Source organism: Lagopus muta, chromosome 4, assembly GCF_023343835.1.
Source record: "Lagopus muta isolate bLagMut1 chromosome 4, bLagMut1 primary, whole genome shotgun sequence".
Lineage (NCBI taxonomy): Eukaryota > Metazoa > Chordata > Aves > Galliformes > Phasianidae > Lagopus > Lagopus muta.
The window spans coordinates 7133076-7277254 of record NC_064436.1 but is presented as its reverse complement, the minus strand read 5'-3'; the positions used below and the strand labels follow the sequence as shown (position 1 = coordinate 7277254).

General features: G+C 35.3%; 1 long non-coding RNA gene across 1 annotated transcript; it reads right to left on the bottom strand.

Annotated features, from left to right (window-relative positions):
• Positions 1-48578: 48578 nt before the first annotated feature.
• LOC125692250 (uncharacterized) lies at positions 48579-94167 on the bottom strand. Its single transcript, XR_007376542.1, has 5 exons — positions 94133-94167; positions 74016-74149; positions 62824-62893; positions 58524-58590; positions 48579-48759 (listed from the first exon to the last, which is right to left on the bottom strand). It is a non-coding gene; the product is annotated as an uncharacterized LOC125692250 (long non-coding RNA).
• Positions 94168-144179: the final 50012 nt, after the last annotated feature.

Sequence of the window (144179 nt, the reverse complement as noted above, 5' to 3'; positions counted from 1 at the left end):
AGCATTCCAAACTGGATTCCAGCAATCAAGTTTTCCAGGATGGATTGGTTCACTCTGAACCTGTGTTAGGTCAGACAGGAGATGAGCCAAACAGTGCTCTGCTTTTCAGTACCAGTGTTGTCATTAGTATTTCCATAAGAAGCTGTGGTGACTTCAAACTCGTTCCTATGCTGATGACAACCCCATGACATATTCTGTATAGCAGCTTGCAGAGTTTATATCCTAGCCATGAAAAATAAATAAATAAATTCAATTAAAAATAAATAAAATTACTCTTGGTCTTTTTCCATCCTAGTGCAGATGCATAACACCTAGAACTGAGAATGTGAATATTGTTATATTATATTGTAAAACAGAAGACGTGGATGCAGTACCCTGGCACATTCTATGCTCAAGTCAGTTTCATTATGATTGCAAAAGGCAAACAGAGATACATCAGTGCACTCTATTATAATGTCATATTTCTGACACTATAGTAGAAGTTGATTTGGTGTTTCCATTAGAAATCTCGTTTTCAGAAGCTTATGGCTCATCCATCTCAGTATTTTCAGGATAAGATTTACCATACAGACCTCAGCATACTTATCATTCCTCCCCTAAAAGAGTGGCTAGTAATGGTTATCTGCACATTTTTAACTCCAAGAGCTCAAATGAAATATTTTGTCCATGCTATTTCATATTTTAACATTAACGACTATTTGTGTACTTTATAAATATAGAAGTAATTATTAGGAAATTTAACTTGAAATGACCTTGCTTCCATATATATCACATTTTTGCTGTAATTGTTTTAACCAGTGTTTTAACCAGAAAGTTGAGAGCCTCCTGGAGAAAAACTGTAAAAAAATTCTTTAAGATGAAACAGACAGTCACTGCAATTTCATCCATGATTTCAAAGCACTACGTCTAAGATACAAATATATTTTTCATCCTTCTATTTCATGCATGGCACACACACACACACAAACATGCAACTGATATTCCATCATTCTCTTCTGTAGCAATGAGAGGTTCAGATCTTTTATATGTAGGTTGCTCTGAAAGTAATATATCATATTTTTTTTCCATGGAAACTACAACTGATACTAAGGTCATGATAACACTATTTTAGAGTGCAGCTTCTCCGCTACAAGACACTATTTTTCGAGATAATCACCACCATTAGCTATGCATTTTCACCAGTGATGCTGCAGTCATAATAATCTGCACCAGTGGAGGCAACCTACCCTCTCTGTCTCTGCTGAAACACACAGTGTCCACTGTCTCACTGTGCTCACATCCAGTATTTGGTCACCATAAACATTCAGATGATTTTGATGAATGTCAGTGGAAGAATTCCGCATGGAGAAATTCAGTGGCAGACCTTTGCCTCATACACGCTTCTGTGTCAGGCATCATTTTGTCAGGCTGCCCCTCTGCTGCCATCTGTCTCACAGCAGCAAAATGTAATGGAATATCTAAAGGAAGATTTGGTCTCTACTATCATACCACAAACATCTGCCTCTGATGTTGTGGGAAAGCGTAACAAAACAGGAAGTATTATTTCTGGAACAGCCCTCATACAAGCTTCACAGACATGGAGATCTGACTGAGTACATCAGTAATTTTTAAGGCTATACAAGGAAATTCACTGTAAAGCATCATTTGTCTGACTGTAGTCTTGTGCTGGATTGCATTTACCTGGAAATGTATGGATTTAAGCACAAAAATTAATAGATCTTGGCACTAATAGTTTCACAGGATTGTCATGAAGACTTAGAACTCGTTCTTTTTTTTAAATGCCTTCAGTTTTTTATTTAAGCTATATAGAAAGCCTATATAATGAATATTAAAAAAAAATTATTTCAAGTATTTATTGGGAATGTAGGCCTATTTCCAAAGGTACGACTTAGATATAAAACACTGCCTATTGCAACAGGCATATTTCAAGCATCTAGAACTCAGAGTGGAATCCCAGCCACAGGTCACACTGGGAGAGCAAGCTGCCAAGTGCACAGATATGCACCAGCATAAAGTACTTTGCAAGGAAACACAGAAGAGCAATTAGCAGGGAAAATTAAAACTTGAATTCCAACTATTTCTAGATTTCAAAATCTACTGGGAATATCCGGTTTTGCAGATATAATCTATCTGAGGCCACATGCTTTAGGGAGGGAGGACCCCAAATATTACAGTTCATACAACACTCAGAATAAAGATGACAATGCTTCATTTTTTTCAAAGTAGCCTTTTCTTCTTTCATGGAAATGTCCTAATAACAATCTGTACTACCTAGAGTCGGGAAAGAGTTGAAGCTCTTCCTATTTTGTAGAGATCAAATAATAATTCATCATTTTGTTTGGCTGGGAAATTTTAACACTGAGGAATGAAGTGCTTCATCACAGTTTTGCTTCTGAACTTCAGTACTGCCATTGCAGCTTTGGAGAAATCAGTCATTCTTGAGCAGCCTGTCTTCAGTAATAAAGTGACTAGACTGGTTGAAGAGAAGAGAGCAGTAGAATTAACCTACTTTCATTTTAGCAAAGTTTTCAAGATAATAACACAAAACTTCTTTGTTGGAATAATACGTAAATGAGTGGGTTACGAGATAGGTCAAAAACATTTTCTTGTTTTATAATTGGATTAGAAGAATGCTTTTTGCCTTGACCAAAGGCTCAGCTGAGACAGGCTGAGACAACCAGTAAAACTTGTCCACCTCAACATACCAGAGAGCATAAATGCATAAGCTATTCTTACTTATTTGATATGCAATGCATTTTAACTAGAAAGAAAGTTAAGTGGTGTGGGGGTAAGAAAGAATGTCAAAAAAGATTATCCTTCCAACATTTTGTTAATTTGCAGTAGAACAAGCTGCTCTCCACAAAATAACACACACCTCTTCAGAAAACGTGTTTAAGAATGCTAGCCATGCCTTCTTATCACAAGGACATTACCAGTTTCACTTAAACTTGATTTAACATCAGACACAAGGTAAATGAGCTAAGATAAAAATAGAAATGGCTCTTCAATTCTAATACAGCCACTCTGTCACAGATTGCCCTATAATCCAATAGTGAAGGTTATAACATCTTTAACTAATTAACACAACATATAAACAGCACAATGCAGAGCCATTTACTCTCTTGATAAGATGTAGAGGTAGGAATCTACCTACTAATTAATGAGCAAATTGCTGCAGGTACAAAGAGAGAAACAAAAAAGAAACCGGAACTTCAAGAGGACTGTCTGATGCCAGTTAGCAGTACCTACATCAACATGCCTTAATGAACAGGTGGCAAGCTGAGGTTTGTAACCTTCTGTTTGTTTTGCAATTATGGTCTGTCTGTGCCAGTAGAAGTGTATAACAACATAGTGAAGCGGAACGATTGTTTCCGCCGCCGTAGTACTCCAGTTAACATGCTGTGCGTGACCTTCTATATGTAGAACATTAAAACTTACCTGAGTCAGGAGGAGATATCAGGACAAAGTTATCTGTCCATAGTTGTTCAGCACTGTGCTGTACAGTCAAGTTATCACAAAACATTTTTCTGTTTCTAAAAGGAAAGGGAAGATCCATGGCTGCACCATGTTCTTGAAAGATAAGTAAATGTACTAGCTTAGTTATTTAAAGAAAAACAACAACACAATTTTTCTTCTGCAATCATCCAGCTAGATCCAACATTCATGATGTTTATGAAAGAGACAAATGAAGCAAATGAAAAGGAAATTTTGAAACTATTCTCCAAAGTAATTTTTATTAATTCATTCCTTTTAACTCACTGACCAGACTAAAAAAAATCATATATCCAAATAATAAATTGATATATTGGTATATTGATCAATATATTGATTTTTATTGAATATCCATTGTCAGATTTGTAAGTAAAATTGTGACACTATAGTGCATGTTTAGCAGTAATAGCATGCTTTAAAACATTCGTAAAATGCAGAAGGCTAGCGTCAGAAAGTGCAATGAAACATTTTATATTCTTTCTTCCACTTATTAATCTTGGGGATTTATCGAGAGCTTAAACATCTTAACCTAAAAAAATAATAGGGAAGACGTGTCTGGTGTTTTTCCTACTCACAGATTAAAACAAAATGAAAGTCTGCTCTTTATTGAGAAATTGAGAAAAGGTTAGCCTCAGTGGTTAGCCATACACCAAACACAAACCAGAAATTAATTGTGATCCTACCCATCTACAACCTTAGAAAATAAAAATATGGAAATGGCTCAACACAACAAGGCTGTGATAAAACTAATCCTGAGAACTTGGATATAGAGTTTGAAACAAAACTTACTGTTTTTTATGGGACTGACCACGGATCAGGTTGTAATAATTTAGATATGCTTTAAGGTTATTTGGATTTTATTTAGTTTTCAAGAGAGAAACCAGGCTGCAGTTGATTTTTCTTATAAAGATTCACTTATGACATGTTTTTTCTTCTTTTATATTTGAAGGGAAATTGGCATAGTTACAGAGCATCTTTTAACTGAGAGACATTTTATCCATTTATGTATTTGTCTGCAAGAGAATTCAGATTTACTGCTTTGCTCCTTCTCTATTTTCATGTTAAAGAACAAAACAAAGTAAAGCTAAACAGAAGATTTCTATATTCTTCAGAATGTAAAAGGAAATGTACTTCAGTGAGCTTGTTGTCCTTGTAAAAAAATTACTGCTTTGTCTCTGTGTTATGTATTTTGTGAAACAAAAAGAGGTTGGTATTTTTTAAGGAATACTTACTTTCCTACAACACTTAACATGTTAGCAGTTGAAAGTGAAATGTAAGCTACTGAAACAGGAATGGGAAAATTCGTACCTGATAAAAATTGCTATCTTAGACTTAAATCCTTAAGCAAAGGTACACTGAAAGCACGTGAAGTTTACAAACATTGCTTGCTTCAGCTGTAGAGGACAACCTATTCTTTCTCCTAAATCCTACGGATGAACTACAATGGTATCAAACATAGTGAAAAATTCTAATCAACACCTTTTCATTTACTTTTTCTTTCCAGTGGCTGCATCAACAGATGCAGAGTAATTTGGGATGTTTTCATTCTCTCTCATTGCAAAGTAATTCTTCTTTAACTTGAATCGCTGTTCTACCATTTAGTTAAAATGAAATTTCAGAAAAATCAAACAGCAAAGCACGTAACAAAGTCCATAGCAAAAATGAAAGCTTTTGACTACATTCCTGTTTGTAGTGTATGCTTAAAAATCAATATGCTACTAACAGAGAAGTCTGAAGAAAGAAAATTGAGATGGAAAAATCTTTCCATAGATTTCTGGACTGTAATTTTTAAGTTTCTCAACAGCATTCTACCAAAAAGCTATGCAGCTCACAAGGATGGGGATAAAAATTCACTGCTTGTCTTTCAGTAATTATACAAGACCACTTACTGAGGACAGAAATAACAAGCAACTAGTTATAAAAAATAATACGTTTCTAGGTCCATCTCCATGATATTCCAGCACAAATACTCTCACTTTAAATAGCCAAAAATGTTCTTACAACTGCTTCAAAAATGAAAGGCACAAATCCAACACAGAGAAATGATCTTCTCATTTTAAATTCCTATTCAAATAGTAAAAACGAACTAATGGATCTAAAAAGTAACTAATGGATCACACAAAAATAAATCACAAAACACAAAATATGTCAAATTGCCATTTTTTTAGAAATCTATAAAACTAAACAGCACTGATAGCAAATGGCGATCAACACTTTTAAATGCACCTTTGAAATCACAATTCTGAAACCACACTGTTTATCTGACCTAACAAGCCAAAATAATTTGAGTGATATGTCAGTGTGCCAAAATGAGACTGTGAGATGCAATTAATACAATTTTTCTTTTCAATAATGAATTAATCTCATCTAAAGAACTAAAACTGAACACGGTCTTCCCTGTGGACAAAAGCTATAATGCATCTCAATTGGATTTTCTTGGAATACATTGAACTGTAAAGCTACTCCCAACAGGAAAAAATAAAAAATGGTTACAAGCAAGGGTCCCTCTTTCAAAATTCATTCTGCGGTAGCACAATTCAGAAATATAAGGGATTCAAAATTGCCTTTTCCCTTCTCATATCTTCTCATTAAGACTGCTGTTATTGCATTCAGGCTCTGTGCAAAGATATCACATTGCTATTACATATTAGCTCACTTCAACTGTCACAGACAGTAGGGTGGGCTTTTCTTTTTGAGTTCAGCACAAAAAAAGTAATTGTTTTCCAGGTTACTTCCAAATTTGTTCTCATTCACCTCTGAATGTCTCATGTCAAGTCATGTCATGTCCTCATGGATTCCAAATTATCTTAAGCCGATTAAAAGACTCCTGCGCAGACTTTTCAGGTCCTTGCTTGAGATCAAACTAAATTTCACCTTGTCTGAGCCCTAGACAAATTGTATTGCCCTTAATGCTAGAGATTTTCATATTAAAATAAAATGTCTTACAGAAATCCATCACTGTGGGGTACAAATTATTACACTCAACCTCAATTTTTTTTCCCTGGCCTGAGAATTTCTTTTTGATTCTGTTTGATGTTGTACAAATGACACTCATTTCAGGTTTCGTTCAGATAATAAACGATAAGGAGTTGTTCTAAATATGGGTTACTTCATTTTCCCACCACATGGAAGGAAAGGACACAGACTCAGTTTTCCTTTCACCAAGGTACTGAAAGCATGCATTATCTACTAGTAATCTCTGAGAACTAGCATTTACATTTATGCTGTGAGCCAATTAATTTCAGCATTGATTTTCACTGGTTATCACCTGTGAGTTAACAACACTATTGCAGATCCTGCTTGTTAAGTTAAAAACTTTTAAGGTTACCTCATTTCGCTTTTCTTCATTGTATATTCCATCTCTCAGATGCCAAAAAGCAGTCTCTGATAAATTTGCTAGAAGAGAAAATTTTCTGTTTTCCGAAGGAGGTGATAGATTCAGACTGATGGACTTCAAACATTCTCTGAACCGCCCTGCAGAAAAGAGGGTGAAGATGTATTAAGTGAGGGCTTTTCTGAATTAATAAACAAGGAAAAGTGGAAAAATCTGTCTGCCTTTCTTAATCAGCTGCTTTTACATTTTGCATTCCGGTCCTACTTTATCTAGGCGTGAGCTAACCCTCTCCTCTAAACCTAATGAAACAGTGCATTTTCTGAGAGGGAAAACTGCGCTACAGAATTGAACAAAGTTATTCCATTAATGAACACCAACATACATATGAATTAATATTAACCGTTACTTTTATTGTTGTTAAGAAGGCTGCATCAAAAGTGCACAATCCAATTAATGCTGAGTTTTCCAAATGAGATACCTTCTAAACTTATTCTGGTTTAGAAGGTCTAGCAAGACTGTAGCCTATGGTTTCAGATTTGTGCTCTCCCTGGAGCTACATAAAGAAAACAATGTTAGAGGAAATCCAATTTCCATCTAAAAGGGCCAAGAACATCTTTTGCTTAATAGTTACACTTTTGATCATTTACACAGAGACTAAATTAAAGCGATAATGTCACTACTTCGACAATGAAAATGTATGGTTTGTAAACATAGTTTTGCTCTTGTTGTGCTTCTATAATAATTCTGAAACTACATTCATGTTTCAATCATTTCATTAAGGATCAGTGGTATAAATTAATTCATTTTAGCTCTTTTATTATGCAAAATTACATCCTTAGTAATTGAAGATTATAAAGAAACATAAATAATCAGTCATTCATCCTGGAATGAATCTTGTTTCCTAGTTACAACTAGGCTTAGTAGCTGTTTTGCTACTGACTAAAAAGATAACTTCTTTGCAGTAATTGATAGTCTGCGAAATGTAAGTACAGCTAAAGGAAAGACTTATTTTTTTTCTACTTACTTTTTGCTCTTTCACAAGCCATATGCATCCCCTTTGCTTAAAGGTTGAAAATAATTAATTTCAGATCTTCAATAATGATTAATATATTAATGCAAGTGAAAACATGAGGTGAATCCCATTATTCTATAGTATAGACACTGAGCATCTCCACCTTAGCCAGCTTTCAAAAAATTTCATCTCATCTCCCCAAATCATCTGCCAGCATTAATAGTTTATCTACACTAAGTATCTTTCATTTAAAGACTCTAATTAAGAGAACCTTTCCATTCATTAGCTGCCTTTACCTTATTATTTCTCCTTACTAAGTAACAAAGAATTTTCTAGTTTTCCCAGTTTTTCATAAAAAATCAGATAATGAATTGAATGAGAGACTTAGAATCTACTCATCCTTCTCTTATACTTTGGAAAGATTGTTAGCAATTTAATTTCTAGCCAAAGGTGACTAGAAAGGGATCATAACGAGGTCATGTTAGTTGTCAGTGAAGCCTTTTCGTGAGAGATCTATATTTTCACTTTTTCAACATATAAAAATTATTACCTGCCTCCAATATCTTTAACTGCCTGGAAAACTCAGAAAAATAGATAATTTAAGCAAACTGAACACTGAAACTGAGTCCTCGACATACAGAAGCATTTGATGATATAGACAAGAAGAATACAGAAATTAAATGAAGCAGTGATGCTGAAACAAGGATTATTTGATGACAGAATGGTACATAATTTTATGTTCCTAGTTTCAAAATCAGTGATTTTTAGGATTGCTCCTTGCTAAGAGGCAGAGACTAAACACTTTATTTTGCCTAAAACCTTAATGTTCTCAATTGAGAGAATAGTACAAACATCTTTTATTTTCTAAAGCTCTCTATTCTTTCAAAATAAAATCCACTGCTTTCATGCTTCAGACCTCTTTTGGATATCAGCAAAAGCTTCCCAGCAATTCCCCCAGACAGTAGAAACTTTTCACCTTTCCACCACTTGAAAAAATTAAAGAGGAGTGCGTGTGCAGCAGCATGTTTTATTTTTACCTCAAGTGCTCTGTAACTGACATTTAGTAAGATAATGTCAATAATTCCATCCAAAAATACTTTAAATTTTGGGAAGTGGATTGATGCAACTACCCAACAGGAGCGTCCTCCTGATATCTCAGCAGAGAAATTTCCAGGACAAACTAAAGACCACCCCTCCAGTAAGAAAACCTGTTTACCGCCTTGTTTCATTCCTTGGCACAATTCTTTATTCTCCTGCTGTGCTCTTCTACAGTATTCAGCTTCTAACCTGAAGAGCTGATATATGTGGAAGAATCAAGAGGCTAGAAAATCGTTCTGCAGTCTGAATTCCAGGAAAGCTTTATAAGTGACTGTCACCCATCATAATCTTGATATGCATTAGCTTATCTCTACTTTGTCTTCTCCCCTCCTTTTTTCTTTTGGGACTTGACTAATGACAGTAATAGACCTCTATCAACAGGAGTGAAAGTTTCTTGAAGAATAACTTACCACAGCTTGTATCAAAACTTCTAAGAGTTTCAAAATTTAAAATTTAAATTTAAAAAATGCAAACACAAAACAATCAAATGAACAACAACAACAACGAAAACAGCAAAACAGCAATCAGCTGTAGAGGTTTGCAAGAATCTAACTGTGCTGATTTACAATAAAATTATCTTATGTATGCTCTGATTCAGCTAGGAAAAAATAGTTTAAACTTGATTGCATTTAACTCCACTTGCATTAAATGAAGTCTAATAATCCTTGAGATGACAAAGTACCCATTATTGGTTTTATATTTTGTTAGCTTGAAGAAATAGCATTTGTCTATTCCTTTGTACCTGTTAAGCTTATCTACAGATAAGTGGGTTTTATATAGATAGATAGATAGGTATATACTACACATAGTGTGGTGCTTTTTTTTTTTTTTTTTTTTTTTTTTTTTTTTTTTTTTACAGAACATCAACAACATCTGCCTGTTTTTTCACACCTTAATCTTTCTAGAGCTAAATAAAAAGCCCACAATTCAAATAGAATTGGTGATAAAGACTACTTCCAGGAAAACATCTAGGACTACAGTTAGATTAACATGGATCCCTTGAGACTTAGCTTCTAAGCATGTCCTTAGGCATTCTGACCACCAGTCACACTTCGCAATCAAGTTCAAGATTGTTTGTTTTTTGATTGCTCAGTGTTACACTGCTGTCACTGCTGAGTTACTTTCTGTGTAATGTGCCAGAAACTGCACTGTTTTGTGCTTTTTTGATTTGGTTGACTTGATACCCAGCACCAGTTTTTGAATCTGTGTTTCCTACTGGTTCTTACCAGAGCTTCTCCTGGACTACCTGAGTGAGTGAGACCCATGCAAAGCTATGGAAAGCAGATTTTCTTCTATCTTTTCTGGCAGTCTCAGCTTTCAGTCATCTGTCTGCTGGGCTCTTGCTCATGCTCACCCTCAGGGCAGTTCTGTCTTGTCATCCGCATTTCTTCTGCTGTGAGTAAAAACTCGTATCATTAATGGTGAATCAATAGGCTGCTGCTGAGAGCTGGTTCTTTGGTTCCTCACTTGCTGTTATGGATTGAAGCAAATTTCACAAAGCACAGAACTGGTTGAAATAAACTCTATTATAAGCATAAAAACATGTAATTCCCCACAAAATATCTGTTGTCCTAGCTAAAATGTGATATATTGTTATATTTCTTCATGCAAGTAGTACATTTCTAGTATTAGTTCTCATTGTACTTGAATGATAAAACAATCCTCAGGTATTTTCCAACTGGATCAACTGATTGTTAATAAATGATCAAATACTGTAGTATTTTTCTCTGATGTTTCAGCTCCTAGGTGTATTAGATTATTATTTAAATTTGAAGGACTAAGCCATGTTTCTCCTTTTCATTTTCTTAGCGAAAATCAAGTGCTTATCATTTGCAGTCTCATCAGTTTTTTTATTTTTTTTCTTCTTCCACCAATCTGTACTTATGTGATTATTTATTAAACGCTTTCTTGCAGACAAAAATAGTTGGAAAAGGACTGATGCCTCAGTTGGGCACAATAAGCTTCCATTTTAAAAAGCTTACTTTTGTGAATTCTTAAGCTAGAAATGTATTCATTTGATGCCATTTCTACATTTGCATTCAATGTGAATATCAAAAGCATTAAGATAGAGAGAAATAAAAATGCTTTTATTTTTCCAGAAAGTAATGTGGGAGCATGTTTTCCTACACAACATACTTCAGACTTCAATTTCTTTTTGCTGTTCACAACTTCATTATGGGAAAGGTGTCATGCTTTAAAGGCTACAAAAGGATGGAACTGAGGAATTGTTTGCATTTTCTTATGCAGAAAACAAAATGATATCATGAAGCCAATTTAGCATTAGGATCTCAAACTTTAAGAGAATACTAGACTAGCAGCCATGGAATTCAATAAATAAGCACTTTAATAAATAAATACCCAAAATGAAGAAAACCTGGGAACTTAAGCAATCTTCGAAATCTCATTAACAATTTTCAATTACTTTTTTTTGTAATAAATAATCCCCTACAACTCAGAAGCAATCTTGTTGAGGAGGACTGAAAAGTTCAAGCAGCCTAAATACCTTTAACATAGATATTATTAAGCTTAATTTTGCCTCTGAAAATAAGCTTCCCAAATTCTCTAACAACAGAAACATATCTGGTATTAATTTTTCTGAAAAAAAAAAATAAAAATAAAAATCTGACACAAATAAGATGACATTTTCTAATAGTCTCTTAATATTACCCTACCTTCACTTCTTATAACTTGGATGTCAAAAGATTCCACACGCATACAAGTATAGTGGAAGAAATTTAATCCAATAAAGCAAAAAATTGTCTGAGTTGTTTCATATAGTTCATGGCACACTTTAGTTTTCATGCTTACTAACAGTGATTGAAACCCTGACTGTTATTGCCTTCAGAGAGACAGAGAGATCCTAACTCATTCTGTGCAGGAAATCAAATGTTGGCTTTTTTGTTGCCTTGTTTTCTTTATTCTAATAAGGAAAGTTTTCATATTAGCAGTGAATTCCTAATCAACGCAATATGATATAATCTCATTTCTTTCTCTGAAGCAGAAAAAAATATGCAATCATTAGCAACTTTTTCTCAGGGCGAGTATAATTCAAAATGAAAATTAATTTCATATTTCCATTTCCTATCCCCTACAAATAATAAGTAGTTGTAAAACAAGGACAGATATGCTTAATATACTCTGTTATCAGATAAGAAAAACAAACAAAATGGAAGGAATAAAATCCACTAGGATAAAGGACAAAATACACAATCAAACACCCCTTTTAAAATAATAAAAATGTGCAAATGGTGAACTGAGAAAGCTGGGAATGCACCCTCAACAGAAGATAGAAAATATTTGAGAATATTTTGAAACATAGTCTCTACATTTCAGTAGTAAAGCAAGAAATTACTTCATAATAAACAATTGTTCCAAATCAAAAGTGATTGGATAATTTTAGAAGAAGAAAATTTAGAATATAGAAATTATCTATATATAAAACTCTTTTTATATCTTAGTTCTATATTCTAAGTATGAAATGAAAGAAATGAGATTTCCTCAGTAGTAATATTTTTCATAAGAAACAAGCAAATGAAAAAGATCAACATGTTTTTATACAACCTGATGAACAGGTTGGAAAAAAATATATATACTTGTATGCAAATATTGTTGGACCTATAATTAATGAAAAAATAAAAAATTTGGGAATTTTCTGGAAGGCAGATATGGCAAACCTTGATAACACAGCCATGCAGTTATCACATCTCAGACTGCAACTTTTACTCTATATTATGATCCTATTTCCTAAGTATTGCCTTGGTATTGCTAATTGCTGGGATTTATCTTTTAAATTCCATTAGTATATGGAAAACATGCATACTTTGAAAGCACAACTGAAGTTAATCCAGATAAAAGTGGAGATAAATCAACGTAAATTAATGCATGGTAAAACTGAAATTAATACAGAATTTAATTCCAACTCTGGTCTTGAAAAACATGTGTGAATTTTCAAATTCAAGGGGAATTTGAATCAGCTCATCTAATTTTTGCTATCTAAAAAATCAAGCAACTTCTTTTCATTATTAGAATTCCTTCTTAATCAAAGGAGAGAGACGGAAGCACCTCAAAGCAACAGTTTATCTCAAACTAAAATGTCTGATAAGTTAGATCACTGTCTAGGGACAAATCCATTTTGAGTTATTATCTAGACACAGTACATAATCTTAGTAAATTCATTCTTATTCATGACATAACCATACTTAGACTAGGTTCATAACCTCAAAGGCAGTTACAATTAGGTAAGACTAAATGCACACTACTAATGAGTACCTTATCTACTCAATAAGTTTAAGTTAAAAAAGACTCATCTTTTAGTTATCTTACTCTTTATGTTATGAGTAGGGAGCATTCATAATGAGAGCAAGGACATTTATTTATGTCTTTAGGCTGCATTAATGAAAGAAATGCATCTTCTACCAGCCTTTGTTTTGACAAATACTACCATCTTTTTTTAACTCTCCCATTTCATGCTTTTGGCCTGAATTAAATACAGATAATAAGAAATATTAGGTTTTTGTTTTGTTTCGTTTTGTTTCCCTAGGACTTTAATGTGACTATTTCACTGTACTTACTGGAAAAACTTTTCCTAAGCAAGGAAGGACAATATTTGTGTTTTGGTTTGATTTAACACCTTGACATTAGACTCTTTTACTTGTTTTGTGAATTTCTAGATTTTTCTTCTCATTTATAAGCAACCACAAGTCAGCAAAACCTATATGGAACACTGGTGCAAAGAGTAGACCTTTCCACAAGTAACACTTCCTATCTTATTATGTTGGCCCATGGTGCCAGAAATGGATGATGAGGATATGACAGCATAGGTTAAGCCTTACTGCTGATATCCCACTATACGCTGCTGCTGTGTGACAGATGGCAGCAGAGGGGCTGTTTGACAAAATGGGGCCTGAGAAGGAAGTGTGAATGAAGCATAAGTGTGTCACTGAATTCTTCCATGCAGGAAAAAAGGCACCCACTGACATTCATCGATGCTTGCTCAACACTGATGGAGACCAGCAATGGATGTGAGCACAGCACAGTGTGTTTCAGCAATCAAAGATAGACTGTGCTGGCAATATTTTCCTAGCAGTGATGCCATCATAGTAGCTGTGAAACATTGGGTCACCTCAGCAGATTTTTACAAGCGTGGCTTGCTCTTGCTCATTACTCATGAAAATCCATAGCTAACAGCAGTGACTATGTTAAAAAATAATGTTTTGTGGCTGAGAATTTGCTTTATTATATAGTTTTATTGTGGTCTTGTATCTGTTGCCATTTTCCATGGAAGAAAAATAGGAGCTATTCATTTTGGAGAAACATACATAGATTTTTAAGATTTGTTTCCTGAGTAAATGAGAAGTATATATTTTCATATTCTCTCTCTTTGTATTTTTTTTGTTTGTTTGTTTTTCTGTGTGTGTGTGTATGTATGTATGCATTTGTCTTAACTAGCTTCCATTTTTCAATTCTCTGAATTAAAAGAGGTTTTGAAAGTAGAGTCTAATTTAAATCAAACAAAAGCATCAGGGGAACATAAAAGGTTTTGTTCTAAAAATTTTGTGAAGACAAGTGGACAAATAGAGTTTCTGTACGAATTTCTTCTAAAGAAGGTTCTAGCATCAATTCAACTTTGTATATAAAAAATAACTGAGTTAATCTTACTTCACATTCTTTAGAGATCATAGAATAATTTAATCTTTCATCAAAAAAGTACATCTCTCTTGTCTCAGCTGTCTCATCCTATCTCCAATTAGAAGGGATGGGCTCTTCAAAAAGGCTGAGAATTATTTACTTGTTAGCAATGGTGACTTTGAATGTCTCAACAGAAATATTGAGGTCAAATATTTATTCTTCCATTTTTCTTTCATTTCATATTCAAAGCTAAGTAACTTGCTTTAGTTTCCAGTTTACATTTGTTCTCAATGTTGAGGTTGACAAAGTTTAAAGTAACCTTGAAGCTTTAAAAAGTGCTCCAAACTACTAATTGCCATAAGAAATGCAGTATTCTAACTGTCCACCATTCACGTTAAAAACCTATTTCCAGATATACACAGACAATTCAATACTTTCATCATGCTTACACAAAAAAAAAATAAAAAATTAAAAAAAATTAAAAGGTATGAATTTTTTAACATGTTATTATACTGTGCTATTTTGGCAAAATTAGATTCAGAGAACAAAAGGAACCAGGAGAAGACAAGCTGACTGAGAGCTTGAGATCTGTTACTTTTTTTTTTTCCTCCAAAGAAAGTTTTATAAGAAACAAAATAAACTGTACGGAAAATGTTTTTTCACCCCTAAGAAATGTCATTTCATTCATATCTGAATTATAATTGCGTAGAATTGAAGACTCAAGCAAACGGTTAATGATTTAATTAAAAACTCTTCACTATGAAATTAACAAATATAATTTAATTGCAATTTCTTGCATGATTAATAGGCTAGATTTTCATTCTTAATTCCATCATGCAGTCTGTTAAATATGGCCTTTCTGTTAAATTATTTTAATTTCCTGAGAGATCAAGCTGCGATTGCATGCAGATTGTGTTATCTAACACCTCGTATTATTATTTCTAATTTTCATATCTATTTGATTAATGGCTTACTTTGATCAATCTTATGCATGAGGAAGACTTAAGCTGATAGTCTTTATGGTCTCAAGTAGAACTACTTGGACTGAGGGAGCATGATGATATGATTCAGAATACTGAAGTGCACTGATGTAAAGTGTATTATAAAATCACAACTACTAAAAAAAGTGGAACAGATACATACCGAGACACTGACACATGCATTTTCTAGATATGTTTCAAAGGAATAAAGTATTTGGGTGATTTAACAGTTAAAACTGTTTCTCATGAACATTTATATGTAAAGGCGTTATGGCTATGGAGTCCCACAATAAGCACTGAACCACAGCCTTTTTTCAAGATTAATTCTTTTTTACACATGCAAAAACTACCAGCTGATGAAGCCATCACTCTACGTAAGTCTTACTCCAGAACAAGGAATTTTTTTGAAGCCCATCAAAAATGTGAAAATCAGCCTTGAAAATAAGCAAATCCATATGGTCTCAAAGGCTTCTCAGAAGCTGCTAAGAGTCTGCTGCAATTTGTGCCATGCATGAACTCAAGTCAAGACAGCGAATGTATCAGGCTGAACATTCAAGTTCTGAAATCAGGAAATACTCATAGCTCCTGTTTGCAACCACTTCTAATAATAATAATTTAAAAAAATAATAATTAAAAAAAAAAAAAAAAGGTACAGAACAAGCTTGTTCAAACCTTTCTTTAGAATTCCCTAGCAAGAGAAAGAACTTCCCAAATGTGTTCAAAATAAGTTACAGCATCAAGTCACTTACCTGCATACCTTGGATGCTTCAGATAGTTCAGACAGTTTTATTTACAGCACAGCATCAACCACAGCCATACCCAACAATTTGCTTTAGCAGAGTATATACAGCATTTTCCCTGAATGCTCTCCTCTTTCTCAAAGAACTTTATACATTTGGGATTGGGAGATGCATTATGACAACTGATCTTGAATTTTAATTTGAGTTTCTCAGATTTATCTTTTTTACTCCATGGGCACCTTCTAGAAAAGTTGAAATTGATACAGAGGAACAAAGTGCATGTACCTAGAAAAGAGAAAGTAATATTGTCAGTGGAGCAGCACTGCTCAATTTTTCAATCTATTTTTACTCATCTGCTAATGTCCAAAAAATGTTCATGAAGGGAAGAGGACTTCATATATGCATATTTTAAATAATCTTACTATATTTTATATGAGTAATATTTGTCATTTCTAGATTAAAGCATACAAATTTTATTCTTATTTGAAACGCAATCGTATGTGTCTGATCTTTCCCAACTTACCGCAACATATTTTTATTTTGAATTACTTATTATTTAACAGAAAGTGTCTCATTTCTATGAAAAATTTGGAAATAAATTACTTACTAAATATGTTTTAAATAATCATGTTTTTCTACAATATCCTTATATATCTCATCAAGAAGTGATTTTTTTGAGTGATGTAAAACTCTGAAAAATCATTTACCAACAAAATGTCAAGTAATACGAACAGAGACTGGTAACAAATAGAGCTAATCCAGGATTATACACTTCAATATAGAGGATACAGTCTAAGCAGTTCTCTTCTAATTTCCCTTTTAATTTACTTAAGTCTTTTTCCTGTAATCTTATATAATATCATACATTTATTATTGTGAGATACATACAAGCAGCTGCTCTGGATCATCTAGGTTTAGATCATTTCAAAACTTCTCATAAATGCTGAAGAAATAAGCTCAGTGTCAAACTTTAAGAGCTTGAACCTCATCCATTAGCAATTTTCTAAATTCATGCTGTGTTCATAATGCTAAGAAGTAGCTGCAAATTGCTGTTTGTAGGCAGAAGGGCAAATGGTAGGTATGCTGAACCACAAACTTTTACAGTGGTTAACGTGTGGCTAGTAACTGAATTTCTACTCCCTGCAAAATCTGATTTCAAATTATGTTTGTTACTGTGTACTTATATAGTGCATTTACTGAATTATTCATGTCTCACTAAACACAATGCCCTGAAGACAGAAAGTGGTAGTGTGGCATCTTGACACTCCCTCAATATTACTTCAGCATTCGATGGCAATAAGCTCAAGATATGCAAGCAGTATGGAATCAATATACATTTAGTGAACTAAACAAGGTCTCTATTTTTTACACCACTAAGTAAAATGAAGGTAAATAAAGTCAGTATTCTGCTAAATATTTGACAACTTTACTTTGTGTTGTGGGCTGTAAACATAGATAAATATAAATGTGCCAGGCAGGCGCAGAACTGATCTCTGACATTTGTGATCCCTTCAGCTAGGCTGAAAGTAAACAGACAAGTTTCCTTAAGTATCCACAGAAAATAAGTCGTTCCAATAACCCCATGGAACCAACTGAAGGAATTAACAGTTCTGCAATTGCTGTAATCAAGCTGAATATATTTTCAAGATTTGAACAAAATGACAGTCAAATCAGTTCATTCTAAATTTCTTTGCACAATAGCTGTCCTTAACAACAGGTTAGTAAAACAAAGTTTACATCCAAAGTAACCTACAGATATAACCACATTCCATTTCTTTCTGGTCACCATTTTCAGAGAACCCACTCCAGGACTGCCTTGTGTCAACATAGCTCATGATGGTGAAATGAAGACACAGAAAAAAATGGTTTCATTGAACACTAGTGATGTATGCTTCACTGTACAAATGACATATATATGTATATAGACTCATTTACTTTTATGTGTTGTTCCATGCAGTTGTGATTTATGGTCTTATTTTGCAAAGAGAATTAGAAGGTTATAAACGCTTAGAACGAAACGTCCTTTAACATAAGATTTGTAAAACCACTGTTCACAATAGGCAATATGAACTCCTTTGTGTGTGTGTTTGTGTGAGTGTGCTGAAACACAGAAAAAAAAAGTTAAATAGAGCTATCCAGGGGTTTAAAAACATTTACTGTGTCAGACTATTCAGTAGAAAAGGACTCTACATTTTCCTCCATTCGGGAGACCACATTTGCATCAGATTTTTTCTTGTTAGTATTCTTCATACAAAAGGCAGTAATGTAGCTTTTCAAATTTGGTAGGTATTAAGGCAAGGAATCTAATTCTATAAGTAACTCCGAGATGTCTTGAAGTTCAAATATGCACTGCATTAGAGGAGTTACATATTTATTAGTTTCAGTTCAATATTTTTCTACACTGAAATTTTCTGCTTCTTTCTTTAGGGTGACTTGATCAAGTAGGATTCTTTTTTATTTTTTATTTTTAATATTAATAATGGAGTTATTTTGGATTGCAACTCTTCATCCCAATTAACAGACTAGAGCAAATACCAGGAAAAGCTTAAAATGGCTGCTAATAAATTCTTGACTTTGTAAAACCCTGTGTGATTTTGACATTGGATATGTGTGCTGGGTATAAAAAAAGTAATAAAACTAGATAGCAATCAGTAGTCTTGTACATGAAGCTCTATAAAATGCCTAAATTCTTATGTCTGATTACTGGCTCCAGTATGCAATTTTACATTGGAAACTCAGAACATTAAGACATTGTCTTAACATGTACTAAAATGGTTTGAGTCATACCAAAGCTAGATAAAAGTACAACAGGCAAGATAGCGGTAGAAAGGACAGTAGCGTATCTTCTGCACAACACTTTTACACATGCCCTTGCCTGAAATAAAACCTTGGGCATACCAGCAGCTGCATGAAGTGGTAACATTTCTACAAAATACTAGTGTGACAGAATAGGATATATCTATATCATATATATCTAAGCATAGCATAACTTTACCCTTTACCGTGGGTGCTCTTGGGAATTCCCAAGCAGATGTCAGAGATTTCTGTGATTTCCAGGACTGGCAATGGCTAAATCTGGGGAATGTACAAGTCATATCACTGCAACTGAAAAGCTATTGAGACCAGTTAAAACACTGATGCACCTGAAGTAACGACTAATGGAAAATGAATATTTTACAGAGGACACTATTGAAACAACAAAACCAACAGAGAAAAACTGAAATACCAAACAAGAGCATATCTTCAATCATCACTCATAAAATCACACAAAAATACTCCTTGTAGACACAGGAGAGAATCACTCTGAAAACAGCAGAGCCTGGATTAGTAAGAGAAATGAAACTGTTCCTTCAAAGATCTCATGCGTGCTTGTGAAGTAATATATCTGTGCTCAAGATGTAATTTCTACTTCTCTCTAACTTTCTTTCTTTCTTTCTTTTTTAATTTCTTTAGAAATAAATGAACTGAAGATATAAAGCTCCCAGTTAGTGACCTAAAATAGCGCATATGTGGAAAAACAAGCATTCAGAAGATCTTAGATCCCAAAATCTTTCAAGAACCGGCTCGAGCAGTGACAGTTGGAGTTACCTGTGGAGCTTTGTAAGTCTAAACTTAGACATCCAGGGGCATACAGATTGGGTCCATGTTAAGTGAATTGAACACTCACAGTGCTGAATGGGAAGGGACTAACACAGGAGCAGATCACACTGAGAAACAGCTCTGTTAGACCACTGAAGTGACCTTCTCGCCACTATTCACCTTTACTCAGTGCTTTCCTTTCCTGAGATCATTGGAAACTTGCAGCATCTGATTTACTCTGTTACTTAACAGATGGTCTCTACTGGCAATGATTACAATTGGAGTACCATTCTTGGCTGTTGTGCCAAAAGAAGGGCAATTCTTTTCTCACCTTCTACAGGGCTTTTAATTTTTTTTTTTTTTTTTTTTTTTTTTTCCAGAAACCTCCATTACTGCTATTACATAAATAAATTTTACCCAGAGAATTGTATAAAAAATATTTTGAGAATTCAAAATAGTCTGCCATTTTAGTCCTTTGTATTTGCAAGATGGAAGAAAACAAAACAATTTGGTCTTTATCTCCTGTAGAGAGAAATAAAGTCAGATATCCTTTGTCTTGAGCCTGTGATCAAAATATTTTCCAATAATACTTATAATGAACTTTTTCCTTCCTGTGGTGCTGTTTTAGGTAGGATGAGGCCAGTTTAGTCATTCAGTCTCATAGAATGTGCAGTATGTACACAGCCCGTCTGTTCTGCTCTCACATGGGTGGAATTAGTTGCTGACTGGCCATAGGGTTGCACTTCTCAGGTTTACAGAGTGCCCAGTGGTCGGGCATATGCCTGCATCTATCTTTCCTAGCTAATTTCCTCAACATCTTATTTGGTATTTTTGGATTATTATTCTGAGGTAGTTAACTATCTTGCCATATGTACTGACACAGTAGACAGTGTAATTTTAAGGGACTGCAATAATTGAGTTGGGGGAATTAATTAAGGTACTTCAGATTTTGCCCTGGGCTGGCCAACCAACTGCCAGGTTCAACTGACTTTTAATAAAATTGTTCTTTGTTAAAGCAATAATGTACACTTTGCAATCAAACAACGTATCCAGTACACTACAACACAAAAGAAACAGCTTTCTGTTCTTTGCTCATACTCATCAAAGATTAGACGATTAGACTCTAGTCTTACATTTGTAAACAAATGAAATAAATCTCATCCATCATTAGAAGTATTAATCTCTATTGATAGTTATCTCATCCATGTAGAAAAGCTGTTTATTACTACATCTACATTTTCATAGAATTGATAGAGTAGATTGGTAGAAAATATAACTAGTCTCAGATTTACATACTACAATATGCTCCAGCATTTTTCTTTTGCTTATCTAGTCCCTTCATTTTACTAATTTCCTGCTAAGCTTCTTCCATCTATTCGGTTCAGATTGCAAGGACACCAACAGAGAATCAAATCCATTCACTTTACATGTCTCGAGGCCAAACATCTGCCTGAATGGGATGCAAAATATGTTGAAAGATTGTGGTTTGTTGCTCATGACTTGTTTTTCCCCTCTTCAGATGCATGCAATGCGTTTCATTAAAACTCACTAAAACAAATTTTAAAGGATACATCTTAAAGGCGTTAAGCATGCTGCTTCATTTAAATTCTCTTTGGAATCAGGAAATACATAAAGCCAGCAAAAGGGTTAGACTGTTTCTCTAAACGAAAGATCACATAAATGTATAGAGCCTCTTATCTTAAAAAATCAAAGATAAACTGAATCCATGGAAGGTGATCATAAGAAATAAATTATTTCTTTGACTCAGCCTTCAGTTACAAATAACCTGTTATGGCACATACAAGAAGATTAACAGATGCATGGGTTACAGCTAGATCTTAATAATAACAGACATATTCTGTGTCACAGCCTTCAGGAAAAGACTGCCTGTTGACATTGTATTTGGATCTTCTGTTACAATTAAATCTATCTTGAGAGTATGTGAAAAAAAACTAAAACAACAACAACAAAGTGAGTATAGTAACTGTTACGGAAGTTTTGCTTGTTTATTTTTCTCCTGAATCTAAAACAGTAGACCATCCTATTCCTTTAAGTTAACCTTAATGTATGCTTTGTAAGCAGTGATGAGCAGCTCAGCTCTGAGTTCCCTTTCTTGACTATTCTGCCTGGTTGTGCCTGGAGAATCGTACAGTCAGGTGGAGTGAAAAAATTCTCCAACTTTTCTTCAATCCAAATCAAATTAATTTCACTAGGAAGACAAGAATTATTTCAAAAGCTATGCACTTGCCCTTTGTTTTACAAGGCAAGATATTATCAGCTGGACTGTACACAAAAATCAACAAGATCAGACTTCAAAGAGGAATTATTACGAAGACTTCTGTTCATTACCACTCTCCTTAAAGATGTGTATTTTACAAAGACATCAGGCTTTTTGAAGGACTATGAACAGGTTTACTGACTAGAGTATAGCAAACACAATAAGAACTATTATTTTTAGTTAATTAGTTCATCTTCAGTAGTAATTATCCTCTGCATTCAAATATACTAAATCTAAAAGAGAGTGAAATGCAGAAGTTGATCAGATGTGGTAAGCTTTAAATAGAAATTTTGCAGAACATATGAACAATTGAAGCAATAAAAATTTAGAAAACGTACTCACCGTAATATTGAAAGCGTGAAGACACTCTTGAATCCTCTTCTAGAAAAAAAAGTAATATTAAAAACCATATCTAAGCAAAGAAATACAATTTAGGATATTATGCAACGATGAGTTCAAAGCCAATGTGTTTTTAAACCTATTCCTTTTTGACAACAGTGTTCAAGGCTGTTTTTCTGTTGCCTGATGAATTAGCTAAGAAAAATACTGCAATGGTATGTACACATTTCACAGCCTACATTACCTCTTTCATTCTGGAATGGCTTTTTCACACAGTGTGCTTGTAAATAACAGAATAGGATGAAATGACAAAACAGTTTGCGAGATTATTTCAGGCAAGGGGAGGAGAAAGAATGGCTATCTCACATATATCCTATGGTTCATGTTGCTGCCAATCACTCCAACATCTCAGCATGATTCCTGATTTCTTTTAACACAAATTCTCTATTTTGAAAGTATATATAAATTTCAATTAAGGTGGATTTTCTTAGTAGTAACATACATTTAAATAGTACCAATGCACATCTGCAAAAATAAGTAGATGAAACACAATGAAGCCTTATTTTGGTTGGCTTTTTTTTTTTTTTTTTTTTTTTTTTTTTTTTTTGAGACACAGAACAAAGCCTAGAAAAGCCATATTTTTAAATGCCATTTGATTTCATAACCAAGCTTCTCAGTTTTCTTCTGTGCCTGTCAAAATAGACTTGTTATTGATTCAATTGATTGCATTGCTTATTTCAAGTCCAGCTGTATTTGAACGTATCAGACTTGGTAACATTTTCACCACTCCTACTTGCTACACTGTAGTAAGAACAGCAAGCATGCTGAAGACTACAAGGTATTTTTAAAATCATTCTGCATGGAGAACACAGTAAAAATAATACACTCTAAAGTGTCACATCTAAGCTGTGTCTGTTAGTTTCTGGTGAAAATGTTGGCATTTGCAATATATTTCATGTTCAGCTTATTTTAATGTATTTGGTAAGCATATAACATTCATTTCAAGTAATTATATGTAATAAAATCACTAGGATTTGCTTTAAACTTTTGTTTATGAGTAAAGGTGAGCTTATAATATATATTGAAATATTTTGGAAACAAAACAATCTGGTATGGAAGATAACATCTAGAAAAAGAACTGTCTTCCATTAAAGATATATATATATAATATAATATAAATCCATGATTTGTGCAGTAAAGTTTCTATTAGCATAAACTTTAAAATAACAAATAAACAAATAGGAGCCAAGGTACTTCACTCAATTCTGACAGCGTTTTAACAGTAATTTCTCTTGATAATTTCAATCTGAACAATATAATTATGTTTCGACGTATATAATAGTGTATGTCCAAACAGTGAGGTAATACAGCAGAACTCAGACATAAGACACACTCCCAAACCTGAAGTACTTCATAGTGGTCTGTACTGTTACGAACAGTTAGGAACATTTTCAAATCCAGGTTAAGAACCGGTGTGTAAGATGTACTCTACAATCTCAAGTAAAAAAAAAAAAACAACAAACCAAACCAAACAAACAAAAACCCACCTTATTCCTATTACAGAAAGGAAACTGAGCACATAATATGAGTTGTTGACCTGGATATGGGGAACTTGTAAGGTGCAATCAAGAAGGTAATTACAGACATAGTCTGTATGAGATGAATGATCTGCAATATATTGGGGACTATGAAAAGAAAGCAGGGTCCTATGGGATATTATTCTTCCTTATAAAAAATTATTAGAGAAAGAGTGAAATGTAATCAGACCCGGGTTTCTCAGATGGTTGCACTGGGAAGTGAAAATAGCCATACCTTTCTCCAAGGGCAAAACACAGACTAAAAAAGAGTGAACTGTGTACAAGGGGAGCATGTTGGATGGGGTGCTGGCCCTGGCTGTGTAATTTGTTGATAACCACGAACGTTGTAAGAATCTTGATGCAGTTAGATGATGTCATGTACTTCTAGCTACTAAAACAAACAAACAATCAAACAAGAAACAAACAACAAAATAACCCTAGGCCCTTCAAATTTCAAATGCTAGAAAGCTTTCTAAGGAAATAAAGGCTATAAGTAGTTTAAAATACCATTTTCAAAAGGTTGGGGTTTTTTTTGATTCATATGTATACATAAGATTACAAGGCAAAATGATAACAAAGGTTATAGAGAATGAAAAAAACATCACTTTCTATTTGCTCTGAGTGTCTTCACCTTGTAATAAAGAATATTGGACACAATTGCAATGTAACTTCATTTGAAAATAACCGCAGGCGCTTTTTATCTATCTTGTTTGTGACTTCAGTCTGGTTATGGGAAATTCATCCACATTTTACCTCAAAGAACCTGCTAATTTGGATCCAGAAGGAATATAAATTGTATCATTATTCCCTTTATAACATTTACGCAGTGGATAGCATCCGGAGTGCAGTGAAGAACACTGACAAGTGTTCCCATTCTTTAAAAGTGATTTTTTTTTTCCACTTCAAAATAGCATTTTAAGTGGAAACAATAGAAAGGTGAATAAGGCCAATGATCAGTATAGAAATAGATATATTTTTGTTAGGAAGCTTCAAAAATCAAACAAGACAATACCTAACCATCTGCTACTGATGATGCAGCAGTGATAATTGTATAACTCACGTTTATTCCTTTTCAAATCTCTGTTGCAGGGTCTCAGAGCACTGGAGGGCATTTTTGTTTTCTAGATTTAAATTTAATTGAATGAACACATAAAAGACAGCAAGCTGTCCTTTAGGAAACTCATAGTTACTTCAAGTTGTCATGAATTTTCTTTTGGATACACAAATACAGAACACGCTTACAGGTCCTCACCTTAATCTAGGGTGGTGTGACTAATTTAAATCCCTTACTGTTCATTTTAAGGTGCAAAACTCTACATTAGCTAACACTTAACATATTGTACTACCCGTTATTTCAAGCGCTTGATGCAAACCAGGACACTGCTTAAAAAGAAGAAATGAGATTACATCCTATTCCTTGTAGTTCGTACACCTATGTAGCAAATTCTGATAATTTCACAATTGTCAAGAATCTAGCTTTTATCAATTTGGCCAGCCAAATAATATATAGTCATCTAGCTCAATAAATGAATATAGCAAACTTATAGAAAGTAAACTTAATGACTAAATTGTGTTAGCACTTCCTTGTATTAACACACACAAAGATTCAGAAATACATATCAATTTATAACAATATTTGTACTTTTGCATAACTCCTAATCACTCTTCTCTGAAACATTTATAAAGCAGAGGTGATGCATAAGTGGGGAGGCAGTGGAAAACCTTCAGCTAGCATTAATTTTACAGCTCTATGAAATGTGTAAATGTACGGGGGACACCAGAATAAGAGCAGAAATTCTGAATATTCTGAATCCTTATAAAACTGTTTGGAAATTCTGGAGTAGGTTTCAGACCACTGTATAAAATAACAGACTAAGGACTAGGTAAGCTGTCATAGCTCCACTGAAGTCAAATCTGAGTTTTACCTTAGCGTTGTATAGCCCGGCATGTTGTAGTCGCATGCAAAATTTTATTTATAATTTATCTTTTTATATTTCTCATATTTTTCCCTTTGTTTTAGCGCTAACAAACAGCTCTTTACTTTCTGCACATTCTGGTATGTGCTGGAATTTTTGGCCATTCTACTTTGTGGATGAATGCATGCTTGCTTGTTTACACTACATACACTTCACTGTTACCTCCATTATCTTTATGAAACACGTTCTTTTCTTTTTTCCCCCCACTGTGAGCAAACATGACCACTCGCTTAGCAGCTCCCTGGATCAGTGTTTGTTTGCTAATGAACTGAATGTGTTGAGCTAGATGAATAGCTTCCTCTGCTATCAGATCTTACTCTGGACCTTAATGACAGTTCCTTATCAGCAGTACCAATTACCAATGAATCCCCAATTCTATCTCCTTTGTCTGCTTACAGTTCACAACACTCTGCCAGTTGTAACAGCATCATAACAAAAGCCATTATTGACTTTTCACTTTTCTGGTACATAATCTTCTCATGTCTCCTTTCATAAAAACTTATTTCCACATTTGTTTCATCTTTGTGCATCATAATATGATAAATACGGTCACCACTGCCTTCTACCACAGCCTGTCCATTAGTGTTCTTGCTGCATTCAGAGGCTAGAACAGTGCACCTCATGCGAGCAACAGCAAACAATAAACTGAAGTTAAAAACATTCTGGAAACTTTGATTATACATAAGACACAATTGTGATTTTGCTGTTAGTGAAATATTTAATGCTATAAACATATTATTGTGTGTACATATGTGTATATTAATATATAATGACATTGGAATTGGGAACTTAACTACTTCTAGTAAAAATATAACAATGCTACACATACTCTCTCTGATTTCTTATCCTGGTACATGTATTCCTAGAACTTCCTCACTTGGGCTTGTTTTTTTTTTTCCTGAAAGTTTTTTCTAAGTTCAGCAACTCAAAGCTTACAGGTAAAAGACTTGGGAGGAACCAGATTAGCAAGTAAAAATAAGGCTATTTTGTTTACTTTTATTTCAAGGAACCATGGAAGATCTACCTAAGATTATTTTTTCCAGAGTAAATTTATCTAGCAGTAAAACAAACAAACAAAAAAACCCCTTCCATATCCTGTGGTATAGGCATAAGAGAAGAAAAAGGGTTGAACATAAGGAGTCCCATATGCTGTTCCATATATTCCAGTAATTTCTTGGTGATTTGCACCAAGTTCAATAGTTTCTACATTTTTTGAAATAATAATTGTCTAAGGTGCTTCATTCTGCATATTTCCTCAAATGGCTATGCCAATATAAAACATGTTTTGTTAGGAGTAAGTGTACTGCTTTGGGGTAAGAAGGCCCTGCATAGGGTTCTGAACCGATTGAATCAATGGGCTGAAGCCAATGGAATGAAGTTCAACAAGACCAAGTGCCAGGTCCTGCACTTTGGCCACAATACTAGGTAATATTACAGGCTTGAGGCAGAGAGGCTGGAACACTGTGTAGAGGAAATGAACCTGAGGGTGTTGGTCGATGCTTGGCTGAACATGAGCCAGCAGTGTGTCCAGGTGGCCAAGATGGCCAATGGCATCCTGGAGCATATTAGAAATAGCACTGTCAGCAGGAACAGGAAAGTGATCTTCCCTCTGTCTCAACCCTGGTGAGGCTGCATCTTGAGTACTGCATTATTTTGGGCCCCCCACTGCAAGAAAGACATCGAATCCCTGGAGCACATCCAGAGAACGACAATGAATCTGGTGAGGGGCCTGATGAGGAGTGGCTGAGAGAACGGAGATTATTTAGTCTGGAGAACAGGAGGCTCAGGTTGACCTTATCGCTCTCTACAACTACCTGAAAGGAGGCTGCGACAAAGCACTGGTTGGCCTCTTTTCCCATTTAACTAGTGATAGAACAACAGGGAAAGTCTTCATGTTGTACCAGGGAAGATTTAGGTTGGACGTTGGGAAACATTTCTACTCCGAAAGTGTGGTCAGGTGCTGGAATGAGTTGCCCAGGGAGCTGACTGAGTCACTGTCCCCAGATGTGCTCAAGCAAAATTAGATGTTGCACTGAGTTGGCATGGTTTATTGGGAAATACTGGTGGTAGGTGGATGGTTGGACTGGATGATCATGGAGGTCTTTTCCAGCCTTGGTGATTCTATGATTGTTTAAAAAGATGATTGCTACCTGGATCGCATTTCTCCACAAGAAGCAGACTTTTGTTTAATACATAAAACATACAGAACTGTCTCAGATTGTACTCTCGGGTTATGCTCAGTTTGCAGGCTCTTTAAATTAAAATGTTATTATAAAAGCCTTTAGATCTTTCTCTTCTTATCTTTTTTGCATCAACAGCAGGTACTTGTTAGTGAAAAAGAAAACAGAAATTTGAAGTCTATGCTGTCTGGCATCTCATTTTGTTTTTAGCAGCATCACCCAGATCCAGGTGATAAAAATCTAGATCAAATCATTAGAAGTCGTTGCTGTGTTTTGTTTGTTTGTTTCAAATTAAATGTAAAGCAAAGATTTAGAACAACAACAAAAGAAGTATTAAAACAAGGATAGCAAAGAGAGATCACTCAGAGTTCTTCCCATTGAAAAAATATCACATAAATCAGCTATTCATCCTAAATTAAATCTACATTTTGTAGTATATATATATATATAACCCATTGCTTTGCAAGCATCTCTCTAGATAGAACTGGTACTTGCAAAATGCTTGATCTATATAAAGCAGTGCTTAAGGCAGTGACAGTAGTGCAAGCACACACAACGTATGTACTAGATGGAGCACAAAGGTATCAGCACAGCTCAGACGGCTCAAACTACAGTGGACTGGGCTTTAGTGAACCAAGTCTCAGGTCAACGTTACAGCACCTTAAGAGAACGTGGGAACATTGAGGAGGACACGTGGTAGATATTGCTCTGCATGTCTGATACACATTGTCTCATCAGGAAAGGCAGGAAAGACCCTATTTAGACAACTGGAAGGAGCTTTGTGTGCAGCTCTGCAGCTTTGTGACAGACAGGGACTCATGCTGGAAATAAATGAAAAGATTATTTGACTCAAGGTCACAGGCAAACTGAGGGTACAAGAAAAGTAAGGACTGAAAATGCTCTCGTCAAAAATGTGCTTGTAAGCTACTTTCTTGTGAAGAAGTACTCTGTTTTCCCTTAGGAGTAAGGGGATTAACCAATCACGGACTTCATTCTTCACTAGCATACATAACTAGGATAGAAAGAATAGGGAGCACTGAATGTATGCTGTGAGCGAGGAACAGGGAAAAAAAATAAGGACTGATAGGTGAGGTGACTATGCAAGCAGCTGACAAATCAATAACACACCCTTCATTAACGTATGCACCCAGAATGAAGAGAGTAATGGTTTGATTCAAGATTGTGTGTAATTCACATAATTCATGGATACAGACATGGAGTGGTTTTTTTTGTGTTTTGTTTTCTTTTTTTTGTGGTATTTCTTGTTTTGTTTGTTTGTTTGAGGGAACAAGGGGATACAGAAAGAGGACTTTTAGGGGCTCAGGCAGTCATTGTTGCAAATATGTAGTAGCTTTCAGATAAGTTTTTACCACACTCTTCATTGTCACACCTCATCACTCAAATCTGACCTTTAAGTTGAGCCTACAAACCCACTCAAGCCACAGTTCCAAATGGATATGTTATCCTCAGGGGCTGAGTCAATACAAAAACAAAAAACAAAAGTATTCTTTAGGGGACACAGATTTTCTACCAAGAAATTTTTATATATGAAATTTTCTTTCTAGGAGAAGCTAAAATAATTCTTATTAGAAGAAAAAAAAATCTTACAAGTCTGCAGTTATCAGAAAAAATTCCTATCAAGTTATACAATTGTGCAACAAACGAAAAATAAAAAAAAGAAAAAGAAAAAGAAAAAATCCTAACCATCAGACCTGTGATGTCAGACCACCAGAATGACAAATATTAATGCCACAGATTAGATGCCTCTTAGCTGAAATCTGACTGCTTGAAAAAAGTTATTCAGAATGTTTTACCAGTAGAAGTGTAGTAGAATGGCAACATCATCTACCAATGCCAATAGCTGCCTAACTTTCTGTCATTTACCCAGATAAAAAAAAAAACAACCATGTGTTTAAGTCAATGCATGTAAACACGATCCGGGGGGTGACGAATTCTATTTCTCCTAATATAGTATATTTCCGTAGTTGCTACAAAAGAAGCACCTCTATGTATGTTTGAAATTACGTGGGTTTTTCTTGCATATCACTCAGTGTAAAAAATTATCAGTCTATCAGCTGATGTTTCTTGTTCTCTGTTCCAATAACTGCAGTGTAAATTTCAGCGCTCAAGAAAACATTGGCCTGCTCTGTCTCTGGTCGCAGTGATTCCAGGTCCATTAGTAATAACAAATATATCCTGCAGCAGATAAATTACTCAGCAACATCAGACAACATGGGAGATACCACAGGAATTTGACTGCTGGAGTATGGGAAAACTTTCCTTCTCTATTTTCTTCCACTGTCTGGAATAGTCCATTCGATTGTTACTGAGACTATCAGTGCTGACAATCTACCAAACAATTTAGGCATTTAAGTTGCAAATAGCATTTCTGATGCATGTCTGTTTGCGATGCATTATCGTAAGTGCCTTGGGTTTTCATGCAGAAATTACTCTGGTATCTCTGATTGTGTTTCTACCCAGTTGTTCTTGAATTACCTGAGCAATAGCCAGCTAATAATAAAAGCCACTTCTGAAGCTCCTCTTCTGCCTGTATAATCCTGGGTTAGCATGCAGAGTCCAAAGATAGCACTGTTTTGAGAGACAGAGAAAATGCTATGAGTTTCCGAAGATGCGAGCACACACCTCCCATGTCATGTTTCACCCAGGAAGATAAAGACTTTCTCATCCATTTTGGACAAGATACCTGTATGAAAAGGAAGTCACTGCATACAGATCAAGTATGCATGACTGCAAGACTTCTGCTTCTCAGTACTGGTTTTCCTCCTCTATTTTCAGTTTTTGATTATTGGTTTTGATTATTAGGATCAATTGGACCCAGTAAAAAAAATATTAAAGAATATACAGCAATGAGCCATTTTAACAGAAACTTGGTTTTTTTCTTATTCTGTTGAAGCCCATGTTCCAACTGTATTAATACAGAATAATTCTACAGTTAATAGCTAATAAGAAGAGGAGCATAATTTTAACAAGATTTGCCTATTTGAAGAAATACTTCAATGCTGAGTTCATACTTACTGAACTGGAAGCTGTTTTTTTCTTTTTTTTTCCCCTTTATGTTTTATTCATGAGATCTCCTTTTGCTTTTTCAGTTTAAATAAAGAACTGTGATTATCTGTAAAACTGATTGCTTAAAGTAATTAATCATTTTCCTTATGAAATTTCCTGGGTAAATTAAGGATCTTATAATTGAAGGGTTTTCTCTTGTGTAAATGGAGCATGCTGAGAGCCCAGATTGAAAAATAAATGCACTGCCCAGACCCATAAAGCTGTTTCTTTTCTTTCAGTCTTTTGCTTGAACTAATAGCTGTATGATGATAGCACAATATTGTTACTAATTCACAGAAATATTTATATTTTTTAATAGTAATGATTTTCCAAAAGTAAAATGCTCAGCTATTTTTTCAAATTACTCCAACAATTTTACCTTTGCACTGAGAGTTCATTTTCAGCCTTCAGGCTGACCTTAAACATGGAATATAAACTGTTGGTTATTGGTAGGTGTTTTAGAAAACCTAATCTGCAATTACAGTAGCTTGCTCAGGATGGTACCGATCTGCATAAAACAAGCTGGTACCACAACAAAAACGTCAGATTAGAGGCAGCCATTTTAACCAAAAACTCTCAGTTTTCTCCAAGATCAAAGCCAGTACTGTGTAACATCAGATAATCATGTGCAAGGAAAAAGGTAGACCATTAAAAAGCCCTAAAACATTAAAGAGACAGGATGCATATATGTATGTATATGTGCACTCTAGCTTGATAAAAAAAATATATAAATATTGACACAATTGAAATGAGAAGAGGACCAAAACTTTCCTGCTGCTTAAGCTCATTAAGGAAACAGAGTTCTCAATAAGAACATTATTGATCTTGATGAGGAGAAGTAGTGAGGAACATTCGACAATAAAATTATGAAAATGGATAGGGTTTTGAAAACTGTGTGAAGAAGTCAGAAGAAGGTAAGTAAACAAGAAGAAAGGGTAGTCAGTTTATTCACTCCCAATTGCAGCAATGCTTGTAATAATGAGGGAATGCTTGGATTCAACCCTTATGGGAAAAGAAAAATATTATAAATTTAATAAGAGACTTACTATTGTAATAGAAGATTCTTAATACTAAATAATTTCTAATACTAATTAATACTAGTAAGAGTGAAAAAAAATCTGTAGATATCTCAAAAAAACTTAAACACCTAGTAAAAATTATAAAATTGCTAAAGGGTTTTATTACTAATACATGCAGTTCTTATTTACGTTGTTTGTCCTTGCTGCCAAAAACCATCAGCAGCTTCATTTCATTCAATAAAATATTGAAAGGCATATTAGAGATCCAATTCCTATTAATTTCAATGAGAATTGCACCCCTTTTGGTATTCTAAGTTTGGGTACATTCGTCTCTGTTCTCACAGAGAAAATGAAAATAGAATACCTTGGTTTCATAGGACGTGTGAGAGTTTTAAATATTTTTAAGTTGCTCAGCAAAAGGCATCTAAGTATATGAATATTATAGATAACTTGAAAAATCATCACTGTAAAATTAAGAAATGGAAAAATCTGTTGCTGAGAAAGCAATAGAAAGAACGTGTATTACTGTAAGGTTTGGGTTTTTTTTCTTGATAAATATAATGATAAAAGATTGAAAAAGTTTTACTATTAAGGCAAAATCTTCACGAGAGAAAAGGCCAGTCAAAATATGTTAGCATGGACTCAGTATTCTAAGGTACTTTCTTCTGTTTACAAAATAAAGACAGATTTCCATAATTTAAATGGAGAAGTTAGTATAAGAAGTTGCTATTTACATTATGCTGAAATATTTTTGATTATTAGAGAGCTGCGACTGTATTCCTATTATAAGCATTAAAAAATCCCTTTATTAGTGTTCAACGTTATACAAGGTTGCATCCCCATACTTGCAAAATGTCAATGTATTGTTTTTCCTGGAATCTTATAATTAATTCATCATCAGAATAGCTTTGGGTCTTTATTCCGATCCATTTTCTAAACAGTGTTACCAGGAAATTATGTTCTGTGCCTGTTTGTTTAAAGAACATCACTGCTGAATTTACAACAAGCAAACTAGTTAAAGGAAAGCCTCTGGGGGATTGTAGTAAATTAAAAATGAAAACACAATTAGAGGAATATGGAATTTACAACCAGAAAAATCTCATAAAGGAGTGTATGTTTCAAGATGTATATAAATCAAATACAGCTTTTGCAAAAACTTACCGAATAATGTATAAATGATTGCTGCATTCACAGACTACTAAGTTATATTACTACATCCTGCACACTCTTCCATCCTGTAAAAATGGGAGGCCTGTGTGCAGTGTGAGGATTTTGTTTGTTACTGCAATTAAATAACACGAGAAGTCAGAAACGGGCTTATCTCTATTATCAACAAAAGGCCTTATCCAAACTCACTGAAGGCAATAGTAACCTTTACAAATACATCAGTGGCTTTGATTGAAAAGCATATTATATTTTAGGGCAAATTACTGATAACTCCTTGATGTTTAATTGCAGTGAAGCTGTGTACATTCGCAGTGGTGAAAAATGATTTTTCAAAATGAATGAGGAAAGTGTATATAAATAAAAAGAAGCCAATAGGATTTCAGCAGATGTAAAATAAGTCCCTATCCTTAAACTACATCAGAAATGTTACTGTACATAAAAATTTTGCACTGTGGACTTCCAGTAGTAAATTTCATATCAGAAAAGAGGCAAAATAGTGAGGAAAAAGACAAATAAAACGAGTCTATTCCTGTAGTGTACTGCACCACATTTGATTCTACTCACCAGTTGATTGATTGCCTCAGTGTAATAAAGACTAGGTTCCTGGTTCCGTGAAACTTGAGCTGTAGTTGCAGTCAGCAGAGTTAGTGTAGTAGACTGGTCAGCTGGATGACAGTCAGTGCTTCAAAGCATTATGAGTAAAAGAACATAACTGCTACAAGAGAAAGACACAACAGGGCAGGAGTAGTTCACCGGTTACATTCGACTTTATATTTCAATCTTGTGCTGTACCAATGTCTCTGAAGTGTGCTTCCTTCAACGTTCCTCTCCTCCCTTCCACATCTTCTGATTTCAACTGCACAGTATGCTTCCCATTCTTTCCTTACTCTGTTCAACTTAAGAAGCTAGAGTAGAAAACCCTGTTGAGACTGGAGAAAATTGAAAGGATGTCAGTAGTCCCTTGAATCTTCTCTCAGATCTTCAGTTGCATGATCTGTGAAGCTTGCTCAGGTGACAATCAGGAAACTGCAGCCTCTGGCCCCGCACCCTCATAAATGCTTTAAGAACTCTGAAGGAAAAGATTAACAGAAAAATAGAACCAGAAGCAGCATGTCATAGAAGCAGTAACGTGCAGCGTATTGCAGGAGAGCTACTAACACACACACACCAATGATTCTAGAGATGGCAATGTAACGCCTCCAAGTTTTTCACAGCAGATCTGCTGCTCCCATAAGCTATTTTGCAATTCTCAGTTGATCAAAAACAAACAAACAAACAAACAAAACACTGTAAATTTTCTGCATTGCTTGTAGTGCATTTCAGGTCAGTTCGGTCTTCTCAATGGCATTTTTTTTCTGCTAATTATTAAGCTATAAGCAAAGTAAAGGTTCATTCCCACACAGGAACGACAAATTAAAGATAGTTGCTTCCAACCATCTCTCTAGACCTCAACAGGAACCTGAAGAATCTCAGAGGTTGTTTTATCACAGCAGGAGAAATGTTCATTTGAATTTGTTAATATTTCCTAGAAAAAAAAACACAAATGATATATCCCAACTAATTCTCTTTTTCTTGCCTTTTATTAGTGACAGCAACAGCAAATTTTTGACTGTGCTCACCTGCTTTTTAAGTCACAGAAAATTTCCATTCAGTCAGATGATTCAGGAAAACCTTAACAAATCAGTCTACCAAACTATTATATAAAAACAGAAAACAATTTACGTTAGGAAAATTGTAACCAGTCCTAAATGGATGGCCTTAAGATACTGTTCTTGTTAAGTTCCACAGGCAAATTTGTGCCTTGTTTCTCACAGTTTCTGCTTGGAGCCTCTCAGGCTTCTGGTTGCTCCTTTCCCTGAGATCTACTTGGCCTGTGCATGCAGGGCACTGACAAATGCAGAGAATGTTTCTGGCAAAGAAAAATTGATTTGACAGCTGATGACTTAGGGGCAACCATGATGTCTGATTTATGACCTTTATCATCCTTTTTTATTTGGACACATCTTCTGTCAGTATTCAAAGCATTTTTTCTTTTTCTTTTACCCTTCTCTTTACAGATTGCTCTGTACCTCCATATTTGACCTTACAGTCACTTTGTGCAATCTTGGATGGCATTCTGTCAGACCATCAAAAATTAGCCATTTCTTACCAAACTGACAAAAAACCCTAACAAAGCTTCAACTGCATCTTTTGGACCTTTTTATTTTTAGGATACAAACTAATGGAAACAGAAATTACTTACATCAACCACTCTTTTGGGGGCAAGTCCTGTGATGTTAAGATACATTCATGCCGTTGCTACATGTGGACACGGCACTGTAAGTATTCCTGTAAAAGACAGGATTTACTAGTGAGTATTTCAGTTAATTGAAAAAAAAAAATCCAACAGATTCTTTCACTTTTTTTCTCTCAAATGTTAAGTAAGTGCTTGGAATAATGTCATAGCTCAGTCACTTGTTACTGATGTGATGAAAGAATTGTTGGCCTACAGTAAGGAGTCACATTAGATAATCAAAATGGCCCTCTGAGAACTGTGAATACATAGGCTTCTTCAACCTGAACTAATTCCTGCATGTGAGAAAATGCTAGTGTAGATAATCCTTTTCCAGTTACCTTACTGTTAAAGACGATAGATGATTCAGAAACTGGTGTCAGAGGAATTCTGTCAATTTTTTTTCTGAATTCCATGGCAACAGAGCACAATCTGTAAGAAAACTAGCGCAAACAAATAGCACCCTTGATGAAAACACAATCAAATAGAACCCTTGATGGATATTTCATACTTAGGTGTAAAATGTAAGTCAGATTTTTACCAAGTCAGTAGAGCATCTTAAATTGTATTTGCTTTTTCTATTGTTGTATTCTTTATGATGGAGATTGTGTGACATTGTAATTCCAATAAGCAGAAGAACTAGAGAACAGTAGCCATATTGATCAGATACTTAATTTCTTTAAACAATAAAGAAATACAATTTGACTGCATAAATACTCCTAAACTACAATTTATACACATTAAAAATAGTGTACTTTGGGTTGCTGAGCTACAGATTTCAAGAAGAATTAATTAATAGAAAGGAAAGAAAGGAAAACCAAGAGAAAGTTTTCTGCAAAACATGACTTTTGGAATAATATTGTAATTATTCTCTGTTTGTTACTAAGTCAGTTATTCTCTGAATTTGTCAGATTCTGCTTACCTGAAAAGTGTCAAAAATATACTGTTTATGAAGGTATTTGTATATTTGTGCTATTTGGTAGAATATGAAATTTCTAGTAATGTAAACTATGGTCAGTTTACTAAAATTCTCCCCCCCCCCCCCAAAAAAAAAAATTATTCTTTTAAATTTGGTATGATGCATATTTTACTTCTACTTTGTACATTTCATTGTTGCTTGTTTTTTTAATTAAAAAAAAAAAAGCTCCTACATCAAGTTGTAAACACACTTTTTAATATTGAAATTACTTATCCTAACATAATATAATCTATTAAATACTAGAAGACAGCACATTTGCACTAATAACTTATTGTACAGTTATGGAAAATGACTGGAAAAATGCAATTTCACAAATGTCAAGAAATTAAAACAAGCAAAACAGAACACACTCTTCCTTTGTTCTGAATATAACAGGCTGATCAACTTTTCTCCTATCAGGAGCTTCATGTAATCAGGAGCCACAAACCACAAAGAGCAGATCTCAGGGTGTGAAAAGGAAACTGAAAGAAGTTTATGGCCAAGCTCCAACACAGCTTCCAGGCTAGTCTGCACCTGCATACGTAATGAGACTGATAACTTTGGTCACAACACTGGTAACAGCAGTGTGTATTCCCTAGCCCTTTAACAGTCTGACTATGGATCAGTGCCTTCCAGGCAGTACAGCTCCACTTCTGATCACATAACAAAATACTAACTAAACAATTGCATTCAACTGCAAAATGTGTGTAGCTCAGTCTTCATCAAGGAGTTTTGGGTTTTCTGCTTCCATAGAAGCAAGTTTAAATGTGGATGTCATCTCAACGCTATTACTCTAATGTCAGCAGTCTGTGCTATAGACCACAAGATATAAATTTATTTCTATGACTCCTATACCTCCCACAGCCACTTCTGGTTCCACCCGATAGCTGACTCAGGAATACACATTATTTTCCAGTGTCAAACTGTGCTTTCACATATTACAATCTGTTTAATTTTTTTTTTTTCTGTAAATTGAGTAATCGTTACTGTAACGGCAAGTGGATTGTGCCTGAAAAATCATTGGGCTCCTACAGCAATAAGCTGAACTTCATGCATTTTGTGATCTAAATGAAAAACTAACACAACTTTCTCCTGCCTTAGAAAGGTCTTTCTTGATCCATTTCATTTCTGTAGAAATGCCGAGGAAATAACGTCACTATATCCATCATCAGCTATTAGATCTAATTGGATCTAGGCAAAATGAGCATAGATAGAAAAAGAAAAAAAAAAAAAAAAAAAAAAAAAAGGAGGTAAACACATATTTGAGGTACAAACTTGAATTTTCTTCATTTCCATGATCCCTTACTAATCTATTTCTATTTGATGGCCCTGAAAGCACAATTCTCTCATTTGCTGTATAAGGCTCAGCCTTAGTTTGTACAGAAGGATAATGGAGAATTTTACATTGTGCTTCTAAATCTATTCCACACTTTAGGGAAAAGTATGAGCATTCATTTAATTTCAATCAAGCCAGGATATTCGTGTAAGTCTTGACACATTAAAGCAGGTATTCTGGAATAAAGCAATTCTTTATAAAGAGCTGCTGTGAATTTCCAGTATGACCTTGTGACCCTAACATTTTTCAGTATACAAGCAAAAAATTGTTCTGTAAGAAGACACTGCTACATCTCTGTAAAGCACAGATGAGAAAATTGTTGTGTAAATTTCTGTTCTCTGATCTTCAAGAAGAGCAAAAAATAAGAAATATTTTAAAAAAGAGCAGGTTGAAGAGGTTCCAGAAACCTTTGAGAATTATCTGAGATCTGGAAATTGTGTTAGCCCTTAAGTTAGAAAGATACCCATTCTGTAAATTCATCAGATTTCAATTTGATCTAAATTGTATGACTAGATTTAGATAATTCTAATTTAAATCAGATAAATTCTAAAGTAAGGACTTCCAAATAGAAGTAAAATATCTACTAAAAACAAACAAACAAAAAAAAAAAAAAAAACCAGATCACCATAATGAATAATTTATCTGAAAATTCGAAGTTGACAGCATGTATACGAGGACTGCTCCAAAAGTGATGCCTCCTATTTTATTATGTTCCTGAAAAATAGCTGTAGCTGAGAACTTGAACTGAAAATTTGCTCTATCAAATAGTGTTATTGTGCTGTTTGTATCTGTTGTAACTTCCATGGAAATAAATAGGAAGCAGTACTTTCAGAGTGACCTACACATTTATAAACACTGAATTGGGATTTGCAACTTAGAAAACTGAGCCAGGAAAAACTGAGCCAGCTAATAAAGCAAAGCAGAATGATCTACATTGAAAACTTTTTCTTTTCTGACCTGAAATCATTAACAGTTATCAAATGTTAAATTCTAAATAGTACGGCATTTCTGAGACTTCATTTCACCAGCTAAAATTTTGTTTCTGCGGAGGAATTGTTTAAAATTGAGACATGTAAGAAGTGGGAATATAGAAGATCAATACATTTAAATTGTGCTTGAAACTTGAATATCTCTTACATACCCTTTTCATTTTTTCTAGGAGATCTAAATTTATATTATTTTTTTAGAATCTACCCAACAGAATTTCCAGGCTTATTTGGATAAATGCTACTACATTGCACGTTAGGATTTTCACCAACAGGATATTATTTCCATGATTAAAAACCAACCAACCAACCAACAACACTAAAAATCCCTCACCTCACACATTAAGGCTGACTTCAGCCCACAGTGACCTAGTTGCAGCTGCATGGTGAATTGCTCCACCATGCATTCCAGCACTAAAACAAGCGCCAAACAAGTTCTCCAGTACTTTCTTGGTTAGGGTAGTGCTGTCAGTGAAGCACAGACACTCACTGCATCCATCACAGGTATAACAGGCTTCTAAGTACACAAAAATGTTATGTGAACTATTAATAAACAGACTTCTAAAAACTGTCTTAATTCCAGCAAAATACCTGAGCCAAGTAAGAGCTATTTTTGCAGTCTTTAAAATTCACATTTAAGTTTAATAGTTAGGTAACATTTCCCAATGTAGTCAATTGTCTATTTGAAAACAAAAACAAAAACAAACAAAAACCTTAAAATCCACTGTAAAATGTTTGTTTGACTAAGTAAATATAATACGTAATTATGAAGGACTTCTAGTTTCCCTGAGATATGAAGCACTATAGGAAACTACGTGAATGCTATAACATCCATAAATGTAATAAAGTAAAAACAACAGATATTTTTCTATAAATAGTGCAGAGAATGAAAAGAACAAAAACATATGTTGTCATTATTAACTCATTCTTTGTCTTAGCAGGATACCACATTTTTAATTGATAACAGATAAAAATCAATGGCATTTTAACAAATAATTTCTTTACTTCTTGTAAGTAGGTGCATTTTCTTCTTATATGGCACTTTCCATCTAAGCATACCACTATTTGGTGGCAAATCACTAGTCAGAAGCTTGATACATCTTACATAATGCAAACTGAGCTGCAGTTTCAGAATACATCACCACAAAATTTCTTAACTTTTAGTCTACATAAAAACTACTTATCCAAAATGCTGCGCATTGCAAACAAAATTTTATAGATTTACATTACATGTCTATTGCAGTGAAAAAGGATAAACAATTTAATGAATATATCATAGAAAAACAAAGTATCAATTGCTTAAACAGGACTATCAGGAGAGCTGTTCAAAATTTCATGCACTGGGATGAGCCCATTTGATTTATTAGAAACCTTCATGAACAAATCGCCTCTTTTAATTTTAACCTCTAACTGTAATTACAGGCACTTGGCTAGTGTCAACACTAATAAGATCTACAACATTTTTTTTTCTTGGGCACTGTTCATAATTCAGAAAAGTATGCCAAAAGATAAATTGTTAAAACTGGAAAGGAAAAGCAAACACTTATCAGCGAATACTGAAATATTTTGATTCTTCCCATTAACCATACATTGTGGAACATCTGGGAACTGTTGTTGATAACCACATATCATTTTAACCAAGGTACACACAGTTACATTAATTCCAAGATTTTGGTGACGTATATAATCATTTTTTACTATAATATGCATACATTTATAACCAACAGTCTAAGGGCTTCGCACTCAAGAGAAGATGTAACATATGGAACTAAACATCATCGCTGCCTAAATGCATGTGCTATAACCACAGGTGGATGTCACCTTTCAAATAAATTTGCATTGAGGACTGGATTGTACCTTGTTAATTCTTTGTTTCACAGTACTCAAGAACATAAAGTGCTTCTTAATTTAACTCCATATACTCAGGATATTAAGACCTTCAGGTTTGTAACCTTAATTCCCTAAAGACCTGCACTGTAATTGCCAGTGATATAAGACATATGGCATCCCTTACTAGCCTGCTTATATTAGTCTTACTCAAACTAATGCAGTGTCCCTGGAGTTCACCCAATCTGTATACATATCTGGGATTACTCTTGTCCAAATGCAAAACCTCGCATTTCATTTTGGTTAATCTCATTACACTCCCAAAGGTCCACCTTTTGAGTTTATCGAAATTCCTCTGGATGGCATCCCTTCTTTCTGCCACATCAACTGTCAAACCACTTAATTTGGTATCATCGTCAAATGTGCTAAGAACATATTTGATCTCATAATCTATGCCACTGATAGAGGAGTCAAAGAGTATTGATTCCAAGCAGGACCCCTGGTAGACACCGCTCATCACCATCCTCCACTCGGACGTACAGTCATTGACAACAACCCTCTGGCTGCAACCTTCCAACCAATTTCTTATCCACCAAATAGCCCACTGTTCAAATCTATATCTCTCCAATTTAGAGATAAGGACGTGGTGGGGATCATGTCAAAGACCTTGCAGAACTCCAGGTGGGTGACATGAGTTTCCCTCCCTTTGTCCACCAATGGTGTCATTTTGTCATAGCAGACCACTAGATTGGTCAGACATGAACTTCCCTTTGTGAAGTCATGCTGACTGTCTTGGATCACCTGCTCATCCTTCATGTACCCTAACACGTCTTCCAAGAGGATCTCTTCTACGATCATCCCAGGCACAGAGGAGAGGACCACTGGTCTGTAGTGCCCTGCATCCTCCTTCCTCCCTTTAAAATAAATGGGAACGATGTTTCTCTTTTTCCAGTCACCAGAAACTTTTCCTGACTGCCACGACTTACCAGATATGACAAAGAGCTGTTCAGCAACCACATCAGTGCAAGTCCAATGTGTCTCCAAAATGAGTATCCAACAGAAGAAGCACGGATTTACAAAGACGGCATTAAGAAACCAAAACTGCTGCAGAGAGGACATGGGGTGAGATTGCTGTAGGAAATCCAATTAAAGAACAGAATGAGCAAAATTTCTGGCAGGTCAGTCATATTTCACATATCTTGAAAATAAATGCCTAGGTGGTATGAATTTATACTCTACCAGTCTTTGCATCTTGAGGTTGTATAATTTGTTATATTTAAATTAGCACCCTTAAAACTAAATTGTCTCAGGGAACCACTCAAGCTACTGTTGAAACAATAGCTGAGTTCTGTTCTACTAAAGATCAAGTTTGCATATTAATATTTTTTTCTATGTCTGACATTATATCAGTTTTGTATACATATATATTTTTTCTTTTTGTAAGACAGCATAACAAATAATCTTATTTTACCTTATCAAATAAGATACATTTTTGCATTAAATCTGTCCTCCAAATATCCGAGCTTAGAGCACAACATGAAGAATCAACATTCTGTGTTTACACGATGATTCAATTGCTACATAATGTCACTGAAGTTGTTGTATTATTTTTTTATTAAGAAAGTGCCCCAAGGCCAAGAATACCTATCAGCTCTTTGGAGGTTTTGGTAGCAGCATCCATGATACAAGCATAGTTTAATAAAGTTCATTTTAATTGATATATTTTCTCTCTAATTATTCCCTCCAGTCATAGGACAGGCAGTTTCATCTTAGATAGTGTCAGACACTGGTATTAAAAAAGGTATTTTGCTAACTGCATAAATCAATTAGTAGCAACACAGGCTACGGGCTAGCTGAAATAAATGCTATTAAGTGTAATTAAGAGTAAACAAAGCTCGTCCCTAAATTCTAAGAGGCTATGTACAGTTGGATTTCACCAACTCTATTTGGCAGTAACATATTTACTTAGTAATTGCAACTCACGCAAACAATATACCTGCTCTGATTAATTTGTTACAAACCCTGTGGTAGGTTAATTAAATGATCCGTTCTAAATAATGACAGCCTTCCAAAAGTAGCCCTGTAGGAGCTGAACCACTGCCTTGAAAGGCATGAACCAAGCAGGATTTAACTAAGACACAAGGTAGAAATTCTTTTTGACGATGTATTTACACAGAGAATACAAAGAAACTCTTTTTACTTTCTGAAATGTCATGCTATTATGTTTTTGACTACATTGTTGGCATTCTATACTTTGTAGCCAAATATGAACACACACACACAAAAAAAGAACTGAAATGAAACGTGCTTGAGATTCGACAGTAAAACATCAAAAAACATGGGACTGTAGCATATAACTAAATGACTCTGTTTATAATTGGTGAATTCATAAATGAGCCAGCTTTAAAAAAAAAAAATAAATAAAAAAATCTCCAGTCTCATTTCTCCAACAGTTTGTGCGCAGCCTTCGCAAGGTCACTGCAAGTTATTCATTCCTACCAGACTGTGAACAATGTGAATAGTCATAGCTATGAACTACAGCTTATTTCTCTGATTTTTGGCCCCCTGTTACTCTAGGACACTTATTTTGTAAGATGTGAGAACTCTTTTAATTCCATACAAGCATACACAAATGCCCTGTTAACTGCTAAAAATGAATTCTAATGCTACACAACAGATGAATCAATTATGCCAAACGCTTCATTGCTAGAGACAAAGAATCTTCTAGCAGGGTGTTCAGATAATAGGAAATAAGAATAAAGCCAAAAATTCCAATCCCTAATCCAAGACAATAATTACAAAAATAATCCCCACAAGTTTTTAAATTCATCTTTGGGGTCAAATAAAAGTAACTTAAATATGCAGGTGTATATATGGAGAAAGATGAAGATTTTTATAAAAAGATGAATTAAAATGAATTAATTATAGGTTAATAATAGAAGTATGCTGTCTACAGAACATATATGAGAGACAACAGTTGGGTTTCTTTTTGTTATGTAGTCCACGAGGGTGGTAACAAGGATAACATCAAGTCCAAAGGAAACCTTCACACTACATAAAATACTTACATAAGTTGCTGGGAATTAGGTTCTGTCACTGTCAGGTCCCTTGAGCATTATGAAGCGTATTTTCCAGATGAATTCTCTACTATGAGAAGTGATGATGAGACCAGATCTGCTGAGGGTTATTCATGTCTCATACAGTTCCCACCTGAAAATTAAAGTAATGGCAAAAATTTGGGCTTTTTTCTCTAGAAGCGTGGAGTGACTGTGGCATAATATGCAGCAGACCAAATGCAGAGGCAAGACCATCTACTTCATGCCAAATGTACTTCATCCATGTTTAGTTTGATTCCAATGAGTTACGTGGGTGAAGTAGATTTCACCTTTATTTCTTAAAATTCACATTCAATTTGAAAATATCATCTCTTTCAGTTTCTCAGTGACAGCTGTCAGAGTCTATCAACATTCAGTACAAGAATAGAACGCTAATAGGCTTGTAATATCAAAACTAAACAGACTGGTGAAACTCAAAATGAAATACTATTACTGAAAATATTCTTTTATCTGATGTTGCGTGCAGTGGGTGAGAATAATTTTAATCTTGTCTTCTTTAAATGTTGGAATGTAAATGAATGCTGACAAGATTAAATAAATGTACTTTTGATCTGAGCCTTTGCCAGTACTCTATTTTTTAATTGCCTAAATGTACACTATTTGATATTCTGCAAGGGTGGCTTTGTAACTTGTCTTTGGTATGACATAGGAGAGGGATAAGAAGTTGGTTGTTTTTTTTTTTTTTTCTGGTTTTTTTTTTTTTTTCTCTCTATTTATTTGTTTCTAAGTACCTCCAAATACATGATTTTGAATTTAATCTCTAGAATTAATTTCACCTTGTGTCTTGCACCAGGTCAATTCGTACAGAGTACACTCCCTAAAGTTAAAAAAAAAAAAAAAAGTATGATGTCCAGTGATTTGGATGATGTGAGAAGTGATGTGACTACCATATTAAGTTAAACTCAATACACCAAAAATCATTCTTAGTTTGCAAATGACACCGAGTTGGGAGGACACGTTGATCTGCCTGAACTGAGCTCAGTGGGATGAAGTTCAACGAGACCAAGTGCCCAGACAAGCACTTTGGTCTCAACAACCCCAGGTAACACTAGAGGCTTGGGGCAGAGTGAATCGTAGAATGGCCTGGGTTGAAAAGGACCATAATGATCAATCCCCTGCCATGAGCAGGGTGTCATCAACCACCAGACCAGGCCTCCCAGAGCCACATCCAGCTTGATACTGGAGAGTCTGATACATTGGATCCAGATCAGCTGGAAAGCTGGAAAGAAGGTGGGAGTGGGCCTCTGAAGTCAACTTGAAAACCTGCTATGGGTGTCCCAAGTAGCTTTTGATCATCAAGGAGATACCACAACCTTTGGACAACCTTTGTGCCAGTGCTCCCAGCAAAGCACGGAAGTGCTTCCAGATGACTAGGGAGGACCTTGTACGTTCCAGTTTGTGTCCATTGCCTCTTCCTCTGTCACTGGGCATCTGACTGAAAAAAGCCTAGATCCATCATTTTTGCTCTTGCCCATCAAGTATTTTTAGACACTGATAAGAATCCTAAAATTCTGCTTCTAAACATCGAACAGTTTCTGGTCTGACTGAGAGATCTAGACAGCAAATTATCAATTTCTCATAATCCTCAAGGAGTCCTAGTCATCAAAACTCAGTTTCACACATATGATCCATGACAACAAGGTTGATGGAACAGGCTTCCTTGTTCAGAGGCAGCATAAGATATTTGTTGTTTCTCACCTTATAAAAAAGGGAAGCAAGAGTGACCAGTAAACTGGCAAGAATTGCAATTACTGGAAGCAGTATGGAGGTGAAAAATGAACACAGAAAAATGTAGTATTGTCTTGTTGCATAGAGATTGTTGACACAGATTAGTAAAATGATCTTTGCTGCTCAATGCTTGCAACCTCAGCAATGTTTTAACTAAAAGAAAAGGAAAAAGGAAAAAAAATTAAGCTAAGCATATAGGAAAAAAAATCACAAAATTTATGCAAATTTTCAACCTGTTGCTTGTCATAATAAGTCAGAGTACTCTCTTGCTAATCTAACCTTAAGTATGAGATATACTATGAAAGAAATGCTTCCTATTTTACTATGTTGGACCATGACATCCAAGGCAGATGTTGGTATGGCAGTAGAGGCTGAATGGCATCTGCCATGGAACCGTGTATGAAGCAAAGGTGCGTCATTGAATTCCTCCATTTGGAAAAATTTTCACCACTTGACATTAATAGCTTGCTGAATGTTTCTAGACACCAAACAGTGGGGGTGAGCATGGTGAGGATGCGTTTCATCAGTGGCAACAGAGACAGTGGTTCAACTTCACTGGTCCAGATTTTTAAGAGCGTGGTGTGCAGGCACTTTGTTCACTGCTGCTGAAAATGCACTGCAAATAGTAGTGACTACGCAGGGAAAAAAAAGTGTTTTGCAGCTGAGAATTTGCTTTATCAAACAGTGTTATTGTGCTCTTCGTATTTCATGTAATTTCTATGGACATAAATAGGAGGCATTACTTTCAGAGCAATGTACACATAAGCATATAAAATGAATAATTACTGTCAAGCAGAGCTTTACCTTTGCATTCCCTGCTTTAATTTTGAGTGCTTTCCTCAAAACAAAACAGCTTTCTTTTTCATTTTATTTGCTTCATTGCTATTGGAAATATTTACATTTACCTTTCCCATGGTGAAGGTCACAAAATGATGGATTAAGCATTAAAAATAACCAGTAAGCACATCTGGAAGACAGCAAACATACTGAAAATAATAGATTTTTTCTTTATGATGATGTTTGAAGATGAGCATTTTTGTATTCGTGTTGAGTATTTCTTAAAAAGTGAATTCAAAGCCGTATCATTATATACAAAAGATAACAGTTTGAAAGAAAGTTATGGTACTTGGGTAAATGCAGTAGATTTTAGTAATTCCCAGAAAACAAAACAAAACGAAAAACAAAAACAACAATATTTAAACATAAGTTTAAGCGTGCTCACTTGTCTAGTACTTCATGAACATAGAGTGGAGAGTATCACACAACAGACTGACAGATCATTATAAAAGGAGCAGAAAATGGATAAAAAAAATAACCAAATAACTTTTCACAGTCCAAACGTACCTCAGACGGAGATGTGGAGGCATGAGGAACAACACGAGACAGAAGATAGTTTGCCGTTTAGGTAGCCAGTGGTTCTGATAAGGTGTAGCCAACCATGTAGCTCTGTTAAAACAAAAGCAAATAAGCAGCAGCAGAGCCAGGTATGTGAGGGAAATTGCACGTGGCTCCATGCATAGGGGCTGAACAACTTTCTGTTTGGAGCCAATTTGTGAATGCAAGTTTGCCAATGCTAAGGAAAACATGATTCTGAATTCCCTTTAAGACAAATGGTCTGAAAGGATATTCAACAGTAACAGCCACTCCACTGTAGATACTCTTTTGTATCACTTCATAGTTGCAGTTTAACAATATACTGCATGCACATGTAATTATGTATGTTTTTAGTGCTTCTTAAAAACAACAACATAAAGCCACATATCTATCACTTCAGTGAAACATCCTCCCAATAAACAAATGACCCATAAAAATTATCCTGTTTCCCTGTTTATTTTTTATGAGTTTGTTCTTTTTTCTTGTCAACACCCCTGCGCAGCTGGAGCCCATTAAATTTAACAGCAGCACAGACACTTGCAAAGGCCTTAGAACTGCTCCTGCAATAAAATATCTTAAAAAAAGAAAAAATTAAAAAGACATAAAAGCAATTGCTTCCACATAATGAGATTATAATGTGAAATTATGAAAAATGAATAAAACCACTTATTTTTACTCCTTTGAAATTAACCAAACATAGCTCAGTCATGAATATTCGACAGTGATGTGATCCATCCATCTTCTTGAACATAAAGATCTTTTTCTTATAGCATCATTTCAAATCTCCAAGGAAGTCAATGAATGCTTGTGTCCCATTAATTTGAAATAAAATGGGGTGGGCAGCTTGCTAGCTCCTAACAAGATATATGTTAAATATACTTGGCTATCAAAGACCTAAACTCAGCATTCACAATTTAAGGATGAATAAGGAGTCCCACGAGAAGAGAGGCATTGCTTTTCCTGATGTTCAATTCATTTCTTGGTTACTTTGCTTAATTATCTGTTTGAACTGTTTTCAATAATCTATCAACAGTAGGATTACAGCACTTCACAGCTCACATTCACATGATTATGAGAACCTTTTATTCTTATAAAGAAGATAATATTTGATAATCAACGTCTCTTTTTCAGAGCTATCACTGACCTGTTGATTCTCAAATTTACTCTGTTGGATTTGAGTTGCCAGAAGTTTTGAAGTAGAACATCTTTTGGAAAAAGTTGTGCCAAAAGGCTTCGAAACTCTTAAATGAGATTCTTGTCATTTTCAAATTAGACAAAGATGTGAGAAACCAGATCAACGTGGGTTTTTAAACACAAAAACTCAGACTGTGATAGACGGGATTTCCTTGTAAGATAATATTTCTATCCCACTTTACTAATGTTCAAAAGCATTTTGAACCGTACACAAACTTCTTCACATCTCTAGATGTCTCCTCTTCTCCACCCACTTCCCATCAGTGTTATATATCAGTTCTATATACTCAACCACAGAAATACACAACTTACTGCAACAGCTGTGAACCACCAATTCAATTCTGCTGTTCGTCCACACGGACAATTTCTTTACTTTTTCTTTTCGTGCTGACCATAGGTATCCAATAAATGACCCTTGAAACCTGGAAAGGTTTGAAACAGCTAGTCCAGCTCTTTGAAAATCATTTCTTGTGATCAGTGTTCATTGGGGGACGGTTGTAACTCTGAAAGTAAGAAAATGTAGCCAAATCAAAACATACAGTCATTGTGCAAAATATATTTTACTTTACTAACATAGATCTGAATCAACTAAATTTATAACCAAGCATGCAGAGACTGTTAGTTCACAGGTCATTTAGTTTTTGACTTCTTACTTCCTGCTGCAGTCAACAAGTGTATAGAATTTCACGTTATTTACAAAAGCCACACATGATAGGTCAGAATGCCTGGCTCACAGAAGTTCCCGAACCATCCCATTTTTCAGGGGTGAAATGTATAAAGAGGAGAAGAGGCTAGTATACACAAGTAGACAGCTACTGAGCTGAAAAAGGAACTCTGCTATAATAGCAACAGAGGTTAAATACATCTGGTTGCAACACTACAATTCTACTAAATATACAGTATTCTCACCTAGAGTATTCAAAATATTTAAAATATAGAGTACTTAAAAAAAAAAAAAAAAAAAAAAAAGTCAAAAGACTTCATAAGACTTCATTTAGTGGTCTGATGTTATTAGCTACAGAAACCAGCAAATGAAAGAGGAAAATCAGTTAGAGCCTTTTGTTCATTAATCATACCAAATTTACATCTATTTTTTTCCTGCTTGCATTTGATTTAGACCTGGAATCTCAACTGGGATTTTCAGTTTACGTTTTCATTAAAATATAAATAACAATTCTGCAAAAGCAATCTCAATGAAGAGAGAGACAAAAAAAAAAAAAAAAAACACAACATTTTATGACTTTCAAATGTAGTTACACTACACATTACAGATTTTTTAGGCCATTGAAAAAACTTTGGCAAAATTATAATGTACATTTCCCAATTTTCAAAAGACACTATGGTTTTCCAGTTTCTGGCAGTTAGGTTACTAAATATGTCATTATTGGAATATTTTCACACCATTGCTGTTTTATGGCCACCAATTTTGATTTCATGTTTCTTTTTTTTTTTTTTTTTTTTCCCCCAGTTTTTTCAATCTTGCTCATCCTCACTGGCTTCCTGCCCCCTTTTCCTGATTTCTTACTATTAGGGATGCAACATTCTTGATCTAAGAAGAAGTGGTGTTTAAGTATCAACCAGCTCTCATACGTTGCCTTATCTTCTAGTGCTCTAGCTCATGAGATACCTCCAAGTAGGTCTTCGAAGAAGTCCAAACTGGTTCTCCTGAAGACCAGGGTAACAGTCCTACTTAATGCCTTCCTTCTTCCACTCAAGATCTTGAACTCCACCATCTCATGAACACTGTATCCTCCAACCTTCACATCCCTGGCCTGTCCATCCTTGTTAGCAAAAACTAGGTCAAGCCACACATCCCTCCTCATGGGCTCTTCCACCACCTGTGTGTTCCTGGCCAACAAATATCAGGATGATTCAAGTCCCCCATAAGAACCAGCGGCCAGGATCCTGAGGCTACTTCCAGCTGCTTGTAGAAGGCCTCATCAAATTAATTCTTCTAATCAGGTGGCCTGTAGTACACATCCACAACAGCATCTTAATTCTTACTCACAAGCTTTCCACTTGCTTATTGTTCACCTCCAGGTAGAGCTTGATGCATTCTAGTTGCTCTGTCACATAAAAATCAGCTTCAACACCTCATCTCATCAGCCTATCTTTCCTAAAAAGTATGTAGCCATCCATGACAGCGTTCCAGTCGTATGACCTGTCCCACCATGTCCCCACAGTCACAGTGAGATCATGATCCTGTAATTGCACACAGATCTCTAGTTCTTTCTGCTTATTTCCCGTGCTGTTTGCATTGGTATACAGACACCCAGATAATCTCTGCATGTTTCAAGGTTTCAGCTGGGCTATTGGCAACGTTATCTTCTCTGAAGAATCCTCACAAGGTTCTGCTGGACGACTGAGAGTTTTCCCCCACATTTTCCTAAAATAACAGTATTCCCTGGCTGTTCCCTGAATCATCACTGTTTTTCCAGATTAAACAATTAATTGATTGGGCCTTTCTGCTGTGTTACTTCATCTAAAATCCTGAAAGCTAACCCATTATTGTTCCTACTTCAAAGCTGGAATCCCTTATCCCTCTAGTTGCTGTGCAAGTTCAACTTTGGATATTTTAAGGCCCTCCTGGATAATTTTTGAGTTGTCAGCTATATATAAAATTTTGTGGGAAATCATACTGTATTTAAAGTGCTAAAATTGGTGAAGTTTCCTACATCTACAAAACAATCTCTAAAAGACTAATTCACAATATAAAACTTACACTGTGAATTTATAGTCAGAACTATGACATTCAAGGATCAGCTGAAAAGAAATAGCTATTTGTTCTAAATTTCTGATATTACAATTATAACAATTAAAAATTATTTTCTAAAACCGTGACTAATTTATAAAGATATACTAGCATGTCCTCTTATTTGGAAAGGAAAACTGTATAACAGCTTCAAAAAAGAAAAAAATACATGACACTGAACGTCTGACAACCACATGAAGTAAAGTACGTGGCTTATCTGAAGAATGAGAGAATAGATGTTTGCTTTATCTAACTAAGCAACCAAGCTCATCTGCAAGACTAAGGACCAAGCCACAGCCTCTTGACAGGAAGTTTAGCCAAAAAGCAAAAGACAGAATGTCTCTTAATTACCAGTGTTTGCTATATGAAGAACCAGACTAAGTAGCAGATTTAATTTAATTGACATAAACCTAGTGATCATTACCTATATTTCTTTTATGTGCATTGATATGGTATTTTTATAAAAAAAAAAAAATAAAAATAGATGCTTATTAACTACATGTAGAGGAATTCAAATGGATATCCTTTTTTGGTGAGTGCCAAACGATAAGGGCTGAGTAGCCTGAATGCTTCAATAGGTGGAGGTAGGAGGGTTGCTGGCATCGCTATCGGTGCCCTAGCACTCAGCTGAACTCCCAGCCTTACCACAGAAAGAAGCAGAAATGCTTCTCTGAACAGACATATTTCCTGACTAAAATCAGGAAGCTAACCTTGGTCAACTGTCCATTGAGATGTATACAGAATCTTCAGATTTCATGGAGATTCTTATATGTGTCTCTGATTACTGGACATTCTGATTTTTAAAACTGTAGTAATTAAAAGTGAAGTGCTTCAGAATTAAGGCAAATTGCTATGAAAAGAACCATTTCAGTCACTCAAAAATACCAAAACTTATGCTCCAGGATAGTAAATCGTCAGTTGGTTTAAAGCCAAATTTAGGTGGACAAATCTTTCACAGTTTAAGACTCATCTCACATATTTTTAGCATATTTAAGAAAAGGAAAATTCAAGCAATGACAAGAGCTTTAAATGCATTAGTAGTGAATATGCTCATGGGTCTTGTGAATGAGATAAGTGAATTTTGGTCAGTGAAACTGCATTTCATTTTGCATATAGTAATAAAAATTACAGGCAAGAAATATAGCCGGCATTCTCATTCTTTCTCATTGTAAGAGTACTTTAGATACAATAAGTTTTGCAAACCGTCTTCTTCTGTTCTTAACTCTCTTTTTAATAGTTTACTGATGCATATTAGAATTTAATTATACCAATTAGTAGTGCTACATCACACATATGATGTAGCTTCAGTTAGGAGTAACCTAATATATATTAGTATAGTTTAGGTTTGTAATTAAAGTTCTTAGAGAAGTGCAAAAATGAACATTATGATTATAAAACATTAAGACAACCTTGACGGCACTGAAATTGAGTATTTTAAAATGACCCTATAAATCAGTCTTAAAATAACTTTCTATATCTGGAATGACTATTGCACTCTCTGCTTCTCAGAGTTGCATAAGTTGTTGCTATCTCCGTTGACATAGCCTTTTTTTTTTTTTTTTTTTTTTACATTTATTATATTCTTCTCTAATTCATGTTTCTTGATTGAATTGAGCCCCTTTAAAGATATCTGTCAAGTTTCAATTTTATTGAGAGTCTTTTTAGAGGCTTTTTGCAATTCCTTTCATCTCCTTCTTAGACATTAAGTGTAGTGAATCTACTAAATCAAGACAATCTTATCTTGATAAAGCTCTGTTTTGGGATTAAAAGCAGAAGTCTAATTCTTCTATGTCTACAGCTTCTTCACAGCAACATTTCATAGAATCCGCTTCTACAATGCTCTGTGGTGGAGTGGTTTTGTAATTTTTTTCTCTTGGCCCAGGCAAGAGGAGTGACAGCAAAAGACAATTCTTAAGATTGCTAATAGTGCTTCTCTTGAGATAGCAAGTGAAATTATTTTATATAAAGTCACTGTCCGTTCCAAAATAACATTTGTTAAGTGATGATTGATCAAGATTTTTGCTCACTTGATTTGACAACAGCATTTAGAGAAACTATTCTTGTTGTAGTAGTAATTAAAAATAAATTTTAAAAAGTAAAAAGATAAATTGTTTACTTTATTGCTGTGCCTCCGGCATGGGTTTAAAAATCAAAATCAAGTGATAAACTAAAAGAGCACTGCTAAACATTCTACTTCCTGAGTAGCTGTAAGTGATACTGGACTGGGACTGATGGCACAGTGTTCTCAGCCTCCGCTGTCACCAAGTACATGACAAAAAACATTAGCATGCATGAAGGCATCACTGTAGTAAGAAACTAAGCTCGAAAACAATGTTTCATACAGAATGTGACATCCAAAACGGCCAACTTGGACTTCTTCATGAGTGATGCTAGATATCTGGATACTAGGGAGTTTACCAATGCACTGTATATATCTGTGGCTAAACAGTACTCTCATAAAAACGTACCTCACAATGTAGAGGTTACATGAGGAACCTTAAATTTCTTCCTCCTACCTTACAGGCTCTTCTGTCTCCTCTGTTTCACAAGTTCTCCTTATCTCCATCAATCATAAATTAGGTTTGGGAGAGAACTGCAATCAAAGTATCAGAAGTGCAAAAAGGCATTCCTGCAGTACGAGGCACAATATGGAAAAGATCATGATCTATATTTCCACAACAACAACAAAAATATCCAGGATGATGCACTGTAATCCTTTTAGCCAATGTAGGAGCTGCAAGCTTTTTAATTGCAAACTGTTTTTGTGCTTCACAGTTAAGATGTGCTTCTTAATTATGATACAATTTAAGTTTTGTAACTTAGATCTTGCATTATAAGCATATTAAATTGCCATGATGGGCTACAGTTTATCATGATCATTAAAAATGAGATGTTCACACTGTGGCCATTCATTAATCATAGTCAGAAGTATAAGAAATAAATGGGGTGTAGTGCATCTTGGGAATCTATGAAAGATAATTAAATTGAATTGCCAGAAAAATAAGACAGAATAATACGTACAAAAGAAAACCAAAAACTGATAAATGCTATAAACCCTATCAAATACTATGTTGAAGTATTTTATCTGTCATCATTGTCCCTTTCCTTCCCCCCATACCCATAACTAGATATGTTGCTCCAAAATTAATGCCTCGTATTTATTTCCTTGGAAATTACAACCGGTGCAAAGACACAGTAACGCTATTCGAAAGAGCAAGTTCTCAGCTGCAAACCACTATTTCTAAACTAAGTTACCACCAGTAGCTTTGAGTTCTCACCAGAAATAAATAAAAGCCTGTGTGGCACACTTGTAAAAATCTGCACATGTAGAGGTGATTCACTGTTGCTGTTGCCACTGCTGAAATACACCCCCCACTGCCTCGCTGTGCTCACATCCACTGTTTGGTCTCTAGAAATGTTTAGTAAGAATCATTGAATGCCAGTAAGTGTAATTTTTCCCACATGAAAGAATCTAAGGACACCCCCCCCTTTGCTTCCTACGCACTACCATGTCAGACACTATTTTTTAAGACTACCCCTCTGCTGCCATCTGTCACACAACAACAAAATGTAACAGTATCAGTGGGAAGGTTCAACCTCTGCTGCCATTCCATCAATGTCTGCCTCTGATGTCATAGGCCAACATAATAAAATAGGAGGCATTACTTCCAGAGCAGAACTTGTGCCTCATTAAAAACTTTCCCAGTAGAAGAATACCAACTAAGGTAACTAGCATTTTGCATGTAAACATTTTTATTTCTTTTTATGTGAAAGTTTTAACAATAGCTAGTTTTCTATAATAATTATAAATATAAATATTTGTGGCAAGTTCTGCAGTTTAATCAGTCTTCTGCTGAAAAATGAAGTAGGTTGGACATGAATACACTGAGATTGTAAGCTGGCAGAACACAACTAAATTTGCATGTCAGAACTTGATTAACTTTTAACTATACTATAAAAAGAGAGGGAAAAAATCCTATATAATACTGCGTAAGCCCATTGGAATGAAAGTACTGGAAAGGTTTCTTCTAAAGGTCCCAACCTCCTTCCCCTCTATTAATGGGACATGAAGAGAATTTAGATACCTAAAGACAGGTCTGTGGAAAGTCATACTGAAGACAGGATTTAGTCTGTTTTGGCTAAAAGACTACATCTTAAAAGTAAGACAAAAAAGCCAATTGTCTTAACAGTTTCAGATTGTGTCTGAAATAAAAAGAGATCCTGCCCAGAGATTATTGCTAAGACAGTCATTCCGATGTCTGAAGCAAAAATGTCAAGGACTTTAATATTTCTGTGCCCATTAAATAGACATTATTTTACAGAGGCATCTAAGGTCTGGTCAACAACCTGTTGATTACTTCTGTGATCTGACTGTCAGAAGAGAAAGCTATCAAAATGCAGCATTTGGTTTAAATATCTTCCTTGATTGTTTGTTCATTTATTTGCTTGTTATATTCTTGTTGGTTTGGAAAGTAAAGGCTGATACAAAAGGCTCCTTATTTCTCACAGAAAATGAGGAAAATAATAGATACTCAAACATTTTCTCATATTAAATAAATATGTTCCCATTTACAGAGAAGTATGATAATCCAATTTAAAACTTAAAAAGATATTACTTACTGTTGCTATGTACCTCTGTTTTCAAATACAGAACATGTTCTTAGATGATCTTTACTACTAAAATAAAGCATTTATAAAATAAAATCTTCCAATAACTTGAAAAAAGCAGGGCAGAAATGACCACTGGTTAAAAGGGACCCTCTTACAAATATTCCTTCCCTACGCGTATAAGTTTAGTCCATTTTGAATAAGTTTCTATGTTTTCCTCAAAGGCTGCCTGTGGAAAACAGGAAGAAGTAAAAGGACACGTAAACATATTGCTCTACGCTGAAAAGAAAATGGTATAATAAAACTTGCCACCTACATTGCAATTTTCTGTATGTGAGAAAAATGAATCAGCCTGTGCATACTTACTCACGCAATGCAAATTCACGGTATTGTTTAAGTATTGCTGAGTTTGCATGAAGCCAAATTGGAAGTACAAAAACATACCTCTTATTTATCTATCCTTAGAAACTCTATGTGCCAAGGCTCAACTTGCCACAGATGATCGTTTGAAATTATGAGAAAGCTAACAGATGTGCAGGATCCAAAAGTATGCATTCTATAAAGCATCCTCCAATGTACCAGTTTAAAAATGTTACTTTCACAAACAAAAAAAGGCATTCACCCTTCTAAAGATGTAATTATCTATTAAAGAGTTACTGAAACCTTGTTCTAGGGTCAGTGTTAAGTGGTGACAGGTATTGACAGCCAGTGTATGGGAAAAACATGTTTTTTGGATCAAGATTTTGTAGAATATATTTGATAGACAAAGAATCTCATTGCTAGCAGAAAGTAAAGCAGAGCTCATTCTGTAAAAGTACAAGGCATTTGGGGTATTTTTTTAAAAACGGTTTTTAAAAATTGTTAGAGGTCATGCTTTTGACCAATATAATTGAATGCAGTTACCTCTACTAGCAGAAGGCTTGCTTTAAAAGGCAATACAATACTGACAACGGGTGTGCACTATATTGTCGTTCCCTTTGAAAAAAGAAATTGCTCCACATTTATGTTAAAGAGGCATAGCACTGAAGTATATTTTTGTAGGTATTACTTAAGTATGGAAACAGGCTGTCTCCCACATGATGATGAAATACTTCTTTGAAAATACAGGGAAGACATTTGTCTTTTTGAATTGCACCCAATGCAAAGTGATGTCATGTAGAAATAAACAGAAGTGAGCATCAGCTACATTTCAGACATGAATACATGCTGTTCTGCAGCAACAGCTGTGCCTGAATGAAAAAGCTGATGAAAAAACATCCAGCGTTTGCAAAGAAAAAAAGTTATCACTCTTACAAAAATTGTTGGGGACCAGATGTTAAAAACCAGTGCAGTCTGTTCATTTCAGAAGAGAGTGCTGTAAAAAATGTTAATCAGGTGTTTTTATGTGGTTTAGGTTGCTCTACCTGACTGTTTTACGGACTCATGTTCTTCGTATTAAATTGTTGTACTGTAACCAAAATCAATGTGTTGCACATCCACACAGAAGTAATAGCTGTCAATATGGGACAAAATTAATAAATAAAGAAAGAAGGTGCTATGACATATATGTATTATGTCAGATATACAGACAACATACAAGGAAATATAAAATAAAGAGAAAAATTACAATCAGGAATCAATGTGATTTTTTCTTCCCACAGATTGGCAGCCAAGATTCCTTGAAAAGCATAGCAGAAGCTAACAGACCTGCTGGAAGAAGCTGCACACTTAACATTCTGATTAAGTGAAAATATGAGAAGTTCAATTTCACACCGTACAACTGTGTACCAACATGTGCACCAACATAACTCTTAGTTACATTAGTGACTTATACTTCGTAACTGCAAATACAACTCAGGGCAATCTCCTAAATTGCTAGATTGGAGAGCAAAGCAAACTGCTTGGCACACAAGGAACTCTCTTCTGTAATCGTTTCTCTTAAGAAGAAAAACACTTTGGGAAACTAACTTCTGGACCAGTGGCTTGTAATGAGATTCTTTTGGAAAAGAAGAAAGTGCCAGTTCACAATTTGGACAATAGCCTAAGAGTACAAAATTCATATTCACAAAACAAGGTGCTTCAGATGTTCACAGGACAGACAGCCCGAGCTGGCAGGCTGGTCTTCTGGGCCACTAAACTTCAGGAGTCAAATTTCCCTCCTGTGAGACAGAGATGTGGTTTCTATGATTAACAGCAGAATATCAGCTCTTCAACACTTTAATACCATTTTAGTTCTACTCTGTCCTTACTCAATATACAAAAAGTACCAATAATGTAGTAGCAGGAGTACCTGCATCTGAAATGCCTTTGGTTGTTAGCAGTAAAAAGAAATCTGAGCTAACACGGTGCAAAAACAGAAAGCAAAACACAACAAGCCTGACAGCATGGAATAACAGAATATCTTGGGTTGGAAGGGACGTGCAAAAATCACCAAGTCTAAGTCACTTCCTCAATGCAGAACCACTCAAAATTCAAACTTAACATCAGAGAGAATTATTCAAGCATTTCTTGAACTCCAGCATCGTGGTGCTGTAACCATGGCTGCAGAAAGCCTGTTCCAGTGCCTGACCACCATCTGGTGAGGAACCTTTTCCTAACACCTAATCTGACTCTCCCCTGACACAGCTCCATGCCATTCCTTCAGTTTCTGTCACTGTCCCCAGAAAGCATAGACCAGCGCTGCTCCTCTGCTCCAGCATGAGGCCTCCCTTCAGACTGTTCTTCCCTGAGCTGAACAACTTAATAATTTTATGTTCTTATACTGTGGCATTCCAGCCTGCACTTGGTGCTCAAGGTGAGGCCACAGTACAGAGCAGGACAGGACAGCCCCTTCTCTTGTTGGGCTGTTAGTGCCGGGCTTGGTGCACCTCAGGGTATGGTGGATCCTTCTGGCTACCAGGGCACACTGCTGCCTCAGATTCAACTTACAAACAGACTGGGGTTCTCGTTGAGAGTATATCCAGGATTGCCTCATCCCGTATGAAGACTGCACCATCTAGTCAAATAAACAGAAAGCAGAGAATTAATGGATAGAGAGTGAACGAGTTCAGGAGTTTTTCACTCAATAAGATCAAATAACTGCACACATAAAGGGGTCTTAAGCCTTTTTTTGTTTTGTTTTGTTTGCTTTTGTTTTTTTTTTTGTTTGTTTGTTTTGTTTTTTTGCTTTAGAATTGATGACAGAATTTCACAAGTTGAAGCATGTGGAGAGATTGGGTCAAAAGCTGTTTTCTTTTACAGCAGGTTAGACCCTGGAATTGCTCTGTATATATGAAGAGCGTTACAAATGAGCATACAGAGCTATGTCCACCTCTGAGTGACTTACCATCTGTCACAAAGCAAACAGGGGTTGCACAGACTAACAGCAGTTCCCAGAAAGTTGATGTAAGCTCTGGATTGAACTGTATGCAAGCAGACAGCAGAGTGCTAAAGGCACAGCCATGTCTTAACAGAAACCCCTCGGAAGAAAGGTAAGAAAGCATACAACACTATCTTGTGCTAGGACTCAGGGAAAAAAAAAAAAAAAAGGAATTTGTGACTACCAAACCAATATTTTACATCTTTTTTTCCCTAGGTGTTTGCTTTTAACCTTGTGCTGTTGCTTTCAAAGGATATTCAAAGCAGCTGATTTTACAGATGCTTCTGTCTGCATGTAGGCTGACTTAGCATAGTAAAATATAACACAGTTTACTGAAATCACAAGCAGATACTGACATCGGCCTTACAAAGAACACTTTTCCTGTAAAATTTTGCTAATTCTAGGTGTAAAATATTAGTTTTCAGTAATACTCAGATAATACTTTTAAAAGTGTGAAGAAACTTCAGCTGTTAAATATTATTTTAAATGATTTTTCATTAGCTTTTCAGCAGTGTTCATACCAAGGACAAAAATAGATTATAATAAATAATGAAGAGGTGTTATATATTCAGAGGATCATAGAATGGCTTGGGTTGGAAGGGAATTCCGACTGCACTGCTATAGGCAGAGACACCTCCCATTAGACCAGGTTGCTCAAAGCCCCATCCAGCCTGGCCTTGAATGCTTTCATGGAGGGAGCCTTCACAACCTCGCTTGCCAATTTATGTTTAATTTTAATTACACGTTCAGCAAATAACATTAACATACACATGTATTATGTATTCTAAGAGCTTCTGGGAAAGCTCTCCTGTGTGTGGCTCCTGTGTGAGAATTGTTAGTACACTACAGATTTGATAGTCATGCAACTGACAACCAATTCAAGTGATAAGAAGTTGGGTGACATTTTCAATGACTCATCAAACACCACGTTACAACTCAAGGCTGTTCAAGCCGACGTGTTAGGAAGATGCTGTGTGGTAATAACAGCAGAACACTATTAGCTTTGCCCTTGAACTCACAGATTCATTTGGTAAGAGACCTTTCTTTTTACAAGCAGATTTTAGCTATTAACACCGCAAGAATAAAAAGTTGGTGAATGAAGTGCAACAACGAAAAAGAAACCCCAGCTGAATTGAATTATTATTTGTAAGACATTCTGAGATATTGATCTGCCAGACTTATAAGTAATTCATGCAGTTTAGTGATGAACAAAAGGTACAATTTTTAGAAAATGTGCTGTAGGGCATAACTTGTAGAATAATTAAAAACTTAAAATTACTTCTTTTGACTTAACACCTTCACTTTGACTTAAACAGAACAACTTTACATGACTCAATAGTATAATGACAAGAAGTTTATGGAGAAAATTAGGAACAAGTTTTTTGCATTAGGCCTGTGAGAATTTCTCTTTTATAATCTGATCGATAGTTTGCTTCTGCCTTTGACTTTTATATACTGCAGAACATTTAAAATAATTAAGTAGACATGAATGGAATAAAGAAATAATGGGTCTATAAAATATTCAAATGTAAATGTGCTTAGAAAACATCAAGTCAGTTATCACTCTAATAAAAAATGAGCTTTTTCTTCAAAAATGTGAGCAAGACATAGCTTGATGAAGGTCTTACTTTTTATTCTATCAACCATTCAAGTTCTTGCATTGGATTTAAAAGTATTTGTAATGCCATAAATATGGGAAGTAGGAGAGGAATGGTAAGAGAAGATTGATAGGAAATGACCTTAATAGGCTTTACAGATTGTTTAAGCTGGGGAAAAAAAAAAAGTTAGTAGCTAAAGACCTATTAGAAATATGCCTAATTTGTGGTTTAACCCCACGTTTGACATTTAACTTGGTTTTACCGATTCCTTAATCCTCCTGGTCTTCAAGCCAAAATATCTTTTAATTAAAAAGCTATAAACGCGCCCCTTTGGCCATCTCTTAAATCTGCAATCCTCTTAAATTTCCCCTTAAAAGTGTAATCTCCTTAGTTCCTCAGAGAAAAGCCCTGGCTCAATGATGCTGTGGCACAGCGCCCAGCAGAGCTGAGCAGCCTGGCCAGACTCTGCACGCAGACTTTGCACTGGGTAGGCTGGAGCATTCTGCTTCTCACCTAACCACAACTGGGTCCCCAAATGGGGCAGTAAAACAGAAAGAGAATAAAGTCATGTATAGAGAATCTTTTTTGATCGACTAGTTATCGAACACAATGCCCCTGCTTCCTGTTTAGCACACAGAGGGTTGATGAAATTGATGGCAGGTAACGACTGGATCCAGAATCTCACCTGAGCTGTTTCAGAAGCCTGAACATAGCTAGAGACTACTGCTTTCTCTCCAGCTCAGAAAGTGTCCTACCTCTCTACAAACTAGCCTGTGGGTTAGTATGATTTTAACAAGCAGTGTGAAACTCAGGCAGGGAAACAGGATGCATAGCTAAATTACTAATAGGGCAAACAATGAATCCTTTCTCTCTAGCATTGTCTTTTTTACTGGTAATAATGCAGGCTGTTTGTACAAACTAGCTGATGAATCTTCAGTATGTGAATCTTTGGGTTTTTAATTTCCACCGCACCTTTTAATGCCATTAGGAAACAAAAGCAACCATTTTAACTTCAAACTGTAGTTCAAAACAACTGAGAAAAAAGTGATATCTATGAGACGTATAAAGAAGGACTGGATTTTCCTATGAAGATTTTTCTAAGAAGAAAACACATTTGTACTTAACAGGAGAAAAAAAATGCTGTGCCAACTTATTGTTCTGTTGCAAAATTAAAAATCAAGATTAGAAGCCAACCATATTTCTCAAACATGGCATGTTCTCTGCACCATATGCTCTGAGGAGAGACTCATTTAATTGTTTGGAACAAATCCATATAGTTGTCAAATTCCAAAACTCCACCTAAAGTCATGTAATAGGTTTCTTCAAGGTGCTTTATATCACATTCTGCTGTTTTCCAGATTTGAATTATATTGCTCAACATAAAAGACATTGACAGCGTCTCAGTCTGATAATAAATAGCTAAACTCAAAAGGCAATGAGAGCCAGATCAGGGCTTCAATGCTAAAAATGATAGTGCAGATAAAGCTTCTTAAAGTCATTCACACTAAACGTAGAGAATTAGAAATTAGAGGGATGTTTTCAGTAGACAGCCTGCTGGGACACCAAACTCTAGACAAACTAGGAGAAATTGTCATTTAAAAGGCAATAACTGAACTTCCTATTGCAAAACTCAGATCAACTCTTTGAGGTATTTATCCAAACAGGTTGCCCGATATCCAAAACTGGTCACCCAAAGGCTGATTGAATCACCAGTGACATACAGCAAAGATACCTTTGCCTTCTCAGGAGGATCTTAGCCTTGCTCCCGAAACCATTTATGTAACAAGCGTGCCTCAAAAGTCTGTCATGGGTCTCAAGCTTTTAAATATACCAAGCCTTACTCGTTAATGGGACAAATGATAAGGCAGTGGAATCTGTGGAAATTCCATTCACATTTCCCATTGTAATCTATAGCTTACTATTATGTTCACAGGTGGCTCTTAATGACAACTTTTGAGCTGAATGTAATGCAAGAACATTGTCAATATCAGAGAAGAATCAAAATGCCCTTGTTCAACCTTCTTAGAGGGAAAAGGAGCCACAAGACAAGGAAAGAACTTGCAGAGATAAAATAATCCCAAACATAGTCTGGTTCTAGTACTGAAGTGCAAAAATTATTTATAATAATAAAGTTCACTGCTCTGTCTACAATATGCTGTATAACTGTTTCAAGAACCACCTATGAAGAATGAGAACTTCAAAAGCCATTTTATGAAAGAAAAGTTAAACAGTACATATGAAAGAGCTGGAACCACTTCAACAAATTACTTACCTAGAGATTCCAGCAGACTGAGGAACAGAATGGCTGGTTGTATAGGCAGAACAGAAGGAGTAAAGGTAACCTGTGACACAAAATCAAGCACCTTAAATTGGAGTTTGGTACTCAGCATGATAGGTTGCAAAAAACTCATGTTTTGCTATGATTGAACCTTACTATATAAGAAGAGAAAGACCAGCTGTTCCACTATTTGCCTCAAAAAACAGAAATCCTGTTTATTAGCTTTATTTCAGGAATTAAGCATTTATGTCTTTTACATATTGTTTTCTGTGGTTTTTCCTTCAATTATAACAAAATGTTTTAGCCAAATTCATGCTTGTGGAACTGCATTTTCTTAAATAAATACTGTGGCAGAATTGGAGAGTGAATTAGTTTTGCTTATATGATACTCTTATGCTTCAGGGATTTTACTGTGGACAAGCTGAACTTTAGTTCCGTGGGCTTGTCATTCATAAAATTTTCAGAAAGGCACGTGCATGCTGTGAGCGCAGATTTGAGATCGCTTTCATTCAGAAAGAAAATGAAGCAAGTACTCCAAGCTCATTCTTCAAAGCAAACCACAACGCGGTAAGCAGAAGAGAAACTTGTTTCGAAACTTTATGTCTGTTTTGAGGTAAAATGCTAATGCAGATTCATCCTGAGCACTACAAAGTTTAATGTTATTCTTTTCAGTGTTTCTAGGTGAGGAGATCCCACCAGAATTTTACTACCATTCCTTTTAAATTTGAAAACATTATTCTTGCCACCCATCAGACCTAGCAGAAGAGTAACACTTATCAAAATAAAGTCTTTCATATAATGTTAGCAGAAAATATTTGTGAGGGATGGAAAAGGACCTTTGTGTATTGCAGCCAGACTGCTCACTGAATAACAAACAGCATCTGGCTGAAACAAGAACTTTCACATTCTCTGTAAAAGGCTTACTATCACTTTTTTTTCTTCTTTCCAAAATGGAAAAGAAATAATAAAATACAAAACTAATAAAAATCGTTCTTTTTCAGTAGCGAGTGTTCTTAAAGTGCAAAGAAAAGGGTTCAAAGTCTCTTCTCTCTGAGTGGATTTGAAACCCTCTCCTACTGTGCTTTTCCCTTACAGTGAGGAGGAAGTTTGAGTGCTCCAGCTCCCAAGCTATTCACCCTGACCCGTCCTCAATATTTCATACTGTATTACCCGGCCACCCTATGAGCCCACTGCAGTAGCCTGTACAATGCTGAGTCATTCCTGGCTGTAGCTGAGTCCTTAGGAAGCACCCCATGGTGCCAGGTGTAAATCACAGCCTTCATCAATGGTTGACCTGAGTGTGGTCACATGATGGCTCCCACTTCACCTTGAAAATTACCAGACTTGGAAAGACTATGAAAAAAAACTATGAAAAAAAGTTGAAAAGCTTTAGGAATCCACATATTCTCTGTGAATGTTTTGTTTGCTTTATTCCTTTGTACTGCTCTACAGAAAATTAATGTCTATATTCTACATGATTAATGTTGTAGGAGACTGCCCTTTCAGACTTGGCTGAAAAATCACTGCCTGGGAGAAGTACCTACATTTGAGAGGCACCAATCAACCTGAGTGCAGACAGGAATGAAGAGTCACTACAGCAGTGCTGACTGTAATACTGACCTTGCTTTCCAGGCCCTGGTCCACAGACATTCATTTCACTCAGAAGTTTGGATCTCTCTGTCTCTGCTGAGCATCTATCATCCTACAAATTTCATGATGAAGATACCCCCGTCTTCCTCCTTTATACAATAAAAATGCTATACTTTCCAGTCCTCCCTGGTCCATGATGGAAAAAGTGATCACCTCAAAGAACTTTCAAGGTGGTTTTGTCATGGACAAAAGCGAAATTTCCCATAGAAAAGGAGCTAAGATCATTTTTTCTATAACAACATTTAAGCAGCCTAATAGTCCAACTAGAAGAAAAAAAAAGCATGAACAATACAGTTGTATTTCCTAAAAACAAACAAACAAACAAAAAACCCCTTCTTTTTATGTCTTCCTTGCAACTGGAGGCATGGTCAGCCTTCCTCTTTGTGATCTGCTAATAACAAAAATCATGTTTACTTGGCACTAGCAAACAGACATTTACAAACCCGTGAGAAGTTTCGCTTTTATAAAGTTGCTTTTTTAAGTACTGTATTGATTTATGCTAGCATTTGGTGAATTGCCTTTTTTAATTATATGAAGGATTAACAACATGCCACATTTTTGTTCCAGGTTAGTCTATTACAAATAAGTTTTACTAGACAAAATTAATGCTATAGTTTATTTATCTGGACATTAATTGAGGAAAAAGAAAAAAGAGAATTCAATAGACTTTATATCAGAATGCAACTTCTTTTTCCAGCCACATGAGCTGCAAATTCTAGCAATTATTTAGAATTTCTACGAGGGATAGAGCTCCTGCTGGTGCAGGAATCATGGTAGAAAGAGGCAGGATTTCCCAAACGGCTATAGCTATGCTCAGTCAGTAACAGACATGGGCAAAAGCCTGACGACCACTTCTGCAGATAATTCTAGCTTTCTTTTTAAAAACAAACGAGACAACCTCACCAGAGTTGGCCACGTTTCTGTAATTCTTTAGGAGTTTGTCTGGAGAGTACAGATGCACAAACAATACAAGTGCACCAAATATCCTTTTATCTCATTATCTCAGATAATAACATTATTTAGGTGTAAGGATAGTGTTTAATTACAATAAAAATCTTCAAAAAAGTCTAATACCAATCCCTAATGTTTATATTCCCTTTATCAAATAATATTACTTGTTAAGTTTTGCTCTGTTAGATTGATTTGATATATATTGATTTCAGTTTTAGAATTCTCTTTATATATTCACGCACACTGTTGTTTTGTTCACATTTAACAGTGTATATATACTGTGCTAATTCATTTTACATTGAGTTTAATTTGACAGCAGTAGGTGCTAATGAAAAATTATAAAAAGAAACCTGTAAGCCTTTCTAAATATGTTTCAGCATACTGGTATTTTTTTCTAAGAAGAAAATCACAGAATTTAACTGCGTACCTTCCATATCTCCTGTAGGATTCTAGCTCTTTGGTTAAATCTCTATTTGTTTTGTAAATAGTTTGCAGATAAACACCCCAGAGGAAAGCTTCCTATGCCCAAGTGAGAACGACCTTCTCTGAATTCCAGACCAGCGTCTTTCCTCTTTTCTTTGCTCACTGTATGGAACCTTTTAAGACCATTATAAATCTTTAAAAGCTAACGGCTCCCATCTAGCTTTTTACCTTCAGCACAGCTTTAAGAAGGGATATTATATTTTCTATGGATTGCCAGTTCAATTGCATTGATCTTTCTTTGTATCTGCTTATGTAGTTCTCCCAATAATTGCAACATCGAGCTTTCACTACTTTCAATATTTCTAGACATAATGCATATTTATATTTAATATAAAAGGCTATGATTTGGAATGCTTCTAAGATTACCATAAGTAACTAAGTCACTGTAAATTACCATAACAATACCTAGTACGCATCAAATTAAAATCAACATGGATCCATAATGCAAGTTATATTTGAAGCAAATGTCAGCTGTTCCATCACAGCTAAGTAGGAGACACTTCCTTGTAACTGTAGAAAAAGGACACGTCAACTGAAATAGAGGGATGGATCCACGTTATTACAGAGAAATTATTCTTTAAATGGCTCTGAAAAATATGCTTCTTTACTAATATAAAAGATCTTCACTCTTTTTTAACTCTTAATTGACTGCACTAAGTAAATGACAGGTGAATATTGAGATAAATTTTATGGTACTTAAGAAGAGACTACATTCCATTGTACCTCTGCACAAGTCCTTCTTCAAAGGGCTTCCGAGCAGCAGCAATTAAGGAGCTAGCTGTACTGAAAAGTACACAAACATATACAGATTTCTGTATATACATATGAAATCAAGAATTGAAATTGTAGATATGCAAAGACACTGGTTTTTCATATTTTTATCTACAATTATATGTGTTTAATAAAGTAATTAGTCCTAACATATCATCTTCCACTACCTTAAGACATTGTCTTTTATATTACAGTAATATAGGATTCTGTTCCAAAGTCAACTGACTTTTCTTTCCCTTGTGGACAGTTATTGAAAAAATTCTGCATTTATAAGCACCAAATTCCTATGACATCACAGAAGATAAACGCAACCAAAGACATCACCTGTCTCATCTTGCAAATTTGCACAAAATAACTACATCAAGACAGGAAATGATGCTGGAAGAGAGATGTGTCTACGTGTCTCTTCAGCTTCACTAACATTTCTCCTTAGCATCACTAGTACTTTGACCACACGCATGGATTTCTGTCTAAACTCAAACTTGAAGACCAAAACAATTTTGGCAGATTTAGTACCTTGCCTTTGAGAAAAGACAGCTCTTGTAAATCGCTGCCTAAGGGACTGATGCTATTATCTTGCTCTGACTTAGATAAAATTATGGATAATCTATATTTTTTGCAGTACATCTGACTGTTGTGAATGAACTTGCCAGTGTATTACCAGGAGATAAGAGCTGTAATTTGCCATGACCTCCATAAACAGCAGTAGTTTTGGATGTTGCTCAGACTGAATTATCTTACTCCTCTCTCACTGTCCCAGAAATCCTCTTATTGAAACATTATTCTTAGGACAAAATATATTAAAAACCTAAAACACATTTATCACATAACACTGTATGTCACAAACACTGATTCTAAGGGAACTGAAATAGGACAGAGGTCTTAAGATGTATCTCCCTTTCCAGAGGTTCCTTTGAGGATGCTCTTAAACATAATCAAAACTTTCCATTTTAAGAAGTTTGGGATGGAAAATACAGCATCTAATACATACATGCTTAGCATTCGGTGAATGCTTCCAAAACCTAATAAAAATATATAATAAGTAAACACCCATGCTGTGTAAGAAGAATTGCAATTCTTCTTAGCTATGAGTGTCCACAATAGGTATGCTCACAAAAGCATGTTGTGGCAGGCTGTGGCCTCTTCAACATTAAATTATTTTACTTTCTGTGCTCTAGGAGAAAATTATTTTGCTTTTGTGGTAGTTTGGGCAACTGAACTGATTCAAAGATTAGAGGATATGACAGAAGAAGAGCAAGTAGGAAAATTAATTTACACAGCTTAAACATAAAAAGATTAAGTGGATATAAAATTGTATAAAACATCTTCAAGGATTCAAGGAAATGATAACAAGGCAGGAATAGGAGATTGCATGTTATCCCCCTCAAAAAAGTTAGAAAAAAATTTAGTGCCTTAAAACTACAAATACAAAGTTTTGATTGGACAGTTGAAAAAGTATGGGTAAAGAGATTAAAAAATCAAGTGTCAAACCTGAGAAACCAAGTGAGGAAGTTGCACCACAACAATAAGAGAACAGAACAAAGTAAAAATTGTTTGTATCTGTACAATAAAAAAACAAACAAAAACAAAGCAAAGGAAAACAAAAACACTGTAGTGAGCAAAGATTTGATACTCACATCCAGCTCCCATTCAGTTAAGGTGCCTAGGAGTAAGGCCTTCAGAACCTAAGAAAATTTTCCCAATTTACTACTGGGCTGTTTTTCACTGAGTGATTTATGGAAAAGCCCAGAACTGCCAACTATTGCAGTTTCAAGCGTATTTTATGATAACACAATTTCTTCTTAAAGAGTTTTTACTCGGTTTGTCTGGTTCTTTTCAGAGTTTTTTAAGACCCGACAGCCTATTTTTCCATTATTCTTGTCTTTGCAAAAGGAGGAAAATAATATCTAAGGACTTTGGAGGGACTTACAAAAATTACATAAAATGAAATAAAATCAAACTAATTAAGAACAAATGAAAGAACTTATTTGATATCTGCCTATAGTATAATTAATAAACATGTTTTGGTTAGCAAGACTGGAGGAGAAAAAGTGAATGAATTTAACTTCAAATATATTTCATTGCAAATACACGGAAACAAATAAAGGGAATGAAAGCAGTAAAGTTCAAAAGGATTTAGGTCAGCCACAAAGGAAAGATGGATATCTGGTTTCAGACGTTGTTTTTTTTAACGTCCTGCTCCATCACTTCCCTATTAACTCATGGAACTGTGGGATAATTCCAACTAAATTCTATGACGATGTAGTCCTTCAATAGGAACTAAATTTCAATCAGTTTAGCAGTCATCAGCAGCCAAGCAAAGTAGAAAAGAGAGACTCAAAGAAGTACTCTCACTGTGCAAAAAAGCAGGAAAATAAATGCACCATTATCTGCTCTGCTCAGCACGCTAGGCAGCCGATCAGCAGGACTGAGGTGGCCAGTTATCCTTACATCACTTAGAGATGGCCCCAGCATGAGCTGCCAGGTAATAGCTGGGAGATTTGAGAGGCAGCTGGGGGACTGACTGTTGTGGAGACAGAGGAAAGATTTAATGGAAGACTGTAGATGAACATAGTAGGAAGCTATACTACAGCTATACAAAGGACAGAAAGAACTTAAAACAGATTGGAAGAGGCCCGGAAAGTTTCACTGGCCATAGAATGCTATATATATAAAAATATTATATATAATACATATAAAATATTATAAACATATTATAATATAACATATTATAAAATAAAATAATATCATAAAATATATTTATATAATATATATTTTTATATAAATATATATATATTTCCCCCCTACAGACTGAGACATACATGAAACAATAGTTATCCATATTTGTTTCTGTTATGTACTGAACATCTTAAGAAATAAGAACACCTTCTGGAGCCCATATTCTTTAATCTAAAACTTTCTAACACACCTTGGAAATTAAGTGCCTGTATTATATTGATCTTTCTGTTTAATTCCATGTTTTGAATAATACATCACAGTAGTGGCAATACTTTTATGATTTCTTAGTGTCATACATCATAACCAGCACCCCTACTCTAGTGATGTATTACCCACAGAGTGGCACTAACCAGAAAGATAAATGCTGGTATATTGATGTCTATGTACGTCTCTGAGAAACAGAGATAAAGACGGATTAATTTATACACACTCTAAAATCTAGAAATAAATAAAAAGTCTATCCAGTACAGACTGTGTATCACATTCAGCAGGATATATGAACATCTTCACAAAAGAAGCAGCAAGAAAGCCATATATTTGTTTTCAAGTCAAATATTCTGCAAATAAATCCTGATTCTCTGAGTGAAAGGAGCTCAGAGAGGAACACCCTTTGCTCACTAACACTGAGAACTCAAATGAAAAATGCACTGTTCCATATAGTGTACAGGGACTTAGCATTTTTAAAGGAATCAATCCTGCCTTAAAAGCGTTTTCAGGATCACAGAATTGTAGGGATCAGAAGGGACCTCTAGGGATCACCGGGTCCAACCAAGGTTCCCTTCAACATGTGGCACAGGTAGGCATCCAGACAGGTCTTGGATATTTCCAGAGAAGGAGACTCCACGACTTCTCTGGGCAGCCTGTTCCAGTGTTCCATTACTCTGACAGTCAAGATCTTCATGATGTTAGTATGGAACTCACTGTATTTCGGTTTCTGCATATTGCTCTTTCTTCTATTGCTATACACACCAAATAGACTGATCTACTTGACTTCTGTGCTATTTGTGAAGAGTGATTAGATCCCCTCTCAGCTGTCTCTTTTCTAAGATGAGAAGTCCTAGCTCTCTCATCCTTTCCTCATACCAGAGGCGCTCAAGAACCTTTAAGATCTTCATCTCTGCTGGACTCTTTCTAGGTGATAACTGTCTTTTTTAAATTGGGGACCCCAGGTCTGGACACAGTATTCTAAATGTAGCCTCATTAGTGCAGAGTAGAGGGGGAGGATCATTCTTTTTATTGCACCCCAGGATAGACACTGGCTTTCTTGGCTACAGGGGCAAACTGCTGGCTCATGGACAAACTGCTGTCCACCAGGATAATTAGGCCCCTCTCTGCATAGCTCCTCTCCTGCAGGTCAGCCCCTAACTTGTACTGGAACATAAAGTTATTCCTCCCCAGGTACCATACTCTACTACACTTGCTCTCTTTGGACCTCATCAGTTTCCTCTCTGCCTAAATCTCCAGTCTGCCCAGGTCTTATGGATCATAATCTCCATGAGAGAAGCCCCTTCCTGCTTCCTTTCTTACACGCTATACTGGTGCTAAAATTAGTTACATATTTTTAAGTTAGTAACATATTTTATGCTGTTGCATCTAATTTTCTATTTCTCTAGCATGAATATTTGAATTACATTCATCTCATTATTATTCACATGAAAAAACAGAGCTTGATATTTGGCTATAAACATACTATATTATTTCAACTTCTTGCTGTCTTTTTTGAAATTCTTTAGAGTTCTGCACAGGAGAATTTGCGCTGTGCAAAAGGGTAACTCATTCAGGAAAGTTCATAGACCACTCTCTGGCAGATAATTTGTGCCCACAGCTTCAGTGTCTGCAAATTTGGAAGGTGCCTTTACACAGAAGAGAAGCTGAGGTTTCTGAGCAGTAATGGAAGTTCCTGCAATCTCGAACTCTTTCTGCTCACAGCCACTTTTCCCCACTGTGGGGCAGCCTTTTACTGCACTGATTTGCATCTCAATCAGTCATGGTCCTAGCACAGCTTCCCTGCTCAGCAACACAGCAGAAATGCTGGGAGACAGGCGAGCATGGGCATTCATGAGTGAATGTCCTGCCGAGAAATTCTCTTTTGTCTGGCCAAGAGTCATTTTAAACAAGCCCTGTCATTTCATTAAATCTCTCATTTTTTCAAAAGAAACAGACAAAAGAACAGGATTTGAAGACAGAAAGATTTTCTCTACAACGATATGGAAGGAGGTTACAGTGAGGCAGGTGTTGGCATCTTCTCTCAGGTGAGAAGCTATAACATGAGGGAATGGCCTCAAGTGGCACCAGGGGCAGTTTAGATTAGATATCAGGAAGAATTTCCTCACTCAAAGTGTGGTTAAACATTGGAATGGGCTGCCCATGGTGGCAATGGAATCACCACCCCTGGAGGTCTTTAAGAGATGTGGCACATAGGGATATTGTTCAATGATCTACTTGGAAGTGGACTTGGACTTAGGTGACGGTTGGATCTGATCTCATGGGTCTTTCTTAACCTATATTATTCTATGATTTTGTGACTCTTTACAACATTTGAAAAATATTTGTCAGATAAAATAACTGCAATATTTCTTCTTCCTACCCATGTAAATAAAGTTGAAGATCAATGCACGTGGTATATTAGATAATACTCAATTAGGTCATAAACCACAATAGTTATTTCAGATTATGTAGTCTATGAATGAATCACATGAATTGGGGCAAGATGAATCAGCTTTGAACTAATGGACTTGAAACTGTGCCTCTCCTCTGAGCAGAACAAAACCCAAAGATTTTCTGAAGCTTAAAATGCTTTGTTTGCCTTTGTTAATTAATCAGTCAGAAGCAGACATGAAAATATCTCAAGAAAGATTTAAATTTTTACAAATTATTCAAAACTTAATCACTACTAGACATAGTGATTATAGGACAAGAACATCAGAACCTGTGAAATTTCTAGCCTGATTTCCTGCATTTGTGCCTAAGGATAATGTTATTATTTTGGCTTCTAGCTCATCACCTTACTGTGAAATCACAAAAAAAAAAAAAAAAAAGAGCCATAAGGGGAAACAAAAACGCATATACACAAAATATCCTTTAGCTAACTTGTGACTACTGAAATATCACCCTGTTGCAGAAGGATTAGAGGTAACAGTCTATTTCTCAGTCACTACTGTGCAGTATGTAATACTAACAAGTTGACCTACCAAGTCTCTTAGCAACATTAAATCAGTCAGTTAGATGGTATGAATTATGAGGTGTATGATAATGGAATTTTCCAGATTTGTTACACTTAACTGGGCTTTGTCTAGCTGCTTGTATGATTAAAACAACACATACTCCTCACTACCTTGGAGTCCAGAAAAGACTCCTTAGCTGCTTTTTTGCTTGGGAAGTGGGAAGATGTGGTGGACAGAATGCCAATTAAACGAGTGACAATGGTAGCCTTTGGCGGCTGGACTCCTCTGTTGCAGATTTAATAGTGTATGTACTGTCAAATTTGCCAGGTGCTTTGTATAAAACAATCAGCATGCACAAGTTGTAAGACCATATTCTCATGCTTAATTACAGCAACTGTAGCATCAGCACAGGTTAAACACAGTGGCTTTCAATTTCCAGTATTAATCAGAAGAAAACAATGAAATTCAGTCCAGTAGGCTTTCAATTCCCTGTCCTTTTATTGTGGTTTCATCATTCTCTTCCCAGAAAAGGCTTTATTCAATTTCTGCCTTTTATATCACACCCTGTGAATCATTTGAAATAAAATACAAGCCTGATAATTTGTTATAAAGCTGAGACTGCATGCGCATCATCAGTCCTGTTGAAAAATTGTTTTGTAAAAATGGCTGCTAACGTTGGTTAGCTTTGTATTTGTTATTTTTTCTGTCTCTTTATGCTTTTGTATATCTGTCCCCAGAAGATCATAAAATTATTTTAATTAGGAATGTCAACTTCTGCCTGAGAAGCTGAGGGGGTAATTACATCATTTATATGCAAAAAGGGTAATTTTCTCCCTGCTCTTCGCCATTCTATTCTTTCCATTTATTTCCCTGTATCTCCACTCTTCAGAGTTGAGCTATTTAATTTTATTTTTGTCCATCTGGAATATCTCCGCCACTCTTCCAGTCTCAGACATAAAAGTAGGAACTACCCTTACTTTAAATCTTCACAGGTTTTTTTATCAGAAGTATTCCTGGCATTATTTAACACTCACAGGGAGTTTGAGGCCCACCATGATATGCAGAAGTGGCTTCTGACCTCTTGTATCAATCAGCAGTAACATTTTACTTAGTCTTATTACAGAAAATTGCTAAGGAACTGGATACAAGGCTTTCACAGCTACTAAAACCACAGTTGACTGGAAAAGCAGCATAGCAAAGAATGAAGGGAATCAAGTTGAAAACAAGTGCTCATTACAAAGAGGCAGCACAAAGTCAAAAAGCATATAGATACTAAATGAGACCGACACCTCAAGAAGATTTCCTAGATATGAATGATTTCTGAACCATAAATGAAACACGTTTGAAAGGTAATCTCAGTTAAGGAACGTGTAGAACTAGAAGTCCCAAGATTTGTAAGCAGTACATGAAGAAACTTCAAACACTCACTGCTGCGCTTGAAATGGATGCCAGCCAAAGAGGTCAAAGGAAGACTTTTTCCTGGCACTATGCCATACTGATGTTCTTAACTTCCTTCTCTTTTTCCAGCTGATTAACACAGAGGTAACCTTCGAAACTTCTCCCTAGGGGATGCAATAACAGATTTTAAAAGTAATATAAATACATGCCATTTAAATATGAAATCACTCAATTTCTCACATTCACTAACAAGTGCTCAAATCTGGCGACAATTAGTTCCTGGCAAGAAACCAGACTTATTGGTATCTATAAGAAAATATCTGGACTACTGAAAGATTCACTATTAATATCTGACTAAAAATTGACTTCACTATAGTATCATCTAATCCAAACTAACATTACTTACATATAGATACTTTTAGAGTTAGAAGATCCTAAAGAACATGACATGTGTCATTAAGAAATGCAGACAACCTCTGGCATCTATGGAGAAAAATAAAGAAAAAAAGAAAAAAAAAAAAAGAAAGAAAAGAAAAGAAGATCCAAAGGTTCATTGAACTGCTTCTTTGTAAGAATTTCCAAAGGCCAGCTTAATAAAACACAAGCAAAAAGGTGTCCATTAATTCAAAGAGCTTCTTCATAGAATCAAATGATGTAATTATATCAGAGAATGATTTAGCTACTATTCTGGATGTAAGTTTGATGTCATATTTGAATCTCCCAGTTATTTGGACCCTGGAGCATAAACCAAAGTAGAGGCAGAAAAAATAGCAGACAGTAACTGACACAAAAGTAGACAGTGACAGAGAAATTCACAATTTGGCAACTATGTTGATTCCTCACCTGAAAGAGAACTTCCTGTTTTCTCCATCCATGGGAAGGAAAGATCAGGAAACCAGCATTCCATGGTATAAAAAGAAGAGAATTGCACCACTGTTTAGGGCAAGCAGAAGTGCCAGTTCATTTTCAGGAAGATGAAAATAAATCTAAACAGGCAGCTCTGGATACTGAGAAGAAAAGTACTCTCGGGTGGAAAAAAAAAAAAAGCCTATGCACTTGGTTTCATAATTCTATACTTAACAGAAAAGCAGAGGATCAGAACAGAGATGGGAATGTTGAGGAACACCATTTAATGCATAAGAGACCTCATAACAGAGTTTCTCAGCTACCTATCCACCTATTTATGCCTCCTGTAGAACTGTGCAGAAGCTAATGCAGAAGCTGGACACGCTCTCTACTTTAGAAGTTGCAAGGGGAGTGGAACAGCACACACCGGTATTGTCAAAAATAAAAACTATATATACACATTACAAAATCATTATTTTTTCTTCTCATCTATGCCTGTCTCAAGCATCCGGAAGAGACAGAAGATAGAAGATACTTCAAAATGCTCATTTTGTATCAAGGGTTTCCCAGAGTGACCCTAATTAGGTCTCTTAATTGAAATTCTCTTGAAGAAAGTACATTTTCCTCAGACTACACCTTCAGTTATTCCTGATATCCATATTTTTTTCTGCTGCATACATTTTAACATCATATCACAGAACTGTTCAAGTGGCAAATTTAGACCCAGATATAAACCGTACATGTGAATAAATTTTACTTCGACCTTTCCTACGCTGACAAAAGAATTTGTATCATATAGTTTTTTCAATCTCTTGAAGAAATCATTATCATAAGCAAGAGGTGAAGGAAATGTAATCAGTTGCCTATTGAGCAGACAATACAATTACCCAGCAGACGTTAGTATAAAAAAAAAAAAAAAAAAAAAAAAAAAAAAAAAAGAATATAAGTTCTACAAAAAAGGTATTTTGAGAAGTGATAGGCAAGCTTGAATGGAGGTTTTAACAAGAACTGGAAAGAGCCAGACTATAGACCTAAACCTCTTTTAAAGAAGTAAATTGTTTTAAATTTTCATTTCTTAAAAGCAAAATCATGCAGGAAAGATGCTAATATAGTCAAGTATAGTAATGATCTGAAATCATCATAAGCATGCTTACCTCAGATAAGGAAAACATAGGAATCTTTCAACATTCAAGAAATAAGAACATAATCCCGCAACTCAAGTAAAAACTCTACCTGCAAACATGTAAGGGTTTTCCAGCGTTGGTCCTTCTGAGCTGATTTGGGCGCCTTACACCAGGCCCTCTTGAAGGGATGTTCAAACACAAATGGGAACTCTCAAAACATAGCATCAGATCAATCATACGCACCTCTTGTTACTAGTAAACCTATGCTGTAGTGAAGCATATCAGTACTTCAAGGATTATCCTGTCAGGAAAATACCTAGCTACTCAATTTTCCTTACCAGTAAAAGAAGTTAAACAGGAACGCTGTTCTAAAATTTCCAGTTTCAGTTGCACGCTGCATAGAGTGAAGAAGTCATCTTGATTTGCCATTTCTTTGTTTTGAGGTCAGCACTGGCTTTGGCAGTCTCAAGGCCCTTTACTGTTGCTCTGCCTTCAGAAATCATTCTTCTCTCTGAAGCTGTTCTATTGCATCCACTACCATGCTATCTGAGGTTGATTGAACCAGCTCAAGTATTAACTGCACAGTTATTTGTGCAAGTCTGATGCTGCAAACGCAATCAATCATTACGTAACAAAGGCTGTAATTCAACAAAGTATTCAAAGATGCAGGTAGCTGCAGAAAATTCTGACACATTTTTTAATATTTTAAAAATCTAGCTCATTATATGAAAAAGAATGTTTATTTGTGCCTGTTGAAAAATGTTAGTGCAAAGACATTCCCAAATGTGCCATGCAAGCCGTGGAAAAAAAAATCAGAAGATGATATGGGAATGCATGGGAAAAACCAGAAAGCTCTTTTACTTGACTTCTAATTATTTTTATGTTTAAAATATGTTCATTCTCAAAGTCATACAAATCCATCAAGAAACACATTTATAAAAAGAATGTGAAAAATGAAGTAATTCTATTATTCATTCAAGCTGAAATTATAGTTTTTCTTAACTAATCAACCACAACCGTCTTTTTCAGAAAGAAAACTGTAGGTCTGATAAAATGTCATAGTCCAAATTAACTTTATTTTCTCCTGTTTTACCCTGGGGAACTAAAACTGACCAAATCCAAGAACATGATTCCTTTATCAGGTGCACGTCATTTGTCTTTAACTTCCAGAGCTTAGAATCACAGGGAATATCTAATATTTTCATTACCCTTACCGAAGTAATAAAAGCCTGCTCTGTTATTCAGCTCAGATTCTAATTACCCATCTCCAAGGTTAATTTCAGTGTGGATGTGCAAATAGATTAATACACTTTGTTCAAATAAAGAAAACATTTACAGAAAATACACCATATGGACACTATTTAGACAGATGATCTAATTATCATAATGCCCAATGAACTGATGTAGGAGAGGTTTTAGAGCAGGATGCTTCTTTCTGGACTTTGCCCGCCCATCTTATACTGCAGCAGAGGTGACGCTGTTCTCTCAAAAACTGTGACCAAAACGTTCTCACTCTACATGACAAAAAGTGACATTTTTGTAAGTTAGAAGAGTTCTTTTTAACACAAGTGATCTGTAAGTCTGAAGAAAAGTTGCATTAAATAACAGGGAAACTAAGACTGCTAATGAAGACTGAAGAGGCAATTCCATGAAAGAAACTGTTTTCAGAGAGAAAGGAGAATGACTACAATATTACAGTGACAGACAGGTGCATGCTAACATGCCTGTTTTAGAACTAATTGCCTTAAGACCTGAGACTAAATTGCATCTGTATTTCTTTTGAGGCTTTCTTTGCCCTATCTGCACATTCTCATAGAATTTTAGATACATAAATTGTATCATAGTTGCATAGTTATTTTGATTGTCAAGTTAAATTATAGAGATATTTGGGAAATGCGACTGCTATTTGTACAAGTAAAAATCTATTTTTAGCACCACAATTTGCTAAATTATAAGAAAACCACCTATTTCAGCCTATTAATGCACAAAAAATTAAGATGTAAAAACCCACAGTGCTCCTTTCCTTACAGTACTCGTTAACTACCCCTTGAAATGCCTGTGCACAACCAGTTTAAGCATCACAAAAGTGCTAGTGACATAAGCTAAGAGAGATCTACAAATTAATTTCAATAACAGTAAAGCAGTTACTTCCTATTATGAAGGAGAATGACCATGTATATGGTTCAGCAGCGCTTTAAGGTTGTTCTTAAGCTTTTAGAATTTACAGCAAGTCTACTAATCTTGGAGCTGAGTTTCATGTCTCATAGTGAATGTTGTACTATCAGAGTACTTAGACTGAAGTAAACAATGGGTGCAATAATATCAGGTGATGAGGAGAAATATCAGCTCAGTTCAGCTTCTGCATTAAACTACTTCCACCTGCCAATGACAAGACTTTGTGGTGGATCCTATGTTGAAATACTCAGCCACCTCGTTTCTCATTTTTAATGCGTACCACAATCTTAAGTCTCATTACAGCCCTACCCCAAAATATGCTGTTGTATGGAATATGTTGCAGAATATGGAAAATACGAAGAGTTATATAGCTTTCAGTGACAACCAACACACATTCTCTTCAATGCTGTAAACTCTTCATTTTAACAGTTCATATTACTCCTACAACTACATAAGATATTCATCTTAGCTGTAAAATACATGGAAATTTTTAGTTAGAAGCAGAATCTCCCAGACTTCAGGAGGTCTGTGTGGTGGAGAGATTTATACTCATTAGAACGAAGCTTCAAGCTAGATAAAAGATACTGCAGAGGTTATTCAATGAGTTATCATGAATGGCATGCTCATATCTCTTTTCGAACTGTTAAGACAAAAATGTAAAGTAAGTCTGAATATTGTTTAGCAACGTTTCTCCTAATATATTTGGATTCAACCTGAGACAACATATGAATAAAACTCTAAATTTTATTAATAACTTCAGTTGTTAAAAATTCAGAAGGTACTGCAATTAATAATGATATAGTATGTTAGAGCATTGTACAGTACAACGTGCACAGTTAAAAAAGCATTGAATGTGAAAATAGAACTATTTTCTACCTGCTGGTTAAGCCAGCAAGCAGCTTCGACCTCTGGGACTAGTCCAAGACTTTGGCAGTGAATGCTACTTACGTCATTAGAATTGGGCTAGATTATACAGCTCTGATTCATTACAACACCTTAGCTCATGAGTAGGACACTGCAGTTCAATGACACTAGTCATTTATTTAATGTTCAGCACATTCTCAGATGTTTGTTGGATTGATGCCTGTATGCAGAATGTTTCTAGATGAGCTGTACCTGCCAAAAGAGAACGAAAGCAAGTTAAAAAAAAAAAATTCTTTGGAAGGCACAGCCATCTGCTTTATGTAAGAAAACTACCTACATGCCTAAGAAGTATGTGATTAACCCATATGACAAAAATAGTCAAATTTCCAACAAAAAACAAAAGTGACTAATGTAATGCTACAAAGCTTTCATGGTAGAAGAAGGGATTTCCCACCACAGACGTATTATAGGCTGCACAGCATTTGCCATGGGTGCTCTTAACAAATAGCACAGGTGGGTGGGCAGAAGAAAAAAATCTGCTTTCCTTACGTCAATGTACGATTCCATTTCTTAAAAGCTTTACTAACGATACATGATTGTGGAAGAAAAAAAACAAAGTCTCCACAGTTTTGTAACAATCCTGTTTCATATCTCATTTTCCTTTTTTCCTTAAAAACATAAATATTCATGTAGCAGTAAAATCAGATATTATTGGTACACGATAATATATTCAAGATGTTTTCTTAAATACAATCAAGTATGTTTAGCCTTCATTTACCTCCATAGCTACTGTTTTTGTATGGAAAATCTTCTAGGGGCAAGCAGGATGAGTTATTTGCTTTTAAAACAAGATGCAGAGATGATTTGAGATATTCATGTTTTATGCAATAAATAAAATGAGAATAAATTATTGGCAAGAAATACACAAAATCGTCACAACCTTTTATTCCCCTATTTTCCAGTTTGCTATGCCCTTTGCAGAGGTCATTGTATCAAAATGCTATTTCACATGTTAGGATGATTCACAGCAGGGAAGAACATTCTACTATTATTTTCATCTAAAGGAGCTTATACTTCTTTTGCACATCTGAATATTACCATTAGACTGCTAATTTACACTTTGGTAAAAAGGTCAGTAGTATTCCTTTTTTTGATGACTTGATATTAGTTTGAAATAGAATTTTTAATAACTCTTATAATTTGCCACTGTAGTTTCCAGTGCCTTTGAATTATATATGTCTTACAAAACAAAACTCTGGAAGAACGTATATATCAAGATTTTAAGTCTTTCAGATTTAAGAATAGCCTCTATTATTGTTATCACAACAGAGGATCTCATATTTCAGTGAAAACAATTTGGTATACTTGGTACTCAATACATAGATTCAAGTACTAATAAAAGTAGTAATGCCTGTTAACATTCAATTAGACACAAACTTTGCTTATGGTATCTTTCACAACTGTTGATTTCCCAGAAATATATTGAAATATTTTCTTAGCAAGAAACCACTACAGGGAATTTCCAAGAGACTTCCCAGTACTATACATCAGTACCAGGACATAATAATCAGATTGTTGAATTTGGATAGTGCATCAGGAAGAAACCTATTTGATCAGTAAATGTTACAGAGTAAGGATCCCTTCTTTTACTAGATGATGTTGGTTGGTCATCTGTAATCCAGGTCAAACACACAAAGTAATTCTGTAAGTATTTGCTGTGTGTTAAGGAGATTGTGTCAAATAGAAGTGTCATTTTTGTTGACAGTGAGTATAAAGCGAATAAGATATTCTTTTTCATATCCTCTTGACATGAGATCAAATCTTCCACCCATGTAAGTTGCACTGATTATAATGAAGGTATGGGCAATTTGCACTACTGTAGATGAACTGATCCATAAATTAGTTAATTATAAAGAATTTTTACTATCCAAATGGGAACTTCATCATAACTGGGAAGTGACAAGCCCTATCTTTGTTTAATTCAGGTAATTATAGAAGTGTTCTAAGACAACATTCTTACGTTCTGTCCTTTTCTGTGTTCTTTCATATGTGAAGAGGTTAATGACACCAATATCATCATCAGATGCAGTAAGTGACATAAAAGATTCTCTGTTCAGGGTTCATTGAGATTTTCCAATGTTTGGGTAGGTTCTACCTTAAGTTAGTTATCCTCTCCTTCTTCAAAAATTAGACTGAAGGAAAAGAAGGATTAGAAAAGAGATCCCTCACCAAAAGACAAGATCAATTCACAAGCGTCTCACTTTCTATTCTCTTTGGAGAAGAGAAGGCTTTGGGGAGACCACACTGTGGCCTTCCAATACTTGAAGGGAGCATATAAACAGGAGAGAATACATCGGTTTATGAGGGCGGATAGAGATTAAACATGGGGGAATGTCTTTAAACTAAAGCAGGGGAGGTTTAGGTTAGATATTAGGAGAAAGTTTTTCAGTCAGAGGGTGGTAATGCACTGGAACAGGTTGCCCAAGGAGGTTGTGGATGCCTCATCCCTGTGGACATTCAAAGCCAGGCTGGATGTGGCTCTGGGCACCCTGGTTTGGTGGCTGGCAATGCTACACATAGCAGGGGAGTTGAAGTTAAATGATCATTGTGGTCCTTTTCAGCCCATGCTGTTCTATGATTGAGAAATAATTATAAGAAAATATGGCCAAAAAGAAGTGATGGATGCTCCTGAGGTATACAGAAGGTAAGAAAAGGACCTACTGCTTGACAAAGAAGTGTTAGGAACTCAGCATGGTTTGGAAGTGTAAAGAATGCGGCTGCTTGTGCCATGCCATCTCCATACCCACATGGTCTATATCTAGACTGAAGAGCCCAGGGCCATTTAACTATTTGGACAGAATCTTCTCTTTCCCTGTATCTGGATATAATTCTAAGGCTCAGAAGACAGAAAAGAACAGAGCTGTGACACTCTTCTGTTATGTTCTCATCTGGACAGTGAGGTCCCAAAGGCAATGTGTGTTATCTGCACAGACTCATTCTAGCTCTGCAACAGCACAAACAAAAGCAGGGCCTAGGATTATCTCCACCTTTTATTAGATGTGCAAGGGAACACTGCCACCAATAATAAGGAAAAGGCTTAAGTACTCCTTGTCTACTAGACTTGTGTTTAATAGTCATTAAACAGCAGTCATTTAATTTAATAGTCACTAAAGAGCAGTCATTTCTTGGAGTACTCAGCCTGCTGAGCTGGAAAAAAGGAATGGAAGGCAGGATAAATCCCCCCCAGTTCAGGAGAAAACAGCAACTTGCTACTTTACCTAGACTATCCAGAGAAGGGAAACAAAACTGGTGAAAGTTCCGGAGGAGAGGCTAAGGGAATTGGCATTGTTTAGTCTAAAACTGCTGGAAAGTAGTAAAAAAATTCTTTTTAAAAGTCTCAGGAGTGGCTAAGCGTTGGAACAGACTTCCCAGGAAGGTGGAGTCACTGTCTCTGGAGGGGTTCAAGTAACCTGTGAATGTGAGACTAAGTGCCATGATTTAGTGGGCAAGGTGGTGATGAGTCGATGGTTGAACTTGACTATCTCAGAGATCTTTTTCAACCTTACTGATTCTGTGATTCAAACTCATGATCAGTCTGAGAAGGAAAATACACACTTGGGAACTAACCTGGTCTCCCTGGAAATAGTTTCAGTTCTCAAATCACCACCATGCAGGTTGTTATTTTACAATATCTCCAGCCAGTGATCAAGTAGGGAGGATTTCTTCCCCCCCCCCCATATTTCCAAATGCTTTCAGAACTTTCAGCAGAAGTATTTTTGAGTAAGTGTCCTCTTGTAAACCAATGTAAAAGACAATGCCTGCCAAAGACTCTTAGCCAGAATTAGTTTTTAAACTCATTTGACTCACTTAAACAAAGAAAAAAAAAAAATGTCAGTCAGGATAGGACATGAAGAATGGAGAGGAAGAACAGGGGCACAGTTAAATTTTACAATATATATCTGCCAAACATCATTATTATTGTTCTGTTTCTGATTCTTCTGCAGATTGTTTAAACGACTCCTTCCTTCACTTGCCAGCAGCACTTCTCTCACAGTCTCTGCTCTACTTTACTTATTTACCTGACAGTAGCTTAAGCTCTGCCTTGATTTAGCCTTGACCAACTCTGTGTTATTCTGCTTCCCTTACCATCCACTCACCCTGATACACAGATTAACCCTCCAGGTCTAGTGTTTGTCCCAGGGAGTAACAATGGCATATATTGATTGCTGGATATGAAAAATATCTTTAAACTTGCTTTCGGATCTGTATGTCTGCTGAAATGACAACCTCTTTGCAATTCTTTGCTAAGACCTTACATGCAATTAATAAGAGGACATTATCTGAATTCTCTAGAAAGTGAATGCAGGTGCCTTGGTTGCTGTTATTAGACTAAACTGTACAGTGCTGAAGTAGTACAAATCAACCAGGAAAATATGTACCTGACTAGCTTGCCACTGTCAATAACATTACAGTTCAAGAGGAACTCCTATTGGTGAGGAGGACAGTGTTCAAAAAGATTAATGCTTTCTGGATTCAGTACTAAACTGGGGCTGGTGTTTATACTGATGTACTGAAGGAAGTATACAGACAAAATGTCACCCCATTTCTAAACATGTAAGAAATTGCATCAGGCATTATTTATACCCTGTGCACTAAATGTATCAGAAGTGTCCCTCTCTGCACCTCCTGAGGCGTAAGGAGTAGAAAACTGTAAAAAGACACTAAGAACTCATATGTGACAGAGTAAATGCTGAAGAGAATGAAGGCATCTCCAGTATCAAAAGACTTTAATATCTTGTCTTTGATTGCTGATTAGTAGCAGTTCACCTGGGATACCACATGTAAACCTGAAATCTTACGAATGTGAAGCGTATCAAAATGGCATTACACAAGGTTTGTTTGGGAATGTCAATTCTAAAGCTGCAAACACTGTAAAAAAGATTTCTCAGAACAACTGAGCTCATTATAGAGTGCATCACCTATTTAGGGAAAAAGCTAACGTGGAAGGCTAAACTGGAAGAAATCAGACATACCTACATTTGATGACATGGACAAATTTATTTGCTTTTACGCATTGATATAAATGACAGAACAGGTAAAAGATTTATAGGAATTTATACCCTTTGTTATAAATGACCCTGATGTGGCCTCATAGAATCAAAATCCAATGGAGCCAGAAATACATTAGCCCACGTGACTGCAGTAGTTAAACCATTTCTGAAAGCACTCAAAATATCGCTGGAATAGAGTTAATATTACACTGCATCTTAACTGACATATAGCAAAACCATTTTACGTATTAACCTAATTTAACATTTTACAACTTTTCTGACCCTGCAGTCTTCAACTTTCCCAAATTCCATTTTTCTTAAAAGGTAGCACTGCAGTAATCAAAGATCTGTTTCAAATCCCTAACTGTCTCATTCATTTCCTCAACTGCATTTTACACCTGTTTCTTTACAGTGTGAATTTAGCAAGGGATAATCTTGTTATCCTGTAGACAATCCTATTTCCTGGGTATGGTCTCCTCAGTACGATCTTTCCAATAACCCTGTTGAGGGTCACCTTACTCTCACCTTTGGTCCATTTTAAGCGAATCATATAAGGTCTACAGCTCCCCTCTAGAGAGCTATAATGTCTGTTCAGCAGCTGAAATATTTCGCTAAACTACCCTCAAATCTTTGAACTCCATCTTCCAATAAGCCATTGTTATAAATACTAATTAAGTAAAATATTTAGAAGGAATGAGCTGGAAATGGGTACAAGTGAAACAAGAATTACCAAAAAAGCAAAAGATAAATGGTCTATTTGCCTCCAGAAGGAGGCCATGCTAGATATTCCATTAGAAGTCATTAAACTTCTTGTCTAATTATAAGAAGCAGGTGAAGAGGGAAATTTCTAAGGGAGCTCAATGGGACACTGATTAAGCCAAAAAAAATAAGAACTCCATCCACAGAGCAGGTGAAGTATTTAATTTTAAGTAAAAAGACTGACTCCCTTTTATTCAGTTGAACTCCACAAAAGCTTTGATAGATTAGAATGAAAGTATTCACTCTGTTAAAAATTCAAACTGGAATATCACTTACTTCAGCCCTATATTTCTTTTCTATACATAAAAAAAAAAGTTTTCTCTTACAAACCGTGATGTCAAACTTCTCTACATAAACAATATTATATCATGTTGCTTTGTTTAATCATTTTAAAGCCTCTATTTTTTAATTCCTTGTAGTTATATACCACCTCCACATCGCATTTTACTCTGAAGATATTAAAAAGTCACTAGAAATATAGTGCCCTTTTACACTTGATCACAGCACAAACACTAAGAAATATCTCTAGTAGAACACACTACAGAGGCTCTCAGGTATACAGATTTCCTGCGACATTTTGTTTAACAATGCTGTATGAAATTAGTTATTCAGAAACTAAATAAAGTCAAGAGACAATTTACCTCTAGAGTTACATTAAAAAAATTATAAAGTCCTTAAACTTTCCTATCATTATGTGGAGATCTCAGAAAAACTTCCAAATTTTGTCTCCTAAATTTAAAACATTCATTCGAAATTTAAGTCTCTATGCACCTTTATTGTGAATGGCAGGAGAAATAGAGGATGCACATTTCATCTACTTAGCTTTTCATACACTACATTGCAAAAGCAAAAATTAACTCTACAGACATGTACATTGCTTGAAGACTGTAAGTATGCCTAAAGCATGGAAATATTTCAAAAATTTTAAAATTTAAAATATTTCAAAATATTTCAAAACTGAAAAACAAATCAGTACAGGTTCACAGGTTCCTTAGATAAAATGTCAGAGGCAAATGTTATCTTGTAGATGAGTGCATCTTGTAATAATCTCATAAAAAAGAAGTTCATACTTTCAATGTTGTTTTTTTTTTTAAAAAAAAAATTGGTTCCTAAATTCTACATTATATCAACAGATTCAGACTATCAACGTAAGTAACAAGTTTAGTTAAAGTTTTACATAATAATATGATTATTTTTCTCCTCTATACTTCTTCTAAACTACAGGTATGAGCAAGTTTGTAGCTCAGATTTTGATTGGGAAAAAGACATATGGGTTCACCTTCTTCTCATAAATATGTATATGTGGATATGTGGAAACATTAGGAGGTGGTAAATAAAACACAAAACAAAAGTAACCACTGTACACAAGCAGGAGAAAGTGACTGAGTAACTCATATCTCTTTTGAGTCAAAAAAAACAACAAACCCAAATTTGGAAAATGATAAATGCTAGTCTTATTTACAGAGCAATTTCTAGATGCTTAAAAGCAAGAAAAAATGAAATAATTAGTATTTTGTAGAGGAAATATTCAGTGTTCTTGAACTTTAATAAAACAAAGCAACCACTACAAAAGAAAAAGCCAGGAGACAGCATAGCCTGTAACTGTGTTTCCACTGCCAGTTCCAATGGAGAACCAAAGTTAGATTACATACTTCAAACTAAACCACTATTCCCTTACTGAGGATGTTTTACTCAGTAAAAAAATAAAACTAATTGTTTTGAAAAGCCACATCCTCTCATACCATGTGTTTTTGTTTTGTTTTGAAACCAGTTCTGGTTGTTTGTTGCCATAAGTTTTACAGTAACTTTTTTAATGTGGGATTTTTTTAGCTTGAGTAAATTTAGATAACTTTGCCAGGAATCTCATGAATACCCAAATTAGACAGACTGAAAACATGTAATTTCCTTTACATTGAGTGAATATTCTGACAGAAATACTAGGTTGTTTTATTTTTATTCATTTATTTATTTTTGGGGGGGAAGAAAGGAGGAGTTAATGCAAACTTCCCAAATAGAAAAAGGAAATAGAAAGAATTCAGTAAGAATGGAGACAACATCATTAAGTGAAAAAGCTATCAATTTTATATTTTGTCTCCTGGTAATCATACAGAAATGCAATTTATACTACCCACAAAAATGTAAATAATGGGAAGCTTTGTTGCTCAGAAAAGCAAGGGTGTTCAGCTTGACACTTTATCTTCTAAAACCTAAAATACAGCTTAGCAACACTAACTTTAAAATGCTCAATACTTGGAACATCCTTCAGTAAAAAAACCGAAAGTGGAGAGAACTTTTATAAAGTGAAACGAGTGGTGACTGTGAATTACAGAAATGAGGACAGGCAGATGACTAAATGACTTATTTTGGATGTCAGACTGATACAGAAAACAAGAACAAACACATGAACCCTGTAAGAGCGTAGTTGTGATGGTGAGACCAGTTACTGATGCAGGTTGAGAAACAACAGGCGTATCACAAAAGAAGAAATTAGATTTGAACACTAAAAAAACTTTTAATTTATTAAACTGACTCAAAAATTGAGATTTTCATTTCCAGTGAAAAATATAAAAGAAATGCCTTATTCTTAAGGAGAGAAAAGCCCTGACACCACGTTTTTTCTCATTAGAGATATCATTTGTTAGAACAGCATTTAAAAAAATGTCGTCTTACTAAGGACTGACTAATCCACATAGATACCCCAAATTCTCTGTCTGTACTAAGCTGTTCATTGTGGCCCTCATACTCATTAGAGGAGATACAAAGAGGATGTTACCCTCACTATAGAGAACTGTCTTGCTAAGCCACGTCGCTTATATTTTTGTTTTACAACTTCTAGCTATTTGCTGCAACAAATGTTACAATTTCTCCTTTTCATTCATTCTCTCAATTTTTCAGCTTGAATACATTTGGATAATCCTATCAAGAATGCGATTTAAGTAGCCTCTCAAATCTCATTAAAACCCTCGTGCCCATAGTTTATATGCCAATAATGTGTCTATGGATCATAATTACAATGGTTCATTAAGTAAGCATCTGATTACTTATGTCGTATGGGCTGTTATTAATCTAATCCTATTTTTTTTTTCCATCTACTGCTGTTCCAATTAGTAGATGGAAGACATTTTTAAATGTCTTCAAAAATGCGCAAAATCAGATGGCAAAAGTTATCCAAATGATGAATTTAGCACAGTCACCAGATGAGGTGAGAGGTCGGTTAAGGGGAACTGAAAGCAATAGAACTACACGTAACATTGGGGAACCATAGTTGATGACTAGAAATACAAGCTTAACTGGGAGACAGGCTCTTGGCACTCATCACTGGGTGATAAATGGATTGTGCTAGAGACAGATATACTCCAAGTACAAAACACAGGTCTAGCACAGGTACTGAGAGCATCACTTCACTGCCAGCTTGCCAGAGATTTGCTGCCCGAGGAAGTCAGGTAAGGCTTTACGGCACCATCTAAAATGTCGCAGCAGCAGTGATGATACGTCAAGGAAGTATGTGTAAGCAGCGAGGGGTAACGATAGCCAAGCAGTAGTTATAAGCTCTAGGATACCTGTCTTGTCAACCTCTGATGCCGAAGAGAAGAAAAATATCTTTACCCCTAAGCATGCCTGACAAGCCAGGAAAACAAGAGCCACGCTTTGTTGACGAAAGAGTTATGACAGATTGATAAATAAGACGGAAAAGAGCAATATTGTAATACTATCTGTTTCTCCAGTTACTTGTCAAATGTCAAGCATGTAGCTTATTTTTATACCTGCTTTTTAAACAACTGGGCACATCATTAAGGTAATGACAACACCTTTAACAGCAATGAAATAACGTTGACCCTATATATATAAAAAAATTAAAATGAATTGCCTAGAAGACATTTTTAGGTACTTGTTTGGAACATAGAGATAAAATGTTTGTTCATGTGAAAATTCAACATTACATCTTTTTCTGAATGAAAAAACACAGTATTACAGCGGGATCATTTGTTTTCTTTTTTCCTCCCCCCTATGTGTGGGACTCAAGAAACAGTAAGTTACCGCTACACAAGCAATTCAATTATAGTAATCTTTAGAGATTTAATAACTATTTTCTGTAATGATCATAACTGCAAGAGAGAAAGATACAAAGTGTTCAATTTTATTGCAGTATTTTACACTCGGCTTCACTCTGCTGCCCCACTAATTTATAAGCTATATGTTCGAGATTAAAAAAAGAAGAAAACTCAATTACAAACTGTACAGCTCAAGGGATATTCTGTTTTATATTTATTCTGGTGTAATTCCAAATACTGAAAATGAGTTTTATATTTTTAGCATGCCACACTAATAATTTAGGGCCATAAAATGCTATTCTGTGTGAAGATGCAGAATAGATAGAGTCCTGTATTTTAAGTACAGCTCTCTATGGAAGCATTTGGAAGAACTGTAAGCCACACAGGCGGCCTCAAGAGCCCACACATGGAAACCATGCTCTCCAAGACAATAATGTAGAGCTACAGAGCTAATCATTACAGCCAGCTGTGGACTGACCAATTCATTTCTGCCATTCATTTATACCTCATTCTCCAAAGGAACGAGGTATATATTCACACAAGCTGCAGCTGTCCACTGATAATGAGTAGTCTTGAGCCAACCATCTTCTGAATTTTCAGGAGGTACTTTTTCTTACAATTAGATATTTGACCCTAGACTAGATTTAACTTCAGTATTTATTCATGTAGAGAATTAAATGACACTTCCTACCTATCATTCTCATCTTCCAACAAAGCATTGTTAGCTAATATTTTGTCCTTCCCCTTTCCCCTCTGCCCTGCATCTCATGTTCTTACTTTACCTTTAACTCCTTATCCTCAGTACTCTACTTCTCTACCTTTTCACTCTTCAGCACTCACTTTCTTTCATTACCTCATCCATTATCTTCCTCCTCTTCCTTTGTCAGTATGTTAAAATGTTTGTCCAGATGTCTCACAGTGTTGATTAGCTGACTGACGACTTATGCTGAAAAGCCATCCTAATCAGATCAGCCAGCTTATCCTTAGTCATCACTTTTATTTAATTTCATATTACTTAATAACGTACTTTTTTTGTTAGCCCTCAAAGTTGTCATGCTGTTGGATTTGATGGGTTTTGCCAAGTACTTTCAACTGAACTATCCCATTCCATTCATTTCTACTATTTTCATGGTCTGTCATAAGAGCCTTGAGAGTAAACAAAGCTACATTTGGGGACAAAAACATCCCAAAGCCTATCAATGAAGCCATATCATCTTATACTAAAGAAATACCGTAAAAGTAGCAACACTGAGTCTGCCCTGCTCAGGCCAGACTCAATAGTAACAATACCTGCTATCCCCAAAAGGATTTCATAACTATTTCAGGGAAGACAGCAAGGAAGGCTAAAAAGAATTCAGAATTCATTCTGCCAGGACTCAGAAGGCTTAAATTGCAAGTGTAGAGTTTTTCACCTGGGGAGGAATAACTGCATGCACCAGTACAGGTTGAGGGATGACCTGATGGAAGTCAGAGAGGGAGTGGGGTGTTCTGGTGAACAACAAGTTGGCCACAAGCCAGCAGCGTACCCTAGGGGCCAAAAATGGCATCCCGGAGTGCATTAAAAGGAGTGTGGTCAGCAGGTCAAGGGAGGAGATCCTTCCCCTCTGCTCCATCCTGGTCAGGCCTCACCTGGAGTATTGTATCCAATTCTGGTTTCAGTACAAAAAAGACATGGATCTCCTAGAAAGAGTCCAATGGAGGGCCACAAAGATGATAAAGGGCATGGAGCACCTCTCATGAGGAAAGGCTGAGTGACCTGGATCTATTCAGCTTAGAGGAAGTAAGTCTGAGAGGGGATCTGATCAGTGTTTATGAATATCTAAGGTGTGGGAGGCAAAGGGACAAGGCCAGACTCTTTCCAGCCATACATTGCTACAGGGAAAGGGGAAGCAACCACAAACTGAAACATATGATGAAGTTCTGAACACATGTCCTTAAGAGCTTCCTCACAGTAAGGGTGACAGAGCACTGGAACAGGCTGCACAGGGAGCTCTTCTGCAGAGATTAGAGACCTGTCTGGCTACCTACCCTTGCAATCTGATCTAGGGGTTCTGATTTGGCAGTGCGATTGTACTAAGTCATCTCTAGAGGTCTCTTCCAGCCCCTAAAATTCTGTAAAATATTTCAAAGCCAACTCCTACATACTGGTATAAGCAACTGTGAGCAGGAACAGAAGATACAAAAACATGACAAACTCATCATCTCCTTTCTGAAAGTGACAATAGCAGACAGTTCTGAGGGGGATTATCAATAAAAGCCTTTGGCGTGATTCCAGCTGCCAGGAGCCCTCTTAAATATCTCACTTCCACTCAACAATTCAAGAAGGGATAGATCAAAATTAGCATTAAGTACAAGAACTGACAACAATGAAGGACGTGAAAAGATACTGAATGTTTGCAGCGTGAGAATTAACTATAACTTAGAAAGGAAAAAATAGGTATGAAAAAAAATAAAGTCTCCCCATTGTCTTTTCTACTAGAAAAAAAAAGATAGGAAGCATGAAATAAACTAACACAAGGCAGGCTCAAAACAAACAAAATGAGCTATATCATCAGGCAGCATGCATTACACTGTGGAACTCAATCCAGTACAACTTAGTGTTAGAAGCGTACTGAGATGCAAAAAGCTATCAGACAAAATAATGAACAGTTATTTAGGAAATGGTATCCCCTCTGACTCAATATACCTGGAAAAGAGGTAATATTCTTTAAGTATCTGTACTTGCTTGCCTCGCCCTTAGAGTCTTCCCTAAGATTTTCTAACAGGTACAGTATCAATACTATAAGAGAAAGTTCTGTAACCCTACACTAACAGGAAGTTAATCCAAAAGTTCACTGATCACTTTTCACTCACTTTGATATTTCATGAATGGAACTCAAAATATTTTACACATTTGAGAGCAATTAACTCTTTATGCAGAAAAACAAGTGTTCCAAATAGCCAACAGTTCTGTCTTGCCTTCCCATATCACCTTTTCTGAATGGATGTCTTGTAGCACAATATGTCCTATATGTAAACCTCCCAGACCAGCATATGAGATAAGCAAGTATATAATATAAAATCCAGGTTGGCTTAGAGTCAGTGAAATTGCTGAATGTAACTTAACTTCTGAGATATGATACTGCACATTTTACAAAAAAAGGTTACATTTGAAACTCTTCGTGATTACTAATAAAAGAGGGGTGGGTCTGCAAAGATAGGAGAGTAACAATCCTGCCACCCAGAGGGGGGCAATGGTGTCAAAAAAAACTCCCAAAAGACATGAAAATAAATTCGTATCACTAGGAAAAAAGTCTAATGCAAGCCATAGCATTTTTGTACTATTTTCAGACCAAAAGCCAAATGAAACAGCAGCAAGAAAGTCTGTGGTGTGCAGATCTTAGTAAAGTTGTCTTTCCCCCAAGAAAATCCTTCAAATAGGCTGGTCAGGAGCAAATGATCCTTCTGAAGGGACACCTTCCTTTCACACACAAGGTAAGCCACGCAAAAAGTAGGCTTGCTACTATTATATAGCTTCTTTCACTTCTAAGGAAAATCTAGCCTGCAAACTAGAACAGGAAACAAAAGGTTACTGAAAATCATTGAGAGTGACTCCAGCTGACTGGAAAACAGAAGATACTGCTTTTCCTCCTCAAACCAAGGCCACAGCAATTTTGCAAAACTGTGACCAAGCAGCAAGGTTAAATTTCTTTAAAAATTTCCTAAGACCTTAAGTTGTTCTTCTAAGTGTATTCAAAAGCAACACTGAGAAAACAGACAAAAGAACAAAAATGAATGGGAAAACAAGGCAAAAAATAATTACAGTATTAACTAAAGATACAAGTTACTTTATCTTCATCAAGTTTGCCAAACTCAGGTTCGGACAATCCTACATAGGAAGGAAGTGAAACAGCACTCCTAACAATGTCTAGATACAAGGCTTTGGGTTCCCACCGCAATCCTCAATCGTTTTTAATGCTCTTCAAATGTAGATTGTATTTAGATTTATCTAAATATATTTTGTCATTTAATATTTTGTTTATTTTTGTAATCAAATTATGTAATGCATACGTGTAGTTGCACATTGATTTAAGTACATATTTCTCTAGCCAAATTGTTATATATATACTAGATGTATTTGCACACTTTAATAAACAGGATGCATATTTTACTACTTTGCTTTGCCTGTTCTAGCAAAAAGATCTGTGTTTTGCTGATCCACTTATCCAAGATGAGCTACTGTATACACTAACTATTAACATTTTGCAAAGCTTCACTGGATTACATACTTCAGAACCAGAGTTGCTTCTTACATACTTAACTCAGCTCCAGCCCTCTCCAGGTAACAACTGAGTGAACGTCACTATTACAGTTGGTGTTAGAGCTGGAAAGATCGTCATGGTAAAAACAGGAAAAGAAACAAACAGGAAAGAAATGCTCACCTGTATCCAAAGATCTAGGTTTGCAGGAAAGACTTCACAGAGGAAGAATCTCCAAATAAAAATACTTCCCCAGTGGCAATCAGCCCTTAAATGGGGTCTAAGAGAGGTGCAGCCAGGCTCCATCCCTTCTGGTCACACTGCCTTCACCTGTGCTCCCACAGCTGACTCAATCCTTGCCTCAGGTGATCAACCTTTGGGGGGGGTTGGACTCCAACCCTTGGGGGGTTGGACTCAATGATCTCTGGAAGTCCCTTCCAACCCCTACAATTCTGTGATTCTGTGAAGCAGAGGTTCAGGCTATGACTCAACAGTTCCCATACAATCAACAATGGAGATTTCCAGTTATCACAAATTCTACCATACTTTACTACCCAACTGCATGTTCCAAATTAAATTATATGTACTTTTAGTGCAGACAAACTCATAGGTTTCTCCAAAAGTAATGCTTCCTATTTATTTCCATGCAAACTATAGCAGGTACAAAGACGACAACAACACTGTATGATAGAGCAAATTCTCAGCTACAAAACAAGACTTTCCAGCGTATTTTCCACCACTAGCTATGCATTTTCACCAGTAGTGAGCAAGAGCCTGCATGCTTTTCTCATAAAATTCTGCACCAGCAGAGGTACTAACCGTTGCTGTTGCCACTGCTTAAGCACACCACCCACTGCCTCACTGCACTCACATCCACTTTCCAGTCTCCATAAACATTCAGCAAGCATAGATGACTGTCAGTAAGTGCAATTTCTTTTTCCATGCGTGTACAATCAATGAATATACAGATGGTATAGTATAGCCAGGAGTAGATCTGATGTAATTATAATACTAGAGTAAGGAAAAGAGAACACTCACCCTATCCCAGGCTCGCTTAATAAACTCCAGTGGAGTAGCTTTCCAGAAAAAATCCTTCCCCCCTGGCAGTCAGTTCTTAAATGGGTCTAAGAGAGGTGGAGCCTGGCTCCACCTGGCTTCCTGCAGCACAGATGCATTGCCTTAACCTGTGCTCCCGTGACTGACTCATTGCTTGCCTCAGGTGATTCATCAGAGGTTCAGGCCGTGATTCGGCAGCCCCATACACACGTGCAATAATTGGAATAATTTAATGGCACACTTTTGCTTCATACACACTTCCATGGCATTTTGTTAGCATGCCCCTTTACTGCTATCTATCACATGGCAACAACATGTAATGGAATATTGGCAGGAAGGTTCAACCTCTGCCTCTGAAACGGTGGGCTGACGTAATAAAATAGGAGGCATCACTTCTGGAGCAGCCCTTGTGCATTGTAGAATGAGACTGAGAAAAAAAAATATATCAATAATGCATTTGATTTTGGAGCTTGTTTCATTCGTAATATACATAGGAGCACTTGTTCTGAGCAGAAAAGGTTATTTCCTTTCAGGTAACACAAAATGCACACAGAAAGATGATGTCACAAAATTAATGTTTTCTTGTGAAATCACAAGGTGTAATTTTATGCAGTAGAATAGTATATTTTCACAGAACATGAAAAAAAAAAACAAAAACAAACCAAACCCAAAACAATAAAATAAAAGAAAATCTGATATCTTAACCTACAGTACTTACAGGAAGGAATGATGCTCCTAGCTGTGATCTTGCCTCTTCCTGGGAGAACTTAAGCCTCCTACATTTGTAAATCAGTATGAATAATCATTGCAATAGAAAATTGTGTTGAAAAAAAATGTCTTTAGTGAATTAATTTCACATATAACTGTACATTCCAGTTGATGCTTTAGTTAGACATGTTTAGATTAATACATTTCTGTGTATTTTCTGATTTAAAATCTTAGGACATATTCTTCCCTGAGAAACAAATTATTGTGCTTGCTTAGCCAAGAAAATATATTGTGACTTCTGACAAACATTTATGGCTATTATTTTTGGAAAACACTTGGGTTTATTTAGAAAGGAACAAGCGTATGTAACATCAGCAGGTGGGTAACAGACCCATGCCTGTTTGAAATAGAACGATTTGTGTCCAGGTAGCAATGAATGTTCATCATGTGACAAGCCTCTTAAGTACATACTGATCTAATATTTATCTAAGCAACGTATCCTATCTCTTCGAAAGCATTTGCAATTGAAAAGCCTTGAGATCAGAAAAAAAAAAGGCTCTCACTGACTTTTGTATCTCAATTTTCAAGTGCTTCTATCTTTTCATGTTGTAAATAGAGAACTCAGGAGCCTCTCAGTTCTTGCTTTTAATTTGGAACCGGGCAGCATCCAATGACAGCAACTTTTCTGGTTCGCAGCATGAAAAACAAAAACAGAAAAGCAAATTTAAAAGTCCTTGACTATTCTTCCACCTTCTTTGATATCACATGAATTCTGACATCTTCCATAGTCCTTGGTTCAACCAAATCTTTCACTTGCTCAAAACCCTTCCAAACAGCTGCAACTGGTTTGTGGCTTTAAAATGTGAAGTAGTTTCAGAGCTTGCAACTCAAGAAATTTAGTGTATTTTCAATCTGAACTTATATAGGCTCAAATGGTCATACAAGTTCCCAAGTTCATAAGATCAGAAATGGTCTTTGATAAATTTGTCAAGCCAAAATCTGTCAAAAACCAAAACTAACTAACAACAAAAATTACACTAAGTTGTATGAGTATCTTTACAACACAGTCCTACTTTACTGAATTTATACCTTCATTCTTTAGACAAGATTATCCTCTTTTGCTGCTATATAGTATATATTATGATGCAAGGAATACAGGAGCTCAAAAATATGCATTGATGAACAGAAAGCAATTGATTAGTTTTTTATATTTTAAACATTACTAAGCATTACAGCATTACAGATGCACAGCCTGGCATTAAATTTGATCAAGTGAACAAGTATCTAACTCCACTTCATCCTATGTGGCTGGTGCTTTAACTGTCTCAATTTCCAAAACTATTAAAAAAATAGAGCTAGGAACACACAGTGCTATTCATTTTCACAATTAAGCAAAAGCAGGTCTAAAATGTCTCTTGCAGTTTCAATTGCTTATGGTTCAAAGCATGCAGTCCACCCAAAACTGAACTTGTCTGAATATTGGTTACCAATTGCATCAAAAATTTGATCGATCCTTAAGTCTTTTGAGTGTAAAAACAAATTATTCTCTGCAGAGAACAAATAAAACCTTGTAGGTAAAACAAACTTTGAGAGACAGCTCTTCTTAGAATATACCACATTCCTACCTTATTTTAAGATGTGATACCTGCGATTGGTCCACCAAACTAAGCTAAGACCCGGAAAGGCTTCAGAAGATTAAACTCCAGTAACCCACATTGATACGGATTGTAGAAATTAGGTAGGAAAAATGAGACAGTGAATCCGTTAATAGCTTGTCAATGTTCTCACAAGCACATTTTCAAAATCTATGCAATATTTAGCCATATTTTTCCACACTTTCTTTTATGTCACAATGCAAGCTTCAGGTAGAGAAGTATAACCCTCTTTGACAGCGTGGAAACCACCGAGACAAAGACCGAATAGATGACATTACAGTTCTTGTATTTTTTGTGTTATATCTATTTTGGTAGCACTCACACCATACATGATGCTGAAGTACCAAACTTCCATTAATTTTACAAACCTACTTTCTCTAAAGCATTTTGTCTGTATGCTGAGAGAGCTATTAGGTCTCTTAAGCGGCTCACTAAGTATTCACTTGCTGAGGGGAGAGAAACAGACAAAGCATTCCATAATGAATTACGTTCGTGCTCTTAAATCGCAACCCAAGAAAATAAAGGAGCAGGAATGCCAGGAAGAGGAGAATATGAGTCTAACAGGAAGAGGAGAATGTGAGCCTAACAAGACTTCTAGAAAGAAGAAATGGAATGAAGATATATTAAATGTAAATGGAATTCCATTTTTAGCATGTGGTCAGTGATGTATGAGCTTGGAACTGAACTCATACTGCGTGAAAAATTGGAATGGCTGGAAATCAGCTGTGCTACCAAATGGAAAATCTCGAAAGAAAGCACGCTATTGCTCAGCTCAGCAGATTTACATAAGCAAGAAGACATCTTTTTTTAGCAACTTGCATCCATTTTCTCATCCTAGCAGTGCATATCCAATGTTTTAACTTGGGTGCCAAAATCGCTTGAAGTAGAAAATGTAGGTCCAAAAACAACAAAAAGAAATGAGAAGACTAAGATCAAACAAGGTGCCTAAGATCCAGAAACAAAAGAATGCTCAGAGGTTAAATGTGTATTTGAGAATTTCAAATTAACAAAGCATGATTTAAAGTGAACAAACAAATGAAAATGTACCAGAAAAGATAATGTATCTCGGTTGGAAAATGACAATCTAGATTTTGACCCTGAAGTACTCAGTCTGAAAACCTCACGGGTACACATAGCTGTAATCTTTGTTCTAATTTGGCTGGAATCAGTTTTACAGTAAGCTGTTGGGTTTTTATTTTCTTTTTGAAAGCAGATTATTTTAAAAAAATATTTTTAAAAGATAATTTTTTATAAAAATGTTCAGTATTAAGATTTTCTTATTTTACACAATGAAAATTAACATTAATAATAGGGTTTTTGCCTCTTTCCCACAACGTTTAAGAAATTCACCTGGCTGTTTCATTTGTAACTTTATCTGTATTCTCCATTTTCAATACTAAGCTTGAAAGTGTCAGAACAGGAATCTCTCTAAAAATCTATTTTATGTTGACTTGTTGCTCTGGATATTGTACCCACGGTAAAACTGTCAATTTCATATTTCCTCAGAAAATAAATTGGAGAATTGATTTTACCCTTCATGGGAAAGTTATTTATTCAATAACATGTATTGTTGTTTGTTTTCTTGTGAATGATAGAGATCTCAAACAAAGGTCACTTTTTCAGACCATGTGGAATTCAACTGCAAAATCCATCACGCTCACCCATAGAAGAGTGCATATAATTCAGTGTAAAGCACGTTTACATTTAGTAACATAATTCATTACCTTCTCAAGAGTTTCTGCTAGAATCCAGACTCTAAATGAAACTGTAAGTTCCTCTTTGACCTGTCATATGCCATAATACCTTTTAACAACATAACTTTCAATGACATCATGATTTTTATAGAGAGAGTTGGAAATTCATATTGCATTGAATAACCATTAAAATATGGTGCCCAAGAAATGTAGAAGCTATCCATACACTCAGATGCTGTAGGATATATGTCCCTGTGCAGCTCTCCAATGTGAAGAGGATCAGACTTTTGCAGCAATCAGTACCTAAGTGGCTGCTTAACAGGCAGAAGACTTAATATTAAGATAGGCAAAAAGCAGCTACAGCTGATCTACATAGAAACATACAAGGTGAAAATTTTGCATGCTTCCTAAGTCTTTACAGAACTGGTTATTGTCTGACACACTATTCAAATTAAGAGATACATTACTTTGTTGGAAATACCTTGGAGAAGGCTGGCAACAAATTAAAATCTTATTCCAAAAGAAATAACAAGAAATAAGGTAGCTTAATTTCAAAATTTTCTAAATGAAAGTCAGTGAAGAATCAGTTCCAATTTTAAAATGTCTTAACATCACTATGTACAGTCATTTTGTAATATATACGCAGGAGGAAACAAGAAAACGAGCCTTCAATATATTCATTGTCTGGTATCAGGTGAAGTCTAGCAACTTAAGGTATGGTTTTCCTCAAGTCTGCATAAAGGAGATGAAGACTCACCAGTGAGCTCTGATTTTTAGCTGACATCAGAGACACAAAACTAATTCTCACACTGTGTATGAAACATCTGACTTCCAGTTACTAAAACCCATCTGTTGTGTTGTTAGGACACAGCTTATTACCTGTAGCACACTCCAGGAACTTGTGCATCTAGCATCATGAGAATGATATGTGCTGAGTCACCTGAAACAACAGAAATGAGTATAACACAACAAAAAAATGTGGAAATAAATGTTTCTTTTTGAATTTTTATGCCGCTTGACAAAATAATATCTTCATTCATGAAGACAGCAGAAAGCTCAGTAATGATATCTTTAAACAGTTTAGCATTTATTACTTGATGATGGGGAAGGAGAAAAATAAATCAGTGAAAGCATATGTAACTGAGAATTCAGAAGGAAAAAAGGATAAGAGATGTTTAACGTTACACAGAGAGACATTCAGAATTCAGCGTGATTCTGCAAAGAATCTCCTACATTATTTGAAAAGCAGCTCTATCCACTTTTAAATCAGATCATCCAATCACATCCCATAAATGAACACAAGTAAATGAACAGATTTAAAGTCATGCATGTACCTCAGCTGTCTAAAACAAATGATTATCTTTTACCCACAATGTGGTGTCCAGCAGAGATGCACCAAGACCGGGAAAATCTGAAATAAAATTCTCTTTTATTCAGAAATTATCTTTCAGTTTATCACTGTACAGATTAAATTCTTAATCTATAAATTTTAACATTAAAAATAATCAAAGCCCAATGGGGAAACACGACACTAGGAAATTATACATATTTCTGATTTAAACCGTGTTGTAGTCTGTTGTGCATTTCATTTGGCAAATTGAATGTTGGTCTAAGGCTTCTCAGCATTTCCTTTCTCTGTCTTTATGGAGTTGTCTATTTTTTTCTCAGTTCACTTTTCCATAGCCCATCCGTGTTTTCCCCTCTTCAATAATTTAATTCCCGCCTTCATGCGTGAAGCACAACTGTTTCTCATTAGAAGGAGTCTGTGTTTTAACTTAGCTTTTGTAACAGATCACGAAATGCCTTCTGAAATTTTTAAAGAAGAAACACACTTGAACAGATTAAAAGAAGAGGGAAATGATCAGTAATGAGCTCATTTTCAAAGAAAAGAAGTCATTAGCATGCAGACTTTCTGATTTCTGACCATAAAAATTAAAAATAAAGGTACTGGGGTGCAGTTTCTTCCGCTGCCTTCAGCAAATATCTTCTTGCTGGGCTGGAGGTGGATGAAAAGACTTTAACCAGTATTTCTTTTTAATGAAATTCTATTTTATAACCAAAAACCAAATTTAGAAGTGAATTATAGGAAACAGTTCTACTGGCGTTTTAAGTTTTCCTTTTCTCTATCCTCTTGTTTTCAGAACCACTTTAGAAAAGCAAAAAATGGCTTCACCACTACTTGGGAAAAAATTGAGATGAAGCAAGCATTTCCATTCATGAAAAACTCATAATCCCTCAAAAATGTCAGTAGCATATTATCTTATGTAAGCCATGCACCTAGTTCTCAGGTTCCTTACCTACAATCCAGGTGAAACAGACTCAAGTACCTGTCTGAAGTAGATTGATTTGGGGTGGCTCTTTTTGTTCACATAGATGAGAAATTATGTATTAGATTAAGGAAAGGTTGCCAGTGAAAGTTGTTCGAAAATATTCATTTTTACAAATTAAAAATAAGGAAGAAATTGAAGATAAGAGTTTCAGAGGAAAATTTTTCAGCAACAGTCTCCTGTGTGGAAATATTTCCAACAATCTGTAGTCTAAATTCTGCTGTCTGAATCTTGTGTTGTAAGACCAAGATTCTGCTGGATTTGGTACATCTCTGAAGCCATGCATAACCTACAGTCACAGCATTTTTATGACAGCGAAAATTGTTGAACTTTATTTCCCCCTTTTTTACACTAGTGAAAATCAGGAATGTCTTGGAAAAAAATGTTACCAAAATCTTTAAATAAATTCATACAATTCATTAAGTAATCACTTTTCTCACATGTATATTATAAATAACGACATAACTTACTCCCCTCAAAAATAAATGGATAAGAATTATACCCTGAAACAGATTGTCAGCCAAATATTTTCAGCTATATGGAAAGATTATTACTTACTTCAAGGAGTTCAGAGTTAAGATCAGATGCAGCATGAGCTGGGGAGCAGAGTTCATAGGATTTCAAGGAAGAAAGGTTATTCTCAGGTATATGAGAAAAACGTTTTTTTTTCTCCGAGTTGTGTCCAGACAACCTCTACTGAAAATTTGTGCATCACTTCTAAAACAGCCAGTCAACATTTCTTGAACAGTCAAAGCCCAAGAACAATAATGCTGACAAATGCACACCTTCATCTCATCTACCTAGCAGCATATCTAAAACGTTAACTAATTATCATTCGTGCAGTCTGTTCTCTTCAGCATCTTAAAATATAATAATTCTATCTTTTTTTTTCTATTTTTAGCAACATTCAGTGTCCTATGAAGCATGGTGAAGATTAATCACTCTGGTTTTATTCTTGGTTACAGTCATGTATTTTGCTGCTTATTTAGTATTACACAGTTTAAAAGTACTGTTGAATGTGTGCTTTCTTTTGCAAATGATTTTGTTATTTTTACTTTTCTGAAAACAGAGGTAGCAGATTTTTTCTGAAAAATAACTTTCTTAGGACAAAAAAAAAAAAAAAAAAAGCACACTTAACAAAATCTACTCCTTTGTCAACTTAGTTCTCAGTATTTAACCATTCAAGTAAAAATATTATAAAAATGTGTAAAATAGGAATTTAATGTAAAAGCCACTAGGCTATAAGAAGAAAGGGCAACCTTTGATGCTGAAAATCACTGGAGGTTTCTCTAGTTTTGCACAGATAAGATATGGAGTGCTTTACTCAAGACATTTTATTTCCGTGATCTTTATTTATTTCTAAAGGCAGAATTAAATGCATTCTATATGCATTTACCATTATAAGACTAAGTGGAACACAGGTGAACTGGACTACATATCATTTTTCAAAATAAAGCCTAATTACAAAAACAAATATTTGTACTTTTTAAAATATGCTTTATATTTCTTTTATCAGTCTCCAGAAGAAAGTTACTTCTTCAGTGAAAGCAAGATTTTCAGGGTTTTACTCTAACCACAACAGTGTTGAGAAGAGAAAGAAGGAATACAATTTTATTGTGTCATCAAACAGATAGACTATATTTCCTAGATACTTTCTTTTATTTTCCTCCTTCTCTCTCAGTGTCAAAAGGAACATCTAATGTTAACAAGTTAGGACCTGAAATTGAAGTACCTGTTAGTCTGCTGAGGTCAGTATTCTTTTACACATCAGTTTATCTTCAGTAAAGTCTCATTGCTTACTCAAGAAACAGACACAGAATATATCCTTCTGTTTCTCTACTGCCTCCACTTTAAAATGGAGACACTTATGAAAACCTCCAGCTACTTAACAAGGGATATTTAAACAGTTCTGTATTTTTGTTTCAAACCATAATTTTGCAGGAAACCTTTCTGTTTCTATGAACGATTCGCTACAGTAAATTCTGTATATGTGCCTTTTTACATCAGCCCAGCAACAGAGCTATTAGAAAAGCTTTCAAAATTTATCTCCAACTTCATCACACTGCATAAATAGATACTGCATGCTTACACATTGACAGTGATATCACAGCTACTTCAGCAATCAAAATATGCTTTTTGAAATACTGAGATAAAATCAATATCAGTACAGTTTCCTTAAGAATACAGGTGAGTCCTCTTAAGTTTTTCCTTGTCCATTCAAAGTCCCAAAAATCGGAGTTCAACATTTCAGCCAAGACGAGAAAAATGAAGATTGTAAATCTTGGTTTCAGCAAGGATGTAGCAATAAACCACGAACGGTTTATAGGGCTGCTAAGTAGTCTTTGAAGGAAGAATACCTAAATGTATTTGTTTACTTAGAGATGTTCTAATGGCTTATTTGTGAGAAATCCGACAAATTAAAAAAAAAAAAAAAAAAAAAAAAAAAAAAAAAGACCAACTTGGTTCTTAAAAACTGTCCTTTCAATATTTTTTTCTTTTAAAAGCATAAATGACTTTGCTACAGCTAAACAGGAATACAAAAACTGTGAATTAAGCGCTGGAATGAAACTACTGCTAGTGCATCTTACAGGACCAAGAGCCCTGACCTAATCTTTAATCTTTTACACAAAACGAGTCAGATCTTCAACTTGCTGCCATGAATAATTCACACATTCTCCAAGTCTTTATATGGAAAGATGGTTTTTTTTAAGGGATTATTCCAGCGTGTAAAATTGGTGAATTCAACTATACAGTAATGCAATCCTTTTGAAGCTTCATGCAAAAAGTTTCTTTAACCAGTGCATTAGGTTAATCTGTCCATGTAACTACATCAGTAAAGTTCTCATCTTTGTACATTTCTGACTTATTTTTATGTTTTAGTGCAAAAGTTGAAGTCATTCAACCAAAGCTGTGACAACAGGAATAACCAGTCTCATGGCAATGGAAACTATTTGTTAGTTTGCTGACTGATTTCACAGAGCATTTTTGCTTCACTGTGCCACTGAGTCCTGCCTGAGACTGATTCAGGCAGTGCTACTTCCACCTCTTTTCCTCAGTCCCAAAGCTCCCTGTCAGTTTATGTCTGTGCCTTCAGAGTCATCTAGTCAGCATAACAGCAGTAGAAAGTAGGCCCCTAGGGCTGGACAAACACTGAAGTTTTCACTGTGGATTCAAGATCAGACAAATATTTAAATCCCTTTCTCATTTCAATATAAGAATACATATGCACAAATTAATTTATTCCATTCATGTCAGTAACAAAGTACGCATTGGATGACCTAAAGCTTTGATGCAGAAAATAATCTAAGTCAAATGCTGAATTATAAAAAATAGTAATAATGTTAAAAACATTTCAGTGGGGAAAAACTATGTATTCTTTTCCAAAGCAAACATAATAACAATAATAATAACAAAAATCTGCCACACAGGACCCAAAGAGAGTTTTCATCTCAATTTCACACAACATTTCTCTCGTCAGCTCTGAACTCATCTGCCTATGTAACTCAGAAATAATTCTTTTTTAATTTTCCAGTAAGTTCAGGGATATAAAGTCCATCCTCTTGGCAAGTTTAAATTTGTATGGCTCTCAGGTGTACACAGATTCTTCTCTAAAGAAATGAATATCCCTTCAGCAAGCCAGAATAAAACCCAAGCCCCTCTTTGGATTCCAAATTCAGAAGCACTCGATTCTGTGATTCTGATAAGCAGTGTGAAACAACATATTGGTATCTGCCTCGTGGTTCTCCTGCCAGTTTCGTCTCTGCGTTAAGCATCCATCTGCGATCTCCTGCAGCTCCGGCAGAGGGCAATGTAATTAAGCCATTTATAACACGCTCTTCAAGGCAGCTGCCGTAAGCAGCTCCTACAGAATTCTCGGGTTTTGTTGTTGCTCTGGGTTTGTGCTCTAGTGCTAAATGTTTAAAGTTGTATCTTCTTCTGATCCCCAATAAGTTCACATTGCTTATTGCTTTTTTTTTTTTTTTTTTTTTTTTTTAACTGCATAAATGCACAGGCATGTTCTCAATGCCTGAAAATATCTCTATGGAAAATCAAGATACAACACGCTCCACTACCATTTTTTCCTTGACCTCTGCCAGCTGTTTGAATGTAAATGTTACACTATGCTTCACATCCACAAGAAATCTTTACATTACACGTAGTTTTAAAAAGTCTTGGAGGCATCTCTTGAAATAGATTAATGGGCAAATTGGAAGGAAATCAATTGGAAGTACATGATAAATGTTATTTAATTCTTCCTATGGCTTTGTTATTCACACACTCATCTGTGCAGGTAGATATTTACATGCATATGAAACAAAAACTGACTTTCAGAGTGCAACGAAGGGAAACTTGCACTGAGATATTCATAAGAAATCATTATTTTAAAGGATGTAAGTTTATGGATCGTGAGAGATCACGAAACATTTGTAAAGATTATCTCAATTATAATGGTCCATAGTTTTAAGTCTAGACTTATTTAGACACTTACTATTTCTTAGAAAAATAACCAAATCTTTAAGCCAAGAACAGAACGGCCACCTGGTAGATTTCATAAAACCTCACAACAATACAATAAACTGTACTAGAGCTTCATAATTTATGAAGGAAAAATATTCCCTCCTGGGCATTAAAACCAGTCAAGATAACACCAAGAACAGCTGGTAAGTCTGACAGTTTGATTTCCCTCTCCTCAAGTGCAAAGAGACAAAAGTATGAAACAGCTGGAAAATATACTCAAAGTATGACTGGCACAATGTCACAGCAAAAGTGTCAGGTAAGCTCAATGCAAAACAGTGGCTTTAGTTATTTCTTGTCTCATTTGTAACAAGACACATATGGAGATGGAAATGCTTAACAAAGTGATAATGAATCTCTCTGACTATTTACATAGTTTCCATCAATGCAAAGATTGGCTCTGTGCTAAAAGTAATTCACTGTAGTGTTTAAAAAAAAAAAAAAAAAAAAAAAAAAAAAAGGCAATGCTCACCAGCACAGAGTAGAGGGGCAGGATCACATCGATCACATCTCTCAACCTGCTGGCCACACTACTTTTGATGCAGCCCAGAATACAGTTGTCCTTCTGGGCTGTGAGGACACATTGCTGGCTCTTGTCCTGCTTTCCACCCATCAACACCCCAAGCCCTTTTTGGCAGAGCTGTGCTCAATCCTTCCATCCTCCAGCTCGCACTGACAGTAGAAATTTCTGAATGTGGGGGACCCAGGTGCAATTCTGCAGTTGGATTCGTCAAGGTTCTACAGGGCCCATTGCTTGAGCTTCTCTAGATCTCTTTGGATCACATACTGTCCCTCAAAGATGTCAACCACACTGGACAGTGTGCTGTCACATGCAAACTTGCTGAGGGTACACTTGATCCCACTGTTGATGTAATTGATGAAAATATTAAAGAGCATAAAGAGCATATTAAAGAGCTCAAGGGTCCCATTGACCCTTGCGGGACATCGCTCATCACTGGTCTGCCATCTCTAGAGGTGCTCAAGGCCAGGTTGGATGGGGTGCCCTGGGCAGCCTGGTATAGTATTAAATGTGGAGGTTGGTGGCCCTGCATGTGGCAGGGGGTTGGAGACGCATGATCCTTAATGACCCTTCCAACCCTGGCCATTCTGTGATTCTGTATAAAGCCTGGAGTTGGACTCAATAATTCTAAAAGGTCCCTTCCAACTCAGAATATTCTATGATTCTATGGTTCATTCTTGCAGGTATTTCAAAGGTGCAAGAATTTAAGCATCTGGCAGAAGACAAATTAATTGATTTACATCATCATGCTTAAGGACAGGAAGACTGACTTGTCCATTTCTAAAGATCCAGATATATTTCTCTAATTCTCATAGAATTGTACCTCACAGTTCTCACAGTTCAATTCTTCGGTAGGTTGCAAATTGAAGGAAAGGTTTCAGTTTTTCCTGCTGTTGGGATTGACACAATACCTTTCTTTCACATAGCTGGATAGCTCTGCAGTGTCTGCAGCGACTGAGATCGTAGCTTAGTCTGAAACACATCATTTTTTTTTTTTTTTTTTTTTAATGAATCATTAGGAAACCTGGTGTTCTTTAGATTACTACAGTTTTTAGATAAAACTGCCATCAGTAGAGCCTCACATTTTCAAGAGTCATTTACTTAGAAAACCTGACTGACAGTTTTTGTTTTGTTTTGTTTTTAAATATATTAAATTTTATTTGAGTTTGACTCTTCTGTTTCTAACATTTACTTTACACCATTGGATCCAGTGAAGTTACTCTTAGATATGGTTACAAATAGACAGACTTCAGATGATTAATAGTTTCTGTTCAAGCAGCACTGTCAAAACTCCGCATTTCTGTGCTGCACAGCAGGAAAAAGATGATATATTGCAATGAGTTCAAAGTTCAGAGAATGCCATGTAAATTATCAGGTTAAAGGGATTGATTCATCAAGCAATATTGAAATAATGAAGATGTACAGCTTTGCCTAAACACGACGACCACATGAAGATGAAATGGATAATCAAACACAAATATTTTATCATCAAGAAAGTGATCTTAATTAAAAAGTCAATATTTGCATACCTTAACCACACCATGGCATCAAAGATCATGTCATTTGCTTAAAACAAGATGTGAGTGTCATATAACATGTAGATCTGTATATAAACAGGCTGAAAAGAACACCACCTTAGCATTCAAATAGTTCTGATTGGTAGGTAAGACCTGCAGCTGCACAGCATTAATGGTTATACAGCAGTCCTCCATGCCTGCAGGAACACTACAAAAAGCAATGGCTCCAACTGAATTTCAGAGGCATTATGAATTAAATTTTACTCTCCCCCTTGGAAAGTAGCGTGGCATACAGGTGAAAAGGCCAACACATTTTGAGCACTGTAAAAAGCACTTTGTACAATAAGGCTATAGCAAGGCAGAAAATTCACCAGCAATTCAACGTACTCAAAGACAAAACTAAAGGAAATCTTTAAGCTGCATGCCAAATGAATAAATAAACCACCACCATGAACCCACTACCGAAAGGTTCCTTTCAATAGCTAGTTAAAAACTGAAAGACCTTTATATTTATTTTTTTCCTCACCAGCTGTAACACATTACTCCAAAGTAAGACACATGAAAGGTGGTGAAAACACATTCACTATTACGCTCAGTGATCTGACAGCTATTTTGTTCCTGAAACGGTTTTACATATTCATGCCACAGGGTACTTCTTTTTAAACACCGGCTTTAAAAGTGTCAAATATTTGTATACTGAACAGAAATGATATCATATGTCCAATAAAAATCATCAGCAGAAGTGGTCTAAGCTAAACAGATGCCCAATGTAACCTTTTGGTACCGTGGGAAACTGTGTATCAACATTCAAGACAACTGAATGCTTATCGACTTACTGCTACTGCTTGTTGCAGTAGAAGATTCTATTTTGTTTTTCCCTTGTTCAGATACAATGTTTTTCATCCACATTTAAGTGATACAGAATATATACACGTCTTTTTGTTGTTTTTTCCTACTCCACTCATAAAATGGCTTAGGCATATAGTAAATCAGTTTCACCAAACTCATTTCATTTAGAGCAACAGATTCTGAATCATTTCTGTTTTAACTCATCATTGCATATAATTTCCATATATATGGAATCATTTGATTGTTCTTTCATGTTACATCTCAATAATGTAACTTGCTTAAGTTTTATGGTTTGTGGCTGTTTGCGTAAAACTGTTTCTTTATTGTGAATAAGAGGTTTGCTCTTAGTGCAATGTACAGTTTTGGAAAAGTCTACTAAAGCTTTAAACAAAAATATGTCTTGCATTTTAATTGCTAAGACTGCCAGATTTGGTTGAGTAATCTTACAGAGGTACATGGAATCAAAATTGATAATGTAGTATGTATTTGGAGAATAAACTACAACCACAGCTGTTTAAAAGCAGTCAATTCTCATACCTACATAGCTAGATCCTTATTTTGCTATGCCCCCCAGCTGTTTTGAAAAGTTCTGACAAAAAAATGCCTCTTGATCAGCACACAAATTAGATTCATCTCTTCTCTTGGACTTGGAGAACATTTCTCTTGGTCCCTGTCTTGATACTCACCTTTTACAGAGGGTAGCTCTGGTTCACCCAGTGGTTTACTTGCTTAGCAAGGCTACTGCTGTATCCTCAGAGATATAAGCAAGCTCTTAGTTTCTCAGTTCTCCATTTCCTAATGCAAAGCATCATTTGAGGTTGTGGTGGGAGAAGGGCACAAAAGAGAAACTAAATAGAAGCCTAACTTTCCACATGTTTGAGTACATCACCTTTCTTTAAATAGCAATAAAAATTGTTACCAAAAAACAAAACAAAACAAAAAAAAACATTCTTTTGCCTAAATGCCCTTTAAAATAACTAATAAGATAGTTATACAGATATCTTTTATATAGTAATAATAATGATAATAATGATAATAATGAAGTACTGTTTCCATCTAAATATATATATATATATATATATATGTTTCTAGTAAGAATTTTATGCTGTAGATTTCCCTTCTGCATCACTATGCACTGGACTGAAAGAATCTACTGGAGGGAAAGAATCCACCTCGAGTATTCTCCCACCAGCCGCTCTTTCAAAGAGATGGCTGTCAAACCACCTTCACTGAAGTACTAAATTATATTGTAAAAATGTCATTCATTTTTTAATCTTCATTTGAGAACAGAATGGGAGAAATCACAGAGGTTCATCTATAGATAACTCATCTCTCAGGATTCCTCTAATTGTATGCCTTTTGCCTTTTCCTCTCCTTTACCAGTGCTGAAGAACAGAACATTTGCTGCGATCATTGTTCTTGTGACAGCTACATGGATGGGATGGATAATATCGTACTAATAATGTCGTTAGTGCTTTAGCAGTAATCTTTTTAAACATCCAAAATATGGAGAACTGGGCCAGGGCAGGCAAAGTGAAGTTTGTTCTCACAAGTTAAGATTTCAGTGTGTTATTCTTTTGATGTGTTTCAGAATGGACAGTTAATAAAGTGCACCGCAGAAAGGCACGAATAAGGTTTCGAAGACAGAAAATCTGAAGAGTAACTGCTGACAACATAAAACAATTCAGAATGGCTAAGAGACAAGGCAACATTATATGAAACACCTGGAGACAATGTCACATCATAAACTGAAGAACAGCATTACATAAAATGTAATGCAAGCGAGAGCAAGGCAAAAGAATACTTGCAGGACAATTTAAATCTTAAATACATTAAATTAGATGAAGCAATTGCCTATGGCACGTGGAACAAAATGATATTTTCATATAAATCAGTGAGTGCCACCCACTGAGCATAAACCAATATTTCACATAACAGTCAAATTCATATCTAAATTACTACACAGTAAAATTGAAGCAGCTTGAATAAGCCCGATTATTGTCATTATATATTTATAATTGAATAACTGACCTTAAGTATTTGGTTAGCAATGATAGTTAATTGAACTTATATCACAGCATACACACACCAAGAGTTAAAATATAAAATGAGTCAGATGTTACAAAAGGATTAGGGGATGATATGAATACATTCGTTTATTCATTTCATGAACCAAACCAATCCATGACTACAACTGAAAATAGAACAGCATAAGACATGTAACTATTTTATGTTTCCGATTCAAATAGCATGGTTATTACTACCTCTATACAGGTTATCTGTTAATAAATATCTTAGTTTGCATAATGTAACTTGTGGATGTAGTACAGAAAAGGAAGTGTTCAAGAAAATTTTCCTACCCCCAAAATGAATTTCTTAGCTACCCACAACCAACAGTCAAATGTGATGTTGTGCCTTAGGCAGTGCTGCTAGTTCGCTTGTTATTCTTCTTTTCCGATAGGGCTTGGAGATCCACAAATGCACTATGGACCTAATACATCACATTCCAACAACTTAGTCACACACTTGATTGCCATTTCATGGTCTGCATTGGCATTAAAATTCCATTCTAGTTTCTGTGACAGAGACTACAGCAAGAACAGGATTGGTAAAACAGGAAACTGTTATAAAAGTGACGGTAGCAGGGAAGGGGGGAAAATGTATTTTTCACTTATTCTTAATACTCTAAAGAATAACTTGTACTCATTGAATGATATACAAAGCAGTCAGAGATGGGCAAGAAGTACAAGTGTATAAGGACAATCATTCATAGAGATATCAGGCTCCTCTTAAACGTATACGTATATAACTAAATTGACATGTAATTAGCGTGCACTATCAAAATTCATATTTTGTCAGATTGTCAACAACATTCCATTTTTTTCCAGTACAAGTATAAGGCAAAGCATCATTTGTAAAACTGTTGCAATGGAATAGAAACAGGTTGAGTACCTTTTTCCCTAGAGCAATTTTCTACCTCAATGTAGAAGCACATCTTAAAACTTGGTTCCTAGCATTTAGAAGTTCACAATAGCATTTTAAGATTTACTAAACACGTGCTGTTTCTTATGCTTTCTGTTCCAATGTAAACAAAAATTATATTCAGGCAAACAAGAAATTGGATATTACCTCTGTTCTGTGGAATTTTACTTGGACTAATTACTGCACTTTAACCAAAAGTTATTTTGAAAGAATCAAAGAAAGATATATGAAGACAGTTTTAAATATCAGAGCAGCTCAACTCCATTAATGATTAATAAATGAACTTATTTTAACACCCTTTGCTCACTTTTGCAGTTTACAGAACTTTATAAACTGCAGTTCCTCACCTGCAATAAAGCAGTGAATCAAATCAAGCATGACTTCCAAAATTAAGAATCACATCACGAATACTGAAATTACAAGCAAGCTTCTATAGGAGGCATAATGTTTCCTACAGTTTCTCAAGGTCTTCTGGAAGAAGATGAAGTTTTCTACTGCTTCTAACCTTTCTATTGCCTGCTTTGGGCTCCTACTCTATGATGTAATTGATGTATTGATGTATTCATGCCTTGTAAAAAGCAGATGTTGAAAAGGTAAGTCGTTTAATGTCAAATTTTGAAAAACTCTAGTTACCTTTCTGGATCATGGTTTGAGATAAGGCGTCGAGGAGTCAGAAAGAGGAAAAAAAACAAGTTATTTCCAATAAACAGAGCCCCTTTTCAAACAACTGAACCATTGTACAATATATAACTAGATTAACCTACAGTCTGTACTCAGTACTGTTTCGGAAAAATACTTCTAATGAATTTTGGATGGGTAGTCATATTCTAAACCTCTTCGTCCTTTTCTTTTTCCATCCTCTAAAAGTATTCATCAGAGATTTCTCCAAAGTCTAGGCAGAGAGCATGAACTATTTCTTTCCAACACAATAAAAAATGTATATTTTTGATTCCGTAACATGTTGTTATCTGTTATGTATGTGATGTGAAAGTCTTTAGGATGTATTTTCCCTCTCCCAAAGTTACCTATTACCTCTTCTAACCTTAGCAAAGTTACATTCTTCTACCTGAGAGCAAATCTGAATGTATGACTTTGGAGCCTCAGTAATTAGAAAATTGCAGTATTTTAAAAACCCAGAGGCACCATAATTAATTACAGTATATCTTTGAAAGTTTTATTATTTTTTTGGTGAATAATGAAAAACATATACTTTTTTTTACCACTTCAAAGCTACATGAGTGCATCTTAACTTTTAAAATAATTGTAGTTATCTCACACAGAAATGACATTTTTCTCTAGGGAAAGCACTTGATGAAGAACTACGGTAAAAGTACCATACGTTGTACCTTTCCATAGATGCAGCAGAAGGGGATACAATACATAAAAAAAAAAAACAAACCACAAAGTATTTATTTTCTACTTGGAAGAATAGTAGTATTAAACTTCTACTTTTTATGGACTTGATTTTGACAGTGCATGATCTTTTAACACTTTCCAGGCATCTAAAAAATGTTAAAAAGGTAAATCACTCTGGTAAATTAATGATTCAAAAAAGATAATTTTATAATAAAATCACTTTGTACATGTAACTAAATACTTCTTTCCAACACTTTACAGTGCTTTTTTATTCTGAAGTGGTATTTTCCTGATACGATGTCAGTGAAGATAACAGTTTTATCTAGATTTTGATTTTTCTACCTTCATTTCACTGTCACTCTCACACATATCTGTTAGCCTTGGAGAAACCATATGGGTAAAATGACAATCAAGGAGAAAAATAAATGCAACAAAGTAGATTTTTACTGTATATGGAATTATTCTAATGACTTTCATTAACAAGACAACTTCCCATTGAATGAAAAAGCTGACAGTGAGAAACACTGAAGAGACAGGAAACTTCTCCATTTTCACAGATAATACTCCAAACTAGACCAAAATTTTTTTGCTGTGATTATTTAAATATAAAAATATATACATACACACACTTACTGTTTTGGTGAATGAGGTGAATATTTGAAACTCTAAGGACATCTGTATCTCTATTATGCATGTAGTGCTTCGAAGCTGTGAAGAACTGTAGTATCTTGCCACATCTACAGACATGATAATGGAGAAGACAGAATAAGATAATCCATACATTATCACTCCAGCTTGTCTTTAGTACAAGATTCACTAAGCTGGAATCTATTATTTATCATATTTGCATAGGCTATGGGTCACTGCTTTCTGATTATATTACAAGCAATTTAGAGAGAGATGCATGATACACTCTGAAAAGAAATAAAAACGTCAAACCTGTTGCTTCTAAGTCTTTTTTATCCATATCAAACATCAAGATTCCAAGTATCATTCCTGTCAATATTATTTTTCTTATGCTGTGTAGTCAAATACAAGCTTTGCTTCATCTCTTCTCAAGAGAGTTAAAAAAACGAAGCATCTGAAATTTAAATCAGATGTCTTTTAGGTTTATGATGGCATTTCAATAATCACTTCACTATATCTCAATATGTTGCTACAAGTCACCAGTACTATACTGCCTACACTATTTTCACATAAACAGTTACTTTTCACATGCTTCCTACTTGTCAGCCTTGTACATTCACAACAGAAGTACATACTAAAGCATTCAACAGATTATTAGAAATCTGCTCTCCTTATTTGCCTTCAATTTATCTGTACCTCTTTTGACACATTCAGAGGTTAACGTTGACAGCTTTGGTGAAGATAATTGCTAAATAGAGAATTATGTAAAACTAATAGAAAACTAATAAGCAGGAATTAATTCTGATTAATTCTAACACAGAATGCCCTTCTTTCTCTAGACAAAAAAATTTATCTTTGCACCAAACACAGCAAAACAGTCAAGTTTAATGTTTCCAATAACAAGTTGAATGGATAATAATTTCACTGAAAACACTAGCAACTCCAGATTTCTTTTTCCTTCCTTTCTTCCCTGGAGCAGGAGGTTGGAGGAGCATTTACTTTCCCATTGAAATGAGAGCACAAAACTATTTGTCTCTAAGCTTCTGGTAGTTAAGAGCTGCTGGAAACAAGATATTAAGTTTTTCCAACATTGCTTTTCTGGAACCTTCTGGTTTGTTAGTTTTGCATCATTTTGACCTTATATTTTCATTTGTGTACATTTAACCATGACATAAAATAGGTCAGCTTGTTTCCTGTTAAAAGCTGCTACTGGAGTTGGAGCTCAGAGCAGCAGAAATTTACCCTCCCCATTATCTTTGATGGAGAGAGTCCTTTCCACTAGCAGGGTCTTCAGTTATTAGTTATAATTTGCATGAACTCTTCAATAAAGGTTATCATTGTCTTCACGGATGCAGAAACATTGCATGGAAGTAGTTGCCTATAAAAAACAGCTTAAGCATAAGACACCATATTCTTTCTTGTAAATATGGGCCAAACTGATTGTGCTGGAAGATATTCTAGAAGAAACTAGAAGTCCAGATAATAATTTTGTACCTCTCGTGGGACAGACAAGTGGTTGTGCAAAAGGAACTAGCAATGGTCATTAAAACAATTTCTCAGAAGAATCGCAAGTTTCTACAGGCTTCTTTAATATGCAATAAGCCTTCAGCAAGACTTCACAAACAAGTGTTAAGATTCAAAGACGAACAAACTAAGCAAGCAAAATTTTACTGAGTTTGCCTTGTTGGTTGAAATTCCTGTTTCACAAGTACGTACTTTTAAATATGCAGAGATATTTTGTCATAAGATTCTCAGCTGACCTTAACCTCCTCTAAACTTTGCTAAACAGTGTGAAAAACATCTCAGAAAAATCTAGTATACAGTAGGAGAAAGTTTTGTTAATTATTGAAATTAACTTTCATAAATGCATACTATGCCCTTTATGCAAACAACTTACAATAACAAATGAGAATTATTTTCAAAGCAGGGTGTACAAAATAACAATTACTTATAGATATTCAAATTATGCCTATTATTAATTTCAGTTGGGAGCACAAATAGGACAACTCTTCTCAAAAAGGCCGCAGGGCAAAACAGTGGGATGTTCAGAAAAGCATGTGCAGAAAGAAGCCTGTATGTTTGCTTTTTCAAGTCCTAAGTAACAACGTTTTTGTAATACTTAATCTGAAAAAAAAAAAGATGAAGAATGATATTCATAAGAACAGCCTACTGACAGCAATTTCTGCTAAAAGATATTCAGATAATTTCCCTTTATCGTGGGCATTATTTCAATATCTCTTTGGCACCCTGTTCTTTGTTAAAGAGAGAAAAACAAGTCTAAAGGCATTAGAAAGAGGCAGACAACATCCTCAGGTGCTTCTATAATACACACTGAAGTTCAATCAACAGCATTTTTCTTTTAGTAGAATAAATAAGCACAAAGATTCATCCAAATAGACAGAGATGCAAGCTTGACCAAGAACCAGAATGAAACTTTTACCTGACAGGGAAAACAGAAACTTCTCAAGTGCTTACCACTTTTGATTCTCTATAAGGGATATTGGTTTTATCAGTAAATTTACCTGTCAGGTATTCTTAATGGGTTACTCAAAAGATTTTTGTGCAAGAGAAGTTTAATACAAAAGCAATTTGTCTTAGTAATTTACATATGTTTTCTACTGACTGAAGTTGAATTCACTTAAATATTTATTCAGCCTTCACATTTCCTTTAGGCTAGAAATAAAGTGGGCTAAACTTATCTAAAATTCAACTTTACTTGAAATCTCTATGTAAACTGTATGTAAATTCTAGTATTTGATCACAAACAGTTCTCCAGATTAGAGTTAAACACTGGAGGGAAGAAGTGAAAAAAGAATAAAAAGAAATGAATGGAATTTAGAAAGAAAGAAAAGAACAGCAGTAAGAAAATCAACCCAGAGGAGATATTCCTAGCTCCCAGGATGCTGCTCAGTTGACTCTCAAAGAAAACACTTCAATTTTTAATATTAATGCACATGCTCAAATTGGGCCATCTGGAGTAAAAGCAATAAGTTTATCAGCCCTTGGTTGCAACAGCTTTTTATCATATGCCATATGGAAACAATTATGCAAGCCTCATACAGTGGAACACCTGATATTCCACTCATTCCATATTGTGCAAATGCATTCAGAATGTACTGTATGTCTAGTAGTAAAAATGTATACTTACACTTCAGGGACTGGTCAGATGTGAATACAGTCTATGTGACATCTAGAAAAGGAGCTGAAATCAAAGGCATTCAAACATACAATGTTGCATGCTTTTGTAAACATTCTATGATTTTCATTACACAAATATGATAAACTTTAGAAAAGGCAAACAGAAGTTTGTACTTATTCTGAACTATCACCATTAAGATATAGGAATGGAACGTAAACTACTGCAATTACTTGATGTATTTCAGTAAAAAAATAAGAAGTGGTTTACTAACATATAATAATATTTAAAAGAAAAGTAAAGAAATGTAAAGAGCGTTACACTATTACTTTGACAACTTAAATGACAAAAACTTCTAGAATTAATCCACAACTCTAGCAAAAAGACATTAAAGTTGTCATCGTTGGCTCTGTGTCGGTAAAATCAATTTTAGCTTCAAAATCATGAGGTGTTATGAAAACAGAAGACTACAAAATTGCTTCTGTAAGTAGGTTCATCACATTTTAATCAGCACCAGACTACAAAAAAAAAACAAAAAAACAAAAAAACAGTAAAATGATGTGATGAAGAAAGTCTCACTGAGATCAGAGGGTATAACAGCACACAGCATTTCAGAGAAGAGTAGGAGTTAGCTGAACTTGTTCCTTCTTACAGCTAAATATAATTCATAGAACTCAGACCAATCAAAACAAAGAAACTTTGACTTAATACTTTTATAAGTGGCTTCTTCAGATGAAGAAGGGATCATCCACATAAACAGAAAAGATACAAACCCTACAGCAATAGCAGAATCTTTTCAAAAGCATTATTTATTTAACACCAAAAGCAAATTTAAGCAAAACTGACAAGCATAAATTATTTTATTTCATTTTATTTTTCAAATCATAACGATACACTGAGTGCTGTAGATTTACATTATAATTTAATTACAATAGATTGAAATAGTTCCTCAGACTGAAACAAAACACAAGTCATACAGATCATTCGCTAGAAGCTTGGCATACATAAATATGATTATAATTAGAGAAATAGACCCATTCAGATTCACGTTGGCCCATAGAAGTTTTTTGAAACTTCAAGATAGCAATTTTCCATAGTTAGGCATTGTCAGATCTTCAACTGCATAGGAATTGAATTTGGCTTAAGCTTTAATTGGTGTTACAAAATTGAAAAGACAAATAAATTTGTCTTTAAAATTCAGCAATCCATACATCCGAATGGTGTAATATTTATCACGTTAGATAAAAAAAGTCTCCAGATCAGTTTCAATACATTTGTAATAACAATCGATCAACAGGATTAATTTTACATCCTATGTTATCCTAATAAACTAATAAAGTGCAATTAACTTTCTTAAACTGTGTCAGGTAGAAACTGTAACATTACTGAGGTATAATTAAGATACATCATTTTAATAAAGAGTCAGCAGTAAGCATAGTTTTATTTGATTACTTAGCGAACTACATTTTTTTAATAATTCATCTCTGAAGTAGTGTGCAGGTGAAACTCCTAAGACATTCTATAGTCTACCATCTGTTTTTTTGTTGTGAACAGGGACTACTTGGGCAAAATATTTCAAATCTTTGTAAAAACGTGTTTATAAGCAACCTGATCGTATATTCTAGAGAAAAAAAAAAAGTACTACTTTTTTAACAATATGATCTGAGGTAAACAGACCACTAGAAACATTTGCATACTTAAACATTTTAGAATTTGCCAAGCAGCTAATTAACATCAAGAATGAAATCAACGTATTTCTGATCTAACAATGTAACAGCTGGAGTACCAATTCTGAAAAGAAGATCTGTAGTAAATCCCTTTGAATAAAGATGGTCAGGCAGAAAAAGATCAGAATCTACACAGACGTTTAAACAAGAAAGTATATTTGACCATTTGCTTGATGTTAGATGACAAACACCAAAAGATCAAAGATTCCAAAAGGTTGTAAAAGCTCTGCCTTAAATGCCACTGAAAAATGCCAATATTCAGCTGTCCATCAACTATACCCAGTTGTTAATAGGTTTACTCACATGTGAAAGATCTGCTTGCATGCCTTCACAAATGTCTGTTCATTAGTATGAACATCCAGACATAATTTCTGCAGTCTGCACAAAAGATATGTGATATTTAGACCACAAGGCCTAATCCTGAAATGAAAACAAAAACATATGTATACTTCAGATGTATTTATTTATATTAAAAATAATTTTCTTTAAGCAAAATAAAGTAATAAATTAGATCTCTATATGTTACTAATAGAGACGTAAATTTCATCTCTGGAGAGTTGCTATCACATTTATGACATTTAAAATACAACTAGCCCTGCACTCAAGTACACCCAAACGAATCTCATCAAGCTGCTCTATTGATTTTTTTTCTCATCTCCAGATGAGGCTTGTCTCAGGAACTTCTTTCCGTGTCATTAAAAATTATTGGGCATTATTACACGACTTTCATCCGAATGGTTATCAACCAGCAGTTCCAGCTACTAGAGCCGATCAATACTCAAGTTTCAATGAAATCTTGAAGTACTTTAATCTTCCCCATTAGAACTGGAAGTTGGTCACCTCTGTCTGTATTCCTCATCCATATCTGATGCGATTACTTAGAATTTCATCCTTACAGTGCTCATTCAGTCCTAATGAAGCCAAATAGATACAAGATTTTTTTAAACTCAGGATAGTGTTGGCATCTGATCCCTAAGTTGATTTCGTAGGCTGCAAAAAGCATCTCTCACAGCAATCTATCTGCATGTTTTCTGACATCCGCAACTTTCCACTGCCTAACACAGTCTGTATTTTAGTTTTACTTTGCCCTTGTGTCTTCCAATCCTTTTAACTTCTGATAAAGAAACACCGCAGCATTTTCATTGCTTCTTATAATAAGGGCTTCACCTGCTTTTGCTCATTTTCCTACTTAAAATAAGACATATAGTGCCTGTTCTAAATTTGATATCTCACTCACCAGCTCTGAGATATAACCTCTTTTTATAACCCTTACACATCTCTGATCCTCATGAGGTCACATTTACCTACAAGGAAAACAGTGTTTAAAAGTAACATCCTTCTCTGATGCAGACAAACTCATCAACCTGCACAAGATTTCAGAAACTTCATGTCGAGAGAGAAGCCCTTCCTCTTTTTCTCTCTTATGCCAGATTCAGTTGCAAATCAAACATGGAGTATCACCATTCTATGATTTTCACTCATAGTGTATAAATTGGAGATATCTACTTGCTCATGCATCTCCTAGGCATTTTGTAAAAGCAAATCAAGAAGCCTTGTAAACAACACTTACAATAATTATTACATTTTAAGTCTGTATTACTTCTGAGACATAATGTTTTGTAACCAGCATTGAAGATCAATGCAATTTTGAAAATGAATAATGTAGGGTCCAGAAGCTAACGTGGCTTTCTATCCAGAGCCGAGTAGACTTTGAACTTGACTATGAAAGTCAAATTAATTAGTCCTGCTTTACCCCTCACTTCATCTGCCAAGTAGAAATTGCTTGCTTAACTTTCATTCTATCCGTGTAATTTCCACAGGGGTTCTTGGCTTCTAGCATCAGATAACAGCCTACTCTGGATTTGATTCTACATATTACACATATCACCTTTAGTGGCTGAGCCTTTCCCATGTAATTGAGGTTTGACACAGTTTAACTTGAACAGACCTTATTTTTTTCATTACTTTTCTCAACATAGCTAGACAGCAGTGTGAATAAGCTATCTGATCCAATTTTAATCTAATAGTACATTGCTCAGTATGTTTTATTCCCTCCATTATTTAAAGCTTCTGTTGTTGTGCTCTGTCTTCCGCTTATGCAAGTGTAACCACTTTACAAAGACAAACTCGTCTGCAAAAGCAGAGCTGCTTTTATTAGAGATGCAGCTTAGCCCTACTTTCAATTCCATTGTACATATTATACACTAAGCAGACAAGATGACAAAAGACCTGAAGCCTGATCTGCTTTCACAGATATATTGATCATGATAAAATCAGATTCATCTGAGCTTGTTTTTAAATTCTAAGTTCTGTATGCCTATCAAAACAAACCTGCAAGGCTTCTCAGAGCACTAACAGCTTTAAATTACATCACAGTGTTCTTTGTCTGTAAAAATCCTTTTAGAGCCTCATTGCTAAGTTACGTAATCCCTTTAGCTATACAGTCTAATTATTTTTCTTTGTAAATGAATTCTAGCTCTGCCAAATTCTCTTGGGGGGGGGGGAAGAAGTTTCATAGATACTGGCAAAGAAACACTAGAGTAATTTTTTGCCTACATTTATCTGCTGCTACATATCAAGCCATTAGGAAAACTCTGAAGGAGAGAACAAAAGGGATTGGGAGGAGAAAAGCAAATTAATTGCAAAACAATCATAGACTAGAATAAATATGCTTTATTTTTATTTATTTTTTAGCCGGCTAGCCTGTTTTAATGGAGAGAGGTACTTGAACTGTAATTAACTTACTGTATATTTATTTTTAATAAAGGTAACATGTTTTGTGTTTTGACAATGCAGTAAGACACTAACAAAGAAATTGAGGATTATCTTAAACTTATACAGAGCCGCTAAGCATTGGAGACATCCAATATCTTTCTCAAGCGTTTTGATGTTATTGGGTTAAGCTGTGCATAGGAATTAGTCATTATACAGGTGTCAAATGTCAGCAACTAGGATATCCTTGTTTGGGTGCATGATAGATAACACTTCTCTGGAGAGAGCAATATGCTTAGTCACAAAGAAGAATTTCTAGAACACAAGGCAAATTCAAAGGAAATGACCAATCTTGAGTGGATTCAATAAAGGGGCGTGTAAATAGAACAGTATATTGTATATACCCAGTTTCAGTTCTTTCATGCAAATATTTACACAGCAGTCCAAGAGACAAAGCAACTAACCTTTCTCTACAGTGTGTACTGGAGCTGCGCAGGGTTGCAGAGACAGTGCAGCAGCCCCAGCTCTCCCCATCACAATATGCGGTGAAATGCTCCCAAGCACCATCACAGAAAGGTCTTCCACTGATGACTGCTCCATGCTGCTGGCTGCTCAGTCTGAGCTCAGCATCATGCTAGGAGAGATGATTTAGCTAAGTTTAAAAACGCTTTCCATCCAGCCAGCGTAATTGCATTTATGGTTTTCAAAGCTCATACCAGACTTCCTGTGAGACCGTTTTCTTTTGTTTTGTTATTGATCCGCAGCATTTTCAAAAGAATGGCAAAACGTCATACCCTACTTCACTTTGTACATGTAATGAAGGAAAACAGATAAGAAAATACCAATTATATCAAATGTAAATACCATCATCAGAAGCATATGCTTACAGCATAAGAGACTATTATGTGCACATGCATATATTATGCCTTTTATAGCTAGCAGCACAATGATTAGGGTCACAAAAACAACTGTCATAATACAATATTCTACAATAGCTCATGCACAAACTCTTGTACTTACTTTGTTTGTGAAGTTAATGTTGGCCAGAACTCTGGCAATGTTTTCTGCTTCTTTGGAAGTAGTAATATGATTATTAACCTACCTGCTAGTTTAGCTCACCAGCTACAACATAATTTTTCTCCTGAAGGACATCTTGCCCAGTAGTGTAACAATTCTAAATAAAATGGTACAAGGTACTAGTGACTCAGATATCTGCTTTCGTTTTCCTCCTGAAAGCATCTGGAAAGTTATGCTTCCTTTCTCTAGACACAAAACAGAAACAAAAAGGACCAACTTCAGCATGGTTGCTACATTTAGATCCCTCTCAAATCACCAAGACTGATACAGCACTGATAAAGTGGAGCAGATGAAGTCATCATTGTTGGTACCTTATCTTCAGTGATGAAAAAGACTACTATTAATTCCCTCTGGTTTACTTCCTTGACTTCATTTGTTTTGCACATACATGCAGACAATGATATAGCAATGGACATTAAAGGGTGTGGAAAATAGCAACTCTTTTCACAAACCACTATCAATATCCTTACCAGTTTTCACAGAGAATGTACTACATGCTGTAGTTCTTGTTCATTGGTTTTTGTGTGTGTGTTTTTTGTTTTGTTTTGTTCTTGGCTGCAACTAACATATTTTAAGTATTAATAAAAGTTTTTAACGTATCAAGTAATATATTTCTTTTCATATACGTAGGCTGCTCCAGAAGAAATATCTCCTGTTTATTTGCACAGAAACTGTAATAAATATAAACAATTACTTGAGAGAGTAAATTCTCATTTAAAAAACACCATTTTTCAACAGACTCACCACCATTAGCTCAGTATTTTTGCCAGTGATGAAGAAAAGACTGCATGCTGCACTTGTAAAAATCCACACCAGCGGATGTGAACCACTGCTGCTGTTACTGTTGCTGAAATGCACTACTGTCTCACTGCACTCACATCCACTCTTCGGTCCCCACATACATTCAGCAAACTTCACTGAGTGTCAATGGGTGCCATTTTTTCCTGTATGGAGGAATTCAATGACACACCTTTGTTCATGCACACTTTCGTATCAGATGCCATTTTGTTAGACTGCCGCTCTTCTGCCACCAGTCACATGGAAACAAAATGTAATGGAATAATTGTGGGAAGGTTCAACTACTGGCATACCACCAACATCTGCCTCTGATGTCATGGGCCAAAATAATAAAACTTTTGGAGCAGTCCTCGTACTGTTTATATAAACCAGCTCACCAGTTACAAGTACAAGTACATTGTTTAAAGAAATTTGAAACAAAATTAAGGATGAAGGAATTTCTGCCACCATTTTTGTTTTAATTTAGTAAGGTCCAAAACTCATTATAGGAGACTGTGCTCAGTTAAAAAATTACCCAATATTTCTTTCTTCCTCTACACCACATGCATTTGAAATAAGCATATAGTATCTATCCTCTAAAATTTAAGGTGACAAATAGATAAAAACCCTTCTCTTAACAGATAAAAACAGATTGGACACAAGCCTGATCTTGCAAATAGACTATCTAACCCTAAGACACAGTCAAATAATCATACAGCAACACTGGAAGGCCATCTGCTTCTCCTTAGGGAATTCCATTAACAGTTTTTACTCTTAGAAAAAGTGTTTGTGGAACCCAGGCATCTTAATCCTTCAGCTCTCATAAGCATTACAGGCATTCTAAATTCAGGTCAACTTCTCTGATATACAAGAAGTATAACTTATGCAATAGCATTGCTCTTTGTTATTGTTTTGTTATTTTTTTTTTATCATATCATTGTCTGCGCTTACTATTGCATAAAATGAAATATTTAACACATAATTTATTACTGAAAATTTAATTACATACAACTAAAGGGTTTTTTTTCTATGCTATCTCAATGAATGTTTTCAAAGAATAGAAAAGAAAAACCAATTAGTATGTTATCATCTACAGATTACAAACAAACAGGACTAATACAACACTAGTATAGTTGTGACTCTGCAGTCCACAAAACTAAGGAATTACTTAAGTCTTAATTTCATCAGAGTTGGTACTTCAATTCAAAAGCCAATTTTTATTCACATTGCCATTTGAATCTGAGAAGACACTAGCAGTGTACAGCAATAAATGGGCCAGGGCATTAAAGCAGCAATACTAGTTTCTAAAAGGAAAAAAAAGAAAACAAACAAACAAACCCAAGCTCAACAGCAGAACACGTTGTAGCTAATCATACTTATTTTTACTCACATTCCAAGTAAAATCTCAGAAATGAGATACTTCAAAGCCCTAGAAATGTAAATCTTTGGTTTTTTAGCACTCATTTCCAAAAGAATTCAGAAATGAGAATAAATGTTTCAATTTGTCAGTCTCAAATACCTAGAAATTTTGAATTATGTCCCTACAAGTTGGATTTTCTTTCTATGTTACAGCTGAAAATAGTTCTTTGCTCTTTCATAATGCTTATACTCCTTAAGAATTATAAATATAAGGAGACAGGTACTTAGGGACACAAAGAAGAATTGACAGCTCTTCCGTCGTCTAGAAGATTTGTTTACAGAGTCTTAAACATTATGTGCATCAAAACAAAAATAAATAACGTGAAAAATATTAATGATGCATCAGTTGATCATACATGTAATTTTTAGCAACAGAAAGAATGAAAAAAGAAAAACAAACAGGAAAAATTGTTCTTATATATTAGTTTTCAATTACCTGGGAGCAGTTATTAACTTCAATAAACAAAACCACAAAAAACAATTCTACTACTCTTAAAAGAGAAAGTGTTGTACCTCAGAAAACTGTAATTTGTAATGATTATTTAAGACTTGAGAGAAAAGCTAGAAATGAATAGAAATTACTGTAAAATAACTGCAAAATATGTTGAGTAGTGTCCACTACCTAGGAACTTCACATAAGAAAATGATGCTCTGTTCTTCCTTCTAATCCTAGTCTTCTAGTTGCTCAAAGTTTGTGCAATTAATTATGATCAACTTGACACAAATATCTCCATGCATTTGTGTTGCATAATCATTGCTGGACAGTTTACGATATTTTGATATTACATTAATGAAGACATAATTTTGACCTTCAACTATTTTCTATAGTTCTGCTGATTTAAAAAAAAAAGAAAACTGAAAAAAGAAGGAAACATTAAAATTCATAAATATATACGTTTCTAAAGGAAAACTATGACAAATAAACAACTATGACAACTAAAAAATTACACAGGAAAGAAATGCGATCATTCATTAGGGCGATGACTATTTAAAACAGATAGTTTGCAAGTTCTTCATGGATTCCTGTCTGCTGTAATTTGAGATACACATATATTTGAAAATATGAGAGTCTTCTGTACTTCTTTTGCTTCTAGACTCTTTTTAATAGCTCCGGTATTTGTCTGGAGTTATATTATGCCCTAAGTAGTCCTTTCTTCTCACCTTGATAATACTACTGTTTATCACTGTTTATCAAACACTTTTAATTTTGAAGATTAAAATGAGATCCTATGGAATAGTTGTATTAAACAAAAGGTTAAATTTAATTTTAAGAGTCGGGATCTAAATAACTCTTAGGAACAAAATCAAACTTCCTACCTAAGCATTATGCTGTTTTGAGAGTGGATTGGCAGTCCAGACCCTTGATTTCTATTCATTCCATCTGAGACCGGTTACAGGAAGATAGTGGTTGAAAAACAAACAACAACAACAACAAAAACAGGCTACTAATTCTTTGTTTTGCAGAAGTTGGAGTATTAATGACTGATGCTTAAATTGTATTTATTTCCAGTGAGAATTTCCCACTATCTTAACACAGAGAATTTTTCATTTACTTTCTTCATCGTAAAGCATATTTTGTCATTTATACATATCTTAAGTAGAAATGCCAAATGCCTACATTTTAATTTTCATTAATAAATGCATACGTATAGAAATTGTATTTTCAGAGGCAACAAAAATTACTAATTTAGTACACATTTTTATATTCTACAGTGCAGTAATTACAGTTCAGCGGTGTATGATTATACCTACAATCATTCTGAGGAGTAGGAGTTAATTTTTAAGACTGTGGAGGAATGTTCAAATATTAAGCATTGTAAGTGACTACTGGAGTTTGGAGGAAAAAAAAGGACCTTCAAAGACAGAATTTAAAATGACAAAATGCCAGCAAGAACTACAGACACTTAAGAAAAAGTATATATTGCTTTTACCATTTCTAGACAGAAAACACTTCAGTCTCTATAGTCTTATCTGTGTCCTTAACAATTCAGTCCTGAAAGCTGATTGTTGTTTTTATGGTGTTTACTGGTCAAAGCAGAATAAGGCTGAAATTTCACTCTATGACTGCATCTATCTTCCCATTGGATTTTTCTGTTTTATAATGTCTATAAATATTATGTTTAATATTAAGTATGTATGTATACATATATTAATAATAGAAAATACTATTTCCAGACAGTCACAATGAAAAAAACAATTCAAATCAAAATACAGCACTCATTGAACAAAAAAAGCCGTGTTGTGCTATTTAATGTCTGCATTTGGTTGGATACAAAATACAATGAAGTATAAATTAATAACACGATAGATCTTTGACTGAAGACATCACATTGATACGGGCATAGCAAAGAGGACTGAAAGAGTTGAAGGGAGGACAGATTAATATTTTGATTTCATCATGTGCTTGTAATAGAATCTTCATATACCTCATTGTCACAGTGTTTGTAAGTAGCAGTTGCATATCTAATGTCATTCTGGAACCCAGGTTCATACTTGCTTTTTTTTTTTTTTTTTAAATTAAAATGAAAGGTTAGAAAATATTCCTCTTCCAAAACTGGATTTGTACATTAACAGTTATTAAGACTATTTTGAGGAGAATAAAGAAAACACTCTTATCAATGTAGCCTTCCTCTGCCACTGTGAACTGAAGGAGGATGTTTAGAATAACCTGAGCAAACAGAAATTTTAGAATATATATTGATTTTCTTCTCCCATAAATCATAATCATTATGTACCATGCCTATGTGCCCTGGATTCTGCTAGCTATAATTTAAACTTATCATTCAAGAAAAGAGATTTTTTTTTTATTTTTATTTTTCTTCTTACCCATATTCCTCTACTTCCCCAGAAATGGATACAGCCCAGCAAGGCCCCGCATGGAGTCAGGGTGGGGGCACCTCAAGGTCATTCAAATACACTTACAGAGAGCAGAGGGCACTGTTAGATGTCCACATGTTTACAACAGGCATTATAAAAAGGGTAATTAAAAATACTTTTACATACACATTTTGTAAAATGATACTCAAATCCTTGCACATCGTAGACAGGACAAACCAATTTATGAAACAGTACTCAAAATTATGGCATTATTTCTTTTAGTCTGTACTACAGTGCTCTACAACTGTTAGAAGGATTTAATCTTTTGTATTTTCACGATATTCCACTGTTCAGAAATAATGATAATTTTCAGTTCTGTTTTGGGCACATATCAACTTTCCTTGTGCTAACAGATCTTCTGCTTAATAAAGAAAAACATGAAATGGCAGTTCTCTAGCAAGAGAAATAGACTTAGTAAGGTGGGGGCTAGACTGAACACTTTGCAGCCTTACTGGAGAGAATGCATTTATTCAGTAGATTTATGAGTAGAAAATAAGGAAGACCAGAACATAGTGAACTAAGAGCAGATTTAGACTACAACTTCATGAAACAGTTTTTATCCCATGACCAAACCTACTTTCTTTCAGAAAGGAATAACCAAAACGTTATTAATTCCTTTTTTCCTTTCCAAAAGCCAATGCAATTACTGATACACCTTCTTCTTAGCCAGCCACTGGTACTGGAAGCTTCATCTGTTGTAGCCAGAATTGCAGTTTACCCTGCCTGCAGGTACACTGGGCAAATACCTTGCCCTTGGATCATGTACCTCAGTTTTTTCACTAGCATCCTTTACATTGCTGGAGGAACCTGCCAAATCAAAGACTTATCACTGAAACTATCTCTATTGAATAATAACAATTTGACACCTTTCTTCTCACTAACTTTGAATTCTTTAATGGAAATATCATGACATTATCCAAAAGCATTCTCTAGCTGAGCTGAATTAAGTAGACAGAAGCCAAAGACAGCAACCCCACAGGAATTTGAACAGAGAAAAGGTTTCTAATTTATGCAGAGATTAAAGCAGGAGATGCTGGCAAGTCAAATTGACCAAAACAATTAGGATTTGATTTTATTCTATTCTGCAGAAGTGCCATTACCTTTTCATCATTCTACTGTGATGTTCAGTAGAATATTTCTTTTTATTTTATCCTCAGAATAACAATTGTTGCATTACGAGTTGCTTTAATATTCATTCAGGCTTGAGAGCTAGGAAAAGTCCCTAGACCAAAACTAAAATCTGATGAAGCTCTTTTCATTTTTATGGTGGTACAATCAAAGACGAAGAGGAAAAAAAAATCAATCAGCTGACTGCTAAAGTAGGGCAGAACCACAGCACGAGTCTACACGGATCTAAAAGAGGAAGAACAAAAGGAATAGGGACATAGTGAAAAATAATTATCTCTGAGTTGTTTTTGTTGTTGATTCATTTACTAAAAGGCTGCAGATGCTAGGTGAAAAACATTTTCTTACTAATTATAGATTATTAAACCAAATGGCACGTGTTATACTATTCTGTGCTACACAGATTATCTTAACCTCAAAAACATACCTTTTTAGAAGGAAATTAGAGCGGCACACTTCATTTAATATTTCAGACTCGTGTCACTTTTGCCTAATGTCTTTTGTAGTCATCTGTTTCAGCCAAGCCTGATGTGCTGCTATACAGATTCAATAGCATTTTGAACTCGCTCTTCACTGATAAAAAGGAAAACAAAAACCTGTACAACCTGTTGGGAAAAGAGAATGAGAACATTTATGTGTAAAAAAGAAAAAAAAAAAAGATAAAAAGACATTCAGCACTATTTCATTTCTGAAATAAATGAGCAATTTTTATTACTGAAATGCTTTGATTATCAAACCAGCTTATGTCTACATCTGTATACATAAATCTGTAAGATAAATTCTTGGTACATTCCAACTTGCGCAGAATACATTTGCACATACTAAACATATGGTGAAAAAAAGATCAGATTCAAGCCATTCATGTATGTCATCCCCCTTTCCAGTTTTCTTTATCTAATCAGAGCTGCTTGCTGATAACACACACAAAAAGGAGACAAGTAGGCAATTCCAGAATTTTACTGAGCAATCCATTCTATGGAATATAGGAAGCAATCTGGAGAATCTGAGACCTGTTGAAGAAAATGCAACTGCACTGCTGTTTCCCTATGTCTTTCCTTATCATCAAAAGGGAAAGGGAATGAGGAAAGGTAATAGAGAACCAAAAATGCCTGCAAAGAAGTGACAATCTATTTTGCAACACTGAAAGAGATTTAATGATGTGAGCAAGTGCTTATATGGACTAGAGAGAGAAAATATTTCACAATGTGAGGTACGAAACTCGCATTAACTACTTTTTTTTTTTCAAAACATTTTGAATTGAGTACAAGGATTTCTGAAAATAGAAATCTGTATTAAAAGAGTGTTACATTTGAAAATCAAACACTAAAATTTCAGAAAAAAGAAGGAATCGTGCCACTGGGGCTCTATCATTTTCTGTATAAGCTTCATGAAATTTTATGATTTTAAATTTAAAACAGGCTATTTTTATCCAGCAGCAGTAGTGACTTTGTAAGGCAAGAAGAATTGAATAAATACTTATTAAGAAAATGCAGAAGATAATCTTCTGAAAAAAAAGTCTGTGATCATAACTTGAAAGAAAATACATAAAATACACTTAAAAGCCTCCACCACAACCATTAAACACACAGAAGAGCTTAGGCAGTTAGGAATCTATGCTACCAGGACTACATGACTCAGTCAGAAAGTCTCAAATAAAATTGTTCCTGAAAGCAGGATAAAGTGCTAACATTCAAGTTGCGCTGAATTTAAATTTTGGCATTTATTAGCTTTAGAGAACTTTATCTCCCACTCTCACTTTTTAAAACGTATTATTCCTGACATTATGTTTTGAAAGAATTTGGATAACATGCTATATTTAATGAATTCATTTACAAAAATCTATAGAAGGCTAAATGAGCTGGAGACATGAGTTTGTTCAATGTGCATCCATAAGTTAGCAAAAGTCATATTGATGGTTTCAAATCCATACGAGTTTAATCTAAAATCGAAGATATGCTCCTTCCTACTGACAGCATATGCTGCAGTCTAGATCTTTTGTATACGTATGTATACACCAGCTATCCTGTGAGCAAAGCCTTCATTATTCCTGCAAATTAGCATTTGCAATAAACATAAAATTAGTTGGATATTTGACCTTATTTTTGTGAAACCAATGCATTAGTCTGGTTTGGTGGAAGTGGTTGCAATTCTAACTGAGGTGTTCATCAGATATTGCTGATGGAATTTTGCTCATCCTGTACTTCATCTTTCAGAACAGTTGCTCCCAGATGTGAGTACTGCCAAAAAGCTATCACATGAATAAGGAGTGATCGTGAAACACAAGGTATTTCTTTCTTGTAAAACAGGTATTATAAAAGTCCAGTAAAAAGACATGATTAAACTCTGAGCTGAATACCTGATTAGAGCTCTATACATTCCATCTGAGAATCTGAATGTAATGTATTTACGATGACTGAAAATGGAGGCACAAGTATGCAAAAAATGATTTTTTCAGCAACCTTGAAACTTATTATCAAATTCCTTTATCAAAATGGAAAGTAAAGCTGCATATTTTCCACTGTTCACGTGATTGTGTTCAGCCAATCTATCAAAATGCATACAATTGTTTCTCATGACTTGAGCTTATCATAATTAGCATTTCATTTTGAATGCTGTTATGATCTGAAACAGCACAGATGAGTCGATTTTCACCCAAAGGGTGAATGCTAAACTCATTTAAATGAGTGGTCAAATTCACCAAAAATACTAAATCTGCAAACCACGTTTTACCTTTATGTTCTGGCACAAATTTTCCTTTTCAGTCCATAAAAGACTTTATCTCATTTGGTAAATCAAATCTTTTTAACATTTTATGCTGACTGAAATACCTTCCTATAGAAAAAGAAACGATGACCCCATAATCAGCATTTATTTTGTGAAGAAATTCGGTCGAGATACCAGAATATTTTTCAGTATGACATTTTGCCTTTACGAAGCATTCCTTGCTATACATCAAATTTGGCAGCATGTTTTTGCATACTATATCTTTTCCAATTGTAATCTTTGGAATGTAACACGATTTCCTTACAAATTAAGAGCAGTGCTATAATATTTGTGTTGACAGAAAAAATTACTCAACTATTCATTTTTCATTGAACATTCTTCATTCACAGTTTTTCTTTTGGAGAGTTCTGTTTTCTTTTGAGAAGACATTAGATAGGTTAAAATGTTGTTATCAATAAACCTTATGTCTTACCAGGTGGCACAAGCATATATAACATATAATACATGTAGGTTTTGATTTAATTGAGTGAATGTGGAAGGTGTGAGAGGTGGAGATATCACTGTTCTAAGACTCCCCTTGTCCTGATTTCAGCTGGGACAGTATTAACGGCATACCAGTGTTTTAGTTGTTGTTGAGTGATGAGCACATGCAGCCAGGCTACTCAGAGGAGAAATGAAATTTAGAGTTTATAAACTAATGAAAATTCAAGTCTCCTCCACTGAAATTCTTACTTTCCTGATGGAGAGGTATCTCATATCGTAAGTACAAGCTTGCCATAAAAGCACTACTGTGCTTCTAGTACTGCTGCATAGAAGGATTAGTAGTAGTCATAGTTAGACACTCAATTTCAGCATCTATGTTTTTCTATCATTAGCATTGGCCAAACCTGGAAAGCAGGAGATTAAATTCACGTATTGAAATATTCCATAATTTCATGTGGCTGGTATTTGAGTATTATTTTCCACATAAGTACTTTTCTAGAACTCTGGATAATAGAATTTATAGGAAAATTTCATGGTAGAAATATGCTTCCTAATTCTAAACAAAAATTTGTTATCACTTTTAAGTCGTTCACAATCCCCCACCCCTAAACTGGAAAAAAATTGGAATTATTTTAGAAGTTTCCCCACAACTTCAAAGGACAAGATACAAATAATGTGTTTTTTGCCTATTATCTTTTCCTACACACAGCTAAAAATTTCATACAGTCCCGTAGAAATAATCAAGTTAAATGAAAATACTATTTCCCCTGCTAGCTTCTCCTGAAGGCTTCCTGCAGCTGCTAAGAAAACGTTACATCTTATCAGCTGCAGTATGTCCAGGTCCTATAAGGAAGACGAAGTAGAAGGAATTTCAAAATGATGAAAGAAAGCAAACAACTGTTAGCATCGCTGTGAAAACATGAACTCAATAGCTAGGTACCAAGAGGGCTTTCCTATGACTGTGCTTCTGCACTAAGATAAACTTGTCTCTAAGGTAAAATAGAACACTCTATGCAGTAGCAAGTCTAGTTTGATTGATGAGCGTTCACACAATAGATTATCTTTTCATATCAGGAGAGGAACCATACACTTTCAGCACAATAACAACAACAGTTCGTTGTGTATAGGTGTCTGTTATCTGTTGCCAAGAGCTTCATCTCTGACTCAAAAAAAGATAGCTGAACTCCATATAAAATGTTAGATCGTAAAAATCTTACAGGATAGTTTATAAAACACAAACAATACTAGTATTCCATCACTTACTTTCCTGTGATTTGTAAAAATTTTAATTCTTCTAGACTATCAGTGAAGATTTCTGGGTACAGAGATGGAAGGTAGGAAGGAGAAAAAGTTTCAATATTTACAACAGAGGGGACCTAGAAGGGGACCTAGAAACTTGCCTGCTATCAGAAAGAATATGAATTGCTCAGAGGGGACTATGAGGAAAAGCCAACTATACATCACCTGTTTATCTCTGAAACAAAGAAAGAAGAACATCATGTTGTAATGCCAGGAAGATATCCATGTACTGCTTTCTAGATGAATAGTGAAGAACCTAAAAAGAAAATAAAGAAAAAAGGAAAAGGAAAAAGGAAAAGGAAAAGAGAGAAATAGATAACAGTATAAGATACAGAATGTGAAATGGAACTAATGGAATTAAAATCAGCAATCTACTAAGTAACATATTGAACAAGAAAATTAAAACGTTGTTAAATAAGAGGTAGGGTATTTTCCAGATTAAAAACAAATAACACTTCAATTACGCTCATCAAAATAAAGCAGAGTGCAGAAATTCTAAATTCTAATGCTAATGTTATGTGGCACGTTTTCTGGGTGACTTGAGACATCAACTTCTTTTTTCTAATTAGGTGTCCATTTGTAAAACACAAACACAGTAAATGCTGTCAATCTCAGACATATCTTGAAGAATGTTTAATTTCTGTCTGCTTTCTTCTTTGTATGTTTTAAAGATTGCATTTAATATTAAGCTGAATTATTTAAACCAAAAATAGCCAAAACTTTCACTGTGTAATTCTAAGAAAAAAAAATTTAAACTAAATTTTACATTACAATTTTAACTAACATTACGTCCTGGCAAGAAACTTGTGGTGAGGTGGGGGTTGAGATCTTCTCCCAGGTAATAGCAATAGAATTAGAAGGAATGTCCTCAAGTTGTGCCAAGGGTGATTCAGGTTGAATATTAGGAGAAATTTCTTCTCAGAAAGAGTGGACAGCTGATGGAACAGGCTGCCCAGGGAACTGGTGGAGTTACCATCTCTGCTGGTGCTTAAGGAAAGGGTAGATGTAATACTTACGGGCATGGTTTACTAGGCAATATTGATGGCAGGTGTACAGTTGAACTAGATCATCTTTGTAATCTTTCCAGCCTTAATGATTCTCTGATTAATTTTCCACATTTGTCAGATCATGCTGAGTGATTTTTAAGGAAATAATTTTCAGGAATGAAGTGTAGCTTTAATATGATTTGATTTCTTTTCTTTAAACATTTTTTTTAGTGTTAAACTACATGCAACAAAAGTCACTGAATGATTCTTAGAGGTAAACTACTAGCAAAGAGGTTGTATACAGTGCATTTCTTTTCAATTATAAATACAACACATTGCATCACAACTTCATGCATGTCTGACTAATATAAAAATAAACTCCTCTGGGAAGCAATACAGATCATAAGCCTAATTTAAGTTTTTCCTAATTTAAGATCCTGCCAGATAACCCAACTTAATTTCATCATTAGGAGTACAGGCACTACAAGGTCACACCAGAGATGGCTCAGGCTCAGCATTTTGAGTAAGTCCAAAATCATGGCTCTCCTACTTAAGCAGTGGCATAACTCCATGGGTGCCCATGTTGTAACCAGAAGCAGTTCCTAATTGTATAAACATTCTTTTGTTATCTTTTACTTTTTTTCACACGCTTACTCCGGAAGACTGCTGGCGTGCCATCATATTGATTTTAATCTGAATTTGACTTCGGGCATTATTTTCAGAATTCATTATAAATAATGATTTGTTCCAGAGTGTATCTCTTGTGCTTTGTGAAAGCTAGAGTTAATGGGACTTACCGCTATTTCAGTTCTTATTATCTCCCTTTTCCTGGAGGTATTTCTCCTTGACCATCATAAAGAGGAATTTTTGTCCTCACAGGGCACTGTTCTTGTTAAAAGGAAGCTACTGATGAGATCATATTGCAAAAATTCACAAAGCACCTATCATAACATCCATGCCTATTTCTTGAAACTGAAATTGAAAGGAAGAAAACATTTTTTTCCACATTTGAAGATTGACTACAAGTTTACCATTTTCAGCTTTGCCATTATTGTTGAAAAGCTATCTTCCTTATTGCATACAAGAACTATAATGTCATAATTTGAGTGAGCTTTAAATAGGAAAGACAACAGAAACAAAATTTGCATGTTTCATCCAAGACAGTTCTTCTACCTCTTGTGATCTGTCCCATAGTAATAAGCAGAATTATCTTACCAGGGTTCACTTGGTTCCTGCTACAAAGACACTTTCTGATCAGAGACCTTTTAAATCCAGGTTTCCTGAACTTGATCACATCCAGAGTTCTTTGCACTTGTAATCTACGAAATCTGTCACCAGTGAAAAGAAAGATGGAATATAGTTGAATTTAAAATATCTGCTATTAAAATGTCACAGTTTTTTTTTGTTTGCTTGTTTTTCCCCTACCCAGATAGACTAAGGAAAGGAGAGGTATTCAAAAGCAGATGAAGAAATCGTAAAGTATGCTTTTCATTAACAGTTTCCCATCAGAATTCAGGGTTTCATGGATAAGCGACAGTTTTCTAAATATATTTATATTTTTATAAACATTTATGAACAGACTATAAAACTGTGAATGCAAACTACATTGCACTTTATATAAATGTTAAAAGAATACACGCCTCTTCTTATTAGTCAATTATTCATAAATATTATATTACAGAACAAAAAAGAACAAAATACATAAATCAGCTCACCATTCAGTGTCACGAGGGTCACATACAGAATAGTAACATCATTAATTTTTGTTTGTTAACACCCTTAATTTAAATGCTAACATACTGAGATCTATGTCTAATAAAAAAAGCAAGCAAAAAATGCTTCACTTTTTTCCCTCTCAACCTGCACTATTTCTAAATACTTCAGGGCTAAGAAAATAGACTTCACACTGCTAAAAATTTAGTCACTAACCAATTTTGTTGCCTTTCTTCAGGCAAATTTCAGTAGTTTAATATGTACAGCCATTGCACAACACAGTTAGCCAAGGTGGGATTTTTATGTCACAAAAGGAGAATCCTGAAATCTTTAAATCTTTCAATCTTGAGATAGAAGAGTCAGGGGGTAAAACAATCAAAAGAATGGGGGGAAAAAAATGCAGAAAAAACCATTTCAAAAATTCATATTTTAAAGAACACAAGGTAGAATTCCTAGTTCAGTATCTTCAACCATTTTACAGCTAGTTTATATAGAATTAATAGAAACTGCCTCATTCATCCATCTATATACACGAACCTGATGTAGAGTAGACCCTGAGGGAAATGATAAAAAACAAGCAAATTCTTACTTAAGAAAATGTAAACTTGTAGTGATGATACTCACTACTCTCTTCTGAGAGCTACATTTTTATTCATCAGTTTTCAGTCATATCACTTGTGCGCCGCAACCTGCTTTCATTCTTGACTACTTTGAGAACTACTACTGATATTACAGCCATCAGAGATGTCTGAAAAACACAACCATATTACAACAAAACAAAATGCTCCTGATCAATTTTTGAAATTAATTTCCAAGATACTAATATTTCTTGCGATGGGTACATTTATCTAGAATAGAAGCAGCATTTTGAAGTACACTGTTTAGCTACTGGAGGCCATGGAAACTGAAAAACAAAAGTTTTGAATTTTGATTCAAATATAATAATTTTCCTATTTTTGAGTTTTTAATTATTTTCCTACACTTTATATTTTTTTACAAAGCCATAACCAATTGTTTGGATCTGATCATGCTGAGCAATGCTCATACAGTATTTAATGTTCTCTAACACACCTATCTATGTGTTAACAGTGGTTTGAACTAACAACCCTAGATGCTCTTGTGAAGCTCCACCAGAAAAAAAAAAAAAAACTAATTGTATGCATTCCTCCAGCATATTACTTAATATTATGGATAAAGCTTATGTAATACAATACTAATCCTGCTCCTCTGAGCTCTTTCCCAATGAATAATTTATTTCAGTATTTTACAATTAACAGCAGCACCCAAACCAGAGAATAAAACTTCACCTTACACAGATGTCTGAGATAAATCTATTACATTTCTCCCAAATGCTTTATCTGTTTGTTCTCACAGTGTTGCTTTCACAGTAGTGGCATCGGTGCTTCTTCTATCTAGGTTAAATATCTTGGAATATTGAGGAAATATTACTGGCCGCAACAGCAATAGAAGTGACATAATTTGCCATGTTTTGGAGCTGCATTATAACGCGCAATAGACTTTTCAATAACTTGAAATGGAACTGATTTATAGATCTCTAAAATGATATCTGAAAAGAACTTAGGCTGGTTAAAAAAAAAAAAAAAAAAAAAAGGCAAATAATGTATCTTTCTCATTGTCTATGGCAGTGATATACTATGTTGTCTGCAATGCTAAGTATACATCATAAATCCTTCAAACTGAATCCTTATTATGTTCATCCATCTCCTCCCTATGAGCCAACAATTTCTTCTTTCATAAGCTTTATTTTATAAAAAGGAACTCATTATATAAGTAAAATGCAGGGTAAATTCAGTGATCTTACATTAACATAATGAGCACTTTACCTAAGGAATGCATACTGGAGACACCCTGTGGTTATGACATTGTTAAAGCCTATTTATTGACTGACAGTGGGCAAGCTCTTTTTGTGGAAGATAAAATGATACAGAGCTCTTTATAAGCTTACAATAACTGATACGTTTTCTGCTTCTACAAAACGTATTGCATACTCTATTAAATAATATAGATTGGAAAGGAAGATCTCTCAACAGTTTGCAAATGAACATAACTAAAGAGGGGTCCCTTTATTGAGTTGAGACAATACGAAGTAATTAGAAGAGAAGAGCAAATGGAACCTTAATGGACAATTAATACCCATGTAATGAGGCTCTTCTTTCAGTCAGCTGACAATGAAGTGAGACTCTGAGATCATTTGAGTCCATATTTGGTGTCTTTAAAGCACCCTAACCACTGTTTAGCGCATTGAAGTAAGGGCATGTGCTTTGACGCACAGAAAACGCTCACCGCTTTGTTTGTGAACATAATTTCATCAGCCTTTCGAAGAGCAACTCCAAAATTTCTGATTATTTTTTTTTCTGCTAAAACAAGCATTGCCACAGAAAAAAATAAAAAAAAAAATATATATATATATTTTTCTGGATCAGTGTCCTGATCATTAAACGGAGCATCTCTTTTCCTTCAGTTTCTTGGCAGGTAGATTTGGTGGATATTTGTTTCTGAGTTGCTTTTTTGGGGGGGCTTTTATTTTATTTTGATTGTTGGTGCGCTGCTTTCTTTTGCAGAGACTGTTCTCGAATCTTTTTATCCAGCCCTTGCCTCTGGTATTTTGGTATGCTGTGTGAATATAACTTTTTAGCCTGTCCTGCAGAATACATAATCACTTCCTGAATGCAATGACATTCCTCAAGTAGAAGTTAGCTGGGATTTATTAGGATTAAACAAGAGAGTAGCTCTTCTGCACAGCTGAAAATAGTGGGAAGATCATAACTTGTAAACAGACTCGGCAATCTTTCAGAGGGATAAATCGCATACTTCACTGAAGGAGAGTTTTCAAATTTACCTTTAACTACTTGTACCTAGGAATTATTGGAAGGGAGGTTTGATGGCTACGCTTTTGGTTTGTTAATACAGAGTTGTTAATTGAAAACAAAATTAATCGTGTTTTCAGCAATGACAGTAAAGCAATTGCTTCGGTCCTTAAAAACAGTTTCTTATTTGATAAAGTAGATAAAACAAAAAACAATCCTAGCACCTCATTATCGATGGGTATTTTTCATTTATTTTTTCATAATATTGGAAAGATTTATTATTTTATTCTGAAAAAGATAAAAGACATCTGACCAATGCATAGGTAATGACAGCTCACTTAGTGCCTAACTGGGGCTTTGAACCAAATTAATTATTCTTGAAGTCATTCTTTTTTTTTTCTTTTATATTTTTTCTTTTTAATTTCCATGAAACCTTAAGTGAGAAATTACCCTCTCTCTTCCACAAAGAACATCAAAACATAATACTTCATGTATTTAATCTTTCTACTCATACTTTTTTCCTATAAGCTTCAGTAATAAGTAAAGGAAATGGCCTAACTGTGAACAACTTTAAGCCATGCTCTTACTTGTCCTTCCTCTCTGCTCTGCATTCCTGAATCATGAAGACTAGAACCAGATATTAAGTATCAGAAGTGTGTACATACCAGTAACTTCCAGTAGTCAAACAAAACTCCTTTGCCTTGTATCTGAAGAAATTCAAGGAATACATACAGTAATAGATCCTGAATTTCTAACTTCTATACATAAACACATACTCAAATTCTATGTGCTTATTTTGTGTATATAATGTATGCAATTGATTCTGACTAATGCAAGCATTATTATGCATATTGACATCACATACGTCAATCACACTATCATTTTGTCCCAGAATTTTTCTTGTAAATCAGTCTAAATTATAGATTAATGCATGGAAGTCTTGATAAACTTCTTTCCCTAAACCTCACTGCTTATATAACACACTCAGATGTTTTTAAGAGTTCATTCTATTTGCGTGCCACTAAAATGCCATTAGAAGAGATAAAAGGTTTCAAGCATCACAATACCCAACTTTCAGCTGCTTTTCAGACTGACTGTCCAATAATCCTGCCTAAAAAATTTACTTCAAACTGTTCTCAAAATCTCTGTAAGAGACATCACCTGTTTGTCAACTACTTTAGCTGTGTGTCCATCTCAATGCTTTATCTCAGATAAGTTACAAAACAAATAAAAAACACAGTTGTGCAATCTGCTGTGCCTCAAAAGTGATATGGAGAGCAAAATTGCTATTTTTTACAATTTCAGTTATAGGCTATGACATACCATCTCCCATAGGACTCAGTAAGATCAACAAGCTTCAGTTTACTTCAATGAATTTTAAAAAAGGGAGAAATACAACCCATCCCTCTGAAAGAGAAAAATAACAAATGGATTGGTTCACTTAATTCCAAAACAAATATATAAATAAATAAGCCACATGTGAAGAATGGGAGTTCAAGCACATAATAGTAAACAAACTGTAAAGAACTTAATTATCTTACCTTGAGCGTGTGCATGCTGATCTCTCTCAAATCACCTCTTTTTTTTTTTTTTTCCCTTTCACATTCACTCTACACTTAACTACTTTCCCTTACTGCAACTTTTTCTCCAAAAGAGACAATGACTACTGGGACAGGGATTCTCTGTATTTTATCATTTATACAGTTATGGGCACAGCAGGCTCTGCACTGCTGACCCCTAGGTGCTATTGCAATAAATACAAACAGTAAGAACATAGCCAGTGTTCAAGCAAACAATCAAAATTACAAAACTAAAATTGCATATTTTCCAAGTATGTACAAATTATCTTTGTCAGTAAGATGCACTTGTTCTCTAGTAGCCACAACATTGCTTGCAAGTCTGCCAGGTTTGCCACAGGTATTCTGAATGCTGGTGCAAATAAATTCTCAACTAAAACCACTACGACAAAACTTCTCACAAGAGCTGTTACGTTGGCTTCCCATGCGTTTGGGATAGGATTAGCCTTACTTAACCTTAGGCAGGCACAATACAGCCTACAATTGAACCACAGCTACTTCAGTAGTCAATAGCAATAGACGCTTCTAGGGGACAAATCTTTTCACTGTAAGGTATATATCTTCAGATAAATTGAGTCCTAAATGTCCATTTTTCTCTCCATTCAGTGCAGATAAAACATCAGGAGCCCAGAAACAGGTGTCAGAACATCCTCATGCACTCAAATGAATCCTTACCCAGTGTCTCGCTTCAATTTATAGGAGGGAGAGGAGGTTCTTTTATTATCTATATACCCGGCGTGAGATTAAGAAGCAACGGTTCAAATGTTGGTCCGACCAGTTTATTACAAATCTTAATCAGGGAAGTGGGGAAGGGAAGGACGGACACTATTATGAATTAGGGTAATGGGGGAAGGGAAGGAGGGCGATAGAAAAGAAGAAGCAAGGGGTCTTTATAGGCAGCAAGAGGGAGATAGTCACCACCATGGATCCAGCGTGGTCCGTAGTTCAGTCTTTGATCTTCAGTAGTGGTGGGTCGTCAGGCAGAGTTGTCCTGTTGACAACGACGACCGTGAGAAGCACGACGACAACCATGGTGATGATGGCCCCTTTTCAATGCTTTCAAAGTGGTCGAGTCAGCTGTCTTTGGAGTGACAGCTCAAATCCAAAGTGGTCGAGTCAGCTCTCCTTTGAGTGGCAGCTTCTGGCTCTGGGATCTCAGCAGAAACTCCCTTGTTCCCATCTTCCGGGCCTTGCCAGCAGATAAGAGGGAGCAGGGATGCCCATCTGCGTCCTGTTTCTCACAGAACACGATGGTATCGTTCCCCAATTTTCCCACACCTAGCTGAAGCTGTTTTGTCACCGGCCAGATCTTCCGCCAGTAAACACTCCTGAGCATTCTCATCCGCTCTTCTGCAGAGCAAGCAGCTCTGGGGGGAAGGGGCTTTCAAATGTTCCCAAAGCGATATCCATTGTCACACGGTTAGCACCCATTAGTTGCCTCCTTGACAAATCACTCAGAGTCTTATCACAAGAAATACCTCAGGAAGCAAGCTTTGAGCCAAAAAACAGAGAAGGATTCTCACACCCAGAGAGCCTAACATTGTTCTGAAATGATTTCTGAGCAGTAAGAAAGTACCATCACAGCACAACTGTGCAATCTGCACAGGGAAATCATATCCCTATATTCCTCTAAGGAAGAAACTCTAAGCAGCGACCTTTCTGCAATGACCTGCACATTAAATATTTGCTTACTTAAATGTAGTGTCAAGGAACTACAACTAACCAACTGGTAAATTTTTAACACACGGGAAAGATGCAAGATAATGTGTTCAAATACAGAGCTCATCAGAAGGTGTAAAAACACTTCTATGAATCTGCTCTTCACAACTTTCCTGTGAAAAGTAGATTACGACAGATTTACAGATGGGTACCTTTAAGAATAGAAATAGGAAGCTCAAAGCCTTGCTAACAGGGTAAGCTATCAGTAAAGCTAGGTAAGGACCAATTTGCATTTCTGTCTTGTTCTCTGAATGCTATGTGACACTGACATTCTGAAAAGGATACTTAAAATCTCTCCTTTAAAAAAAATTTAAGACAAACAAAAAGGTTAACTTAATCAAAACAATAACAACAATAACCATACAGCTTTACCCTCCCTAACTTTTATTTTAATGTGCGTTCTTTAACGTTTAAAAATGCATATATTACAAGTTCACAAAATTCATATGCTTTGAATATCCTCTCAAACTGATCCATGAAGCATGAGATAACTAATTCACTGACCTTAACTTCATGATGAATGTGCTAAACTTTATCAGTCTTACCTTGTGCTGCAGGAGCTCTTCCACTTGAATAGCAAATATTCTCTTTCTTCCTTCTTGTTTGAATGGTATCAGCAAAGAAAGAGTTGTCTGCTTGATTTGACTTCATAAGTAATTTTTCATAGCTCTCTGATTTTTTGCCTTCTCACCATCTCACATTTTCTCTAGCTGCTAACAGTATGTTTGGACCATGGCTTCAAAACAGTTTATGCTGGCAAAGCCTCACATAGACAGACTAAAGGACGTCAGATTCTTCATGGCAGATTAGTTAAATACAATTTAAAACAGAATTGTAAACTTCTTTTTATGCTCACACCCATATTTGAGAAAACAGACTGCCAGAATGACACTACACAGACATTTGTGGACATGAGCGTGATATGGAGGGGTTTTTTTGTTGGTTTTAAGAAGAACAGATGAGGAACGTTCTTAAATGAAAATAAATATTATTTGTAATTCAAAGGCAGAAAAATTCTCTGCACTACTTTAGATCTGAATATCTATCCAGTGCTGAAATTAAGAAAAGCCAAACCAGCATGCAATTGCACCCCCAAATTGAAGAGAGTCAGAAACAGAAGAAGAGGGAGAGAAGAAGGACACATCAATTGAGAGAAAAACAGCATATAAAATGTGATGTTTGTGTTGTCACTCACTACAAAGAAAAGTGCTCAGATATCAAAAGTGAGGTCATTCAACAAAAATTCTGCACGAGAACAGCTTCTTTTAGTTATGACTAAAACTCATGTAAATATATCTACCAATGGATATCACTTGCATACAGCTTGACCTCCCAACAGTCACCAACAAAAGAGCTTACGTGATTTTATATTTCATTTCTTACATGAGAAGTTTCCTACAATTAATTTGTCAAAGAGATATACTAATTACTGAGATACTTTGCATCAAGGTGTCCCTGCCAAATGAACTTCTCACTACTCTAGTCTTTAGAGTATATTTACCTGAAGCTTCATTTCAAGTGTTCCTTCTGATTGAATCTATGAGCAGAAATAACCATCAAAATCACAGTTACAATATAAATGCTACCTCCCTAAAAACAATGCCTAAGACAATATTTACAAGTTGGCTAAGAAAAAATGCTTCGGAAAAGCCTATAATACTGCAACGCTGATAAGAGGAAATATGTAATTGGCTCTCTTGAAAGCCTCATCAGATGGTAAATATCTGTTCAGATAAAACAGTCCACTTCAGAGGAAAAAAAATCATTTTCCCAAAGATTGGGGTTTTTTTTGTTTGTTTGTTTGTTTGTTTTCTACAGTTAAAAATCACCAGCATAAAGATAATTGGCAATTATTACTGAGGTAGCCCACTATAGCTTTTTTATAAGTGCACTTCAGGTTAGAAAATGAAGCTTCATGATTTCTTTTTATTTTTTCACCACAGGAGTCTTTATACATAGGTATAAATTAAGGTACAGTAGTTTTGTGGGCTTCCTTTATATAGTCATGGTATTTGTATCAATCATTTAAGTTATTCAGTCACTTACAGTTCCTGAAATTTGTCTGTCCCAAAAGCCATCCATGAAGTACTAATACCTGGTACTCCTTTCTCCAGCATTTTAAGTAGCCATTTATGCAACTGTCGAGACAAACAACGTGACTTAATTTGGTACAAAAGTTAAAGGCAGGTTTCCAGAGACTTGCAAAATAGTGCATTCAAATGGGAAACTCCAAAATTGTGATAGAAAACCTTTTTCTAATGAGAAAACTGCACATTTTAAGAGTTCTACTGACACCTGATAGAAAAAAAATTCAGAATGGCTGATATACAAGTATGTTTTTAAACATCCTTGTTCTAAAGACAGTCTAAGAATGAGTATAGAATGAACTCCACATAACCATTGGGGTGAGAAAGCATTAAATTTTCCTGGCTCTCTGACACATCAAATGTTGCGTATTTATATAATTTTTCTTTTTAATTTACATACAAAAAGGTACCTAACAAATGCGTAACTAAGCTTCTCAATGATACAAACAGCTTCAAAGTAAACATTAAATTTCCATATGAAAATTCAGACTTTGAACACACGTTAAAATTGCGTATTTTATCAGCATTCATCTATTTGAATAACTGTACTGGTTAGTCATAGCCTGATACAATGATACAATACATCTCATAGGAAGGCAGGGTCCCAAGGGAGCTCAGGTGCATGCAATGCACCTAAGTGATTGGAAGGAGTGGAGCCATGATCCACCCCATCTGACATTTAAGGGTGGTGGTGAGGGCAGGTCTTGTTGGGGATCCTTGCCTACCTGCAGCCTTCTGAAGGGCTAAAGACATACGACATACTAGACAATTTTTGCCGTGTGCTCACTGAAATCTTCCTTTTTAAAAACAAAGTTAAGCTCTGTTATCTGAGTTCCCAGGATTGTAAAAAGCCAGATTTTCATTTTTAGACTATCAGCTTTCACTAGCTGAAAGGAGTGATGGGAAATTTTCCAAGACTTATTCTAGAGTACGTGCAGTTGAAAGACTTTGCCCCTCACTACTCACCTCTGTTTTGAAATTATCCAATGAACAGGAATGAATTTGCCAGCCAA